The 115,021-nt window shown below is 35.5% G+C and overlaps 2 protein-coding genes across 3 annotated transcripts in view; one reads left to right on the top strand and one right to left on the bottom strand.

Moving 5' to 3' along the window:
- Nucleotides 1-4,050: 4,050 nt before the first annotated feature.
- On the bottom strand, nucleotides 4,051-62,611 carry LOC149793110 (sulfide:quinone oxidoreductase, mitochondrial-like). Its single transcript, XM_089967019.1, has 10 exons — nucleotides 61,900-62,611; nucleotides 46,893-47,063; nucleotides 43,089-43,142; nucleotides 36,054-36,251; nucleotides 35,300-35,403; nucleotides 28,783-28,888; nucleotides 25,768-25,954; nucleotides 23,671-23,738; nucleotides 16,828-17,006; nucleotides 4,051-11,361 (listed from the first exon to the last, which is right to left on the bottom strand). The coding sequence occupies exons 1-10, from the start codon at nucleotides 62,113-62,115 to the stop codon at nucleotides 11,301-11,303; spliced, it is 1,344 nt and encodes a 447-aa protein (XP_089823145.1). The 5' UTR covers nucleotides 62,116-62,611; the 3' UTR covers nucleotides 4,051-11,300.
- A 51,973-nt stretch (nucleotides 62,612-114,584) lies between these two features.
- LOC149793107 (uncharacterized) overlaps nucleotides 114,585-115,021 on the top strand; it is a 137,468-nt gene continuing 137,031 nt past the window's right edge. For both annotated transcript variants that reach the window (XM_089967018.1, XM_089967017.1), the window contains exon 1: nucleotides 114,585-114,717. In XM_089967018.1, the coding sequence (XP_089823144.1) occupies nucleotides 114,609-114,717 (109 nt within the window). In that variant the 5' untranslated portion in view covers nucleotides 114,585-114,608. The remainder of the gene's footprint in view (nucleotides 114,718-115,021) is intronic.

The raw sequence follows: 115,021 nt of genomic DNA, 5'->3' as shown, positions 1-115,021 counted from the left end.
AACATAGTATGTGATAAACTACATAGTTTAAATTCAGACCTGAATGTAAATTTGTAACCATCAAACCAAAAAACAATCCATTTGGGAGCTGAGACCGCCATAACACAGGAACCATGCAAGTCACCCACTTTGCATGGGGCCTGTGCAGCCCCAAAACTGGGTTCAGCTGGCCCCCCAATGGTCAATATTGCTTTGTTTCAATTGCATAACAAGACCCATTCACCTCTCATCACAAATATCCTTGCACTAGTGCAAACAGTTTTAACGTGCCCAAAGTATAAGTTTTATCCAGGCATAATCTTTGAGTTTGCGCTAAATTATCCTCATCTGTGACAATGGGGTCGGTGGGGATACATGATTCTTCGCAAGTGAGGTCCATACCATTCATTAACTTATTTGGTGTGCTGACCATTTCATTTTTACATGGAACCAGTGCAACAAAATGATTCGGCAACCAGATGCGACCGCCCTGTAATCCAATTCTCGACCACAAAATTCCAAGTGACTTCGTTGTTTCATTTGTGCACTGTGGCACATGTGTTCTCGTCAAAAGTTGTGCTATGTAGTCAGCAGGTCCGTTTACTTTTGGGTACAAAGCGTTGATATTACAATTTAGCGCATCACTTGCAGCCTGGATGGTCCACGCACTAGAATATGCACCAATCTTAGCACAGTTCATGAGAGCATCTACAAACGAGGGTGAACACAACAGAAAATCTTTTGAATAATTCTGCGTTTTGTAAAACTGTTCATTACAGGCCATTTCTATACAGGTGCGCACTTTAATTTCATAACATATAGACTCTGCACCACACAATGCGATGGAAAGGGCATTAAAAAGACAGTTCCCATCTCCTGTTGTCAGTAAAGGCCGATACGTTTGGGAGTCCTTGTTGGCATTTTCTTCCAAGTAGCCAAGTGCTGCGAAGTCGATGTAATGTTGTGCTGGGTTTAATTGATGATGATCCAATCGTAATGGCGGCAGAAGTTGTCCTATTATAACATATATTAAAAAATTGAATGTTCTTTCCATAATCAGTCGAAGAACAATTTATAAAATTATGACAAACATTTCCAACATGATTGTGTCATATTTTATCAATATTTTATGTTTGTTTGAAATGCAAACTTTGTCGCCCAATTTTCGGTCATTTAAATTTGCAAGAATAAGTTGAAAATTAGTCTTTCGGATACGTTAATTTTTCCATCAATATAATGAACAATATATACACTCTTTTTTTAATCTGACTTTGCGTGGCTTTGTTAGGCTTTGTCTGGCTTTGTTAGGCTTTGTCGGGCTTTGTTAGGCTTTGTCTGGCTTTGTCGGACTTTGTCAGGCTTAGCAGTAATTAGTAGGACCGAAGACAGTCCTTAGGGGCCATCCATTTAGTACGTACGCAAAAATCTGGCAAAGCTTGACCCCTCCCTTCCTGTACACATTCATACTTTTTTACACACACGCCCCTGCGTACGTACGCTTAACACCCCCACCCCCGAATTCAGTAGAACGGTCTATATTTAATCCATGCAGAAACAATCAAGGATTAATAATATTAACGTGTTTAATAAAACATATAGTCCACCAACACTGAATGTCTGGCTGCATCAAAGAAATAAGCTGCATAACTTTAAAAAGTTTGTCTAGTGTCCGCTAAAATTCAAATGCCAACTGAACCCAGTCGAACAGATTACGTATTAGACAAATTATTATCAAGGTTTCATGCACACACGTTTGCTATGCATACGTACATCATCAGTAGAACCTGTCCATATGCAAGTATATGCATTTGGGTTAACCATCCCCCACCCCTCCATGCGTATTACTAAATGGACGGCCCCTTATTACAATTTACCAACTCCTTTTGTTTATTTTTTTAATGATATAGAACAAATTATATTACTCCTATTTTCTGGATGCATTTCACTTGCTCTTCTTGGGGCCCCCGAGTGGCCGAGTTGTCTAAAGCGCTTTCCGTTACGGATCACTGCCATCTCACCTCTGTCTGCGTGGGTTCGAGTCTAGGATTCGGCTAATGTGGGTATGTGAGAAAGCTTGCCAGTAGCTTCTCGTGAGTCGGTGGTTTTTTTCTGGGGTTTTCCCGGGTTCTTCCTCCACCATTAATACTGGCCGCCATGTATAGCCTATCGTGTGCTGAAAAATGGCGTTAAACCCAACAACAACAACAACTTGCTCTTCTTGTATTATTTTGTATACGATTTGTTAACAGATAGCACAAGACGTCCTAAGAGTCTTAGCTCTCTCTCTCTTTGATTTCCTAGTCTGGTGTTTATGCATCTTTCCTTCTCTTTGCACATTTTTTCTCCCTTTTTGAGTTAAGACTTTTATCCATTTCATAAAACTTTTAGTGATCTTTCCTGATTTCCTATTTGCTGATATTTTCTGTATCTTATATATGGATAACTTGTTTATCTTCAAATTACATTTCATATTTAAACGTTTTTACCTTCTCTGACTTTATATAAGGATGACGATTTTGAAAACACTGACAATGAATTAAAATATTTACTTTGAATTAAAATACTAACCTTGAATTACTACTTTTATGATGAAAACATCACCAGTCTAAGAGGAAGAAAACGGATGACATGAGGGTCACTGCCATTGGACAGTGATATTAAAGAGAAATTAATATTCATGTATTATCACTTATTGTTTTTATTATTAATAGCTATATAAATCTAAAATTGTCGTTTTTTTTTCTTCTGTTGTTGCTAATGACATTTAGACAGTAAATAGTAAAATTATACCTTCTCATCTTTCTAGCCCACTGTACCATATTTGAATAATCCCTTAAATCTCTTCCAATTTTGACTTGACATTCATTGAAACCACAAACGTCTACCTAAAGCAGAGGTGGGCAAACTTTCCAGTGCAAGTGCCACATACACAAATTTACACCTTGTCGCGGGCCGCATAGTTCATTAAGTAAAATAATTAATATTTGAAATAGCAAAAACAAAAGGTTTTTCTAAATAACATCATAATTAATTTTCAGTTGTTAATATGTTGTTAATATTTGAAAACTTAAACTTCAAAAGAAGCACATTTATTTGATAAACAGAGTAACATAAACACAGTCAGTGCGAATGATGACTTGTTCCTTGGGCCACATGAAAACCCTTGGCAGGCCGCATGCGGCCTGTAGTTTGCCCACCCCTGATCTAAAGCATAAGCTATCAATAAAAAATAAACAATGCCACATGTATTAACGATACTGAATGCATCTGAAACATGAAGATAGTCAATAGTCTTCACTAATGAAAATATTTGTCCATCATTAATGGAGTCAGAATTACTTAATAAAGCATTACCATAATAAAGTTGGCATGCACAAGCCACATATGGTGACACTAACTTGTATTCATTATGTCAAAACAAACGTATTATTGATCCTCTTTGCTTCGAATGTGTATTATTCTACTCCAGGACCAGCATGTATTGGTCACTGACATATCTTGACTCATGCTACAATCCAAGTTTTCTTTCTCCTAACAAAAAACATTGTAATTTCTGATTTTGCATTATTTATATATTTTTATATATATATATATATATATATATATATATATATATATATATATATATATATATATATATATAAAAACCTGAAAACCCTTTTCTATCTGTTTATCAAATATCATATCTGAATATCACAGCATATATTTTTGCTATGATATTGTTTGCTGATTTGGCATTAATTGGAGGATATTCATCTCTTTGTACGTTATTTTTACAAAGTTTGGGGCTTTCATTTTTTTATATCAGTGTCAATTTATATGTTTTTGGTTTGCCTTTGCATTCTGTTTTGCTAAGGAAGATAACATTATTTTGTGTACATAAAACTTGGTCCAGGATTAAAAAATTGGCACACTGGAATGGTGTTAGCAAAGATTTGTGTGAATCAAATATTTTATTATATTTTTGCAGCAACAGTTCATATTGATTTTGAGAGAATACATAAAATCAATATATAGAAATATATCCTGCAAAAGAAAATGAGATAAGAAAATATAAAATCTCAAATAAACTATTTGTTAAGATGAATTTATTTCAAAAATAGGTTAACAGCTAATTAAAAGACATTACAATAGGGATGAAACAATTCACCGATGTATTGATAATTTCAAGTTACACCTAAGCATGATACTAGAAATATATATTTCAGTAATCTAGATATAATCACAGGCATAAAGAGGCTTATTTCAGGAAAAAAACACAACATGATGAATAAACTCAATCAAATTCTATCACAAGCATGCATGCATTTATCGGCACAGCATCTTTCAAGTCACAAACATACATGAAAGGATTAGATGCAAAATTAAGGAGCAAAGCAACCACACTGGTCTCCTTGGGAGGGAATTAATGTAAAAAAATGTAAGCGTATTTCGATGAAAGAAAAACTAAAGATGTCAAAACAGCACACCAGTGCAGATGTTTCTTTATCTACTTGATTCATGATAAATATAAATATTAAACAAATTGTCATGAGTATTTAAACAAAGTTTTGAATAGCACAGATTGCTACAATGTACAAAATGCTGAATTTCTGCCTCTCTCCTACTGGTTCTCTGGAAACTGAAATGGTAAAATAATTTGTAGACTCCAACAAATGCACTACAGTCAAATACATGGACACATTCAACAGGATGGTCCAACTACTGAGATTCAGTACAGAGACAAAATGGACAACAGTCCTGAATTTCTAAACAATTGTTCTCTTTCCATGGGTTTAGCCAGGAAATTTCTAATGTATGCATTAACGGCAGCAGGGGCAAGTCCCTTGTAGGAATTCGAAATATAGTATCTTGATTTTCTGACATTACACATCTGCCTGTTTGTGCCAATACCTAGCTGTGCCACTGCTTTTCATTACATGTGTATCTGTTTGTGCTGAAATCTAGCTGTGCCAATGCTTTTCAATACACGTGTATCTGTTTGTGCTGAAATCTAGCTGTGCCAATGCTTTTCATTACACGTTTATCTGTGCTGAAATCTAGCTGTGCCAATGCTTTTCATTACACGTGTATCTGTTTTAGCTGACATGAAGCTGTGCCACTGCTTTTCATTACACGTGTATCTGTTTGTGCTGACACCTAGCTGTGCCAATGCTTTTCAATACATGTGTATCTGTTTGTGCTGACACCTAGCTGTGCCAATGCTTTTCATTACACGTGTATCTGTTTGTGTTGAAATGAAGCTAGGCCAATGCTTTTCATTACACGTGTATCTCTTTGTGCTGACATCTAGCTGTGCCAATGCTTTTCATTATACGTATATCTGTTTGTGCTGACATGAAGCTGTGCCAATGCTTTTCATTACACGTCTATCTGTTTGTGCTGACATGAAGCTGGGCCAATGCTTTTCATTACACATGTATCAGTTAGTGCTGACATCTAGCTGTGCCAATGCTTTTCATTACACATGTATCAGTTAGTGCTGACATCAAGCTGTGCCAATGCTTTTCATTACACGTGCATCTGTTTGTGCAGACATCTAGCTGTGCCAATGCTTTTCATATATCCTAGCTGTACTCAGCAGGCATCACTTCATATAGAACATGCTTCCTCAATTTATAATCAACTACTGTGCATTTTTTCTTTTCTTTTTTTAAGATCTCTGTGAACTTTTGTATCAAGATCTGAAGCTTGATATCAATAGTATTTTTGAATGCCCATAAATGTTTGGTCCCATTTTTCTGAATGGGATGGGGTGAGGGAAAAGACAATGATGTACAATGAAGTTTGAGTTTAATCAACTAACTGCAATACAAATTCCATTATCAATTAAGGAAGGCACTACAAGATGATCAAAATACTAAATACTGTGGTTTCACTAATTGTCTAGGGTACCGATGTTTGTGGATTTCACTAACTGTCTAGGGTACTGATGTTTGTGGATCTCACTAATTGTCTAGGGTACCGATGTTTGTGAATCTCACTAATTTTTTAGGGTACTGATGTTTGTGGATGTCACTAATTGTCAGGATACCGATGTTTGTGGATCTCACTAATTGTCTAGGGTACCGATGTTTCTGGATCTCATTCTTACTCTAAACCAAAAATATAAAGACTCGACAAAATATTATCCACATGTAATGAAAAAGCACCTATTCCATTTTCTTATTGAAACATTCCTAGTGATCAAGAAAAATGTTTGATAAATCAACATCATTACTGTATTCTGGTAACAAAATAAAAGCTTTCAGATGTGTTTCGAATGTTCCATGATTTTATGTACTTTTAACAATTTTAACAATTTCAAAAGCTTGAAGCATTCTTACTTTTGTGGTTATGTGGTTCATCAAACAAAAACAACTGCATTCATCCTTCAAGAAATACACTGTGACCAGTGCCACTAAATATAGCAATGATGAAAGATCTCTATTAACTCCCATGACCATCTGATACATATAAAAATATTGCCAAATTTTTTACTGAATTCTTCAAAAATCACATTTAATTGATTACAGACATGATTTTGGTCTTCCATAAAAAAAGCTGAAAAATATACAGGGAGGTGGTTTGGGGTCCTCTCCCAATGGGGTCTCAAGGGGCAGTGCCCCCAATCTGGGGTCAAAAAACGTATTTTACACTCATACAAAACTGCTCCTGGTGCAACTTATGATCATAAAATAAACCAAAATAATCAATTGAAAAACTAATAAACTTACCAAAAATGTTCAACTTGACTTCAATAATTTTACAATATTATAGTCACATAAATTTGTTCTCCAATACTATTGATGCTGAAGTTATTTCATGTGCATGTCAGTGTTCACATCATAATTAAGTCACAATAATTTCTCAATTTTTGCAGCAAATATATTATACTTACTCTCTTTTTTTTAATAACAAATCTGTAAAATAAACACCCAAGTACATCAACTATATACAAATAATCCCATACATTCACTTGTCTTTTTCTTCAATGGACTTAACCTGTTGATATGACAGTCAAGTTCTTTTTGCAGCTTTGGCAAAGATTTCTTTAGCCTTCCTTTTTGTCACCACTGACTTTTTTTGGCTCAATGTGCAATCGTTTCTTTTCCTTCTCAGTGAGAGCCTTTTCCCTTTCAAACAGGTGCTTGTATTGGCAACATGCAGTGCGCATATTCTGACAGAGGGCTACACCTGTTCTATCATGCAAGAAATCTTTCTTATTAACTGCACTTTTCCAGACGCCTTCTGAGCTTCAATTTTTCCGTATGCAGCTTCTTTTGTAGGTGCTGTTCCAAACTCTTCCAACTGTGATTACCACAGAGCAGAGATCACAAAATGCCATTCCTCTGGCGTTCAGTTTTCTTATAAACTGACCAACTAAATTTCCATCAACTTTTTGCTCCAGCCATTCCCATTTCCATATGTTTTTTAAACCTTTATCTAAACTTTTTGTGTCATGGTCTCTCTCAACAACTTGGGACGCCTTGTTTTGCAAGAATGCTTCTTCTTTCCATTGTTATCAGTTTCCATTACAAGATGATTCACTGGATGAATTTAAAACCTTTGACCAAACAGAATACTGTTTACAAGAGTTGTGTGCTAACTAATATATAAAACGAATAATTTACAAGGGTCATTGCAGAATGGGAGCAGACAGACCATTTTTAAAAATCCAGATCATAGATGATATAAAAAAATGGACTATATCAAGAAAAATCTGATTCAAGTCAGGAGAAAAGCGGAATTTCACTTTAAAATGGAGAAAAATCATGTCTGTTGATCGCCCTGTGACCAATTTACCACTCTGAACAAAAACCGTACACATCCCTCTTAAGAAATCAAACCACCATTTTCAAATCTAGATTGACCATGAACAATAATGATCTAACTTTTGTGACCATTATTTCTCAGAAGCATGCAGTTTTCAATCACAGTTCCTTTCTTATAAGACTTGAATTAAAATAGTCTGAACCTCTTAAAAAAATCATCAAAATCAATGCCACTGAAATATAGTCTTAGGTTGATGTTTAAATAGAGATAGTTTAACTCCAAAACTATTTATTTTTTATACCAAAAACAGGACAACTCAGGCAAGTATTTGCTATTGTTAGGTTTCTGATGCCTCAAAAGGTTTTTTTCAAGTTGCATACCAGAAAAATTAATTCATGACCTTCACAATGTTAAAACGTTGAACATGCTTTGTAGCAGAGTGCATTGAATAAGTTATGACTATAATGTATGAGATATGGAACCCTATCAGAGACATAATACAGCTGTGATATATGGGATATGGATCCCTGTCAGAGACAAAGTACAGCTGTGATGTACGAGATATGGATCCCTGTCAGTGACACAGTACAGCTGTGATGTATGAGATATGGATCCCTGTCAGTGACGCAGTACAGCTGTGATGTATGAGATATGGATCCCTGTCAGAGACAAAGTACAGCTGTGATGTACGAGATATGGATCCCTGTCAGAGACATAGTACAGCTGTGATGTATGGGATATGGTTCCCTGTCAGAGACAAAGTACAGCTGTGATGTACAAGATATGGATCCCTGTCAGAGACATAGTACAGCTGTGATGTATGGGATATGGATCCCTGTCAGTGACAAAGTACATCATATTCCTGAGTTATAGCTGCTAGGAATAACCCAAAGACTTTCCAAAAATGGCAAATGGAGTAGATGATACAACTGAGATCCTTTTCAAAGCTAGAAATATATTGAACAAACTTTAAAAAATGATGAATTGGCGAAAATTAACCTCTGCTACCAAACAAAAATTAGCGTTATGTAATCAGTCAAAACAGTACATGATCCTTAATGTACCTGAGAATATGTTGGCACTGTTCCAGTTGTATGATTTCATTTGACATATCATGGATATACAAAATGTTTCTTTTTTAATCTGGAAGGCTTATGAGTTGCTAGTTGGATGTGTACAAGTGTGTTGCTTTAGCATTTCAGTTTTTAACTATATAATTTTGTGAATAATTCAATTTACTCTAACATTATTAGGTAACTCGATTTGAAATTCTGTTCCATTTTATGTACTTGTTTAAGATTCGAAAAGAACAAATTAGTTGGACTTAACATGACAGCAAAAGGTAAGCTGTATACTGGTTAGTTATATGTGGCAATATACAATATTAGCAAACAATAAATGTTAATGAATTAAATATAACAAATTAATTTGTATGTCCAAACATAAGGTAAGAGATTTTAAATTATGTTTATTTGAATTTGTTACAACACTGTTACTATATTAAAATGTTTATGGTCAGCTCATTTTCTGATTATTCTTCTCATCTACTTTGACAATATGCAACACTGAACTCAAAACATTTCAAATAGAATGTTGTTAGGCTTCAAATTATCTTCCGTTACTGTCTGAAAATTGGATCATCAAGTGTTTCATCCTACAAATCCTTTAAAATTGGCATTTGGTGGAGGGAAAATCAGATCTAGCCTTGAAAGTGTTTGAAATGCGAGATGAAATGGTAAACTTTGTGATCTGTGAACATCAATTTTGCTGTACTGCCAAGAGGTACATAAGCCTGTGGAACTTTGGTTTCTTTTAACTCTTCAAAAAAAGAATTATAAAGCATTTTAAATATTTTTTCAATGCACACATATCTACAAAAGGTAAGCTGTATAAGCTGCACACATATCAATGTTGTATATGGTATAGCCGTTATTTCCACTTAATCATTAAAATCGAAATGTTGCGACATAAGGATAGAGAAACAAGAAAATGCATAAGGTGTTTAAACTCTAACATTACCTAAAATCAAATCAAGAATAATGAACGTTGTAGTTCAAAATTTGATTTAAAACATTCAGATTGATCCTTTATAATTGAAACAGTTGTCAAAAAGTTTAAATCCTCCTGAAAGCATGTCTCATTTTATCATTGCATGTTTAATACAAAATAACATGCAGACCATAAAATGCAAAGACCTGTTACTTGTAACACAGAATACACTGATTACAGGAGAATACTGAAGCTCACACTAAAGTGATTTCTTGGACAAAATGACTGACTAAATCAACATCATTTCAATCAGTTATGCTTGTACTCAGAAATGCTTGTTATCTAAATAATCCCTAAATTGCTGAAATAAAGAGGTCAAGCATTTGGAAAACCATGAATTACTGGGTCCAATTTTTACACATTTTTCATGTGATCCGCAATTATCCATTTAGCGTGAATTGGTTTGATTGATCATGCTTTACAGGCACTTAAACTATACACCAATCTTCATCTTTTTCGCAATGGTCTCCATGACCGTTTTAGTATATCAGTAGTGGCAATGAGATTTTAATTCATCTTTGCAAGTTTTTATTAATGGTAAAATCTAGTGGTTGAAGTTAGTTCATACACATGACAGGCTCAAAGAAAGAAATGATTCCATTTTCTTTCAGTGGATCTTTACAATGGACTCTGTACACTTCAAATACTGACACTGCCTGCTATTTGCACTGCCTGCTATCTGCACAGAGTAAGGGGCAGCTGGTCATGTGTTTTTTATGTGGAATGACAACATTATCCAAAATGTTTTTTGTAGGCATAATCTTCTTTTTCTGTATGATTTATTTTAGGTCCTCGCAGAGGTTAATCCATGAAATACCTAAAAGCATGCAAACTGTGATCGGCAAATCCATGAATTCAATTAACCTTGAGAATAATGACACTATAAGAAACCACAGTAAATACATAGATACATTTATACATATATTCTGACAAAGCCATGGAGTGCTTAATTAGAAATAAGGTAATAGTCACTCTCAATTATCAATCAGTAGTACATAAACCTTTCACAAATACCAGACCACCTTTCTTGAAAACAGTACAGAATTTCTTAACAAAAAAACACTATCACATTTAATACCAAACAAGAAATTTCCTTCCAGAAAACTGTCATGGAGTATTGTTTTATAATAATTTACTGAACATTTGTTACTAATAATTTTTTCACATGTACAAATACTAATAGGAAAAAGAAACAGGTTACCATATTCAGAGGTAACTATATAATTGAAAACAACAGAAAAATGGTGGTCATAAGAATTTACAAGATGATTTGTCAAAATATCAACAGTAAAAAAGACAAGGCATTGTTACAAGTATGCATTACTAAAGCTATATGCAAATTATCACAAAGCACAAGGGCCTTGTAAACAAAGCTATAAAAAAATAAGCATTTATCACTTTAAATGTTGATGCATCCAGCAGAGTGTAAATACCTGTACAGAAATTGAACTATTGATATGAACTTTGCTAGCTTCCTCAAGAGTTATTTCCCTTTGACTTTTCTCTCTGATTTGCATTTATCTGTCTTTTCCAAAGTGCATGATTCTTCTGAATGTCTGTGGCCCATTCCAATGGCCCCTACAAAATGAAAACAAAATGAAGAGAGTTTTTCATTTAATAAGGCTTTCTGTTTTTATCCCAAAATGAAATGTGATCAATTGTCCAACCACATACAAGTAAATGTTGACCAGTTAATTGTTAAAACATATCAGTGATAATCAGGATTTCATATACGGATTTTGATGTTGGGTTTTATTATAATCTGCATATCTTTAGGCTGCTTGAAGACTAATAGCTGGCCAAATGCATTAAGTTTCAGTCATTTGAGTCTGACAATGTCATACGATTTCAAGAGTGAAGGGGTTCAGTTGAATTTCTTTTATTAACATATTTTTAAAGATGGAACAAGAAACCAATTTTTTCTAGAATAATATTTTTCTTCAATAATACTTACCCAATCATAATTACTTAGGAGAACTACTACTACCTTGCAAATTCAGCCCTCTCAGGCTAAAACATTTAGCTAAAAAAGCAAAATGTTACCTAACCACTTAACTGGCAGTTAGAGTGATCTCCCCATGATAAAGGAATTGGTGCCAAATCCTGTGAATTTATCAGTTACTACTGGAGCGGAAGGCAGGCTCTCTATATGGACCCAACTGCGGGGAGGCTGGAAGGATGTACATGTATTACGATCAGGTTTTATCAAAGAAACATAATTTGCTAAAATAATAACAGCCTCAGTTGGTTTCCTCTTAAAATATGTTACCAAATCATAATACCACAAGCGAAAGGAAGAAACATCCCCTTAGCCCAGAGAGTTCATCTCCAGTCCCTTAAGGCAGCTTCTAGCTAACCCAGTTGGAAATGGACTTCATATGTTTAGGAACGTTTCTGAAAGAGTAATATGTGTCCTCCTGCAAATCCAGCAGAAATCATGAAAGTGCACATCTTTATGAAGCTGCTGAATGACTGTTAAAGGTAACATTTTGGGTAAAGGTTCCTCCAGACTGAATTGAGTCTTTTAGGATGAAAAATCTCTGATAAAAACTGGAGAAGTGTACTTGGAACAACATCCAACAACAACGATAACTGTAACAACTGTGACAGTCCTAATTTCATGAGCCAAAATGAGAAGCAAATTCACTGGGGTGTGTTTAGCCCAATAAGCAGAACAGATAGCCTCCTTTATTCAGAATGGTAGTGTCCATACTGATCCTTCTCCACTTTGGAATGCAAAATGAGGCATGATCTCCCTTGATACATGGACTTGATACTCTTGAAATACCACTTCAGAACTTGTGCTGGGTCCTACAGATGACCTTGAAATGAAGCGTCCAGAACAGGAATTATTACCAACTATCAGATTATTCATGAATGGAAGCCTGTTCTTGGTAATGAAAGCAGTAATCTTCATGAGCAATACTGATGCATCTTATTGGAACTGGGTCCACCAATAGCAAATGTATCTGCTGATATTACCTAACAATTGACAATGTAGTGAGAACGCAGAACATACATGAAGGTGAACTAAGCTCTTGAGAGCATTTTAAATAGTGCCTTTTTCAGCCAGGTTAATACCCATAATAACTTCCACTTGGGCAAGGATCCAGTGTCATTGCCAGGTGGAAAAAATGACCAGAAGATCAGATAGGTCATGGTTGTCTGATGCTAGGCAACATGTGCCAGTGATCGCAGAATGGTAGGTTTGTGTTCCTCACTGATCAACAAGAGGGAGTTACTTACTGAGGTATGGATGACTACAATGGTATAAAGTAAGCTCGTGCTCTCCACTGAGAATATATTCCATTGCCTTCACATGCCTCTCACATGAGGGATTCTCCACCATTTTTTGTAAAAAGTGTTTTTTTCTTTCTTTTTCTTAAGGGCGTATTAAAATAAGATCCTGATGTGCATGTTCAGTAGGTTCGGATGAAACACCTGCCATTGTAGTTGCATCACAAAGATGATGGAATATCTTGATTCCTGGTGACTCCTTTGCTCGATTCATGAAGTTGTGCAAGATTTCCCATTTGAGTGGAGTAATCAGGATAAAGAGGCACTCTGATTCTCTCGATTCCTTATCACTTTGAGAACCTGATGTGTTGGAGAAGTGGATACATTTGGTCATTCTATTCTATCATTTGGTCATTGTATTCTATAGAAAGGACATTGATTATCCAGGCCTTTTGGATCTAGAGCAGGTGAGACAATGGCTGGGATTATGGCATTTTGCCTTGTCACCAACAGGTCCGTCATGGGTCGATCCCACTGAGTATCTGCACAGTAAAACTGAGGGATGATTCTGTTTGTATTAGTTCTGTCATGCAGGATAATTAGCCAGCCTAAGGTATGTCACACTTCAACATGGATTTGTTGTTGACGACAATTTTAGAAAATGCCAAACAAGAATACAGACATCTGAGGACTTGGTTCTGCTTTACTGTTTGAGAGAAGTCACCATGGTAGAGTTTTCAAACAGAATTGGAACTCCATTCACATGCAGGTTCTCCAACCACCAATGAAAGCTTTCAGAATGATTTTCATCTCGAGATAGTTGATATGTAAATAATGATTGTGAGGGAGCCAAACTTCTATGGCCATCAGAATGGTTTGAGAATTGCTTCCCCAGTCCTCTATGTTTGCACTGTACGGAACTTGATTACTGGAGATTGTACTTGCAGAGGTACCACTGATGCAACTTCTGGTCTCGCTGCCTTTGAGATCCAACCTCATATTGTGCAGGTTGTGAAAGTTGGTCCAATGGTCAAAGGCTCTATTTGCACCAAATAATCACTGTTATGGGAGCCCAAGAAAGCGACCTAGGACTAAGACATCCCCTGCAAAGCTCAGCAGGCGAAGAAATTCTCCAGCATTAATTCAATTCTTGTTCCTAGAGCATAAAACAGTCGACTGAATGTGCTTAGGTTGATGATGAAGTCTTGGCAACCAAGTGATAAATGCTGCATTGTAGCTTAAAGAACTCTGTGCAGTGGTTTAGGGGGGTTCACTGAACATGAAACCAAGTCCCTAGGAAACCATTCTTGGGTCCATATTTCGTCGTAGTAAATCTTCCTCATTGTACAGCAAAAGATTGGAGCCTTCTCCCTACCATGACCTATGATAAGGAGGACATAAATATATGTTATCTGAGATTGGGGGGGGGGGTGCTTTGAGGAAATGATCGACCTTCTTTGATGTTTCCACTAAGTTTGGGCAACTGTGGTTTCCAATGGTTGTAAATTCGGTAGGACTTGCTTCCCAGTGGAATGTTCTCAAGGGACATCACTTCTTTTGGTTGTCTTGGAAATCCCTCTACTGTAGCTGAGACTGTGAAAGATGTAAGGAAGTTATCCTTCTAGGTGTGTTGCAGATTCTGCCAACCTGATCAATAAAGAATAGATCTGATGATGAAGGCTGTGAGCATAGCCTGGCCTATAGAAAAGGTAGAGGTAGACAGCATTGATTTCTTTTTTCCTGTTTTAAGTTCATAGCTGCTGTTACAGCCATAACCTCTATATTTTGAACTGGGTCATCCTATACTCATGCTCCCACATCTTTCAGGTGATTTTTGGGGAAGGATAAGGTAAGCCGTATTCTCCTCTAGACATTAGATGCAATTTGATCCCATGGTCACAATGTTATGAATCAACTCATGGGTATCCAAACAGAAAACTGAGGGAAGGCATTGTGAGAGTTAAACATCTGTTGACACTTGTAATTGATGATGTAAGCAGTCCTAAAATGGGCCACTGAAAAACGTTTTTCTTGAAGCCAAGGGCTGCAGCAGAAAACTGAAAAGCAACGACTATATAGCTGCTCAAGCTCTGGCGGGCCATTTAAAATCAGCCCGCGGGTTGGACAGCACTGGCCTATACAGTTAAAATCACTTAAGTGTTGCTTATAGTAAACTATGTGTATGAAATGGACTCTACTGAATAAACCATGTCTAGGAAACTTACCTGTACTTATCAATATACCACGGCAGAAGCTATACAGTAAAATACATGAGTTTTCTACATTACATACAAAAACCTGCACATAAAAAAGGAATCATCATAATTGAAATGTACTATGTAAATGACACAAAATTCTTAATGAGACAATGTTACCCTGTAGGAAATACCCAAAGACATTATATACAGATAAAATCAGTAAAGCATGTAAACAATTATAAATTAGATATTATGACGGCATAATATATAAACTTAATTGAATGTATCCTGACTCAGCAGAAATTATACATCAAAATTAAATGAGTTTTCTATATCTTGTACCAGACTGGCTCTCTATCATGTATCAGACTGGCACTCTATCATGTACCAGACTGGCACTCTATCATGTACCAGACTGGCTCTCTATCATGTACCAGACTGGCACTCAATCATGTATGGTTATATCAATGTGAATAGATGCAATGTGACCCACACAAGTATGAATAAAGGCACCTAAGTGTCAGGAGACGGTAAAGTGATGATTTAGAAATAGAAAGTTAGGAAATTTTGTCATCCATGACAGAAAATTAAATTGGAATTTACTGATGGAGTATTTTCCCTTCGAAGATGTAACTCCTCCAACCGGATTTGAGGTAGAAATCTTCCAAACTGCTTGCGTGGATTTAGCAAGGCCTCTCCATCTGTATGAAGCATGTTACTCAGCATAAGTGGAAGTAGTAAATAACGATTTCATGTGATTTGGTGCTAATCCCAGTATCAAGGGGAAATCACCATCTGACTTCCATCAAGGAAAGCAGACAACTTTTAGCTTTTAGCTCAACGTTGTAGCCTGGGAGGGTTGACTTTGCAAGGTAGTAGTAGTCCTCCTCAGGTATTACAATCAGGTAATATATTTGAAGAAGGAACAAGTTTAAAAATACCCCTAACAAAAGAGGATCATGTATTCAAGTTGTAATTCCACAACTCCTGTGGCACCAAACCTGGGTATGAACCAAGAAGCAGGAATGCTTCAAAGTGCAAGTTAGGCAAGTTCAGAAAAGCACAATATTTTCACAACTATGCAACTTACCTATGAGCAAAATCTTAAATCTGAACGTCAGTTTTACCCAACTGTACCTAACTAACACCAATATGTGCTTGATTTCTACACTATGTCAACAATGAAAGAAAGTGTAACTGTTTTATTCCAACATGACATATCAAGAAATTTCACATAAAATGAGTATCTGCCAACTCTGAAGTATGTTAAAATTATATCTAAAGGATGATTTAGAGCAGGCATGTGCAACCAATAGTTGACTGCTTCAGTGGCCATTTTGGAGGTCTTATAAACACAATTTTCATTTAAGCCTTTGCGATAGATGTGCATGTAAAGTCTCATGGCCAAGTAGTTCAGGAGAAGTAGCAAAAAGAAACTTGTGCTAATGAATTGATGAATGTTGGACAACAGGACATCCAGTAAGCTATTCTAGTGTATGACCAGCATAGCTAAAATACGCTGATATTTGTGATGGCTTCCATCTCTAATGATGATAATGATGATGATGAAAAATAATCATCTTTATTATTCTAATAGTGAAATACTCACTTTAGCATGACATTCCAGTAAATCTTTGGTAAAATGTCTTTTTTCACATGGTACATGGAACGCCTTCGCTTTGCCTGGTCAAAAGGAAAGGTTTCGAGGGACTGTCCATCATAATCAAACTCGGCCATAATACATTGCTTGTACCCAACAAGCAATGGGCAGGATGTGTAACCATCATACTGCGGAAAAAGATTCTAATTCATCAAAAAGTAAAAGCTTTCCAACACATGTTTTTAATAATACTAACATTGCGTGATATTGTCCAACTGTATTTTATAATACCAATACTCATCACAGATTTGTAAAGATTCATCAATATACACTTGGCTTGCAATATTCTTTCTGTTGATGCATGTACTGGCTAAAATCAGTAATTTGTTTATTCATTTCAGTGCAGTGTAACACTAGAGTTGAGATGGTGTATTGATATAACTCAAAATATTGTGCATAATGAAAAAAAGAACAAACAAGGAAGGAAAATTACAAAAAGTAAAATTTTTCTCTCCTGTTATCCTACCAACAGAGGATTATCTATTTTTAGAAGATAGATATTAGTAAATATATCTAAATTAATTAACAAGGGTTTTGGAAATTTCTAACGAATTGTCAAGAAATGGCTAATTTTGTAATTTATGCAAAATGTTGAAGCACAAATGATTAAATATGCAAGGAATATTCAAATTCAGTGCATCATCAAACTTGCTTATGTATCAGTTGAGGTTACAGTGACCTCCATGTAGTATGGCAGTGTACTACTCTGGATACACACAGAAATTTAACGACTGCAGAAGACAACATTATATGAGATGCTGATATTGCTAATGCTACCATGAATTCGGTGCCAGAAGACAATGACACAGGAGGTACCGCACAAGCTCTCCTGTACAAAAGAGCATTTCAAAATCAATCTTCTTGTACAAATGTCACTTCCTTAAAAAGTTTTTCTATAAGGCCAGATCAATACCTCGGTTTCGTCTTTTTCACTTTCTATATGCAAATGATTGATTATCCCCCCAAAAAAATTCCATACATATAATATACAAATTGTTTTCAATAATCATGTCATTGTTCTTATTTACTGAAAATATTTTTACAATGCCATTCTTATAGCACAGTTTTAACTTAAGCCTCTGATCATAAGTTATTTATATCTATATTTTTGTAACTCCTGGTATATGATTTTATCCAACTTTTATTCACGGTTCTAAGTTGTGATTATGTTAAGTTAGATTTGACCTACATGATTAGGGTCTGTTCTAGGAATATTAAGAGCCTAAAATTACATAGGATCTATAAATAGATGTACATGTGTTGACAATTACTAATCTTAATAATAAGACTTGTTGATGACTTTGGGTTAATTTCTCATTGGCTGATGAGGTTTGGACAGTTGTAGAAGAATTAATTTCCACTGACTGGGCTTGGCCACATGAATAGATGAATAGGTTTTCTGAAATATTTCTCGAGTAATATGATCTGTCGCTGGGAGTAAGTTGTGAAGCAAACAGAGTGTGTATATAAGGAGAGAATTGAGTGATCATATTCATTCCTTTTTTGGTGTCATTCTTATTTCTTGTGTTACTGTTGTAACAGCAAGTCTGCAGATGTCTTTTATGTTGTACTTAGATATTATGTGAGAGGAAAAAAACATTAGTTTGAACTGTTCAGTGGAAATAAGTGCTCATTTTTTGGACTGATATTATTCTTGAACTATTGTGAGTTATTAAAACAGAGTGCTAGACGATGCCATTTTGTCAGTGTCATGATTCTTGGCCGACCAATACATTTCCGGTTTTATGGAACTTTTCATTCTTGTGGACATGAATATAACTCTTTCAGGATTATTCTTGACTCGCTTCATAATACCGTAACTTTCTCTCAAATTTTCATTTACAACTTTGAGAATGAAATTATTTAACTTTTACAAAAATTGTTGGGTTTGCTTCTTTCTGTTACTCAGTTGATGACCATAGATTTGTAACACTGTATCACACAACTAACATTGAGCATATCACAAAAATTACTTCCTGCGCTACAACAATAAATGGAGGAATGAAAATGGAATTATAATATCTGAAAGTAATTCTTATATGTACACATAAGGGATTTGGCTATCATACAGTCAGTGATTCATCTCTGAGAAAGCCTGTTTTGTAATAAAACTGACAAAAAGGTGGCATTTAAACTGTGGAATAAAACTTATAAATTTTAAATTAAACACTCAATAAAATGCCCAAGTTTAATTACTAAGTGATATACAATTCTAAAAGCTGGATGTTTGGCTAAAATCTTTACAAACATGGTCTGTGATCATATTTGTTGTTGCAAGACAGAACAACTACAAAATGCCACCCATTCCTCACATCTTTATAAGACATGGACAGCATCAGATGGACGGCAATTGAAATAATAATTTGCACATTGTGAATATATATATTTGTTCAGAGGCAACAAAGGTTCAGTGTAGGGCAAAAAAGTTGCATTATTTTAGATGGTGGCCATACTGGATATACTATCTGCACTATTTTAATTTTAGACTCAAAAGACATTATATGAAGTCCTCTGGTGAAAATCCCATGCTGATAAGACTTTCCATTTTGAAAAAGTAACCATAACAAGATTTTCAAGATGGCTACCTTGGCGGCAATATTGGACATCAGATACCCACAATTTCCACTAAAAGACCAACTAGAGATCGTAAGAAGTCTTTTGCTGAAAGCACAATGTTGAGATAACCAGCTATCAAGGTCAGATTTTAGCACCATTTTCATTTTGAACCACTAGACATCATATGAAGTCTTTAGGTGAAAATCCTGTAGTGATAACAAGATTTAAAATGGTCACTGTGTTGGCCCTACTGGATAAATAAGTGCCACCATCTTCACTGAAACCCAAGTAGACCATGGAATAAATTTGTGTATAAATTTTCATCCAATCTTTCAAGTAGTTTAGTAGGTGTAGCAACAATAAATGAAATGACAGATGTACAGTGGATGATTGACTATCACATAAGCTCCTCTGGCAGGATTATGGTAAGTGGATAGCAACAATGTCCAGATAGCTAGATCACAACTCAACAGACACAAGTTCACTCACCAAAAGATAAATATATTCAACCAATCAGTCAAGATTTTGATGATTCTCTACCATACCTTATTTCATGTCAGTAGCACACTGCTTCCATACCTGTATTTCACCTCAGGACCAGACTGCTTCCATACTACCATATTTGCCGGCCTATAAGTCAATGCGGAGTGCAAGTCGGATAAGAAATTTGGCAAATTTTTCATCCTTCATCCATATACAAGTTGATGCTGAGTATAAGCCAAGGCCAGATCAATACCTCGGTTTCGTCTTTTTCACTTTGTTTCTCACAGCATCGCAAATTTTATCCTACCTGTAATTCAGTAACCTTTCTGGTCTGGATCAATAAATGTAACTAAAAGTACCACATTTGTTCACACACGAAGTATTTTAAATGTATTATGTACTTTTAGCTAAATATAAATGACGCTGACCTGAAAATTTATTGAGTTACACATAGGATAAAATTCGCAATGCTGTGCAGAATTAAACTACAATAACTTCTGGTTTCATAAATATTAAAAGTATCCATGTATGCTATTTCAAGAGATATTGCATCACTGATGCTAAAATGCTTTTTCCACATTTTTTCAGGTGGCGTGGGGTGGTGAAGCGATATAGAGAGAGATACATATTTTTTACTTCGCATTTTTTGTCTTGCACTCGTGATCAAAATAAAATATTGTCCCCACCCCCTTGCCCCAATATGTGAACGCCATGTTTTTCCCCAGGGCAAGTCCCCTTTTTCATATTCTGGTCAGCTGTGGCTAAACTGCATAAATAGCTAAAGTTCAGACTTAAGACACAAACAATAATGCCAGTGTGACTAATTAACAATTAATCCTTATCATTGTATTTATCTTGTGAAAAGACCTGCCCTTCAGACATACTTCAAAAAAATCATGTTCTACAGTGTGTGTATAAAAGCACCAGCAATTGATTAATAAATAAATGATTCCCTATTTTGTTTTAACTTAAGATGCCTATGATTTCATTTTAACAGTTCAAATCTGTAGTCACAAGTTACCGTACATGTGGTAACTCTTTTTCCCATGTTTTATACCCCATCTTATTTCCTTAGGTTTAACTCTTGAGGCATGTAACACTGTTTACTAAATAAAATATTTACTCTGAATTAGTTTTTGGGGGCACATATACTGAGTTGTCTATTTTGTTTTATTCCTTCTTTTAATTTAATCATGGTAATTAACGTTTATATATATTGTAGGGGAATGCCAGGTGTTTACTGGCTGAGTTTCTTTGGAGGAAATGGAAATGTGATTCTGTTTGCAGAGAAAACTAAACGGCATTCACAGTGATCATTCATGGGATTGAAACTAACTGGTAACAATTTTATTTTAATGTTTTTTATTTACTATAGTACTATTGTGGGGGTTTAAAAAAATCTGAAATTTATCTGAATAATGTTTATTCTTAACATTCTATTTACTGAAGAAATAAAACTATATTAATTACTTCGTCCCAACAGTATTCACAAGTGATACAATAGAATATGGCCTCTGTGGATTGCAAACAATATATCCATTTATGTACAAGTTTTTTTTCTGAGAATTGAAAATTGACAGACATAATGTAATAATCAGGAGTTCTCTGCTAAAAATCAGGAGATATTATGAGATCGGGAGGTAGTTGTGGAAATACCCATCAAAACTGGGAGGTTTTCCTCCCTGCTTGAGAGTTGACAGGTATGAATTGTATGGGCTTGTGGAATTTCCGTCAGGGCTTGCGAGTCACCAGCCCAGGGTCTGTGCCTAAACAAAAATTTCTTTGAGCACTGCATATATGCTGATCTGTTTGACATGACAGATGTACTGACCAACTATAAAATGCACAAATCAATCACTGGGAGTTTATAGGAAAAAACTCATATTCAGACTTAATCAGTAATTGTGAAACTTGTTCACAGGTACTGACCCCATCTTATACAAAAGCATGACTGCAACAGCTGCTTCTGTAAACAGTTCAAGATAACCTCTACCAGGACAGGTAACAGGGTATTTGGTCCCTATTGCAACCAATTTTGGAAGTAAATACCGATTTCCAACAATATGAAGTAATTTTAAAAATGTAATATGAAAGAAAAAGCAAAATAGTACCTATTCAACAACCATGGCTTTTTACTGATGCAGTACACCAACAGTAACTAGTAAGTGTGATTGTAACAGCAAACTCCTGTATCCCTACAGCTTAGATGGTTCTGCTCCAAAGTCAGTGTCCAATTACAATTTAACCTACTTATAGTACAATGTCAAATAGCCCAAGTACTAGATTATTTTCATGCCGACACCCCCACTCACACATACACCTTGCAGAAATTCACTAATCAATTGTTAAAAAAACGTATACCCTACCTATGTAGTAATCTGATGATGATGATGATGGTGATGATGAAGATGAAAATGAAGCAGGAAACACAGAGATTACTGAAGCCCATCTTGCAACAGTAATAGACATTTTCAACATCGATGAATCAGAGTTTTGATGGATTCGACAGCAATTCCAGCAGTATGGATGCACATTCTAGTTTCTTTCAATATATATGTTAAACGCCAATGGGTCAAACACTAGTATAACAGTCAGGAGTTAGACACTAGTATAACAGTAAGGAGTTAGACACTAGTATAACAGTAAGGGGTTAGACACTAGTATAACAGTAAGGGGTTAGACACTAGTATAACAGTAAGGAGTTAGACACTAGTATAACAGTAAGGAGTTAGACACTACTATAACAGTAAGGAGTTAGACACTAGTATAACAGTAAGGGGTTAGACACTAGTATAACAGTAAGGAAGAATATTATGTATGTGTATTAATAAAATACTGTCCCTAGAATCAACATCCTGGCATCAATATTTTCAAGTTACCGGTAGTCCTACTTCTGTTGCCATTCAGTGTAACAAAAACTTTAAAAACTACTTATCAGACAGTTATTACAAATTATATCTGCATAAGGTTAAAAATAAGCTGATGACTACCTGCTGTATGAAAATGAACTAATATAGACCGCCCACCTAGATACCCCACATAGGGAAGTACGGGGTATTCAAATCCTGTATAACGAGTGGAATACATGTATGAAAATGAAGTAATGTAGACCGCCCACCTAGATACCCCACACAGGGAAGAATGGGGTATTCAAATCCTGTATAATGAGTGGGATATATGCATGAAAATATGGTAATAGATTATGTGAAAATGATGATTGGATTACTGACTATACTTCAAGAAAATAAAGAAAATGATTCTGTCAAACTTGATGCATACTGGTAATTCCATAGCTACAAAACAACTTCAAAACTTGAATGTAGAAATCCAAATGCAGAAAATATTGGTTAACTTAGTGATATAAGATGACATGGGATGGGGTGGGGTGGAAGAAACGTCACAGAATTTTAAATATACTCAGAATGGTTTGCCTAATCTGAGTATTGGGTTCTGAAATTATCACAGGTATTATCTAGGTTTAATAACAAACAGCTCAAAATATACATCACCTGAACATGAATTAGGTCAAAGTGACCTCAGGTATGGTTAAGTTACCCTGAGACTCATTCGTCTACTAATTTTTGTATCTGGGTGAAATAGAGTGCATATCATTGAGACTAAAAAGAGGGAATAAACTAACTATTATTACAAGCCTTGTTTGTTAAGTACCACAGTACAAGGAAACCTTACTACTGAGATGCTTGACTTACATAGGTTCCCTGCACAGCACCATGGTGAGGGACCAATACCTACCTTTCCACCAGGAATCTTGCCTGCTATAGCATCTGCCAGGCTCTTCTCCAACACCCCACATTGAGCCGCTGCAACAAGAGTAAACAAAAACACTTAGTTACAACACTTCCCCTAAAAGTGATGGAGTGAGATTATCCTAGGATAATAACATTAGTTAATCTATAAACACCGGTCATTTATAAAAGGCAAATATAGGTAGGTTTTATCTATTGCTGTCATATGGATGTCAGCAAGTGATGAGTTTTTTTCCTTATGACTGTCAGTATACTTCTTTCACTATAACTGTATTTTTTACAATAAGTTATTAGTGGATCTTTAAAATGAACACAGTTTATCAGAAAGTCAGATAAATCTGATTGTTTTATTGCAAAGATTTATGTGGTATTAACATGACTGGATAGTATTGCAGGTTTGAAAAACTGAACTGAAGTTGTCTGTGTAGCCTCTTTTGGACTGTGTCAAATTGGGAACAAAATCTGCAATGAGAACACTGTAGCATTGGTGTAATTTAATACATGTCTTAAATGAACTACTTCAAACAATGTGGACACACTCTAGGTACACCGCATACTGGATGCATTCTGAACTAGACATATGTTCCAAATGAAGTACTTATTTTGGGGGTTTGGACATATTAAATACACTGCATACCGAATGCATTCAGAACAATACATATGTTCCAAATGAAGAACAATACATATGCTTCAAATGAAGTTCTTCTCCAACAGTTGTGGACATACTCCAAGTACACCTCATACTGGATGTATTCTGAGGTACAACTAAACAGACCATCTATGTCACTGACCCATTACACAGAATCACCCTGTCTAGTACATAAAGCTGTATTTGTTTTCTTTTGAATGGACACAATGGCAATTCAATACAAATTCAGTGTACTACCTATTTATAGGCTAATCTTTCAACCATTACTCTTTGACACATTATGTTGTGAACATCATACAGCAGTGATTGAAACGTGATGTAACTGTGGTTAAGTTATACCACACAGACTATAAATTACAATAGATGTAATGAAAGTAATTCAAGTGGTATTAAGCTAGATACAGCATCAGTTAGGATATGTGAATGGAGTCTGTAACATAAAACTGCATGTGAGATCTTACAGTAATGTGCAAGAAATCAAAGTGTGACAGCAGTGGTTGTAAAATGTGACAAGAAGTTAAAAGCACTGGTGACAGCAGTGGTTGCAAAATGTGACAAGTTAAAAGCAATGGTGACAGCAGTGGTTGTAAAATGTGACAAGAAGTTAAAAGCACTGGTGACAGGAGTGGTTGTAAAATGTGACAAGTTAAAAGCACTGGTCACAGGAGTGGTTGTAAAATGTGACAAGTTAAAAGCACTGGTGACAGGAGTGGTTGTAAAATGTGACAAGAAGTTAAAAGCACTGGTGACAGCAGTGGTTGTAAAATGTGACAAGTTAAAGGCACTGGTGACAGAAGTGGTTGTAAAATGTGACAAGTTAAAAGCACTGGTGACAGGAGTGGTTGTAAAATGTGACAAGTTAAAAGCACTGGTGACAGGAGTGGTTGTAAAATGTGACAAGTTAAAAGCACTGGTGACAGGAGTGGTTGTAAAATGTGACAAGAAGTTAAAAGCACTGGTGATAGCTGTGGTTGTTTCATTCTACAAAGTGATGGCAATTTTAGGACATTCAACTGCAACGTTTGGAGCATGTAAAAATAAAGCATGTCACAGAAGTTGTTGTTGTTGTTGTTGTTGTTGTAGGGTTTAACGCCATTTTTCAGCACACGATAGGCTATACATGGCAGCCAGTATTAATGGTGGAGGAAGAACCTGGGAAAACCCCAGAAAGAACCACCGACCCACGAGAAGCTACTGGCAAGCTTTCTCATATACCCACATTAGCTGAATCTGAGACTCGAACCCAAGCAGACAGAGGTGAGATGGCAGTGATCCGTAACAGATAGCGCTTTAGACCACTCGGCTGTCACAGAAGTTATGTAAAATGAGCATATGCAGAATTTGAAAGCATTATTTGTGTCATGCAATAGCATTATCTATGGAATGTGACAAGATTATTTGTTACATGTGACCCAAGGTAATCAGATAACTCACCAACAGCAGACGTAGTTTTTGATGTTGGCACATTTGTACAGTCACCGATCCCAAAAATATTGGGATACTTTGTGTGTTGCAAAGTACTTTTGTTCACAGACAAAAAACCGGTTGGGTCAGTCAGACTGGTACACTTCATCAACACATCAGGAGCAGACATTGGTGGTGTCACGTGAATAAAATCATACTGAAATATAATTGTAAAGTTTTACAAAAGAACACACGGGCAGCATAACATGCATGCATTTTAAATTTATTGCTTATTATTCTGATCTATCTCTCTGTTATTTTAGTATTATATTTTAATGACACAATTTAAAACTGTTTCGGTTGACACTATTATAAAACTGTTAGTTAGCTCTCTTCACACTAAGGTTTATCAGACAATATTTATGTACTAAAAGCTACTTTTACACGAGTTTACAATTTTCTTCTAATACGAATGCTCTAAAAATATCAAGGCATTATTTCACATTTGGCATGATAATGTCTGTTTGGAAATCTTCATGGAACTGTTATTCAACTTATTTTACAATTAAAATGATCTTGATCCAAGCCGTTTCATTAAAAATCCCCTTCACATTATTACAGTTACAAGCCAGCCATCTTTAGTGCTTTCAAGATTTGACCTAATATAAAGCAGTATCATGGGTCATTATGTAATATTTTACTTTTTTTGTAAGAAATATTGTTAGAGAACTTTAAACCTGTCTCTAGAACACAAATTGAAAAAAACAATTCTATGTCCAAACACTGGTTACTCAAAGAAACTTTATCAGCAGCAGAATCAATAATGTGCTTCTGCAAAATATAAATATTCTGAAATTGTCAGAATGATGAAATTATAAATAAAACCTTCATTTGAATATAAAATACTTTAATCTAGAATACTAGATTTTTTAAAATTTCTTATTTGTCTTTCAGAATTTCTCTGAGCATTTTAACTGAACCTGTATTTCATGGATGACTCAAATGTTACTCTAACAATGCATTAGATTCACCCTGTATTTGGAACCCCTCATATACAGCAGTGATGTTATCATGAGCCTAAAGATGATCTGTGACATCACTTCATTTTTAATGATGTCATCATTATATTTATACTACTGTGTGACTGGCCAAATTTCATGGCCAATCATGTGTGACAGTGTGTATCTGAAACTTTTACAATATCTCCAATCAATATAATCTGACAATATTAATTTTGTACCAAAGATGATGATGATGATGACGATGATACACTGCGGTGCCAATACTGTATATAACATCACTAGTATACAAATTCTGATTGATAATACTTGGCTATGTCTTTGCTCATGATTAATTCAATAAATTCATCTTCTGAATAAAAGAAAAGGTAAACTGGACTTTGAATCTCACACTTCCACAAAACCCCGAGGCAAGATAAGGAAATCTGTAGTTAGTTATCTAAATCAATAAGGTGGTCACGTTTACATTGCAACTGTACTTAGGTTGAGAGGCTATATTTCAAAGGCACACAGTTGGTCACTAACAGCCTACAATGCTCAAAATATCTCCTGCATTGATAGCCCCACCAGAAAAGCCATTCATTTTCAATAAGATTATCTCTAATCCTATCAATAATTTAGATTATAAAATGATGGGTCTATTCTAGGACAGAAAATTTAAGGAGAAAACTCTCCCCTCCATTTGGAAAAAAAAACGGGGAGAATTTTCCTAGTATAAGAGATTTAATGAATACTTTAAGGCAGAGCTTGAAAACATGATGCATAATATTTGGGAAATATGTAATTTTTCATCGATTTAAAAAAAAATAATGTGTGTGAATCCTGGAATAACACGTCCTAGAATTAAAACTGAATGATGCTGTGATTTATTATAGCCTTCCCACCAATTAAAAAAATCATGATTAATATTAGGATTACAATTATTTTTGCTGTTATCAATAATAATCATTTCATAACATTCTTTTGTATACCCTGTCCATGTTTGAGATTTGTTTTACATAGAATTATTCATCTATTCCATATCAGATCTAAGAATTGTAGAAATAGGGGTTGGCAGTAACATATAAAGACCTTTGCTTCATGCTCAATCTAAAATGTCTAAGATATATTTTTTTAGGAAATCATTTCCTGGCAAATCACAAATCGGACATTTCAAATTAACTTTTTGAAAAAATGCACAAAAACATGAGACTTATCTAATTTGATGAATTATTTCAATTTAAATTCTCAACATAAATGAATAATTTACAGTTGTGAAATTACAGAATATATTTTCTCATATATCTGATGTAATTCAATGGGAACCTTTTTCAAATTTATATTAAATGTACTTTACAATGTATTACTATCAAGTTCTGGCTTTCTTACTTAAATAATCACTCTATGAAGTACAATATGCATGTAATTCTACTACAGTACATGATAAAATGGATTCAATGACCATACCCACACTACAACAGGAAGCCTGTTATAATGAAAGGTGCTAAGGAAAATACTGAGAGAAAAAAAAGACAATCCTGGCAAAATTCTAAAGTATATTATGTGGAATATTATTCAAAATATTTCCTGTTAAATTACACAAATTCTTATTTAAATCTTTAATTTGCTATGAAGACGTTTTTCAAGTTCCCTAACTGGCAAGACTGAACAATAAGGACATCAGTTGAATTTGTAAAGAAGCTACCATATGTAAAATTCCACATTCTGAATGTTTTATTACATTTCATGTCATTGGTTTTTAGAAAAAAATTTAGTGTGTCTCATGAGCTAAACAAAAGTAAGACTATTATTTTTCATGTGTGAATGTTTCATGGTCAGAAAATTACAAATCTGATTTATGCCCCATGTGAGACAAATTTGTGAAACATTTTCTCATACAACTAAAACATCCATAGCCAGAAGAAATAAATTCATGAATGTCTTATGTAAAATGCTTATGTAAGCCCTGTATGAGATAACTGCATTTTGTGATTTGCAATATGCTTATCTTCTCCCTTCTTCATGTAACTATTGGAATACAGCTTACCTTGTAAGTCTCGGTTTTCCCTTCTTCGTCTAAATTTTGGAATATGGCTTCTTTCTTGCTTGGACGTATTTCAATTAAGCTTCTCTTCAAATTCAAAGTCAAGTGTCTGAAAATTTACAAAATTACCAGAAAATTAGATTTAACAATTTGATAACAAATATCATTAGAGGGCCTAAGTTGCATTAGAACTGTTCATCTTTTATTCATTCATAAAGAAAACAAATGCCATTTTACTTTCCAGTGATGAAAACATTTGTACAGACATTTTGCTAAAGGTTTTATTAATTTATACAAAAAGAAGGAACGCAAATAATTAAAATCTTGTCTTGTAATGGAAAGAGTTTAACTCTAAATTTATCTGTGCCAATAAAATCCCAAACTAGATTTTTCAAACAACATGATCTCCTTAAGACAATCTGGTTAAAAATCAATCATTTAAAAAACATTTTCAAACGGGTTGAATTAAATTTTGACAAAAGGCCTTCAAAATAATATACTGTTATATAAACAAGGACTGAATATTCTGTAGAATCAAGTTGTCTTTTTGTAATTTGTTTAAACCAGTCCCCAAGCCTGTATTGATACAGGGGCTCGAATATTTTCTTACTATATAATACAAGGGATGAAAATTTCTCATTTCAGCTCTAAGATTCAACAATTTGGACTACAAATTTGGCTTAAAACGAATAGCAGTCCATTTTCTAATCTGAGTTTCCTCCGAATGTTCCCACCCCATTTTTCACATTTGGACATTTAGGTTGGGGTGTGTGGTCAATGCAATTGCATATCAAAAATTTGGAATTGCCGCCACCGTGCTTAATGACATATGGTAGTCACTTACCAGTGGAACTAGCAAATTTAAACTAATGTTATATCGACTCATGCCTGCATGAAATCGATAGGAAAATGATTTATTTGCTCAGAAATGGCAAGTATTATAAACGTTACATCTTTAATCCACTGACAAGCTAGACAAAACTACGACACAGATGAAACCTGACCCTGTACTTGCCATTTGCATTACTAGTCACATGACTTCATAAATCTCAAATGATGACATAGGAAGTCCAATAGTCACATGATATCAATGCTGATAGTAATGCTGCTGTACAGAAATTCAATTACCTTAAATGAAAGTCAGATACTTTTTTAAAAAACCAGCAATCTGGCCAATCTGATTTATAAAGCAGAGAGCACATGTCAATGTGGTGGTCATGTGACACAACAAAACTCCAGAAGTTGTTCTCGGAATATATAAATATGGAGAATTTTGTGTTCTTTCCTTTTTGTACTTTTATTACAACCAGCATACAACTTTCATTTAATATTTTTTTACTCTAAAACATTTGAAAATGTGGGTTGTTAGATTTGTGTACTCATGCGACTAGCAATGCAAATTGCGAGTACCAGGTAGCATTTCATCAACGCCGTAGTTTTATCCTACCTTTCAGCAGATTAAAGACATAACAATTGTAATACTCACAATTTTTGAGAAAATAGGCAATTTTCATATCGATTTCATGCATGTATCACTCGATCTAACAACATTTAAGTGTGCTTGGCCATCCAGTAAGCTGCTACGATTTGCCATGACCACGTTGGCCTTTTGTGATGCCAGACTGGTTTTCATACCTTCTATCTAACAAAAGATACAGATATCAAGCTAAGTTTGAAAATAAAACTCTACTAGATGAGCATTTGGATTGATTCAGCATATATGTTTCTTGCAAGCACCCAAATGATCTATACTGCACCCTCCGAATATTCTGGTTAGAACTCAATAAATTTAACTCACAATAAGTTTAGTTATGATTCAGTTATGCCATTGTTTCGGGCATCAAGCGGTGGCAGAAAATTCCCATTTTTTTTCCTCCAACTTTCATCAATATTTGCGAAATTCAAGGACTTTTCATGGTCTGGAAAAAATTATCATTTCTCCCGACTTTTTCCCGACAGCACGGGAACCTCAATATTATTGAGCTGCCAAGTAATGTGTTGGACTTAAATGTTACCCAATATATGGAGTATGCATGAAGTTATTTGCCTTCATTGAAACAAAAGGTTTGGTGATTGCTCCCCTCCCATGTGTCAAGCATGAACATCATTGCTACAGCAGACATCCGGAACTCTGAATGAAGGCCCAAGGGCTTAGACTGAGGCCATATGAATCATTATATGTAAGTATGTATCGGACATGTCAAGACAGATCACATACTTGCTGCATCTCTATCACAGGTATCAAATGCCACTGGACTTTGTAAACCAGAAAAGTTCTGTTGTAGAATCAGTTTTTGTGATTTTTGCACTTTATGGGATCACACTGAAGTTAGTTCTATCATGAAGGTAGGATACCAAAGGTGGAGAGGTTCAGATAACGAAATCCAGAGAACCACTCACACGATTTGGATTGCCCAATATTTTGTAATAATGGTTGGTCCAAATCTGATGAAAAATGAGTAATCTGTTGCCTTAAGTTGGTTGCCAGAGGGTGTGGGTGAATCAGTGACAACTGATGGAAGGCATGAGCAAGGAAAATCCATGTTCTTTCCTCTCCCCTCCCAATATGCCTGTGAAAATATAACCATAAAATATCAGTTGGCTGGCCCACCGCTCAGAATACTGACTACCAAAAACTGTAAACCTACACAACTCATTCATTCAGCTTGAACGGTTGGTCAGCAGTTGGAAAGGCAAAATAAAAACAGCATCTGCCTTGCAGTCCAGCCTGCTGTGGCGGTACAGTTAGTACGGCTGGCCAGCTATGCGGTCTGTCCATCTAGCTGGCTCTGTGGTTTGAGCTTGAAAATTCCTTTAATCGACACAGTTCATTCGTGTGGCTTGACTGGTTGGTCAGCAGTCAAAACAGCATACCAAAGATGAAATACGCTCTGTGGTTCTGCCTGCTGAATGGTTGATATGAACTGTATTTTTGAACCAACAAGCAATGACATAGTAGTGCAACAGTTGAGTAGTACAACGGCTGAAAATTTCTCTGGTGAAATTGAATGTTACCAATCGAAATCACATGTGACAGGAAACAAACAGTACAATAATTGCAAAATATTAATAGGGACCCCGAGTGGCCAAGTGGTCTAAAGCGCTCAACGTTACGGATCACTGCCATCTCATCAATCTCTGTGTGGGTTCGAGTCTCAGATTCGGCTAATGTGGTTATGTGAGAAAGCTTGACAGTAGCTTCTCACGGGTAAGTGGTTCTTTCTGGGATTTTCTGGTTTCTTCCTCCACCATTTATACTGGCTGCCATGCATAGCCTATCTTGTGCTGAAAAATGGCATTAAACCCAACAACAACAAATTAATAAATTCACTGAATCTTGCAAAATGTTGTATGCTGTAGCACTAGCACTTAGGCAGCACAAGTACAACTGTTTTGTACAAGTTACAAGAGAAGGGCTGGATCTGACAGTAGCAATGAAAGGCATCCTAATGTAATAATTTGATCTGGTAATGTATATGCCAGAGTAATAGAAATACACCCACAAATTACGCACAACTTGTGCACTGCCCATATCAATCTCCTCCCTTCTGTCCTTTATTTACTGCCCATTTGTACTTAACTTCTTTCAAATTTTAAATATTTACTTTCTCAAAAGAAAGTAATTTTAGTTCTTCCATTCAGTGTTCTGGCCCCTGTATTTTTAATTACTCAGATATGACCAGTCACTAGACTGATCTTAAAACTTCCAGCAAGCACATAATGGTTTCTTTAAATAACAAGAGCTAGGAATCAGTCCACTAAAATCTGACCTTTATATCTCTGATCAAGACTGTAAACAATGCTTATTTTTGTTTATTTAATTATTATCTACTGGAACATTCTTTAGGTAGGTTTTCATATTAAGACAAATCCACTAAACTAGATGTACTGGCATGCTGACCAGAAGATATTACAGTTAAAATGGTCCAGCATCAAGCGTGAATAGAGTGTCTGGTGGCAAGGAAATAGTTGCAACATGATAATTACTTATTCTTAATTGTGTGGTGTATTCTCCATACTGCTAGAGTAAAATATTGTAAGGTTTATCTATCTCTGCTACTAATAACACTACTGTACATTCTTAAAAATAAATAACAATCACAGATAATGGTTCTGTATGGCAACTTGTGGATACCCTTATACAGCGAGTATCTTTAAAACATTCATGATCTGGATCTGGATTTTAAATGTATCGTTAACATGTTTTCAGTCATATTGCTACGATGTCTGCAGTGTGACAGTTTATAGTGATGCCTAGCACTGGGACATAATACCGCAGACATGCATCATGATGTTCCACCCAGTCACATTATCCTGACACCAGGCTGACCAGTCATAACACTAACCTCTTAATGCAGAGCGCCAAGCGAGGCAGCTGTTAGTACCATTTTTTTAAGTCTTTGGTATGATTCGGACAGGGATCAAACCCATCGCCTACTCCATTCAAGGCGGACACTCTAAGTACTTGACCAACGGAGCGGTCCATTCATGGCCTGCTTGTTTGAAATAATACCATCCAAAAATTGAAATAGGTCAAAGAAAAGGAATTAATCATCTGCAGTAAACTTGTGCAATCACTGAAAATCATGATTGTAACATTTCATCTGGAAAGAGATGTTAAAATGGGATGCGCGCAATAATAATGCCATCCGTTATAATTGCAAAGACAAACCATGCCATTTGATACCATTCTGCAGGTGCATCCAGAGAGAGGCAGACCGAGTTTCTTATAGCATTTGTGGATATTTATTAAAATCCAAAGTTCGCTAATCCATATTTATTATGGAAATTCAATAGTATATATTCCATGTAAAACACAGATTGAAGATTAAAATGTGTAACTGTTAATGTTTTTGAAACTGCTTATTAAAATGCATATATATATATATATATATATATATATATATATATATATATACACACACACATGAATAAATAGGACATGAGGAGCCTCATCATGATTCAACTTTTATACCCTATTTTTTTGTATAGAAAATTAAAAAAAGGTACTTCATTGCACAAAACAACTGTACACTCTTAAGTTTTGAGCCAAATGTAAACTGCACTTACTCAGACCTACTGACACATAATATGTCAGCAGATCTGGGTTCAGGCAGTTTATTAGGAATGTTCCAATAGAACAAACAACACAGATCCTGATCACCTGGCTTCCTATGCTATGCCAGGTCAGGATCTATGTTTGCTGCAGCTGGGCTCAACTTCTAATTGGGTATATGTGGTATTTCAAGATTAGATATTGTTGTAAGAGACTTGGTTCTTGTTCCCTTTTGATAAGTTATTCTTATACAAGTCAATATTTGGAAAGCCATTTTTCCTTCCAGAAGAAGTGAAATCGAGAGAATTGTCCCCTTGCAATGAGTTACCTAAAACACAATCACTAGCTTGCAACTCAACGAGTTATAACTTGATTTCTTAAAATTAATTTTTTTTTTTGTCCAACCATCCGAGATATCTTATAAATAATATGCCACAAGTATTATTATTGATTTCTATTAATTTTGGCCTAGTATTTGCTTCTTTCTCCCAAGTCCCACATTCTGAATACAGCCTGAATAATCTTCATTTTTTTGTGTTTCAGTTTTGTAATTTCATTTGGTATTCCCACTATATATACCCTTTCTTTATCTCTTTTGTAACATAAATAGCTGTCTTATTTAGAGCTTCGTATTTTTCGTTTGGTCTCTCTCTTCTTTATCAAAGGAAGCACTATATACCCTTTCTTTATCTGTTTTGTAACATAAATGGTTGTCTTATTAGAGCTTTGTATTTTTCCTTTGGTCTCTCTCTTCTTTATCAAAGAAAGCACTCATCATGCCAGAGCATATTTTGATTTTTTTTGTTCATATAATTAACCCGTATCATATACAGCAGGCACTGAATTAAAAGGATTACTCTAACAGAAAGCAATTATGGTTCCTTGACATTTTTTCTGTTATGGGGAAAACACTTAAATGTATACAAGTTTCCACACAAACAATCAGTTATGTGATATTAGTGTGTGTGTGTGTGATTAGAATTTTTAATGTAGCTTTAACAACTGTTCAGTCATATCACTACGATGTCTGCAATGTGGCAGTTTATAGTGATGTCTAGCAATAGGGCATCGTGCTGCTGACATGTAGCATCATGTCCCACCCAGTCACATTATCCTGACACCAGGCCGACCAGTCCTAACACTAACCTCTTAATGCTGAGTGCCTAGCGAGGCAGCGGTTAGTACCATTTTTGTGAGTCTTTGGTATGACTCAACCAGGGATCGAACCCATGACCTCCTGCTTCCAAGGCAGACACTCTAACCACTAGGCCACTAGAGCAGTGTCGTGATATTAGTAGCGCACAAATTGAATGAAAGATGAAAAAATGGAGAAACCCATGGATAAGCAGCAGAAATACACGTCTGCCTTGTCCATGGTGCAGAAAAATTTGATCAATGTGGGAAAAAGGTAAGAGGAATACATTTTATTTGCAAGTTATGACTTTTTAGGGCCAGTCAACTCACCTTTCTTTAACAATTTCTAATAATCTGTCTCCATATTTTTTCACTGGATATAACACTCCAAGAGATGAGTTGAACATTATGTTTGTTTTGTCTCGGATGCCGGCCTGAAAATTAATATTTGAAAAATTTTACTCCAGCATCTACTACAAACATGATAAATGTGTCAAGTGTCGGGACTCAAGACTAAAGAGTTCTGTATAATTGCATGGAAGCATGGACAATTCTAAGGCAAAAAAACCATAACAGCAGTAAAAATCACGTTTGTTTTACAAGAAAATCTAATCATGTTGTCAATTAATGACCATGACAAAGTGTACACAGTAGTTATCAGTTTTATCATATTGCACTAAAAACAGTTTTAAGTCAGACATGCAGACAGACAGATGGCAGTAGCCAATAAATATGCCCCATTGTGCTATTGCAGTAGGGAGCCTAACTAAGAAGCATATAAACCATCAAAAAGGAACTATTACAATTTACAATCTGCAATGCAGGTATAGAATAATCCTCTTTACTGTCACAAAATCACTGAGAGATGCGATGTGCACCTGATAATTTAAAATCATGCATAACACCGTAAAACTTTTTATTGGCAAATATGATAAGTGTCAAAGGATCGGCTACTTAAAAAAGTGAAAAAAATAACAAAAGGGACATAGTCCTGCATAATCATCTTGCATTAGTATGGACTGCTAGGAATTGGTTGTAGCTGGGAAAATACTGTAGCTGAGAAAATATTAAGTAAATCACTAACCTTGTTCCAGTGCTCTTCGGCAAGATACATAATTTTCTGCGGGGCTCCAGAGCACTTGATTGGTGTGTTTGGAAAGGTGAAGATGGCATTCCCTCCCTTGAAGTTCTTTATGGCTGGATATGTTTTCTCCACCGTCTCACGAAAATAGTTGGAACATACAGTAGGATCAGTCTTAAAAGCTTCTGACAAACCTTTGACCTAAAACAGAGTGAAAGTAGTCCAACAATTATAATTAATTGATGCATAATTAATAAAGATTCATCATTAGAAGTCCATTTCAACATAATGTAATAGTTACACCTTGCCAGATTTCTTAAAAAATACTTCACCAAACTGAAAACAATAGCACAAGCCTTGGTAACTGAAACACTCAGCTTCTTTGAGTAGGTAAATGGTAAATAAATGTTATTTTCTGGTGGAAGAATTATTTAAAAATATACACTTAGAAATGCATGTAGAAATCTGCAATTTGCAATTTCTCCAAGTAATTGTGGGTGATTTTCTGCAAGGAATGGCTCGTAAAAATGGTCCAATAATATACTTTTACTATCATGGAGACCATTTTGCTTTCCCTTTGGCAAGTCTTTATTATTATAGAAGAGTAAGTGCAAAGTACTTGTATAAGCTTGATCAAACAAACTGAAAATGAATATGAACTTCCTGTATAATATATGAACCTACAATTAATAAAATTATTGGCATTATGCTTGACACAACTCTTTTTTCCTGTCAAGATAACCATTTGCAAACCACGCATCAACAACTGTCCAGTTAGAAAATGCGCTTGATCCATGGAAATTCTGACCCACCATTTCGAGTTGGTCATGTGAATTTTCAACCCATATATACCATACCTGCATTAGAAGTGGAGTACAAGGTCTTGTATATAGAGAGACTGTACAATGAGGGACCACTGTTTTAACTCTGCAGATTGACCATTTTCTTTATGTTTCATGCTCATGTCCTGAGTATGATGACTGACAATCATTTTTAGACTGGTATCTGTGTCAATAATTTATAGATTGGTATCTTTGTCAATCATTTTTGGACTGGTATTTGTGTCAATCATTTATAGATTGGTATCTTTGTCAATCATTTTTGTACTGGTATTTTTGTCAATCATTTTTGGATTGGTATTTGTGTCAATCAATTACCGACTGGTATTTGTGTCAATTATTTACAGACTGGTATTTGTGTCAAACATTTAAAGACTGGTATTTTTGTCAACCATTTAAAGACTGGTATTTTTGTCAATCATTTTTGAACCAGTATTTATTATGGAAAATGGGTTAAAGATGAATACTCCTTGTTCAAACAGTAAAATGCAAATATTACATATTTTTCAGAAAACAAACTATAACAATTAACTTTATATTGTGTATGTCAAATTACGCAACATTATACAAGCATACAAACATATATACATCTTAAAAACAACCTTCAAAGTGTTTAATTTTAATCTTCATGAACTTGTTTCCTAAATATGTATGATATTTAATAAAATTCTCAGTTACTCTGATGTAGATTTCTCTTTTTCCCTCTTTGTATGCCATCTTTATTTAGTCTGAATGTGTCTCTCTGATGACCATGGAGAGATCACTAGTACAATGTGAATTCGCTAATGAAAGAATGCATTGAAAGCATCATCACACATCTCAAGGACAAGAAACTTAAACTGTAAAACTGTGCTGATGAAAAAAATTCCATATTTTCTGCACATTCGGTGGCAACAACAAACTACTGGTAACAGCAAGTTACATGTATGATTTAAATTTTTGATAATTGGGAGAAGGATATTTAACTATTCACTGGTAAAAAATAAATAACATTTGTTTCAAACTACAAAATGCTTACCTGTAAACTCGTAATGGTAGAAGCAGAAGAATGTGTCACCATTTATTAAACAAGGAATCCATTCAAGTGCAAGACATCATCTCAATTTTTTTGTAACACCTCAACTGTAGGTAAAACTAAACATACAACTGGCTGAATTCAGACCAATGAAACGATTTTGGCTGCGCTGTCCAGTAGCGAAAAGTTTGCAAGACTAATAGCATGCTTTTGAAAAACTTTAAAATTCCTAAAATATGAAACTTGCAAGAAAAGGATCCATTCTTTTGCACAGATTTAAAAAAAATTTGCTACTATCCACCAAAAACCCATTCTTATATATCTGACCAGTATGTGACTATGCAGAGATTTTAGTTTTATCAACAATGGAAGAATTAAAACTCTTGGAGATCAAGACTTCACTTTAATGCTTATCTCTTTTAATTAAAGGCAACAAACTTTTAATACCTTTAAGAGTTAGATTTTTTTCCAAAGGACAGTAATTTAGTTTTATACAGATCTTATTACGTTATTGTCAGTGACTTAATACTGTACTGACCTTACATGTTGGCACACCAAATATTTTAGGACACCATAAATGTTATTTCTAAAGTAATTTTTTTGTGCACTGTATGTCCTCGGACAGGTGTTTATATTTTTATTAATAAGTTTAGGTACACCTTTGGGCTTGATGCAAGACAAATTCTAGATTTTATTCATATCTCTTTCATAAATCAGGTCTAATTCATTTCCTTACCTATGTGCCAGTGCAAAGCCCTTAGCCTTTAACAGAAGCACTGACGTTCTCTCAACCCTTTTATCAAGCCATGGATTTGATACATGATCAGTGCTAAATCACAGTATTCAATTAACAGTTTATTTAAACTTTCTATGATCATGCAATATAACTGAAACCTCTACATTTGCTGCATATGTTTTTATAGATTTAATTGTCACATAAGAAAACCCCAAATGTTCCATTATTTCAGTTTATCTGTGAAATTCCAGCGAATAACAGTGGTGATAGTTTGTGAATACAAAACTTAGCACATTGAAAAGAATCCAAAAGATGGCTTCCATGGTTGGCTTTTTTTGTAAATGAGATAACCTTTGTATCTGAAAGCTCAAGTTAAAATAATGGGTTTATTTCTCTCTACCAGGCATTTTTATTTAACACCCAAGCTTCTATTGTTTGCCACAATGTTATCATAATTTATACAAACAGGCATTGATGTCTGCTGGGTATAATAATCATACATAGCATTAATTGTCATTATGAATAATTTTGCAACCCATATTGCTGTTGGTATCCACAGTGAATGTATTCAATAATGAATATTGTTATATTATTACCTGGATATAATAAACTATAGCAGTTCTTATTTTGCAGAATACACCACGTGTATTGCATTTTCCTTGAAGCGATCTGTTATATCCCTCTGTCTCATTTTTGTGATTTGTAGAATCCAATTATCAGTTTTATTACATGTTGAACTTGCTGAAACACTTAAACAGGACCAAACATGATTTGTTTATTATTTCTTCATGGCCATGAATCAATATATCAATGTTTTTACTCAATATAAGTGATACACACTATGATGTGTAGGCTGCATCACAGGACAATAGGATTTTGGATAATGCATACATTTCTTTTGCACATGTATTGTTTATGAAGGACAAAATCTAAAAATAAATATGAACAGTACAATGTTAGTTTCTTACAAATAAGCATTCTATTTACCTACTTTACTGTAACATGCAGGTGCGAGGGGCAGCAAATTCAGCACAATTTTTGTTTCCAGTCTGAATGTTTAAGGATATATGATCGACTTAACAAAATTTTAACCGTAAGATATGTTGCTGTTATTGTTATAGGGTTTAATGCCATTTTCCAGCACAAGATAGGCTATGTACGGTAGTCAGTATAAATGGTGAAGGAAGAACCAGGGAAAAAACCCGGAAAGATCCACCGACCCACAAGAAGCTACTGGCAAGCTTTCTCACATACCCACACTGGATAAACCCGAGACTCAAACCCACGCAGACAGAGGTGAGATGGTAGTGATCCATAACGGTGAGCACTTTAGACCACTAGGCCACTCACCCACCCCAACCCCACAAGTTATGAGATGGGGGAAAAAAATCATTAATTTGATCTTGTCACAAGATATATGGTAAATAATGTTCTCCCAATTTTCATCTCCTCAAATTTCTGCACTATTTGTCTATCTATCTAGTCTTTTCACTGCTTAGCTGCATATGTGTCTGAAAATACAAGTACACCGCTCCCTCGATAACTCGCGCCCTGATAACTCGCGAACCCGCTTATAACGCGGTGTCCGGCGTGGATCCCGTTTTTTTTTTTAAAGAAAATATTTTTTAAAAATGAAGAAATTCGTGATCAGAACTGGTGAATGAAACCTTGATATATCGTCCGTTTTATCGTCAAAAATGGCGGTTAGTGCCCGAAAAGTTAGAATCAACATCGTGAAATTTTCAGTTTTAATAAGGAATCACATATCTTGTTAGATATTTTCGGAAAAAATATTTTCTCAGTTCACTGTAAATAATAATATTGTATATGTGTACGGTGAAACAGCGATCAATGAATTATAGTAACTGCTAACAGGTGGCAACACTGAATGAAATGAACACTAATTAAATGTCTTGTCAGGGGAAATTAGTGTTTTAATCTTTTCATTGTGTTGCAGTGTAAGCAGTATAATCATTGCATGTTCTCTTCTATTCAAACATGAAAAGAGTCAATTGACCGTCACATCGATGCCCGCGAGCACATCTGTGAGAACCTAATTAAGTGCCGGCTGCATTTTGATTGACGACTTGGGAAAGTGTTTGATGCATTGTAAAAATCAATTAAAATAGACCTGCTTTGTTTTATCACGTTAAGTCGGTCTTTTGTATCAAATCAGGTAAAAGACGTACAATACAAAAGTTCAAAGGAATGCGAATCCTACATGCATAAACTCTTGTGGTCAATATCGTGTCTCAACATCAATCAATTTAATTGGACCAATCGAACATGGTTTCAAATAGTATGTACTTATTGTCATTAAAGTATATATTAATCAGTAATTTATCCTAATCATTGGTAAATGTGATCATGGAGAGCAAGGGAATCAAGCGAAAGGCGTACTCGGTGAATGAAAAGCTTACTGTCATAGAGAGGGTTCGTAATGGTGAATCAAGATCAAAAGTTTGTAGTGAACTTAAACTTGCAGAGTCGACACCCAGAGGTTGGCTCAAGGATGAGCAGAAATTTCGGGATTATTTGCATGAAGTTGATTCTGATGATGGATTTAAATGGAAACGGGCATGCACTGCAAACGACATAGAATTAGATGATGCTGTGTACACCTGGTTCACACAGCAACGTGAACAAGGTGTTCCAATTTCGGGAACAATTCTCAGGGCCCAGGCAGAGAAAATGGCCAAAACTATGGATACTGATTCAGATTTCATGGCAAGCCATGGATGGCTTTGGAGATTCCAGCGCCGACATGGAATAAAACAAAATTCGTTGTCGGGAGAGATACGCTCAGCAAATCAGGCGGCCGCATCTAGTTATCCCAACCAACTCCGAGAGATACTGACCCGTGATAGATATACAGATGACCAAGTTTATAATTGTGATGAGGCTGGTCCATGCTATCGGATGATGCCAGACAAAACTCTAGCTACCAGAGATGATACACACAAAAAGGAGGGTTTCAAGCTGAACAAAGAGAGATTAACACTTTTGTGTTAACAAAACTGGCACACATAAAATGAAACCATTATGTGTTGGCAAATACAAGTCTCCCCGTTGTTTTCATCACATGAATATGGACAGCCTTCCATTTGTATATAGAAATAGTGGAAATGCATGGAAGACTGCAACAATATTTACGGAGTGGTTTTCTAAGATGTTTGTCCCCGCCGTCAGAAACCAACTGCGATCCAGGGGCTTAGAGGAGAAAGTTCTTCTGCTATTAGACAATTGCCCAGCAAATATTGTCGTATTCTCACTTGCGTATTTAATTTTTTTTTTTAATATATTTTTTTTTTACATGTCTGACGTTTAGACCCATTAAATTCATGGTTGGTAATGGGTTATCTTTGTGAATTTATTTTTTTATATTTTACTCTATCTATCTATCTATCTATCTATCTAGTGATAGCAGATTTTTTTTTAGAGCAACACAAGTTTTGACGTCATTTTTCAATATGAATATTATCTTTTTTGATAAAAGAAATCTTGATTCATTTTGAACAAACAATAAAACTAGAATGTATCCAAATAAACACAAAAAGCAGTGACGTAATACACAATGTGTTTAGCGATAGACGTTAAGAGTACTGATAGCTCGTGGAATAATGTTTGTTTTTACGATCTTTTCAAGATACTTTATCCAGAAATTAAAGGTAATTTATAAAGAAAAATGAGCAACACCTTTATAAAGAAATATTTATTCACAGTTATTTTCAGCACGATTATAAAACGAGTATTTAACAATGCAACCCCCCCCTTCGCCTCTCTCTATCGATCTCCATCTCTTTATTAGTTTTTTTTTATAGGTCCCTCGGTAACTCGCGTCCTCGCTTATAGTGCGGTCGATGTTTTTGGACCCCATTGTGCGCGAGTTGTCGAGGGAGCGGTGTACACGAATAAAATTTTCTTTTAGAATGTCAAGAAAATATAATTCTAACCAATAAAACTCACTTGGTGTCTGTAAACAAACAGTATCCATAAACAATCAGAAAAGGTAGTAATGAAACTGCATGACTGAATAAACTTGGGGGAAGAACTGTCTACAATTTCAGGATCTGAAGACAATGAACATGATTTCTACTATCAAAACTACCACGAACAAAAAAACTTCCCACCCCCATTCTAAAATCTGCAAAGCCTGTAAAAATGGTTAGTGCAAATGGTAAAATTGCCATAAAGTACAAAATCTTCAAATACTACATCCACACTCACATACATTTAAGCAAATTTGCATGAAGTTGCAAAAATGACATATTTGCAGTAGACGAAACTGTATCATGAGGTTTCAAAAGATTTCTCGTTTATAACAATGATTATGAAAAGTGCCATTTTGATATCTTACAATTTGCAAACATCTTACATTCTGAAGAAGTGTTACAATATTAAATTAAAGCTTGTCAACTATTTCATGTCCTGTATGATTTAACTCCTACCTTGTCACAGTTAAGCTGGATTCCCATTGCAACCACTAGGAAGTCATAACTGAGCTGAAAAATGTAAAGAAAATGACATGAATATAAGATTACATGTTCACAATAAAAAAAGTTATAACTAGACAATAACTATCCAAATCACATGTTTTCATTTGTCATTTGTGTTTATGAGCAATGCATGTAATCTTCAGGGGTTAAAACTGTTTTCTTGATCACCAGGTCAAATTATTCTTGTTCCAGTCTTGTACACCTGGGTCCAAATAAACCACTTACATCACACCAAACATGTAATATAGTATATATCTGTGCAGCACACTGTAATAAAATGGTCAATCTATTTTCTGTTTTCCCACTGTTTCACTTTTTTCTATATGGTCATTGACATGACTCAATCTGTCACAGAATAAGACAAGAAATAACTTGGTTTCGCCTTAGAATGATTTGATCATTTTCATCGTACATGCGTACAACGTTACCTAAGGTGAATAACTGTTCTTCTAGGTAAGCACCTGAACTAACATGTACCTTGTCGTAGTAGATTGCAGCGAGATTCACTAAAAGCACGGTAAGCACGGGTATTTTACCCTGACTAATACTCACTCTCCTGTGGATTTAAGGCAAGTTCCATTTCTAACTGACATACTGGTCTATGGATCTTGTCAAGGAGTGAACGTTCTCCATTTGTGTTCTCCAGCCAAAGGGGTAAGTGTTACATTTGTATTTTATTTGATATGTGAAGCATATTCAGTTTTCAATGTCGTATCGTGAAATGATGCCTTTTATTATTACGCAGATTTGAAACATTGTGAACTTTTGAATTACTAGTTGCTATTAGAGTTTGATTTAGTAGCATGTATCTATAGATATTAATTCCGAACTTATTATTATAACCAGTTTGGTTTTATTGTAGCTTTTTAGGGCTATCTGAAGCTGTCTAGGGCTGTCTGTAGCTGTCTGTACATATGTCTGTGTCATGGTGGATCCATGAAGGGTGGGCGTGGCCAATACAAATGTGCCAACCCAATTTAGGAGAACTGTGTGCTGTCAATGCGTATGTGTGTGGGTATCTCAGGCTATCTGTCTGCAGTTTGTGTGTTGATATGGAAGATGACGTAACCATCAAGGCCATATGAAGAAGAAACCCCTAGTTTGTTAACTTGCGTGCATGGTGGATCCATGAAGGGTGTGTACAGCCAATACAAGTGAGGGCCAACCCAAGAATTCGGGAGAGCTGTGTGGTTTGTCAGTGGACAGATTTTGCAAGTTTTACAAATAAATATGAATCATACAGCTGTACAAATGACTGAGTCATGCTTGTTTCAATTGAGTACAATTTAGTCATTTTGATTACATAAGATTATTTTAATCTTTATTTTGATTACATGAGATTATGTGAATCTCACTTTCATTCCAGGAGATTATTTGAATCTCACTTTCATCATCACATAAGATTATTTGAATCTTAGTCATACATGAGAATACTTCAATCATTTTTTGTTTTCCTATTTGTGAATGTTTTGATAGAGTATTTGAATGAGACGTATGTTTTGAGCATGAAAGAATCACTGTATTTGTAATATATACATTATTATTAATTCATTTTATATAAATTTTCATCTTTCGTTACATTGTGTTGTGTTGTCATTTGATCCAGGCATCCATTCAGGTCTATCCTGTTACAATCTACCTTTTATGATTCCACTGAGACTGAGTCCACCAGGCATTTGGGAGAGAAACTGGCTCATAATAACATAAGAATGCAGGTCAGTAGACACTGAACTTAAAGATTTTTCAGTCCTTGGAATTTGGAAACATCGTGTTAAGGATCTTAGCATTTAAGTTGTACTACATCCATCTCCCAAATCAATGAACAATTAAGGAAATTTTGCACTAAGAATTCAGGCAAACCTGCCTTAGTGGACACATCCATATCATGGAACCTGTTTAAAAAAGACTAAATGTTAGCAATTACTTCTCTTGGTTTTTTTCATCATTATTTTCAACCTCTACATAAAGGGTACCTGCCCAGAAAGACAATAATTCTAATGCCCAATTAGTCAAGGCAATGAACAAGAGTCCCTCAAAGGGACTGATGCTCTACCGACTTAAATGAAATTTTGAGGGATTCCACATAACTGTGGAGTGTTGAAACTGTCTTAGATATTCTTCAGCAATAACAAGAATTTCAAATCAGCTGCTTTTGTGGATATAATGGGTGTCAACTTGGCACCATTTTCATTTATGAAGTTTTCTGATAGAAACCTCATGTTGATCTGTCTTTCCATTTTGGGGAAATAATGATAACAAGAATTTCAAGATGGATGCCATTATGGCCAACAAGACACTATTAAGAAAAGTCTTTTGGTGAAAGCACAATTTGATATCACCAGCCATCTAGAAGAAGTAGTGATCATAAAAAGATTTTGAGGACGGCCATTGTGGTTTTCATATTTGATGCTGGATCAACGCCATTTTGCTTTATGACCAACTAGACATCAAAATAAGTCTTCAACTGACCTAATATGATCATTCATTCAGGAGAAATAGTAAATACAAGATTTTCACGATGGCCACTGTGTTTTCAGGATGGTTATTGTGTCCAGTCTGTTTTCATTTCGGACAAACTACAACAAACGTAAGAAGCCTCCTTGTGATATAATACTTTTCATTCATTTGGATTAGCAATAATATGATTTTTAAGATTTCAGAAAAGTAATGTTTTCATTTAGTACAAACTCGACATTGCATAGGAGGTCTTTTAGTGAAAACACCAGGTTCAAATAGCCATTCATTGATTGGGAATAGTGATAACAATATTTTCCTGATGGCACTGTTTTCAGTTAGGACCAACTATATGTCATAAAGTCTTCTGGTGAAAACCCTAAGCTGATATGGCCATCTTTTCAGGAGGAGTCATGATAGTTTGCTTGACATACTTTTCCACTCTGCCCTCACTTCTCCTAATTCTGTAAAAAGAAGTCAATTCTCCCTAAAACTATAATTTGAGTCTAGCTTGACCCATGATTACCCCAATATAACAGTGCAGTTTACGCTGCACCAATGAGATTTTAACTATATATGACATTTTCTGCAAACTGAGCTGAAAAGAACAAGAAATATCAAAGGTGCTAATAAAACTGAATGCAACACCTCAATGCCGGAAAACCTACTTCAATGTTAACTTAACCAGACAGAAAGATAAATGTACAAACATAAAACTGAACAATATTCCCTGACCATATTAATCATAAAAAAACTGTAATAATATGACTGAGTTATTGACAGAGTTATTTAACTGACTGCAGTACTTATACTGTGATAAGCACAGATACCTTGACAATTTGTAGAAAGGGTAGGGCTGGATTTATCAATAAAAGATGGCTATAATTAAAAAGATATTGCAATACTTTGTTAAATTTTAGGATGAGCTTTTCGCTGGTGTGTTATGTCTGTGTGTGTGTTTTTGCGTGTCTGTCTGTGAGACTTGAATTTTTAATGTAGCTTTAACACTTTTTTAGTCAAATGATTATAATGTCTGAAGCAAAGTTTATAGTGATGTGATGTCCCACCCAGTCACATTATCCTGACAAAAGGCTGACCAGTCCTAATGCTAACCTCTTAATGCTAAAGAGCCAGGTGAGGCAGCTACTAACGTTTTGTCTTTGATATGACTTGGCTGGGGTTCGAACTCACGACCTACCACATCCAAAGGGGTGAATTATGTTGTGTGATGACTAATTTAACTGAACGAAAACTTGATTTATCCCTAAACTGAGTCTGAAACAATAAAGATGTGTAGCTAACCTGGTCACCATTCTGTAGATGCACAATGTTTTTTTCTGGATTGAACTCTACAGCTCGTGTTTTCTGCCACTCACAGTGTTTGGGCAGGACAGTTTCCATGGCACGTGAAGACTGGTCAACAGTCTTTAACCCCGACCCTACTAGTGTCCATAATGGCTGGTAGTAGTGGTGCTGGAAAGGAACAAATGGAAATCTAATCTCTTTTCATTTCAATACTACATTTTCAATAATAAGTAAAAAATCCAAGAGTCCATTGTAGGGACAGAAAAGAATCTCTAGGAATAAAAAAAAGACAATTTCTTCTCTTTGGCTAGCCTGATTGTTGAAACTAGGGTTGAAAAATAAATCAAGATTTTCAAAATTTAAATCAGAATGTTTGTTTTAATGAAATTGATCAGGTTATAGTATATGATTATCTAGTGGATAGAATAGATGTTTGTTTTCCATTTATTTGCAGGATATATATATATATTCACACACCATATTTATAAAGTATTAAATTAAAGTAATTATAATTCAAGATAAAGAAACAACAATAAAGTTTAAACATAACTGAAATCACAACATCTAAACAATACCTTTTCAATGCAAATTTCTGATTTAGGATAAGTATTTCGTGACAAACAGAACTTTTATACTTAAATACAAGTTGACAAGCTTTCTCAGGTTAGGTCATTTCATAAGGCCATCTGGTGAATGGTTGGTACAGCTTACCATTACCAAAAATGACATATTGGTCATATAAACTTTAGCAAGACATTAAAATAAATCTTTAAAAGTCAAATTATTTTTTATTCAGAAATAACAATAACTCGTACATATTGTAAATAAATAAAACAGAAGAAAAAAATAATTATAATTACATTAATTTACTGTATCCCCCAAAACATACAGCATTCAAGAAGATTTAATGACAATAAAATATTATTATTTTTAGTATTGTATATAAACCATCCTCAAAGTATAACCATAAAAAAAACCATTATACTTCCAAAGCAACAAAGCAAAGATCACTCTCTGGTTTAAATTAAAATCTTGAATTTTGTTTCATAAAAACACAGAATTTCAAATAATACAATATAAAAGGTGACACATATGTAAATTGCTATTAGAACAAGGTGGCCAAGGCTTCCACATCAAGAAAATTATCGAAGCACTAATAGAAAAAGAATGAATGTGACCCCAAAGGATGAGTGAGCATGTCACAGAATATTGCATTGTCACAGCTTTATAATAACAGTTCCAGTTATGAAATACATCCATTGAGGGGTTTTGAAGATACAAGTAACTGAAACAAAACCTTACCCCTGATTTTCTCTGTCACCTTGACTTCAAGTGGAAAGGTGTTGACAAAAATAGTCCAGGATCAATTAGCTTCATAATAATTGATCCTAAGTGTAAAGAAATCCATTAAGTTGTCTAAGAACATAAGCAATTAAAAAGACTTCAACCAAAACCTTAACAAACATTTACTTTGTGACCCTGACCTTGAGGTCAAAATGAAAAGTAAGCAGATCACACAGACTGAATCGGTTTATAGCTTCATATTAACTCATCAGTAAATGCGAATAAAATCCATAAATAAATGGAGGAAATAGAAGCAACTGAAACAAAATTAAACGAAAAGATAGGAAAAAAACAACATCTCATAGATCATGAGTTTGGAAACATACGTGTGATAAAAACTTGACCAAAACCTGACCACAAATTCTGACCTTGATGCAAATATTCTCAGACAATGTAAAATGCTACACTTTAACTGACAATTGACAAAACATTTTAAAGATAATTTGAAACAAGGGAAATTGGTAGTGCACAAATTAGTAAATGTTGGTGGGGGATGGTCCTGATGATGAAACAGTTGTATATTTAGGTAACAGTGATGTCCCATTTCATTCCATAAAGTTTCATTTAGCATGTGGCAGTCAGAGAGAGTGTGTGTGTGTGTGTGTGTATCTATTTGGATTTGAATGTAGCTTTAACAATTTTCAGTCCTATCGCAACGATGTCTACAGTATGGCAGTTTATAATGACGTCTAGCACTGGGGCATCATGCCGCAGACATGTAGCATGATGTCCCACCCAGTCACATTATCCTGACACCAGGCCAACCAGTCCTAACACTAACGTCTTAATGTGAGTGCCAAGCGAGGCAGCTGTTAGTACCATTTTTATAACTCTGTGGTATGACTCAGCCAGGGATCGAACCCATGACCTCCCGCATCCAAGGTGGATGCTCTAACCACTAGGCCACAAGAGCGGTCTACATGTGGTAGTGAATTTGTGAAAGAATAACTGACAAGAAAAATTCTATACCATTTTGTCAAAAAGACTTTGAACCGTGTACATCAGTATTGAGTTTGTAAGCAGTGAAACAAAAATGCCAACGACAATTCTGAACAATCCAATGAGTAGCAAGAAGATGAGTTTGTTTAAATCCTTGAGAAATTGAACATAAGCTGCTTTGCCAGAGATGCCATTTGCAAATAGATTTTTTTTATAGCCAGTTCTGAAAAATCAATCAAATGTTTCTTCAATAACACCTTGAGCTTATTACCCTGGGAGAATTACTGCAACCTCCCAAATCCAGCCCTCAAAAGGCTAAAAGGCTGTAGGTAATAAGCTAAATGTTAACTGCCCATCTAGGTTGCAGTTAGAGTCATCTCCCCTAGATTCAGGGATTGGCACCATATCACACGACTACTGCAACTACTACGTGTGGAATCATGCTCTATATGGATGCACTTGTAGGGAAGCTGGGAGGGTGCATATGTATTATGATGGGGTAAGTATTCAAGAAACATATTTTTCTACACAAAAAAACAACTTTTTCCTCAAATAATAATAATAATAATAATGAGGACTTTGTATAGCATCTAATCTTTAGAAGCTCTAAGCACTTTACAACATTAAACACCTATAACATAAAAAACATATATAATGATATGATTACAAAAACAAACACCATGAAATTAGAAAACAAATAAAAACATCCTGAGAATATTTAAGGTAGGAAACATTAGGTATTTAAGTTTGTTCTTGCAGTCGAAATAAGTGAGCCAATATGACTTTTGTTGTCATAGCGGGAATAATGAGTATACGATTATCAGAGGAGGAGCGTAACCTAGACACAAAGACACAGTGATCACAAAATTCACTTATTTCGACTGCTAGAACAGGTCCACTTATAGATCACATATTTTGCTGATTCTGCCTGCTTTCGCTGATGTATAGAGGAATTAGGTCTTAGGAGAAGTGAACCAATTAGGCTTTTGAGAGCACTTCATTTGGTGTCCTGTTCAGTTAGGTTAGTACCCATGATGGATTCTTTTTGGCAAAGAGCTAATGTCTTTGGATGTGTGTAATCAAAAGATCACATAGGTCTTTTTGTCCAATATCCACTCTTCTATGACAATGCAGGGTGTCAGTGATGATGGAATGGTAACATTTGATTGTGATTGGTGCTGTTTCTCATCAAAGAGTTGTAGAAGTTAGCTATTTGAGGTTCTGAATTCTTGAGTGGGTAGATGGTTCTGTATAAGCAAGGAAGTCACCATTTTACTGCTCTTTAGTCCTCGTTTCTGAAGAAGACATACTTTCTTTACATAAGTGTTGGTCTCCATCGCTAGATAACAAAATGTTGAGATCTTGCTCCAAGATACAACTCACCTAAATGTTTATTATACAATGTAATACAATGAGTGAGAGTTTCTGCCAGGAAAGGGAAGCTTCCCCTTTTCATCAAGACAAGAAGGAGTAGATGAAAGGAGGAGGAGGAAATGGATGTAGTTCAATACACACAATTTACAAGGGCCAGGACAGACCTTGATTGGAACCAAGTAGGTTGAACTGCAAAAAATGTTATGTCCATAATAAAAGCATAAATGTACTGTGTAAAGTAAGGATAAGGACAGTGGAATAGTCAAAATTTATGGTGGGCCACTTGTTGTGCACTCCTTCCTTATAGTTTGCACTTATCAGTGAATATCCAACACCAGTGACATTAAATCATCTAATTTATTTCTTCTTTGTAATGCACCTCATGTCCTTGCAAATGACTACAATGTAGCAGATACAACCTGACTGAGCCAAAGTCTTCAAATGTCACACTCTATCCCAAGACATCAATATGAATATAATAAATTGAAAATATTTTAAACTCTTTCCCAATACATGGCTTGTTTGACACAACACATTTTCCACTGTAGAAGAACAAGGCACCTGTATATACAATACCAAATTGATTCCCTAGTTTATCTGCTATAAATTATTTTAACTAAAACATGTTGCAACTGCACATTCCGCTGAGTGTTTTTAAGCAAATAATGTAGCATTTACAACTATGCCTTCCGAAAACAGGTACCTGTTTACTGTGTACAAGTTTCCCCCTGTTTACTGTGTACAAGGATGTGCCCCCATAAGCCAATGACTGGTAAAGGTAGCACTCATTGTGTTTTCAAGTTGACAATCCCTCTCATTGAGCAACGAAACTGACATGTGTACTTGCTCAATGCCAAGAAGAGTTATGCCTCTTCCAGTAAATGTTTAACCTTAATCCCTTAGCTTGTTTACCCACTTGACAACCCTTTGATAGAGCCACGGATGTGGTACTTGCAAAGTGGCAAGTAACAAAGGGTTGTTATTTGATTTTGCAGCACGATTGACATTTACTCAGTTGGAACCTTTAATAGATTTCCAAAGCTGCATGATCAAAGAAGGGGAGTCTGACTTTATTTACAATGACTAGACCACGTCAATTTGCTAGAAGATGATGGAGGATTTTAAAATGTTTTCAGACAATGAGGACAAGTTCTTGGACTTTGTACATTCAGTAGTGACATTTATAGGTTAATGGGGAAAAAATATGGATTTAACTTTTGTTTATTTGTAAAACGCGTGGGATGAACATATTATGGGATATTGTGAACTATATGTGCTGCAATTGATTTCTCTTAACAATGAATTAATCTTTCACAATTGTTTTCTCTATGACATATTGATTGGCAATCCTCAGAAAAGCAAAGCAAAATGTGGAAAGCGGAGAAACACAAAGGAATCTTCTATATCTAATGGTTCACAAATGTCCGTGAAAATAAAACAATGTTTACACCCCATTTCAAGACTGTTAACTTCCTTAATTATTTTCAGCATGTTTTTGTTGTGTCGTTATATGCTTGTATGTGTTATCTAATATTCAAAAGTGCTAAGTAGTTCTAATGATTAGCCTCCGCAGTCAGTCATTATTATTATTATTATTATCATTAAGATCCAGTTCGATGGTGTTAATATGTCTGGTCCATTGGGCAAAAAGGTAATATCAGTACAGCCTTCAGAAGACAGAGATGATTCAGCATCTGTATAAGACAGTGAATCCTGCCCTGTACGCAAACAAGAACAGCCCGATGCCACAAAACATGATAATTCCATCAAATTTTTCAGTCGGGCACAATGTTAAGTTCAAGGTTGCAGGCATTGGGTTCATTTGATTGTACCAAAGCAAGAGTCTCAAGGGAAATGAGGTCTTGAATTTTATCCTGTCATCCAGAACAGCCATCTAATTTCAAAGTTAATAGTAAAGGTTCATTTTCAACCAGCTTAATAAGATTATCCATCCAAGTTAGTTGTTTTCCGTTAAGAAAACTAAACTGATAAAACAAAATTTGTTCATATTAAGATGTCTGACTGTTATGTTTGACATTTATCAGAACTTGACCATTAAAATTTATGATAGGCCTACCAATGGATCTGTGTATGAGGGGTGTAAGCACCAACTGCACAGAAGTTTTATCGATCTGATTCGTAAATATTATCTGACTGAAAAATGTTGGAGGAGAGGGATTTTGTTACACTGAAGAATGTACTGCATCAGGAAAAAGACAAATCAACAGCGCTTACAAATTCTGAATGAAGAATTCTACAGTGATTTATGACTTTTTAGTGTAAGTTAATATGTGATGTAAATTATTTAAAGTGAATGTTGTGTATAAATAATTTGCCATTTTTGTGTCTGTCTTCTCATACTAATGCAAATCATTTGTGACAAGAATTTTAACTGCAGATCAAGCTAAGTAACATAAATAAGTGTACATATTTTGTATGGTTTTCTGCAATTATGGCATATAATATATAGATTGCTCCTTTTTATGCTCAGAATGCATTTTTTGCCACTCGTATTAGTAATAATTTTGCTTATACCTGGGGGGAGGGTTGGCATGTATAAACTTAAACAAAGTAGTTCGGGTTCAGGTTCAAATTTAAAATTATTTCTCTGTCATCGGGTATCTGGGTAACTGATCATTAGGAAATAAAAATTTGTGACATTCATTATATAAATTAACGACTTCAACTCACAAATAGGCAGTGTTTCCCTTTACCCTCATTCATGCTTCAGAGACCCCCAAATCTTTCATTTGACCCCCAGTTTTGATACCAAAGTTTTTAGCTCTCAGTCTTGCACCCATAGGAGATACACTGTTATAGGTTTTAGTGATACATAAAAAAAGACTTGCAATCTGACTTAGAGCTATTAAATATTCCACGTGATACATGTTGTACCACCACATGTGCAACGAAACCTCTTCAACATTCAAACTATCATCGTTAAAAACTTAAAAAATTTATGACACTAGCATATTATATTAAAATTGCAAGCATTAAAAAATACAATAAATGTGACAATATACCAATTTTATCGTACATATTAGGACACGATAAAATTATTTTTTTTTTGTCCCAGAACTTATGGTGAAACTTTTTTTCACCCAGGTCATGTCCCAAGACTTAAGAAACAAAATTAATTTGCATTGCATTTGTGCTCCCCCCAATACATGCTGCAGTAAAATAGATAACTTATCTGATAATAAAAAGAAAGGAACTAACCTCGCACTGTTATCATTTATTCCTTTATTTCAACATGAGCATTATAGAATAAAATATACCCACAGACATCCATACTCCTCTGTATTAATTATTACTAAAGATGGTGAATAAACACAACTGGAAGCAAGCAGTAAACTCCTTCTTTGAATTTACTGACAGGACATCAACGACAAATGTTATTTTTATTACAAAGCAAGCTGACATCAGAAGCCGATTTTGGTTGTCGTTTTTTTAAAGGATATCAATGCGGATGTTATTTTATTGCAAAACAAGCTGAAATAGGAAGCCGACTATGGATTTTTATAAATGTGCCAATTTTTTTATTTTTTATTTTTTTTACAAAGATGGCTGAGATATGGAAGCAAACTTTGGTTCCTTTTCACCAGTATTCACGGGAATTTTGAAAATAAATTGAAACAATGGAACAAATTTTATAGTAATACAATACACTGTTTCGTTCATGGGCATCGATGACGCAGTGTCGCCAAGAATATTTGAAGAAAATAAAATCATGTGATGAATTCGTGAAGGCCAGAAGAGAAGCAGATGATTTTGCAAATCGAGAGGGAAATAATCAACCAATATCGTGAAGACAACTGCTATTCACGCATAATATGGTGTTAGGTGCAAAGTAATCAAGATTTAATTATATCCAGGCCTAATGTATGACACTATCTCGCAAATAAAAATCATTTTTTGAAAATACATTCACCTGAGTGCAAGTGACAATCTTTTCACCAGCATGGATTACAAAAGTATCATTACTATTTACCAACAGGCATTAATGCTCCTTTGTATTAATTACAACTACAGATGCCAAGCACATAGAAGCCCTGGTGGTGAATAAACAACTGGCAGCAGGCAGTAAACTCCTTCTTTGAACTGTTGTTGTTGTTGTAGGGTTTAATGCCATTTTTCAGCATATGATAGGCTATACATGGCGGCCAGTATTAATGGTGGAGGAAGAACCCGGGAAATCCCCGGAAAGAACCACTGACCCTCGAGAAGCTACTGGCAAGCTTTCTCACATACCCACATTGGCCGAATCCGAGACTCGAACCCACGCAGACAGATGTGAGATGGCAGTGATCCGTAATGGAGAGCGCTTTAGACCACTCAGCCTTTGAACTTACCGACAGGACATCAAAGACAAAGGTTATTTTTATTACAAAGCAAGACGACCGCGAAAGCTGACTTTGGCTACTCTAAAGCCATTTTCTTTTTTTTAAAGGATATCAATACAAAAGTTATCTTATTGCAAAGCAAGCTGACCTCGGAAGCCGACTATGGATTCTTTTAAATGTGCCAATTTTTTTTGGGAATATGCAAAGACAGCCGAGATATGGAAGCAAACTTTGGTTCCTTTTCACTGGTATTCACGGGAATTTTGAAAATAAATTGAAACAATGGAACAACTTTTAAAGTGACACAATAGTGCTTCGTGCATGGACATCGATGACTCAGCATCGCCCAGAAGATATGAAGAAAATAAAATCATGTGATGAATTTGTGAAGGCCAGAAGAGAAGCAGATGATTTCACCGACAATATGATCATTAACATGGATGAAATTCTAATGCACTTTTTGAAAAAAATCTGACTTCAGTCCTTGCAGTTTCTGCTTCAGGTGATGTGTCGCATCTAACAATTTCTCACAGTATGAGAAAGCTAAAAAAAGCTATTCATGCACTGAAAGAATGGATCCTATGTGTGCAGGAGAAGGGTTGTGTTGATGAGATGCTGCTGCAGTGGATTAAAGAGTTTTATCTCAAGTATAAAGTTTTATATTTTTAAAAATAAAATTTCAGATGGAGTGCAATTCCCAACATGTAATTTTCGAATGATTTAAAAGGTGTCCCACAATTTATGACTAAAAGAAAAAATGATGTGTCCCAGAACATACAGTGCACAAAATAATTTCTTTTAAAATTAATTTATGGGGTTGCAACAAATACACTGTCCAAACACATACAGTAAATATGGTACTTGCAGTTTGCTCATCGTTCATCTCTACATGATCAAAAAGCGTGTAAATGTAGTCTATATTGCTTCCACCTATTACAATCCCACAGCAACAATGCCTAGTTGTACAATTCAGCCCTTTATATGTGAAGTTCTTGCTAACTCTCATCCAAACAAACATACCACAATAACCTCAACTTGTAAAACTAGTTGCAAAATATAATCTATACCTGTACGGCATAAATTAAGCAAGATATACAAACAGTTTATCAATAAATATGTGCATTCATCTTCCAACTACGCTGTGCGATGAACATTTAAGTAGATAATGTTATGAACAATTACGAACTCCACTACTCTCTTGTGACATCATTAGTGTCACTCTGGAATCAGGTCACAATTAATAGTTCCAGTTCAGCACCCATGAATGTAGTTCCAGTCTATTTTTAGAGCATTTTTTCCTGTCTCCTTTTAGTGGTGATGCAAGAGTTAGATTTAGGCATTCTTGGTATGGATTTAAAGGCAGTTGTTTATTTTTTAGAATATGAGCTTATGGTGTGGTTGTCTGTGTGTGTTTTGGCGACAGTGTACAGTGGGTAATAAGGTCTTGGTGATAATCTGGAAGTGAAATCTGTGTTCCATTGCACGCTGATTTGTTTACAGTCCAGCCTCTCAAAAAAAAAAGACGATGAACCTTTGACAAGTCATCTTTGAAGGTATTGTAGATTAACATATGATTTGTATTCATTGTCACACAGTGGAAGTTCAGTTAACTGAGAAACAAACTTAGAGAATATATAGTAAAATTAATTGTGTTCTATGTCCTGTCAGTGCAGTATTTGAGAAAAGTTTAAATTGGTATAAAATCTTTATTAATAATGACAGACATATCAAATTTGAATATGTTATGTATATTGACTTTGAAAATATAATGAAGTTAAAAGTAAAAAATTAATTTTTGTTAAAAAAAAAATTAAATACAATTTAACAAAAATAAAAAAATTAACACCCCCCCCAATGCACATATATAATATTTAATTGGAATGATATTAAATGATATCAGCATGTATATATTCCTACACCATATACAAGCTCCAATGTTGGATATTTGTCTCATTTTGTCAGAGAAAATATCTTTGTAAATCAAAATGAGACCTTCATTTAAAATACAAAATTCTATTCTGTATTGGTCATTTAAACTGTTTATTAGAGGTCCAAGCAGTTAATTTATGTTTATGATGGGGTGACTTCCTGAGTAACACATATCTGCTTGTATAGCCTTCAGTTATTGTTTATAAACATAGTTATAGGGTATTTAGTGTGAGGACAGAGATGAAAACTTTATACTAGAACCTACTCAAGTTCTCTACTAAATCATTTTAAACTGTCTGAGAATGAAATACAGGTCAAAGGGATAAAATATACTTTACCCAGATAATTACCCTTGGATGTAAGAAAACAGCAAAATGATGTAAGCTGAACACAAAATGCATTCCAATTTATTGCTCAGTTTGTTCAAGATATTGATTGATGTAATGTGGTATTGTGGTCTACATGATGTTATGGGAACTGTAATGATCCATCTTGCTTTATGCATTATGAATTACTACTGCCATTCAAAAAGTTGGAATTCACCGACACCATTTGGTGTCGGCATAGGGTAGCTGCTTAGTAGCCACCTAGCAAATTTGAACGACCTCTCATCGAGATATACCTGCATGAAATTGATAGGAATATGATTTATTTTCTCAGAAATTGTGAGCATAGCATTTGTTAGATCTTTAATCTGCTGAAAGACAAGACGAAAGTACATCATTGCAGAAATTTCACCTGGATCTCACCATTTGCATTGAGTCACATGACTACACAAATTTCACAGCCTACATGTCCATGACATTAGCAGTCATCAGCCTACATGTCCATGACATTAGCAGTCATAGTCACATGGCATCAACAATAACCCATCCCTAATGTTGCTGTAGGAAAACAAATCGAACATATGAATGAAAGTCATGTAATCTTTATAGAAAAATGAAAGAACACAAACTTCTCAAAATATTTATTTTGAAAACAATGACCAGAAGTCTGTAAATGTTGAAGCAACTTGAAGTAAAATCAGATTCACTAAGGTGGCAGGGTCCAGTTTTGTAAATTGGCCCCTGGCAAATTTCTTAACTTAAGGCTATGGTGTGACTTTTTCAGCTATTGTTGTTTACGAATATATTTTTGAACTAGATGTTTCGGGCTAGTGTTGTTCTTGAAATTGATGTCAGGCATGTACACCTTCCATAGTTACTCTGCTGTATGCTGATAGTGAAATACCAATAGTCGACAGGGGCCCCGAGTGGCCAAGTCATCTAAAGCGCTCTCCATTATGGATCACTGCCATCTCACCTCTGTCTGCATAGGTTCAAGTCTCGGATTCGGCCAATGTGAGTATGTGAGAAAGCTTGCCAGTAGCTTCTCGAGGGTCAGTTGTTCTTTCTGGGGATTTCCCAGGTTCTTCCTCCACCAGCCTATCATGTGCTGAAAATGGCGTTAAACCCTACAACAACAACAAATAGTCAGCTCAGAAGAAGAGCTAGCCTGCCATAGCAGTAAATACATGGGTTTGGGGCAAGTAGAATATCTCAAAAACAGCTTGGATAACAACTATTTTCAGTTGCATCAGCCTGTTTAGTATACACTGTTTTGCAGAATTGTCATCTTGGAAAAGGGCTTGTATCTGCATTGTGAGCATCACATGGTGTCAAAAATGACATTTGGACATGAAAATTGCAGGTAGAAATTTGGGGTTGGTTTGCATAAACTTCTTCTGCTATGAACTGCCATTGACTTATTTAGTCAAGTGGATAATATTCTTATGCTTTGTTATAGTATAAATTAGGTATCCAAAAATAAGGACCTTTTTGACCTAACTTGTGTATTTGATTTTTTATGATTTTCTAAAGTTGCTGATTGCAGCATTAAATTTGTATATAAAAACTGGCCCCTGCCCCCAAAGCAGAGAGCACATGTCAATGCAGTAGTCACATGATACCAACAAAAACCTCGCTGATACCTGCTCAGTACTTGTTGAAAATGGCTTTTTCCAACCTGCTGCGATACCGACAGTCTTCTGGTCGTTGTTCTCAGAATATATATGTTAAGAATCAAGTGTGGATTATATTTATTTACAAACATTTAGTGACTTCTACATAATATTTCCAAATTCTATGTAAAACAACTTTAGAAATTTGTTTATTATTAATATCATGCGACTATATGACCTCTGATGTCATTGACATGTAGGTTGCGAATATGTATAGTCATGTGACTAATGCAAATGGCGAGATCCAGGTCAAATTTCAGCAACGATGTACTTTCATCACATCTGTCAGCAGATTAAAGACATGATGAATGCTGTAAGTAAATAAAATCATATTTCTATTGATTTCATGCTGGTATATCTTGATGAAAGGCTGCTCAAGTTTGCTAGGCTGGCTAGTAAGTGGCTACCCTATGCCTATACAAAACAGTGTTGGCAAATTCCAACTTTTCAATAGGGAGAGGACTCGGACCATACACCCCAATATCAATGTCCAAATATCAAAAATGAGGTGACAAGGGTTTGAGAAAACTCAGACTAATGGTGTGGTTGTCTGTGTGTGTGTTTTAGCAATAGTGTACTGTGAGTAATATGGTCTTGGTGATGATTCGGAAGTGAAATCTGCATTCCATTGCAGCTGGTTTGTTTACAGTCCAGCCTTTCCAAAAAAATATGCAGATGAACCTTTGACAAGAACTTCATTGTGAAGTCATCTTTGAAGGTATTTTAGATTAACATATGATTTGTATTGACTGTCACACAGTGGAAAGTTCAGTGCTGAGAAACAAAGGAAGAGAATAGATAGTAAAATTAATTGTATTCTATGTAGCGATAACAACATAACTAGAGGGCACTTCAGTCGGGCTGAGTGCCACCATTTTACTATTTTTGTACAGAGAGGGTACCTTTCTTTATCGGGTTCCCATTCTTTTAACTTTGAATAATTTCATGAATAGTAGGAACATTTTACGTGATAACCTGTGCAAAGGAAACCATTTGGCTTTTCTTTTAAACTATACGTTATTGGTAAGAATTTGATACGGCTCAGAGAATATTTTCATGAAAAATCAACAAAACATGTAGATCATGGAGGGTTTCACACGGGAGAGGTTTTATTTATGTATCTAAATATAGAATATGCCAAGAATATTATGGTACTTATCTTTGTTTCGTGGGAATAGGGTTGTATTATAACATACCCTCCGTCTCATCTTTAACCGGAAATGTGTCAGTTCTCTCCCTTGAACACCTGGTAGAGGTAGCAACAACAGTCTGATGTTTTATCAATAAAGTACAACGAAATTTGTGACAACAAGAAATCACCTTATCAGTATAATAAACATACTTATAGTACATTATGGTGATTTATTGTAAGGTACTTGACTGACAAAACGTCATACTAATTCAGGAAGAACTATATACTCAATATAAATATCGTTGCTACCACTACCTGTAACCAGAGTTGTTTTTATTATTACTGCTACAAAATAGTATAAAACCTGTTTGATACCTTTGGATATGAAATTGATGTAGCAGTAAAAAAGATTAACACAAATTTCTACTTGTATCTTCAGAGATGAGATGTGATTGTTTTCTGTTTGAAGAATAAGACCCCGCAGCCTGTAATAATTTAAAAGAAACTTTTGAAGTTTTTAAGGTTACTCACAGCTCAGGCTGTTGTAGCATCCATACCCCCTGCATAAACATCTTCATTTGTCTGTGATTTTATTGTTATTTTACACTGTTTAAAAAAAAAGTTAATACTGTCATGAAAAAAATGCCAGCACAATCCAATTACTATGCAAAAAAGCAAAGGCAAAATAAATAAATACATTAACAAAGTATATACAGAACTGTATTTAACTTTTCACAGGAAATATGAGAAAAATAAACATTTTATGTAAACTTTCAGTCATAAAAACAATAATTTTAGATGAATTAGTCTAAACAAATTCTAATACAGGTAGGCATTTAAAAGGAATAAATACCTGGATTGTCTTGTTACAGTGTCCTTATAGATTTCTTTTGAACAGTAAGGAGGCAGGTATTACCAATCCCTTTTGTTTTTCACTTTCACATGAATAAAAACAAGCTTTACAGGTAATAAGGCTTTTTGATTGGACATGCACTCATAACTGTAAATTCTGAGTAATTAAAGCTGCAAATTCTGGATTGGCCGAGGCACATTTCCCCCAAATTTCTTTTATATACCACATACATTTGTATATTTATACTTCAAGAACAGTCTGGTTATATTCTCAAGTACCGGTTTCATTAATTAACCCCGAAAAGATGCCATTACTGGATTTGTTTTCAATATATATACTGTACAAAAAATGCTCACTTTTTGGAGGGTTTTGGGGGGTTCTTTTTGCAGGCAATAAAATAAGTTGTCTGCACTTGCTATGAGCAAAAACCATGAAAAGGAGTATACGTTAATGGCTAATCTGTTATTTCTGATGCTCTGACCTTCTAAAAAATACCGTATGTATTAACCTGAGAAGAAATTTTAAATTTGGCCTGTTATCCCTACTCTGTGTCCTGTCACTCTGTGTCAACATAGTTCTTTCTGATCTATGCAACTGCCGCCAGTGGCGCTGTGATCAACCGCTCCGAAACAGATGACGGTCAGCGAAAGGAAGTACTCGTATATAAATTCTCACAGAATCGTCTGTGGCTATTAATAGTTAAAAAGTTTTGACTGTCAGAGCAAGTATAACGTGGATTCAAAGTGCCAATGAACTGTTAATGCAACTTTCGTTGTTTACACATTATTCCGCGATTCTTAAGGACTCCGAAACTGGTTCCGCCAGGATTTAAAAAAAAAAAAAAATTATGTTGCCAGCAAAACGCATAGCCTATAAGCTGGACCGTCATAAAGGGGCAGGTGATAGGATACGCCGTAGAGCCAAGCCTCTCCCTTTCCACGGGGATGGCACCTTTCAGCGGAGTTTGCGGGTTTTTCTCCGAGTTGGAATACCCTCAGTGTACTGAGGCTCGCCCGGGCATGGTGTGCAAACTTGCGACGGCTCTGTTATAGGCTGCCTCTATTATTCAGATTACTTATCAGTAGCTTTACCTCGGCAGGTTCCACAACGGCTACTTTCCCTTTCCCAAGCCTCCGGCAAAATTTGGCTGCAATCGAGCACCCACCAGAGCCCCCTCCTATTACCACCAGTGGGTAGTGTTTCTTCTTTCCGGAGTCGGTCGCTGGAGCAGTAGATACTGAACTGAACGTCTGACATTGTGCTGCAGCCGGCGAAAATGCCACACGAATGAGTCTTGCTGCCTTCATTTTTTTTTAGATAACCACTTTGACACGTACAAATCAACTTCGTGGACTGTCTAAACAAACTGCGTAATACAACGTTGGAAACGATGCGCGTTTTTTATATGATCAATTATTAACTAGATAGGCGTGGCCAAAAATTGTATCAGCCAATCAGATGATATAACATGTTCAATCGGTCATGTCCAAGGTGGATAAAAGGACTCACGTTTAGGAAATTTATAGTGCACTAAAACGGTGAAACGTGATGTAAACATTAATACAACGAGGACAGGGAAAAGAAAAGAAAACAAAACAGACTAAATTTGTACATTTAGAAAAACGAGTTGACTTCTCCATGTCCTAACCAGCAAGACACGTTGGGATGGGCCATGGTGTACCAACAGAAGAAAATGTTAGGAAACCGTACCAAAAAGGTGTGTGTGTGCACGGGAGTATTAACCATTAAGCAGACTAAGCACGTGCTTAAGGCACCAGGGCCAAAGGGGGCACCACAAAGTTGAGAAAAGGGTGAAAAGAAAGAAAAAAACGAATGAAGATTTGTAAAAAAAAAAAATTGATAAAACTAGTGTAAATTGATCATAATGTTCTGTTTCTTGATCATGGTGCACCCTAGGGTTATCTTCCCAGGTGTACCACAAGGAGCACTGCTGGCGCAGTGCACTCTGACCTCTGTCGGTCAGCGTGGAAAGGAGGGGGGCACCAAGAGTTGTCAGTGCTTAGGGCACCAGTGAGCCTTAATCCGCCCCTCTGTGTGTGTGTGTGTGTGTGTGACGGACGCTCTAACCACTAGGCCATACCAAAAAGGGAAAGTCTGCATAGTCGGATGGTGTTTACAATTTTCATCTAATAATAATAATAGTAACTTTAAATATATCATTTTTATTAACCCATATAAAAGGCAGCTTAGGAGCAATTTCAATATATTATTAGTCCCCCAGGGACGGTACAAACCATCCCCCTCCCTCCGAAAAGAAAACTATGAACCCATAATCATTGCATTCCAAATTAAAAACATTAACCCCGTTCAAAATTTTAATTTACATAATTCATTTACCTTACAAAAAGACCCATTTTAAAGCATTACATAGAATGCGATAGTGATCGGTCGGTTAAATGACAAATCAAGCTTGAATTGACTCTTATTTAATTATCTGTGTGTGTGTGTGTGTGTGAGAGAGAGAGAGAGAATACGATGTAATTATAGGCCTTGCTTGTGCTACGTTACGCACGAGACTTATGTTCACGTAAGTGCATAAAGTTACAGAGACTAAATGCGAGATGTACATGTAATTGTTCTAAAGAAAACATTTCATGAAAAGTTGCAATCGTGAATATTGCATATACATGTAGCGCTAATAGTATTTACATAGCTGCAACATCCAAAATGAATGGCCTTTGTCGCTTATGGATATAGACCCATCAACATCCTTCCCTAATGAATAATAACTAAAGAAAATATAGCGAAATGTCAGTAAAAAAAAAATTAAAAGAATGTTATAACTAGACTCGATATGTGTACGTGACTATATGATGGAGTGTCCTAAATATTTTTTTTTAGAGGCGTGGGGATCGTACAAATGTAACTCCGCCCCGTGACCTTTTTCGCAGCAGGTCGTTACATATAAATGTTTTCCGCTATAAGAGTTCCTTTCTTAAATTTCAAAGCTGCAATTTGTGTCACGTATTTAGTTCTGTTTATTAGACGATACATAAATACTACAACAGCACAAGCCACAATTTCTTCTTCTTTCTCTTTTATGTAACTATAATGTGTGTTATATATCTCTACTATTTTTTTATCGGAAGATTCCAGTGCCTAAGGAAATTAACTCATTTACATCAAATTTGATGGTACAATAGTTAGCTTGACAGACTCACGACCGAAACGTTGCGGGTTCGAATGCTACCATCAGACCAGCCTGGTTCAGCTACCATGTGTCCTTGGGCAAGGCACGTTACATCAATTGTCTCAGGACTAAATTACTTGTGTTGCTGTGCCGTAATGTACGAAACCAAACCAACCAAATTTGTTACTAACGTATTCCTTTATATGCTTAAATTCTCCTTCTTTAGGTTAGAATGCTGATCGATCTGTATCTATTCAGACTGTGTAACCGATGCGTGATTGGTTCGCACATACCTATACCAAATGTATCGATTCAGACTGTTTAACCGATGCGTGATTGGTACACACATACTTATACGAGCTGTTAGCGCTAAAGAGAGAAAAAAATTGTTAAGTGTCACGTGAAGATGATACTTTATATATATGACTACTTTATGTTCTACTTCATACAGACTTAGCTTACTCTTGATGGTTGACGTACTAATTTTCTTTCAAGTGTATAACGTTTAAGAAGTTACGCACTGCCTTGCGATCTAAACTGTCTTAAAAGCATGTAAAACGCTACGTTCAGCTATGTGCAGTCTGTGTCAAACCATAGCCGAACTTGGTTATTCAACTGGAGTGGTATCCGAATGTGTGCGTGTCTCTATTAAAAGCATTTACATAGACTAAGGTTAAAATTATTACTAACAAATGTTGCCGCAGTCAATTTTAGGGCATTTTTTCCTCTCTCATTTTGGTGGTGATCCAAAACTTAGATTAAGGCATTATTGGTATTGATTTAAAGGCAACCGTTTATTCATTATAATTTGATCATTACTGTGTGCTTATCTATGTGTATTTCGTCGACTATGCACAGTGAGTAATGACGCATTGATGCGCATCCGGAAGTGAAATATGCGACCCATTTCTTAGTGCTTTGTTGACAGTCCAGCTTTAAAAAATGCCAGATAACATTTGACAAGAACTTTAACGTGAATTCGTCTTTGAAGGTGCTTTATATTAAGACATGATTTATTATGATTTCGACACTGTGAAGAGTTACTGAAAAACAAATGTGGAGACTATACAGGAAAAATATTTGTGACCTGAGTCGACTTGTATGACACGTGTTTCGACAGTACATTTTGAAGGCCTGGAATCGTTAATATTTAACTACGCCCCCTTGCCAATTTCCATATAGGTTGTTGCACATTGGTATTTGCCAACATAACATTTCCTTTTTTTTTTAATTTTCAAAGTCGAAATTTAGGTCTCGTATTTTTATAATGTATTAAACGAGATATAAATCAAATTTGATGGTGAAATAGCTCACTTAATGTCTTTAATTATTTAGACATACATGGCCTTGGAAGTCAGCCCGGATTTAAGGGAGACAACCCCTCATGGACAAAAAATTAATAAGCTGTGTCACGTGATTGTGTTAGCAATTGCTATGCAACTGTAGGTACGTGTGCACATACTAATGGGGTACGTTAATAAACTAGTATACAGGGCAAGACAGCTTCAACAATCGACTGGTCAATATAAGTTCATGATTATTGATTAATTACTTTCATTTTTAATCGATGATAGATTGGATTCACTTTGTATATATATATATATATATATATATATATATATATATATATATATATATATATAAAGATATAAAGAACATAATGGTCGACGAATGAATCATTTTATTCAACAGTTTTAATAGTTACTCCCTCAGTAACTGTAAAATATATATTTTATTACAGCATGAATGACATGAGCATTGAAAATCGGAACAATAGAATTAATTTGTGTCAAACAAGATCAGTCATGGGTCGGCATAGAATGCAAACTAGCTCAAATTTACCTTTATGTTCTTTAAGACAGTTCAGACCACAAGACAGTACGCAATCTCTGGACGACTATGCATTGGTGAGAAATCAGCTATCACAAGTAAGCGCAGACAGTAATCAACTATAACGAGTAAACAAAGACAAATCACCTATAACGAGTAAGCAAAGATGGATCAACTATAACGAGTAAGCAAAGACAGATCAACTATCACGAGTAAGCGCAGACAGTAATCAGCTATAACGAGTAATCAAAGACAGTATGGTGTGGAACAGAAATGCCAACTCACATATACAGCATCTTAACGTGAAACTAAAGAATGTAGGCATCATTCAAAAGTCTAACAACTTATTTACGTGCTAAAATTACATATTTATTTTGGTACAAGTATAGATCGGAGGTATTTAAAATTTGTAACAAGTGGATCATGTAGAAAGAAATGACGATTCAGAAATTTGCAGTGAAGTTTTGAATAGACTTTCTTAATGGAAGGGACCAGACAGGTGTCACTAGAAATGTTGTAAGTGTTCCGTTACTGTGTGCAGAGTAATTGATTATCTTTACATATGTAGCTAATCCGGTTCAGAATATTCTTAATAAACTGCAACAGCACTGTTCTCTGTGGAAGTTGACGATAAAAAGCAAACAATAGCGTTTGAATCTGGATGGGGAGGTTATCTCCGTAGCTATGCAAATTTGTAGTATGTTCAGTGGAACGTAAGATAGAATCATATAATAAATACCTTAGTAGTCTATTTTTTTTACAGACCCCCCTGCCAGCTGTGTCACAGGACAATAGCTGTGCAGACAAAGACAATGCATAGTCTGACATTTCAGATCAGCAAATTACTTGTTAATACTTTACTGTATGTTTGGTAATAAGTAAGTAGATATGTACGTTCTGCCTATTTTCCTTTGAGGTCTATGTCAACCTGTGTACTGGGTTGTTTACTAGTATCAAGACTACGATATTTTGATCGGCATCATCAATTATTGTTTTGGGTTGTGTATTTACCGTATCATCGTCGTCTTTATTTGCAGGGTTTTCCTATTCTTTCATTCCTATGAGTAGCAAAGTGGGCAACTTTAGGTTCTAACTGAAGTTGGGGTGAGGGTGGCTATGTTAAACTGGGTCCAACATTGACGAAGAAGTTAATATTAGGCCTTCACGTTGAAAGGTATGTTTTGTAACAGAGTAGCAAGAGACTACATTCTGCACTCTGACTGAAATACTATCTTACAGCATACATTTCAAAATGAAGAATATGTCTGTCAGACAATGTGTGGTTGAGATGTGTGTGTGTGTGTGTGTGTGTGTGTGTGTGTGTGTGTGAAAGAGAGAGAGAGTCTGTGTGTTTGAAAAATAAGTCAATCGTTTTGTTTTTCAAAATTCCATTATATTTGTAAGCCCCTCTCACTTAAAATGAAGAAGATAGACCAGGGCTTATCCCTTCCTTTTGCATGTACAAATATAAGACATGATCATATTTACAAAGCTGAGAACGTTGAAAATTAAAATTCGATTTCCTCTGATCGTTTAAGATGGTTGAATTTTGCCTTGAATGTTCATTACGTTTCTGTGCTATAGAAAATAGATGACCATAATATTCACAAAAACACGTTTCTATTTTATTATCGTTTCTAATGAAATTGCGTTCATAATATATCAGTATATGTTCTAAAGGCAATAAAAGACTTCGATGATGAAGAAAATAGGCAAAATACTGGACACTCACAATAGAATCTGATCTTGTAATCTGTCATTTTCAATCGAGGGAATGATGCATTTCGACTGATAAAATCAATGATGTCGTCTTGAGGAGAATGTGAACCATACTGGCCACTTCTTCTGTTGTAAACATAGCAATCAACATAATAAAACATCATTCATTTTGTATTACCTCTTCACACTGGTCATGCCCTACAACGACATGGCGGGATATTTCAGACCATTTCAAAAGGTATACAATAGCGAAAGGGCGAAATTAATACGAGATATTAGATCACCTGTATCTAAGGACGCCATATGATGCGATATAATGTAGAACCCACAAATTCAGTCTGTCTAGTTAAATTCTTCGATCATCCTTTAAATAATGTGGAATCTACTCTTTCGTTTCTTCTGCCATAGACCGTGTTTCATCAATACCAGCTGCAGTATTCCACGATGAAAACATCAACTCCAAGAACGTTAGCAATGCCGACTATTCCATCTCTCCACAAAGGAACGAATGCTTTATTCTCAAGGACAAAACAGTAGGTTGTCATCCGGGCCGTAGGGAGCTATCGTGGGACTGGGGTAAGAAACACCCGGGCATCTCCTAATTCTTGTTCAAACAAAAAATTTCTTTTATAAAATTAAAAGGTGTTGTTCGATCCAGGTCCCTTTACAGGCCCGGGCTCTGGGAATGTATCCCCGGTTGCCCCCCCCCCCCCCCACCATTTTTGTCGGCCTGGTTGTCATACTCCGAGTCCAACAGTTGAGCTGCTGGTTTCTTCAACAAGAAGGAGAGTGTTTTTCTGGACACATCGAAGAAGACCTCAAAGAAGACCACTATGTAACTCAACGAACTAACGGCTGTTGTTGGTGGAAAGCGTATAACAGGGGATAGAACTGTGCCGGAAAAAAAGTAATAGGGCATCTTGAAATGCAATGGTCATAATCAGCAAACAGAAATGTGGAAAACGAAGAAACGCAAAAGTCTAAGGAATCTCCTCTATCTGAGGGTTAAAAAAAATCCGGGAAAAACAGAGCTTACGCCCCACTTCTAAGGTACAGCAGTCAGCGAGTAATACTATGACTGGTCCATCTGGCAAGCAGGTAATACCAGTATGGGACTCGGACTACAAAGAACACGCCTGAGTCTGTAGAGGACAGCGAACCCTGGTGCATACGAAAACACAAACAGCCAGATAACACGAATCACCATGACTGCATCAAATTCTTCAGTCTGGCACATTACTGTGTTCAATGCTGCAGTCAATGGATTCATTTAAAGTATTGCACGATGGTAAGAGTCTTGAAGTGAAATGAGGTCTTTAGCTGTCCCTGTCAGAATTGTCAAGGAAAATCGTGGCAGAATGTAGAGATGTTTATGTACCTAATTTCGAAGTTAACAATTAATCTTCGTTTCAACCAGCTCTACAAAGTTATCAATCCAAATTTGTTACTTCTTTTCCGTTGACAAAAGTGTGAAGAAAAATTGCTGATTCGTATTAGGATGACTAATTGTTATGTTCACCATTGTTGCCATTTTGTGTCACCTCAAATGTTTTATAGATACGATGGTCACAAACAGTGCTGCGATCAGTGAACACTTCGCTCTTCCCTTCTTTCTTTACCTCCTCTGCTATAGAAGGTGTCGACATCGACATAATCTTTTTGACCCAAGGTTTTATTTCTTCTCATCAGGAAGTAGAGGAGGGTGTCAACAAGGAAGCTGCAGTCTGACTATGTATTGGAGCAGACAGAGTTTGAAACACATCTCGTGTGTCTTTCGTCTTCCATACTTGTGAATATGTCTGTCTTGGAGGTAGTTCTTCCTTATTTGATGACAAAACTGAAACCTATTTATAAGAAACTTCCACTTCCACTGCTCGATTGCTGTTGCGGCTAAAAAAGTGACATTTTCTAAGACAAACGTACGAGACAGAAAATGTTTGTCACAGACTTTACTGCATTTATCCAAAGAACTGTGGTGATCCAGTCCGTAGAAAACACCTCATCAGTAGTGAATGGGGACAAGATAGAGTCAGTGAACTTGAATGTCAAAATAGTGTGTTCGCCGTTTGGGGTCTATGGGACTTTAACATGGGTGGGACTGTATAGGGTCAGTGGGAATTTAACATAGGGAATGTATAGCGGCAATGGATTGGGACTGAATTATTATAAAAGCAGCAGGGAAGTTCTACAGACCCCCTGGCTCAGATAAATTTAACCCTCCCACCAAACATTTCTCCGTAGAAGCCTCAGAAAGCAGAAATAACGCCTCCTACGCAAAATAATCCGCAAAATTTCAACCCAAAGTGCATTTTTAGGCATAAAAAAAAACAGCAATTTTTTGGGGGGGGTAGGAAAATTTGTTTGTTATTGCAAATTTGGACTGCGGATGCTAATTTTATTTCACATTAAAACAATATCGTTGAAAATAAGATGAGTCGGAAAACTAGCACAGTTGGAGAACCTCAATCTGCTAGATTAGCGCGAGAACAACTAGCGGCATTAAAGAAACTCATTCCGACAAAACAATTATTTAAGAAAAATGTTCGTGGTTACGAAGATATGCAACATGGAATTTTAGAAACTTCGGCAAAATGGTTGAAGCCAGTTACTAAAACAATCGAACAAACTGTATATGGTGACGAAAAAGATAAGGAAGATGAGGAAGCCAGAAAACGTGGAATTTTTCGTGCGTTGAAAGGTATTGAGGAGCAATCACGAACGTTACCCGATCGATTAGCAATAGCAGCAGCGGCAGCGCAGCAGGGTGGACAACCTGCAATTGCCTTTAAAGTAGGTCGTAAAGGAAAAACTGAAGCAAGACCTAGAGGGAGAAAACCTGGAGTAAAAAAAAGAAAATTTGATATCGATGATTTAAGAGAAAATTTCACCGATGAGGGATGGAATATAATATCACAACCGCTATCTACGATATATAGTTTAGATCAATTTGGTCAACTTGCTGAAGATATGTTCAGTATTCGAAATGACTATTTGTCTGATATAGGAAGAGGAAGATATCCAACTCGTAAAAGTTGGTTTAGTATGTTATTTAGAATTTATGATGGAAAAACGCAAGCGAGTGAAAGGGATCCATCTTTTAGAAGATTTATGGCAGCAGCAGACGATAGATATGATCATAATAAACAAATGGCGGAAGAAAGAAAACAGCAAGAGAAAGAAAGAAAACAGCAAGAGAAAGAAAGAAAACAACAAGAAAGAAAAGAAAAAACTAAAACACGAGGAAAAAAAGTAGTACCACAGGAAGATATTCAACCACAGGAGCCAATATTTCAACCAGAGGAATTAGGAGCTAGACCAAAAGAAAAAACTCCACCTCAGAAAAAAGAGAGAAAATCGAAAAAGAAAAAAGATCAGAGTGATGAACCGATAATTGTTCCCGAACATATATTATCACCGGCTAGTAGTTTGTTTACAATTAATCCTAAAATATCTGCTAGAAATTATTTGGATGAAAAAATGCTGCATTTAACCCGCAACTATGATTCAGTAGTTCAGATGGCTGCGGATAATTCTCCGGAAAATAAAAGATTACTTTTGCGAAAAGATATTGATGTTGATAAAATTGAAGAAATTGATTGGCTAGCAATAATGTATTTTGGTAGTTTAGAAAAACCAATAATATATGATGATGAAAATTTTGGAAAATTTTCATCAGATGTTATTAAATACAGATTTTCGAGTGCGAGAAAGACAATTTCGCCACCTAAAAGTAAAAGTTCGTCACCCAAAAGTAAAAGTTCGTCACCTAAAGATAAAGGTTCACCGCCTAAAAGTGATAGTCCTGAATCATTTTCCTTTGATCCTCACCACTCTCCTCTTCTCTCTCCCACATTATATCCAAGGGAACCTTCTGTATTCCCCTCTTGGCGCCCCCCACCTGTGGAACCAACAGCTTCAAACTACAGGGGTCCCACTGAAAAACCAACAAGATGGGGAATTGACCCGGGGGAGGGTAAAACACTTAGGGGTGTTACTCCTTCACCTCCACCAGAATATTCACCACTGACGTCGTCGGGGTCATCACCAGGGTCAGCAGAGGAGAAGAAATCTTCATCGCCGTCAGATGAAATATTTTACGTAACGCCATTGGAATCTCCAGAAACAAAAAAAACAGGAAGTGGATATTCAGTTTGTCCCGATAGTGTTGTCAATGATGTATCTCGCCTCGAAGTATTAATCGGAGGAAAACGAGCCGGAAATAACTCCCGTGAGATAGTCAACGAAGCATCAGATATTTGTCAGCGATTATTCCGTGGTGGTATCATCGATTCTCACATTTACAAGGAGTTTGTCGATGAACTCATCGATTAAATCAATACAATTGAAATAACATGATTGTTCATAAACATCAACGCAGACCTAATCAGGTCCGCATAGTAAACTCTCGATTGCCAGTATACAAATATATTCACGGTAATGGATTTGGCGATATCATTGGAAGTCTTGTCACGCGAGTAATACCTAAAATTGGACCAATGGTAAAACAACTAGGATTAAAAGCAATAGGAAAGATAGGTGAGACTGCTGTTTCTGGTATTGGTAATTTGGCTAGTAAAGGCTTCAACGCTATCAAAGATAAAATATTAAGTTTAGTACGTAAAAAGCAACCCGTCAAATTACCCATTACCAGCGAAATGCCACCTGAAGTCAGTAAGGCTATAAATGATGCGGCAAATAAAAAAATAAATGATCTAGCACAGGAAGCTGCTATAACAAATCTAGTGCAGGAAGTTGCTAAGACAAATCTAGCTCAGAATGTTGCTAACACAAATCTAGCAAATACAAGTTTTGTTTCAGGCGATGGTCTTCGTTTTAGACGATATTATTAATAATAAATGTTCTCACAAGTGTCAAATGAAGTATTTGACATGGATGAACCAGTAGGTAGGGATACATCAGTGCGAGATTTCCAGTATTTCTCGTACGACACAGTTACACCAAATACTGATAATCGCCTGGAAATTCAAGTTCACGATACAACAAGATATTTTCTTCCATCTGAGGCATATATCGAAGTTACCGGTGAAATTACTAGAGACGACGGTGTTACTCTCTATGGAGCAGATTTTAGAGTCGGATTTGTTAATAACGGTATTATGGCATTATTCAAGAGCGCCACTTACATGATTGATGGAAAAGAGATTGAGTCAATTACCAATGATGTTGATTTAGCAACAACGATAATAGGTCTAGCGAGATATTCGGATGATTTTACCAGATCAGCTGGTCCGGGTATGATGTTTGCCAAAGATAATTCTGATCGTCCCGATAGTAGACCGCTTGATATTAGACAACCCAACGATCGCGCCGCTCCCAATCCAGGTCTCAGTAATGTTGTCCAAGATCTTCCCGTTGGCACTAATCCTGATTATAATCTCGGATTTGCCACGAGAAAATCCATGTTGTGGGATATACGTAGAAAATTCTCTTGTGCTATTCCGTTATCTCATATATTTGGATTTTGCAGGCATTTTAGAAAAGTTATTTACGGAGCAAAGCATACCGTAACATTTATTAGAAAAGCAGATAGTAATGATGCTATTTGGCGAGAAGGTGATATCAATTACCAAACGAACGTGGTAGGTGCAAATGATCACACGAATCATGGAGGTAGGGTAAAATTACTAAAATTTACCTTGTGGATGCCAGCGATAACTCCATCATTAATCGTGGAAGAAAAATTATTATCATTTATGAATCAAGGTGGTAAATCTATCATGTCATGGCTAACAACAACAACAGATTCCACAACTACTGATATTGATGGTGATTTTACTTGGCGTATTGCATCGCAGCAAGGTACCTCTGCGCCACGTCATATCTTTGTCGCTTTTTTGCATACACGAAGATATCATCAATTATATAGCCACATGATATTCGATAATATTCACGCAACAAACGTGTCACTGAGAGTAAATGGCCAACAGGAGCCATCCGAGGAAATATCCATCAATTTTGAAAATTATTCGACAGCTCGCGCATATCATCGATTGTTAAGTTTCATGGGTCGCGATCAAAATATCGATACTGGATTGCAAATATCACAACTAGATTTTAATAAACTTTATCCTATTTATTACTTTTCCTTGGAACATCTCGATTTGATAAAGCAATCCGTCGTCGATATTCATTTCAAAGCTAGAATTCGAACAGGAAATAATTTATATAAGGTATTCGCAGTAATTCTCAGTGATAGAACAATGTTCCTGGAAGGCATCAGCGGTAGAATGAGAGTCATCGATGCACCCGTAGAGAACATGTGATAAATTCTAAATTTAGATTAAGTGATTATTAATATGCCATACGATCACGTCAGCGTAACTCTGACCCCGGGTCAGGTGAAAAAACTTCATGCAGCAACAACAGCGCGACGAGGTTTAAGTTTAACCTTAAAAAGTAATCAGCTTCACGGTGGACCTAACAAACTATCGTTAACTAAAAATCAACACGGACATTTCACCAGAGCCAGATCAGCAAATACTGGTATTCGCCTGAATCTCTCAATAGGAGCAATCAGAGATATGATCAAAGTAGGTGGTATTTTTCCTTTATTCGCAGCTATTCCAGGATTAATAGCTGCAGCGGCCCCCATGATTGCAAAAACAATAGGATTAGGTGCACTCGGTGGGATAAGTACCGCATTAGGAAAAAAGATCGTCGGAGGAAGATATCGCAAAAAAAAGGGAGGGATATTTCCGCTTCTTCCCCTTCTCACAAAATTATTGCAGCCGCAACAAGGATCAGGCCTTTACCTAAGACGACCCCCGTACGGATCCGGTCTAAGTCGAGCCTACCAGCCTCAAATTTAGATTTAATCAGTGAAGCAAAAAAAAAGAAAATAAAATTTTTCAGAGGCGTATTTATGCGAGATCAACTACCAGATAAACCAAATCTCACCGAGACAGGAATAATAAATCTTGATAAAAATTCCGGCCCTGGCACTCACTGGGTTGCGTATGCGATTAATCCTCGCGAAGTTATTTACTTCGACTCATATGGATTAGCACCGCCAAATGAATTTATCAAATACGTGTCAAAACTAAAACTTCCGGTTTGGTATTCAACACTTCCAACACAAACATTAGCAGATCCACCAATATGCGGCCCGGAGTCAATTAATGTCCTTGATGCAATTTCAAAATCATCCAACTCTTATCGCAAAATTTTATTTGAATATACCGTAGATAAATATCATGGTTGACATTTACGGTAGGTCTCTCTTTAGGAAAGAAAAAAAAGACGTAGTCGACATTGATACATCAAAATTCGCAACCAAGAGCGATATTAACAATCTTTTATCTCTGTCAGAGGTGGATCCTGGCGAAGTTGCTGTTTTTCAAAATACCGAAGGGCGATTACAAACTAGTAACGTTAAAATAACTGATATAATCAAGCGAGACGAATACCGTGATCACATTAGTCAGTTTACTCGCCAATCGGAGATGGTATTAAAATCTATTGCTGATATCGCCGATATTATAGCAAAGTTACCCCTGAAGGCCGATAAAGCATTACACGACGATCTTCAGGACAGAATGACAAAAAGACTTAATAGGCTAAATAACGACCTTAAAAAACTTGACGATGTTTTAGATAAATTTAGCAAAAAATTTGACGAGAATATAAAAACATCCAGTGATACTTCCTCCGCATCAAATAAAAAAACCGATCAAGCATCACATGACGATCTCAGCGAGAAAATAAAAAAAATCAACGAGGAAATTACTAATATTCTTGCCGAAATTAACGAAGTAAATATCTCGATGGGTCAAAAACCATCAATCGACGATCTCAACAAAAAAATCAACGAGGAAATTACTAATATTCTTGCCAAAATTAACGAAGTAAATATCTCGATGGGTCAGAAACCATCAATCGACGATCTCAACAAAAAAATCAGCGAGGAAATTATTAAACTCAGCGATCTTGTTGTTCCCGAATTTACCAAGGGGTTTAACGCGATGCGTGAATTGACAGATGAGAAAATAAAAAAAATCAACGATGAAATTAACGTGGTACGTGAATTGGCGCGTCAAAAGTTAGATACATCAACGTACGACGAAGAAATTCGAGATTTAAGCACGAAACTTCTTGCTGCAACAGCAAAGATTGACCAATCCGTCGATAAAACTGGTCACGCCACTGACGTAAAACAATTAGGTAGGGAAATTATCGAAACAACCACAAAAATTAACAATATCAACACAAAAATATCGTCAATGAACCTTGGAAGATTATCGCAAATTTCGATACCAACGGAGGTAGAAACAAAAAATATTGTCTGCAATGTGCCATTTGTGTTTAAGACATACAATTATAATTGGGACCCTAAAAAAGGTAGTATCGGATTTTATTTCACCGTACCAATTACCGGCGTATATCGAGTACATGTTATTTCCAAGATAAAGTTTAAAATAAAATCGAATCGTGAAATTCATGAATTCTACCCCGGATTTTTTATTATTTCTATAGAAAAAAATACCGGCGTAGACTGCGATCTAGAACCGCCAGATAGAACCACCACAAGACCGGTGGATTATTTTGTAATTTTCGAATATTTATCGGGATTGGAAACAGTTGGTATTCCAGGATAAACATGATAATCCCGTAATTGTTATCGTAAGATACTAATAAATGACCGCATCTGATTACCGATACAATCAGGCGCGATCATGGCAGGATTCGTTAAAAAAACTCCTCGACGATTATCAGATAAAAATAAAGAAATACCAGCGCAAATTAGTTATCATTGATGTTGCAGTGTACGCGGTATCTGCTGTGGTCGCTGGTGCAGGAATAATTTTATCCGCGGTAACAATGATAGCGCCAATCGTAGCAACAATAATAATCTCGTCAACAACAGCAATCGCGGGTGTTCTTAATATCATCGCGAAAAAAATATCATCGTGCACAAGTGAAAAGTTATCTTCGTACAAAAGTAAACTAACTAAGGTAAATGATGCGTACTCGAAGTTATCATCGCTACTTTCCGAAAGTCTTAATGACGGTATTATATCCGATCTAGAATTTTCTTCAATGATTAGTATTTACTCGGAGATTGAACAAATGAATATTAATAATGTCCGAGTTAGCCCAGATCGTGACAAACACGACACCACCAACAACAACGTTAATATCGCTAAGTTCAACGAAACCCGAGTTTAGTATTAATTTTTCAACACCAATTAACGTTAGCGAAATTGCATTAACACAGTTGCGTGTCTACAACAGCTGGCCAAATGTTAGATCAAAATCATTCGGTAATTTGATGTCAAATAATTCACTAGTTTTTGCAAATAAGAATAAACCCGATGGAACACCGGATTGGATCGTTGTTGGTATACCAACGGGCAGTTATGAAATTGATCAGCTGAATAATGAGTTTACCACTAGAATATCAAATATAACCGGCGATGCTAATCCGGGAATAAAGATATCTGCGCACGAACCAACATTGTCATCGATCATCGAAGTAAAATCGCCGTATATTGTTGATATTTACCAATCGTCGATTAGAACCGTATTAGGTTGGCCCGAGGTTGCACCTCTAGCAGAACCAAAGAAATCGGATGTTATTATTCCAGGTTGGTATGAGGAGGCAATTCCAGAAATACCGGAACCAAAAAAGGAAGATTTTACCACCAACGAAGGATGGTATGGAGATATCAAACACAAACCTCTGATCCACAACGCCATCAATCTCATGAATAACCACAAAATTAACCTAGTAATGTTCGCTTTCACTTTTATTAACGAAAGAATTCTCTCGTGGTTGCCTCTTCCTAAAATCCCCCCAGATGTGAAAATCTTCGACGCTACCCACATTAACAGGATAATAGCCCCCATAGACGGTATCTTGGTAAGAAGAACACTAGACGAGTTTATTCAAGAACACGAATTACAATTAAATTTATTGCGAGGATCATTTCATGAATGCATCCTAAATAAATCTGGTTCATGTAGCGAAATTATAAAGCACGTGAAGATTTTAAATCAACTTGCAAATGATATTGAATATTATCATGATATGTTTATTCGGGCGATAGTCGACGATATATCAATTGCCGACTATGTTCTTCCTATTAGCAAATTCGAGTTGATCAAGAACTCGGGTGAGAAACAAAAATTCATGAGAGTATTTGAATTAATCGAGGAAACACTACCAAAATTTAAATTTCCTAATTCTGATTTTGATGCGATGAGAAAATCCGTCACTGATACCATTGATGATTTATTTCCGAAATTACATGCCTCATGGACCAAAAAAATATATTCAGAATTGATTCTTAAACACAACAATGATCCTTCCAAACTCGGACGGCATACCTCGCCGGGTATCGTTAATATAACGGATGTTATCGCGATTTATCTTCACGCGGATGTTGTCGAGGGTAGCTATAATGTTGATTCGTCAGTGTCGAATCAAGCGAATCAGGGATTTGTATTGTATTCATTTTCACCTAGCGCATCTCCCGGTTATTTGATAATCAAGGAACCAATGAATCCGTTTTACCTGCGATGTCATAATCGATTTTTGTCAAGAATAAATTTCAAACTAACGGATCAGAAAGGAAATTTACTTGATATACGCGGGGAAACTGTGAGTATCAATCTTTTGGTGAAATCATAGATTTTTAAATCGCAAGTGAGATTTTCCAAATCTGTATCCGTGGGAAAAATGGGCGAAAAAAATAAATAAAAACCAGGGGAATGTTCAAAATTAATCTTTTTTTTTTCGTTTTGCGGAGATATTCAATTATTCTTCGTCACTCTCCGAATCAAATATTATTGGTACATAGGAGAATTTGATCCACGAATCAGCATCATAAGAAAATGTTGCGTTGTATTTTCCTTCTGCCACTCGTTTTACTGAATGCGAGTCAATAACGAAATGTTTTGCTGCTGCAGACATCGATGTAAACGCGATTTCCTCACCTGTTGCTTGATTCACTGATTTAACAGTCCTCGAATAATTAGGAAATCCACGGTTATTACCAAATCTTGAATTTTCACTCTGGGTTACCGCGCGCAGATTGGAAAGTTTATTGTTAAGTTTATTACCGTCAATGTGGTCGATAACAAGTCCGATCTCTATTGGTCCTTTGTAGCATTCGAACACAAATCTATGATTCGAATAACATTCTGTTCTTTTATTTCTTTTATGGACTGTAAATTTGAGATATCCCGAATTACAAATACTACCAACACGTTTCTTTGTTTTGATGTTTCTGACATTACCATCCTCAGATGCTTCGTAACCTTCGATGATGGGATGCGATTTATACTCGCATGTGATTTTCATTGTGGGAATCGCTGATTTCATTTCCATATATGATATTCTCTTTGTTTAAATCGAAATTTGCTTTGAAACGATTAATATAATCTTCTTCGCATTTTATTACCGAGGAGGATCTTTTCTCATAATATCTTCGTAATTCACGATATTTTTTCCCTCCACAGGAGAAACACAATCGAGTCCTTCCTCGAATGCCAACTTGACAAATTAAACATCGCTGTGGTCCTTTGTTACCTCGTCGAACTTCGTATATATGAGCGCCGCAGTATTCACCTCTGCAGGATTTGTTACATGATTTTGTTGATCCAACTGTTATCCATTTGCATTGCATATTATAATTTAGATATTTGTCTAAAATATAATAATGGATTTATTTGATCTTGATGAGGCAGAATATATCATTCCTGAAGTTGATAATGCTAAGAAGGAATTCTTTGATGATGGAGCGATTCATGTTTGGTCGACATGGAAAACTAACTTTGTTGATGCTACGATGAATTTGGAGCGAGCGAAAAAGATAATCGAACATATAAAAAACTCACACAAAGAAGAGAGATTTATTTTCGGAATAAAATTTATTGCACAAATGCCCGATGATACTTGGATTATTCGTGATAAACGAGATCCAGTACGCGGTGGCAAGAAAAATGTTGTTCTTGATAAAAATTCGAAACCAGGATTGTTATTAGGGATTGATGGTCCTTATTATGCTAGGGCGTATCCTTCTAGTGCTGTTGTCTATGGAATTTATCGGCTGAATAATAATCCTGATGTGAAAAATCTACCTACGATGAGGGAATCGCCGATAATAAACTGCGTGGCTGAGCGAGTTATCGAACATATGAGAAATGCTCGTCGTGGATCTGGTCTGACTCAATTGAGATTGAATAAAATTAATTCATGGGCAAAGACAGTTGCTGATGGCGCATCAATCGATGATGTTGCTGCGCTGAGCAAGAAACTTAAATTTCCTATTACGGTTAAAACGTTATCGGGTGAAATATTATATTCGTCACCGTATAAGTCTCGAGGAACACCAATCGAAATTGTTGATCATAATTCACATGCGTGGAGTCAGTCGGTAATGATATTCCCACGAGATCGTGTTGTTAAGTTTTATCCCGTTGATGGCACAAAAGACAATTCTGATGCAATGTTTAGGTATATCAAACTATTAGCCAAGTCCGATCCAATATCGATTTGGTTATTTTCTAGCGAAGAAAGATACGATCAATTTATCTTGCCACGCGGAGATATTTACCGTGATGAAATATTACATGAATCAATGAGAAATATCGCGGTGAAGTATTCATCAAATCCAGATCAGTTACTGACAAATTGTTTTACTGTTCCGTCTGTTGCTGCTCATGCTGCCAGAGAAAGAAATTCGTGGAAACCTACAAGGAATGAATTTCTCAATGATATTCAACTTAGCTGTATCGAATACGGCCATGGAGGATTATGGAATACCAAGTATTATTTCGAAGATATGATTTCCGTTGATATGAGCGCATGCTATCCTGGAAGTTTCCTTGGGTATGGCGATTGTGCAGATTACTTTGCTAAATTCGGCCATCCTACCAGCGAGATGACGAGAGTGGCAATTAACGGACCGTTACCTGATTTTGTCATGACAGGATTCGCTCATGTTACTTCATTCGAACTTGCTGAAAATTTGCATAAGATTTGCTATATTTGGTTTGGTCGGCATTTATCTCAGCGAAGATGGGTCCCTACGGTATTGTTGAGATATATGCTGGATTCGTCGATGTTGATATCGCTGATGGTGAGTGAAGCGATTATATCGTATAGAAAGCAGACCGAGGTGTGGTTACCCACGGACTGCGAGAACGCGAAAGATATTGGAAGAAAAATAATTGGTAAATTTACTCAAGGAGGATCAGTTGATCATAAACATCGCCACGCTAGGTTATTTATCAATGATGCTGAGATGGATTTTATTATTGCTGATACAGTGTCTCGTGGAATATTTTGCAACAGAGAAAATATTATTATTGATGGAGAAAAATTGGGTACAGTGATCACTTATCTCGATGGAGAATCCGCGCAGTATACTCATTTAAGATCATCAATGCTAGCTTATGTCAGTATTAATTTACTGTCGATGATAAATAAATTTGCTGATATCGCGGTAAGGGTTGCAACGGATTCATTTTATATCGATAAGAAATATCAGTGTAGGTTGGAAAATTTAATCACCGATGGTTCCTGGGGAACTTGGAGAATAAAAAACGAGGATATTCTAGATTATTGTGAGGACGCGGATGTGGAAGATTGCGATAAATTTCATAAAGATAAATGCGATGAAGTATCAACAGCAGTATCTGCGTTTGATCCAATTTCACGAAACAAATTCGTTTACCTAAATGGTCCTGGCGGCAGTGGTAAAACAACACGAGCAATAAACTTATTTTCAAACTCTGATATGATCGTGTTGACTCCAACTCACAGACTAGCGCGAGAAATAAAACAGCGTGGCGTTAATTCTTGTACGTATCATAGTTATTTCAAATATAGTGGTGGATTGTGGGATTCAGCTCGAATGGGAAATAAATATATCAACAAGATTATAATATTTGATGAAATTTGCACGGTAAATTTAGTTGTGTTAAAATTATTCCTGGGTTGGCTAGAAGAAAAAAATACCGCTGTAATAATGTGCGGAGATCACGGCCAACCTGATCCTATTGATGGCGAATCTCCTCACAGGTGGCTTAGAAAATTTGTAGATTATTATGAAGAGATTGATGCTGATTATAGATCTAATGATATTTTACTGACCGAGTTTAAAAAAATGATTCGGTTGCAACCTAATAAATTTCAATGTGATGTGATGAGAAAAATAATCGACGAAACTTCGATGGATAATTTTCTAACTTTGTGGCGTCCAGATCATTTGATCGTTGCTAGCAGAAAAATTGTTCGCGATGTTATTCAGGAAATACTATTCAAACTTCATTGTGAGAAATTTCCAACATTGCAGGTTCCGTTGTGCTATAGGCCAGCTGATACTAGGAAACAAAATATTAATGTTACTTTGCCGTGCGGAGAAGAAAAAATATTAGTTTTGAACGATATTATTTTCGTTGATATCAATCTTGTCAATAATGCGATAAATGCTGAAAGATCGCCATGGAAACTTGGATACGCAGCAACGATTCACTCGTCACAGGGATTAACAATAGATGGCCAAGTCTGGATTGTCGATGATAGAATTTCCTGGTCAAATTTAGTTTATCTGGCAGTGTCTCGAGTAAGAAAATTATCTCAGTTAGGTAGAATTAAATTTCACATAAGTGACGACGGCGGTAATTGAGTATCCTTTGGTATTATTTGTAATTCTTCTTTGGTAAATCCGCGTTGTGGCGCTAGTGAATCTAGAAAATAAATCGCTGGCCTTCCTGATGATCTTGTTACGGCTGATATTTTATGTGTCGTAACACTCCAGTTTGGATCAGTTGCTCTTTTTCTGCCACCCTCGGCTTCTCCTTCCTTATACAAATACCTTACAATAACGCTACCTAGCACAGGTGGCATAGTAGAATCTCGCTTTAGTGGTATTTTTGTCTTTGTAATTGCAGTTGCGGGTTTCATTGATATTGTTCGTGTTACTTCGTTATTTAGCGCATTAATCACGTGAGGTAATCTTGTTACCCAATCGTGAGATCGTTTATCTTGGATAAATTCTCTCGCGTACTGATATCCGAATAATCGTTCTGCAAGAGTTTTATTGAATCTTTCAACGATAGCTTGATTGTGATGAACACCTACAATACCGCGACGGATTTTAACATTATTCTTTTTCATCAGTGAAGTAACCGCGCCAAGAAATTCTCGACCTGGATCAACCTGGAGAAGCTTCGGCCATGTTAATGGAGATCGTGAATAGATTTCGCTAAACGCCTTAGCAATCTCTGTTGCTGTTTTATTCGATAACGGTTCCGCTTCCTTGTATCTGCTAGCAATATCAACAACCGTCAAAACATATTTGTATGTAACTCCGTCAACGGTATCGTAAGGAAGAAACATAAGATCAGCCTGATGGACTTCATTAGGTACGCTGACAGAGAAACTCGCATATGATATTTTCTTAGGCGGAGGAAGATAAATTTGCCAGACTGCTTGCCTCGATAGCCACGATTCAGCGACAGATTGCTTTACTTTTGCTGCCTTAGCAAGTTTGGCAATTGCTGATTTTCCTCGCCAAAATCCTCGCGGAGAATAATATATTTGCTCCATTATAAATTACCAGCACCTAGTACTAATTTACCTTTCATTGCTCCTTTTATCAACCAAGTTGCCAATTTCTCTTTGAAATTTTTGTTAGGAATTGCGTCTATTGCGTGAATTAATCTAATATCAGCGAGATGTCTTTGTTGTAAATCTCCGCTGCGATATGCAAGATCGTGATAGTAGCATGCGTTATCGATAGCGTTTACTGGATCCTCGCCAGAATTTGGTTGATTATTATCGTTAAGTCTTATATCTAGCCTTGTACCAGGTCCGCAGTAATTATATCCTGGTAAATGTTTCTCTCCGGGATATTTCGCCCAAGGAGCTCCAGGCAGATTTGTTAAGGAGGTTGCGATGTCTCCTCCGGTTCTACTTTTTTTTTTACAAATCTAAACTTGATTGTCTTGCAAACTTCACATTCTCCCTTGATTGCATTTCTGTTGTTGCGTGTAACGACTTCGATTGGATTTATCGTAGCAGTTCGAGTGCGACACTTAACACAATATAAATCCATAATATTCTAATAACATGAATGTAATTGATTTTTCAGCCACGAAGAAACGCGAGCAAGTAAAACACATCGCGGCATTACCGAATTCGATAAGAATGATAATAATTGGACCGTCGGGATCTGGAAAAACGCAATTGTTGTTGAATTTGATAATGAGATGGTTGAAATGGGATAAGTTGTATTTGGTTGCACCGTCCGTTGACGATCAGCGATGTTATAAAGTACTAAAGGAATTTAGCGATAATACTGAGGATGGCACAATAGAATTTATAACGGATATCAATGAAACTCCATCAGTGGAAAGTTTAGACGGTGATGCTAATAATCTTGTTGTTTTTGATGATGTTATGCTGGACAAACAAACTAACCCAGCTAGGATATTCTCGCGTGGCCGACATAAGAACACCGATGTGATTTACGTGACGCAGCGATATACGCAAATTCCAAAGGTAATTAGAGATAATTGTAATATTTTATCGGTATTTAATGGCGTTGATACTCACACGCTGAGGAATATTCATCAAACTTGGTGCAACGGCGATATGGATATAAATAAATTCAAAAATTTCTTCAGTAACGCTCAGGCAACACCACACGGTTTTGTCACGATTAATCTTCATGATCCTCGTAGTAGGTATCGAGTCGGTCTTGATCAGATTTACTCATAAAATTGCAGTCCAAATTTGCAATAACAAACAAATTTTCCTACCCCCCCCAAAAAATTGCTGTTTTTTTTTATGCCTAAAAATGCACTTTGGGTTGAAATTTTGCGGATTATTTTGCGTAGGAGGCGTTATTTCTGCTTTCTGAGGCTTCTACGGAGAAATGTTTGGTGGGAGGGTTAAATTTATCTGAGCCAGGGGGTCTGTAGAACTTCCCTGCTGCTTTATAAAACTATCACAATATAATTACTAAAATCTTACCAGTGCCGTTTAGTATTCTGATTTACAATTGTTATATTTTCTTCGATAGCATTTACAAAGTATTCAGTAACTTAATGCACCCAGAAATGTTGAAGTTCCCTCCAGGAGAGTTGTTGGAGGAGTGAGTGAACAATTGAACAGGGAACTTGTTAATGTGATCGGCGTTTGCATGTTAGGCACGTGCAATGCAAGCAACTCATATGCTACTCACTCACCATACGTACCACATAACAACATGTATGTGGAACTTGACATCACTGCACTGAATATGTAACACCAAAATACTAAACCCCACACAAACAATAACAATAACAAACAGTGGTTTACAGCCGGATAGGGACATTTTGCCGCATATGGAAAATCCGGCCAGGTCAGAGTGACCGGGAGGGGAACCAGTCCATCTCTATATCATGGATGGACGGGTAGAAACATTTTGCAGTGTCTGGGTACTCGGACGGGTTGGTTATTACCGGAGAGTACAAAACCCGGCCGGGTCCCCGTACGTACTTAATAAAGACATAGGGGTTGATATTTCGACAGAACAGAAGGACTCGAAATTGGTAAACTTTGTCGTGATAAGCAAACCGAAGAAACTTTCGCAACGATGGGTTAATAGAGACATGAAAGTAGGCATGTGGGAGATCCAGACTGATGGCAAACTCGTCCCTTCTGATGGAAAGCCGTAAAGATCTCGCCGTCGCTATCTCTGTCTTGAACCTTGGTAGGAGAATGAATTCGTTGATGTGACTAACGTCTAAGATCTGGCTCAACTTGCCGTTGTCCTTTTTATGGTATGTAACAGCCTTGAAATTGGAATTTCGCACACTCTTGATCAGCAGTGGGTCTATGAGAGACTGTATGCTAAATAGCATGGCCTTTCTCGGATGCAACGGAACATTCATTAGAAGGGGAGAGGAAGAAAGATGGGATTTGTTAAACGAAATCCGAATGCACCCGAAATGACTTGGAACAACCATTCGTTTTGAGGTGTTGAGTCTAAGGCAGGAGACAGAAGGCAACTTGGTTTCTTTCATCCCCAGCAAGAGTACTTCCTAGTCTAGTCTGATTGTTTTTTGCTGGCATGATGTTGAGATCTAAATGGCACTTAGGATGTAAATGATCTCTTTTGCTTGATTTGCTTGTTGTCGGGAAGACTGTTTTCTTTTTAAAACGAGGATACGGATGAAGTGGCAAGTTGGAGTGGTAGTTCCTGAGCTGCCTGCATCCGACCTTCTTCAAATGTTCCCCCATACAGCAATGTCAAGTCAAATGCAGTCATCCTTAGCGACGTGGAGACCAAACACGCATCACGATGTATCGAGTCAATATTGGCAGAAGCAGTCTACGCATTCGCCTTTGAATGGTGAACTGCTCTGTAGATGACCTATTCAATTCGGGCCGTCGTCTCCTACGTGTGTTTTTAGGCCCATATTTCCCGCTAGTTGGAAAATCGCCAAGGTGGTCGAATACATCATCGAAGACGTGGCGACAATCTTCTAATCTCACATCGAGGCGAGAATCACATTTTATCCACTTTATAAAAAGGTAAGACAGGTATGCTAACCGCTGAAAAATTGTATATATGGCCGGGAGTTCAGTATGGTAGGCGGTGGTACGAGTCTTGTACTCGAGCGATGAAAATGTCGCTGAAAATTGAGTCTCGGAAAAGAAAGTCATATCATTTCCCGGATCACTGACTGATACGTCTAGGCAGTTTATTGTTAATCACCTTGACCTTTACTGAATAGGGAAGCAGCCATAATTTCCTTCTTGATGTTGGCCAACGCATTGACTTTATAATCATGCGTGATCGTAGGGGGTGGAGGGCATTCCAAAGTCAGAATCACCTGGTATGTCTCCTCGACTGCAGCCATAAAACTAAACCCTGTTCTCTCCATGGTGAGATCGGAGTAGGTCTGTTGCTAAGGAGTAACTTCACACTCATTGTGTGAAGTCTTCTTTCATGGACTCCTTCCATTTCGTGATAACCCATTACTTGTGGCATTGGGTTTTATGAACAAAATGTAATTCTCAAACCTATATATTCATGCCTGGTTTCTTATAACTGAATAAAAAGTACAGTGAATGACACATTATATGCCCTCAGCCACATTGTACTCAGACCGGCACGAAACATTTATTTAAAAACTACTAGACACAACAAGATGTCCTTTAGCAAAACCCATATGTCGATATGACCCTCTATTCAAGAGTAATGGCGATTACAAGATTTTCAAGATGGTCACCGTGGTTGACCATATTGGATGTCCATGCAGCATCACTTTCATTTTTTACCAACTGGACATTGTGTGTAAATTTTCCTGTAAATCTTTTAAACGTTGAAGAAAAGTATTCATAAAAAACTTGTGTTAATGGACGGATGACCAATGGCCATTATGAAAGCTCATTTAGTCTATAACCAGTAGAAACAAAATGACAGACTAACTTCAGCAGAGATGTTAAAATCACAGAATTTGCACGACTTTCTTCATGTTTGTTAATTTTTTCAATGACACACCTGAGATTCAAGTATGAGGGAGTGATCACTGTGCACCTTTTTATACTGAACACCGTATTCCCACTTCCTTTCTTGGTTTTGATGTTTGTTTAATTTTGTTTTTACAGGAGTTTCTACTGAACCAACCTTAACAACTGAGCAATCTAGAATAATGTTCATTGAAGAAATATTTAAATATTTTTGGTCTTCAAATAATAATAAATTCATGTTTATAACCTGGCTTGAAGAAAAGAACCATGCAAAAGAAATCCATCGGGCCAAGAAAAGACCACTATGCTAAAGAAACAGCAGTGAAGAAAATTGCTTATTGTCTTATTTTCCTGAAAAATAGTGCTTTCATACAAAGCCTGATTAGAAATATAATTGCCACATTGAAACAAAATCTACATTAATATCATCTGCATAGTTGTCCAATTCTATATCTTGTAGTTTCTCTTAAGTCTGGGAAAACAAAAAGGTTTTTTTCAACATCAAAATCCAGGAGTCATTGTTATTTGTACAGGATAATGGAAGAGTCTGGTCCCCTCACAGTGCTCCATTATAGACATATTTCAAATATTACATCTGACTTTGTTTTTTTGGCCCTTGTATTCGGCTTCATTTAAACATTTTTAAGAGTTTTGTGAAGACTGGGTTCTGCATTGAAATACTGACTGTGGACCGTAATCAAATCAGCAAAGATTTGTTACTCAAAATACTTTTTAATATTTCTCCAGCAACAAACAGTACAACTTGTTTTTGAGAGAATTATTCTAATTACTAGATATATATCATGCACAAGGAATATATAATGAACGGCATGTATTTGGCATTCATGATACAGCCTTACTGTGGTTCAAGTCCTACTTGGTCAACAGGACACAAATTGTATCTGCAAATGGAATACACTCCAGCCCAGTTGAACTATGCTGTGGTGTTCCACAGGGGTGTGTTCTTGGACCTGTTCTCTTCATTATGTACACTTATTCGCTCTCAAGTGTCATAGATCATCATCCAGTGTCTCACCAATTGTACGCTGATGACATCCAAATATACAAGTCTAGCCACCCAACTGAAATTGATGCTACCATCCAAGGTGTAGAGAGGTGCATTTCTGATGTGAAATCATGGATGACATGTAACAAGCTGCAGATGAATGATGATAAAACTTAGGCCATTCTGATCAAAACACAAAGACTTTCTCATTCACATCCTTTACCTCAAACAATAAATATCAGCAACACCAACATTAAATTCACACAATCAGTATGAAACCTAGGTGTTACTCTGGACAGTACTCTCACATTGCACCAACATGTCATGAACATATGCAAGGCTGCATATCTTGAGCTGAGATGCATCAGCTCAATTCGCAAATATCTTTCAGTTGATGCCACTAAAACACTTGTGTGTTCATTAGTACTTTCAAGACTGGACTATTGTAACTCAATTCTGTCTGGTTCATCTCAATATCTACTCCAGAAACTTCAGAAAGTTCAAAACACAGCTGCTCGGATCATGCTTAGAGTACCACGATCACAGCACACCTCCCCACTGCTCTGTACCCTCCACTGGCTATCCATTCGATCCAGAATCAAACACAAAATTTGTTCTCTGTGCTACGTTTCACTGTCGGACTCTAGTCCAACATACCTATCCGACCTCGCCCATGTGTACACACCAGCAAGATACTTACTCTCCTCTTCTGATAATCGTATACTCATTATTCCCACTATGAAAATAAAGTCATATGGACAGCGTTCTTTTGCATACCAGGCCCCAGCAACGTGGAATGAATTGCCCACTGAACTTGGACACAAAGACACAGTGAGCACATTCAAGAGTGCTCTCAAAACTCACTTATTTCGACTGCAAGGACAAACTTAAAGACCTAATAATGTTTCCTAGCTTAAATATTCCCAACATGTTTTTTTTTATTTAATTTTTTCTAATTTCATGGTGTTTGTTTTTGTAATCATATCATAATATGTTTTTTATCTTATAGGTGTTGTCTAATGTTGTAAAGCGTTTAGAGCTTCTAAAGATTAGGCGCTATACAAAGTTCTCATTATTATTATTATTATTATTATTATTATTATTATTATTATTAACTATTATGTATGAGATACAGATCCTTATCAGTAACAAAGTACACCAGTCAGAGCCATCGGGAAAATCCCCAAAACTTGTGAAAAACGATGAATGCAGTAGGCAAGACAATATAGATCCTTTTCAAAGCATGTATTACATACAACAAATTTTCAACTTGAAGATCTGGAGAACGTTAATCTCTTCTACCAAACAGAAACATGGAAAGATAACCATTGCACAGCACTAACCATGATCTGTAATGTACTTGAGAATAACCTGGCATTGTTCTAGTTTTATGATTTGTTTGATATAACATACATATATAAAATGTTGTTTAAACAGGAAGCTTCTGAGTTGGATCTGTTTCAGTCTTGTTCTAGCATTTGGAATATATATATATATATATATATATATATATATATATATATATATATATATATATATATATATATATATATATATATATATATATATATATATATATATATATATATATATATATATAATGTTCCAAGATTATTATGATTAATATTATATTCTGTGAATAATTAAATTGACTTTCTAACTGAAATATGTCAAACTGGAGTTTAAATTCTGTTCCATTTTATATGCCTAATTTAGATATTAAAACCACACATTAGGATGACAAAATGTGACATCTAAAAGTAAACAATGTATTTGATACAGATTTATGGTGACAATAGAAAACAATAAGTGTTAAAATATAGAAATATGTAATGAATGAAATACATCAAATTAAATAATTATTGTGTCCAAAAATATAGACGTAATTTGAATTTATTTGAACTTTTTTAGACATTGTTATTATAATTAAAGATTTTTGGTTATTTCATTTTCTGATTATTCTTAGCCTCTACTTTGATACTATGCAACAGTGAATTCAAAACATTTCGACAAGAACGTGTCAGATTTCAAATTAACTTCCATTACCATTTAAAAATCATATCATCAAGTGGGAAATCATACAAAGCCTTGAACATCAGCATTTGGTATGGAAAAAGGTTAGACCTAGCATCTTAGATGTCCGAACTGTGAGATGAAATGGAAAACGTTTTCAATTTTGAACATCAGTTTTACATGTTACACTGCCAAGAGGTACATAAGGCTGTGGAACTTCTGATTTGCTTTAACTCATTAAAAATAATTATAAAGCATTTTATATTATTTTGATACACACAAGTCTATATGATATCTGGTATCTTTTATTTCCACTCAATTATTGATTCAAAATCAAAATATGGTGACATAAAGGAATGAGTCAAGTCTTTAAACAACATTACTGAGATTTAAATAAGAATAATGAATGATGTAGATTAGATTTAAATCTATATTTAAATTGAAAATTGAAAATTCAATCTTTTGTCAAAAATTTAAATCCTCCTAAAATCATGTCTCATTTTATCCATGAGTGTTTAGTACAAAAAAAAACAAGGAGACTGTAACATACTAAGAGCTATTGTCTGAAGCTCAATTACTAATGAAACACAGCATATACTAATTACAGGAGAATACTGAAGCTGACACTTCGGTGATTTTTGGACAAAATGACTGAATCAACATCATGTCAATCAATTATGCTGGTACTCAGAAATGCTTGTCATCTAAATAAACAGTAAATTGTTCTAAGAGATAGGTCCTGCATTCTCGGAGCAATGGTTTATTGGGTCCAATTTTTACACATTCTCGTGTGATCTGCAATTTATCCATTCAGTGCGAATCGATTTGACTGATGACGCTTTATGGCCACTTAAACTGTACACCAATCTTCATCTTTTATACGATGGTCTCCATGACCAGTGTAATAAACTAATAGTGGTAGTGTGATTTTAATTCATCTTTGCACAGTTTTATGCATTGTAAAATCTAGTGGTTGAAGTTAGTTCATACATGAGACAGACTCAAACAAAGAAGTGATTCCATTTTAATGACATGTTTTTTTCTCTCACTCTGAGGAACTTTGAAGACATCATATATTGACACTGCCTGCCCTGAGTATGGGGTAGCTGCTAATATGTTTGGTTCTCATGTGGAATGATGCCATAATTCCAATGGTTTATTGTTGGCATAAACTTGTTCTTTTGCATTCTTTATTTTGGGTCTAAGAGGTTAATACATGAAATATGAAATACCTAAAAACATGCAAACCATGATAGGCAAATTCAAAAATTTAAGTACCCATGCCTTTTCTACAAAATCAAGAATAATAAAACATATGAAACTAAATGAAACCACAGTAAATGCATATATACATGCTGAATCTGCCAGATGTTATACATATATGCATATGTCCTGACACAGCCATTGCGTGTTTAATAAGAAATAAGGTAACAGTCAGTCACCCTCAATTTGCAATCAGTACTACAAAAACCTTTCACAAATACCAGAACAGCTTCTGAAAACTATATATAGAATTTCTTAACAACTGTCACATTAAATACCAAACAAAAACATTTCTTCCAGAAGATTGTCACCAAGTAGTGTCTGTAATTTATTATACATTTTGTTTACTGATTTTTCGTTCAGGCGTATACTTACTTATAGAGCAACAAAAAAAAACTGGTTACCATATTCAAAGGTAAGTTTATCAAACAGTTTTAATAACAATAGTATACTGTCATTTGTCTAACAGCATACTTGAACGATTAAGAATGGTCCTCAGAATAATTTATAAGATGATTTATCCAATTATCAACAGCAAAAGAGACAAAGCATTATAATAAGTATGAACTAATGAAAGCTTTAAGCACATCATCAACACAAAAACATGCTTTCTAACATAAAACCTTAAAGAAAATAAAGATTCAGCACTTAAAATGTTAAGCAGAGTGGAATTTCTGCAAAGAAATTAAACTGTTGACATGAACTTGTGGAGAAGTGTTTCACTTTTGCAAGCTTCCTCAAGAGTTACTTACCTTGGACTGTTTTCTCTTTGACTTGCATTTATCTGCCTCTTCCAAAGTGCACGAATCTTCTGCATGTATGTGGCCAAGTCCAATAGCCTTTACAAAATGAAAAATAAAATGAAGATAGGAGTTTTTGATTTAATTTTTTATTTTTATTTTTTATATCCCAGAATGAAATTCGATCAATTGTCCAACCAAGTACAAGTATATATGTATTTTGATGTTAAAATCATTTGCCAGTTAATTATTAAAATATATATGTGATAATTAGGGTTTCATGTATGAGTTTTTATGTTGTGATTTTATTATAATCTGCACACCTTCAGGCTCTTTAAAGACCAATGACTGTCCAAATGTAGATTAAGTTGCAGTCTGATACTTTCATACAATATTAGGAATTCAAGTGCTTCAGATTCCTTTTTTTATTAACGCAATTTTAAAGAAGGATCAAGAACTTTTTTCCTCGTAAAATATGTTTCTTAGATATTAAAATATGTTTCTTAGATATTATTTAATACGTCCCCAATCATAATACCTTATGATTGCTACTACTACCTCGCAAGTCCAGACCTATTATGAGGTTTAAACTTTTAACTGCAAATTTAAAAATTAGCTACCCACCGAGGTTGCAGTTAGAGTGATCTCCCATTGATACTGGGATTGGCACAAAATCCTGTGAAATGATCAGTTACTACTGTAGCGAAAGGTACCCGCTCTATATGGATGTAAGTGTGGGAGGCTAGGAGGATGCATGTGTATTATAATTGGGTAAGTATTATCTAGAAACAAATTGGTTTCCTCTTCATATACGTTACTTAGTATACGTTAACCAGTCATAATACCTTAGGATAATAGGTAAGAGTTGGAGGGGGATACATCACCTTACCCTGGGAAGACCATCTCCGACCCCCTAAGGTATGTGAGACCGCTTCTAGATAACCTGTCTGGAAGTAGACTCCATACGGCGTCTAAAGGGAAAACTCTTTTGTCCGACAAATTAAGTCGAACTCGTGAAACCGCATCTATAAATTGTCGAATGACCCAGAAAGGTAACCTGTTACACCATTGGTAAACATTCCTCCAGATCATATTGATCCTTTTAGGATTAAATATATCTGATAAAAACTTGAGAAGTGTACTCAGATCTCCATCCCATGGCATATATAACTGCAGTCAGAGAATATGTTCACTCACATGCAGTGTTAGCAACTATTGTCCTAACCTTTGTGAGCTCATATCAGAGGCAAATTCATTGGTGTGGGTTTATTCCAATATGTGGAAGAGATATCACATTTTATTCAGGACCCAAGTGGCCAGGTTGATATATCGTCCTTCCCCTTATTTGAATAGAAAATGAGCTGTGATCTCCCTGGATGCAAGGGCTCGATATCCCTGAAATAGTAATTCAGAGCTTGCACTGGATCCTGTAGATGACATTGAATTTTTCCAGAATAGAAAGGAATTATTGACAATAGCTGATTATCCATGAATGGAAGCCTGTTCTTGGCAATGAAAGCAGAGAACTTCATGAGTTATACTGATCCATCTTATCGGAACTGCATGTTGATGGGTCCATCAGTAGGAAATGTATTTGTTGAATTTGCTTGCAGCGTACCACAGAAGTAAGGAGGCGGGACTTAAATGAGAGGTGAACTAATTAAGCCCTTGAGAGAAGTTCAAATGGTGTCTTGTTCAGACAGGTTAATACTCATGAAACATTCCACTTAGTCAATGGATGAATGAAAATGGAATGATCTCTGAGAGCAAATCTTATATCTAAGTACATAGAAGGGAATTAGCTACAATAAAGTCAGTGATTTATCTCTGAGCAAGCCGTTGTTATATTAATATGAGTTTAATTACTAAGTGGTATATAATTATAAAAGCTAGATGTTTGCCTGAAAGCTGTATAAATGTGGGGTGGGATGATATGTTGTTGCCAGACAGAACAACCACAAGATTCCACCCATTCCACACATCTTTAAAATATGTTCACCGCATCATATGGACAACGATTGAAATGATAATTTGCACATCTATATTGTGAATATATACTCATTCAGATACAACAAAGGTTCATCACTGTAGGGCAAAACTTTGTATTAGTTTGGATGTTGTAGGGTTTAAGATACAGAGGATGTCACAAACAAAAAAAAAAAGGCCAAAGAAAAAAATGTGTGGTCCCGGTTAGCCGACCTACCGCATTTTAATGGTCCTGACCCTGTAACGTTTTATCATGTACTCCATAACCCATAAAAAAAATAGTATTGACCATGCCCAATTTTCATATCTGAACTGGTAACTTTATATTGGAAACTGACATGAACTAACACAATCTGAACTGGTAACTTTATATTGGAAACTGACATGAACTAACACAATCTGAGCTGGGAACTAACACAATCTGAGCTGGTAACTTTATATTGGAAACTGACATGAACTAACACAATCTGAACTGGTAACTTTATATTGGAAACTGACATGAACTAACACAATCTGAACTGGTAATTTTATATTGGAAACTGACATGAACTAACACAATCTGAACTGGTAACTTTATATTGGAAACTGACATAAACTAACACAATCTGAACTGGTAACTTTATATTGGAAACTGACATGAACTAACACAATCTGAGCTGGGAACTAACACAATCTGAGCTGGTAACTTTATATTGGAAACTGACATGAACTAACACAATCTGAACTGGTAACTTTATATTGGAAACTGACATGAACTAACACAATCTGAACTGGTAACTTTATATTGGAAACTGACATGAACTAACACAATCTGAGCTGGGAACTAACACAGTCTGAGCTGGTAACTTTATATTGGAAACTGACATGAACTAACACAATCTGAACTGGTAACTTTATATTGGAAACTGACATAAACTAACACAATCTGAACTGGTAACTTTATATTGGAAACTGACATGAACTAACACAATCTGAGCTGGGAACTAACACAATCTGAGCTGGTAACTTTATATTGGAACTGACACGAACTAACACAATCTGAGCTGGTAACTTTATATTGGAAACTGACATGAACTAACATAATCTGAACTGGTAATTTTATATTGGAAACTGACATGAACTAACACAATCTGAACTGGTAACTTTATATTGGAAACTGACATGAACTAACACAATCTGGACATGGATATAAAATAGCAATCAAAGTTTCTCAAAATGAATGGATGCTCCACCGGCTAAAATAAAATGTCCAGCACATCAGGATAACACAATTTCATCCTTTCAACTGACAGGTGTTGAAACCTACTCAGACATCTCTCAGTGATAAACATTTAATATTAACTGCTGTGGTGGACATATTGGATGCCAGACTGGCACCGTTTCTATTTAGGATCAAGTAGACACCATCAGAAATCATTTCACGAAACTCACATGTCAATTTGACAATCCGCTGGGAAATAATAGTAACGGCAAGTAGTTTAAGAGGAGTAGCGATAATTAAGAAAATGACAGATCAGATAACGGACAATAGATGATTGACAGATGTACAGTGGATGATTGACATATGTACAGTGGATGATTGACAGATGTACAGTTGATGATTGACTGTCACATAAGCTCCTCTGGCAGGATTATGGTAAGTGGATAGCAACATGTTCCAAATAGCTAGATCACAATTCAACAGACACGAGTTCACTCACCAAAAGATAAATACATTCAGCCAGTCAGTCAAGCTTTTGATGATTCTGTACTATATCTGTGTTTTATGTCAGTAGCAGACTGTGTCTGTACCTGTATTAGATGTTAGTAGCAGCTTGCTTCCACACCTGTATGTCATGTCAGTAGCAGACTGCGCTTCCACACTATTTATGCAATAATTCTGTTGATTTTCCGAATTGTTACAAGCACTTTCTTTTCCAGTTTCATTCACTCTCATGCCATTAATAAACTGAATATATATATATATATATATATATATATATATATATATATATATATATATATATATATATATATATATATATATATATATATATATATATATATATATATATAACAAGCTCTTTTATGCAATAGGTACAATTGTACTCTGGATTATTTTCTGGATGACTGACCAATAATCAGTGTGGACAGGAGATATTTAATTTCATTCAATATTAACACAAGTTTTTGTATCTCTAATGGATTGAAATAGAGCCTAATCATTATAATTTGAAATTATTAATTTTTGAAAGTGTGCTGGTTTTTTTAATTTTAGAACTTACTTTATAACAGTCCATCACATCTGTATCTTTAGACATCCACGAAGATAGCACTAACAAGTCTTTTATCGTAAGTCTTTAAAGCCATAACTTTATAAAGTGTTTGAATTTGTCATATATGCTGGAATTGCTTGATAGGGCGGATGTACTGACAAACAATAAAATACACAAATCAGTCACTAGGCTTTTAAGCTAAGAAATGCATATTCAGACCTGATCAATAATTGTATGAGCTGAAACTCATTCAAAGGTACTGTCCTTATCTTCTACACAAAATGACAGGTGTAGAATTGCTTTTGGGCTTACGTAAACAGTACAAGATAACCTCTTCCAGGACTAGTACCAAGGTATTTGCTCCCTGTTTCAACCACGTTAAGAAACTGTCGAAATAATGCAAGGAATAAAAAGCAAAATAATTCTGATTCAACTTAAAACGTGTGCTATCAACCATGCCACCAAACTGATGCAGAAAGAAAACAGTGAGTAGTAACTTTAAATGTAACAGCAAACTCCTGGACTCCTATAGCTTAAATGGTTCTATTTCAAAGACAGTGTCCAAACTACAATAATTTAACGTACTTTACAATATAATGTGTACTTACCCAAGTACTACTATATGTTCACGCATATACCCCACCCACGCATATAAATCGCAGAAATTCAGTAATGGTGTAAACATATTTAGCACATACTGTCCACGCTTATGCATAAACTCTAATATAATCTCATATTAGCCGACCATGTGCAGTCCGACGAAGATGGTGATGGTGATTGCTGAAGTACACCTTGCAACAGTAACATACAATTACAATGACGACAAGTCATTTGAAAGCTTTGATGGATTTGATAGCCATTTTAGCAGTGATGATGAACTTTCTGTATAAACATTAGTTAAGTTTCTTTCAGTGTTTCTGTTAATCACTGATGGGTTAGACACTAATATAACAATCACTAAGAACATTAGGTATATGTATTGATAAAATATTTTTGTTAGAATTAACGTCCTGGCATACATTTGGTCATACTAGTCTTATTTCTGTTGATGTTCTGTTTAAAAAATCATTATCACACAAATGATATCTGCTAAATGTTAAAAATAAGCTGATGACTAACACCCACCTAGATACCCCGCATGGGGATGGGTGAGGGATATTAGCCCACCCACCTTGATACCCCACATGGGGGTGGGTGAAGAGTATGTAAAATCGTGTATAAACTGTGGGATATATGCGTGATTGCGTGAATGATTTGAAAATGATGTTTGCATTAAAAAAAAGACTTTGTCAGATTTGAAGCGCAATGGTAATTGTATAGCTAAATAACAATGTCAACATTTGACTGCAAAACCAAATGCAGAAATAATGGTTAACTGTCTAAAATAAAATTACATGGGGTGAGATGGGGGAGGGGAGAAATGTTTTTAAAGACTTTTACTAAAACTCAGAATAATTTGCTTAATCTGAGTCTTGGGTTATGAAATTATCCAGGTGCAACAGAAATAAAGCTCAAAATACATGTCACCTGAAACATGAATATTAGGTTACAGTGACCTTGGGTATGGTTAAGTTACCATGAGATCGATTCAGAGACCAACTTATGTTCATATCTGTTTGAAATAAGGTGCATATTGCTGAAACTTTAAAAATGGAATAGACTAACTATTATTACATAGTCATGCTTGTTAAGTATCCCAGTATAAGGACACCTCACTAATAAAATGGCAGACTTGTACAGCCTTTCTGCACAACACCACAGTGAGTGACAGTTCTTACCTTTCAACCAGGAATCTTGCCTGCCATAACATCTAACAATCCCTTCTCCAACACCCCACACATAGTCGTTGCAACACGAGTAAAAGAAACCACTAAGTTACAACATTTCCCCTAAAACTGATGGAGTGAAATAACCATACGATAATAACATCAGTGAATCTACACAGACCTGTTATTAATAAAAGGATAATATAGGCATGTTTTATTGATAGCTGAAATATGGGGATGAGCAAGTGATATGAATTATGTAAGGAGTTTTTTCCTTACGACTATCAATATACTTGCGTTCAGCAAACGTCTGTAACTTCAACTATATTTTTTACAATTATAGTTTTTTTACAAAACAACAATAGAAACAATTTATTAGATGGCTTTTCAAATTGAATTCAGTTCACTGACAGCTGGATAGTTCTGAATGTGTAAATGACAAAGATTTATGCTTAATTGACATGACGGTATTGCAAGTTTAAAAAACTGAACTTGTCTGTATATCTTTTTTGGGACTGTGTCAAATTGGGAAGAAAATCTACAAAGAGAGCACTATATAGTATTTGAATAATTTAGCAAATTTCTTAAGGGCTGTTCCAGTAAAACATATATCACCCTGGGGTGGCACTTTAAAAAATATGTAGAAGGTTATCTTTGACACTATTTCTATTCTGATAGTGGAGGGTTGGTTTGAAAAATCACTTCATTTAATACCTATCGGTTTTACATGCATGAAAGTACTTTGGATTTCCCAATGCATATTATTTAGCTATTAATACATGAATCCACAATTTAAGATGTGTAAGTATAAAGAGATGACAAATGAATAAATTGATACAGAATGTCAAAACTCTTTATTGTCTACATATAAACAAAGTGAAGAAGAAAAGAAGATTAAACTATCCTTCGTTCTTTTCTTTAACATTTACACATAGAACTAACATGAAAAAAAGATAAAGAGATAAAAAGGATATAATATATTTAGTTTAATTTTCTTTTCTTCACATCTAAATACGATAACATATACAATGTATATACAAATCAGTCCACAAGTGTGCGCTGCCCCGTCCCAAGAGTTTTAGAGTCAACATCGTGGCTTTTCAACGGGAATATTGGTTAGGCTTTCTGGCAAGACGATTTTGCCAAACAAACAGCATGAGACAGCTTAAATTTTACATTTTTGTTGTTGAAAACCATTTGAACTTTCTTTGCAGCGCCGCAATGCTAACTAAGGCAGCGCGTATGTACTCGGCTACTTGTGATTGTAACACGCGATAACATGTGTCAGTCTGATTATAGTAGCACTTCACTACCCTATACCTTAAATGTTGTATCAGCAGTACAGCTTTTATTTATATAAATTCGATATCTTTGCGAGTCATATTCATTCTCTCAGCATTTAATTAGGCATGTTTAGAACGTTACATGATGACATTTCATGGTTACTACGAAAAAAAAAGGAGAGAAAAGTAATTTCCCCATTTGCAAATATTTAAATAAGTAAAGAAAAGAACTATAACAATCAACATATAGACAAATCAAATATTTCTGTCTTAATTTTGTATCAACTGTAAATATTTTCCAGTATATAACGTTTCTGCGCCGCCTTTGCGCGTGTAGTTTTTCTAGTACTTTCCATATGTACATACAAAATATATACACACAAGGAACTTTCTGCAGATCTTTTAAATGAAACATCTGGGCTTTTTTTTACAAATGATAATATTGAATTGTTTTGACAAATTGCCTTATTGAATATTTAACATAATTCATTATAATGTTTGGTGCAAATAGGTGATAATTTCCGAGAAAATGGTAATTGGTGATGTTCGCTACGTTTCGTACAAAGAATTTCTAATTGCTTTAATAATTTAACTTACTTCATTTTGACCCAGAACTTAACTTTGCAATGAATTAAAAAATTTATTTTGGAGCTAATGTATCACGTGATTGTTTCTGGACAGTATTTGAGAGTATTTTGGGCGGTACTTTTGGTATATTCGGGCAGTATTTGGGTATATTTGGGCAGTATTTGGGTAGTATTTGGGCAGTATTTGGGTATATTTGGGCAGTATTTGGGTATATTTGGGTGTATTTGGGTAAATCGTGCCACCGGAGTCAATGTCAAGATGCTACAGTCGTTCAATATATGCAGTTTTTATCATTCACTTATGTGACATGCGGTTATGTATTCAATCATATAACAATGGATCAGATAATTATCACATCATTAATATACTGTCAATCACAAACGTTTAGCAACCATTTTAAAAAATTATACAAGGTTTGGTTAATTGCAATTTCAGAGCTAACGTAGGTAAAATTGCATGCTTGCCGCAATTTGTAATGCAGGATTGATATCACCAGATTTTAAGGGATGCTGTACGAGGGGACAGTATTTGTAAATAACCAAAAACCTTATTATATACCTAAAACAATTAAATCATAATGGAGACAAAGATTATTTCATTGTTTTAAATTTGTGAGTGCTCAAGATCAAACCTATATTTATCAGTATAGATCAAACATGAATGTCAGCTTCTGTGTTGAGGAAAGGATATGTGCTGCGGCATTTTCTGGACCTGCATGTCTTTGAAACATGTGCTTTCAATTCTGCATCAAAGAGTCAGGTGCTAATTGTAATAATGAGTGTTCCAAACTCAAGTCTGTTAAAGGACTGAAATTCCATCAATAAAACAATGTCTCTATTTTTTTCACTTACAACTAGGATAAGCTCTCAAAAGATTTTTTTCCCTACGACATAACTTACATAATTAACCAATCCTGGACAGCCAAGCCCATATACATTCTATTTTATGTTCACCCATTTCCAGGCCGGTTCCCATTTTTCCATATCATTAGTACCGCGTGTCCTAAAGCTGATTTGTTTGAATGACTAAAAAAATCTCACAATCCAAAGTTTCCAAGATATTGAAATTTTATTACTGTTTGAAAAAGTACTGACTTATTTACATTATATATAAATCTAGCTAATAATTTAATAATATTACGTTAAGCCTCCAACAGCTGATAATTTAATAATATTAAATTAAGACTCCAACAGCTGATAATTTAATAATATTACGTTGAGCATCTGACAGCTGATAATTTAATAATATTACGTTAAGCCTCCAACAGCTGATAATTTAATATTAAATTAAGACTCCAACAGCTGATAATTTAATAATATCACGTTGAGCATCTGACAGCTGATAATTTAATAATATTAAGTTATGCCTCCAACAGCTGATAATTTAATAATACTAAGTTAAGCCTCCGACAGTGTATGTTATATATGTTACTAGTAATAAAGACTATCATATGTTGTTCAGCAAATATAAGAACACTGTTTTAGAAACTTCAATATCTTGTTTAAAAACTTAAATGACATAATTTATTTTCAAAAATTTAAAACAAATATGTACAGTCTATGCCTCTTTTAACACACTCTTTGTAATTCCCCTGCAAAGACTTATGCCAGCTAATTTGAGGGAAAATTCCCGATTGCCTTAAGCAGGTAAGGGTAAGTATGTACATGATCTGAAGATAAACATATTATGGTGTGATGTTCCACTCTTGCTGTTTTCCCCTTGAATTTTCCTGATTTTTCACTAAAAATATTTTTTCTTATCTTATGGTCAGCCTTCCATTTCTAATACTATAAGATGAAAGTTTTTACTGGTTCTGGTAGATGATAGGAACTACCAGTAAAAAATGTTCATAGGCATTACGCTATATATCAGGTTACTTGACAAATAATTTTAAACAAGAGAAATGAACAGCACCCCAAACCTTACATCAATTACAACCAAATCTTCCTAATTCCAAAACCAAAAAAGAATCATTTATGAACAGTTTTCAATACTCTGGGGCCATTATTTGAATATTATCCCAAAAAGAAATCGAAGAATCTTCTTAGCTTTTCATAATGGGTATATCGCATGGATGAAATATAAAACTTAATACCACATGGCATGTACACCTCCTCCAGCTACATTTTTGTATACAAGTATATGTCAGTATGTGTTATGCAAGACTTTAACTTTGACTAATGAACGCTGCTAGTAACTTCATCTGTTAGAGTATGTTCAGTGTGCATGTGTAATTAACTAGTCTGGGTTCGTAAGACCTATGTACATTACTAATGGCCCTCAAGGTAGAATAGTTCTGTTTTGTAACTAATTGACTTACTCTAATTAAATAAAGTCTTTATTATTATTATTATTATTATTATTATTATTATTATCTGTAATTGATAGTGAGAATGAATCTCTTTTCTAAATGCTGTAGAAAGGTTACATTGTAATAAATGTTTTGCTAGCATTCCTAAATTTCTCATAGATGGTGAGGGAAAGTGTTAGTTCACTACCTGTCTTATTTTTCAGTACTTGTCAGATTTCATGTTTTTACATGTTTATTATGGAATGTATGCTGCAAATAGAACCAGTTTAAATGATAAAGAAGCAGTATCTGATGTGTTTTTCAGCTGAGACAATCCCAAAAGGACAAATTAATTACTGCGAGGTTAGGTAGGTATGTTTGTCGCTTTATGTAAGAGCTGATCATGTGTGTAAGAAGAAGAAGCGAGTTGAGCTGATCAGCGATGGCTGCTACTTTGTTCAGCATCAGTAGATAGTTCTGACCTTTCTGATCAACTGGGCACATTGACCAATCAAAAATAGATATCAATTTCTCAGCGTAATTACGTGTTGCTATCCACCATATTTGTTCACAAAGAGGAGACCACGCTTAATTAATGTCTTATTATATTGCAGATGAATTTGAAAGATTGTACAGATTTCACTGAAAACTTATCAGGAAAATGGTTCACAGTTGTGCTTGGGGCACATGCATATGCAGGCTGTCGTTATTATTTAAGGATTCACGTAAAATTTTTTAACAAAATATCACAAACCAAACACCAACATGGAAAACTGCCTGAGTTGGAAGTGATGCATTTTAATATAATCATATTTCATACACATATACACAAAACCATTTTTGAAGAATGATAGTATCAGTTGTGCTTGTGAAAATATTTAATACAATCTTATTGTATGTTTATGCTCGAATTGTACATCTTATTTGAGTCATAATATTATGTGCAATAAAAAAAATCTGTATACATGTTGCTTATTATTGTATTTTTATTACATTGGGTATTTCTAAATTAAATTTGGAATATTTTAATCCTGCATCGTGCTTCATAGTAAGGTTGTACGCATTGTTTACTTGTTTCATCCAACTCAATTTAGTGACCTTTTGCAAGTTTTTGGTAACAAAAACTGACAATTAATTAGGGATATTTAGTGACAACCAGTTTGTTACATTTATTTTACAACCTAATTAGCTGGTATTATGCCTAAACCTTGTTCTGTTCTAGTCATTAATTAAAAGGCGAGTAGAATCTGAAACAGCATGTAACAAGATACACCCTAACGAAAAACTTGAATTATCACGCTATGAACAGCAAGCCAATAGTTGGTGACTATTCCGTGAGCAAAGGCAACACACGAAGATGATTTATGTTAGCTGGAACCGGAAAATATCGTCCAAGAAAGCTTGGCTACATCAAATAACGCATATTAAAACGTCAGATGATGCATACTACTAGCAAAGAAATTAACATTGTAAATAGAAAACTTAAACAGTATGACAAGCTTCAGGACATTGAGTAAGGTTTTAACAGATTTTTCGTTTCTCATTGGAATGAGCTAAAACAGAACAACTAGATGAGAATCTAAAACAAATGAAATACATAGAAAAATAATTAAAAGCAAAGCAAATTGAAGACGAAGAGCTCAAAGACATGAAATAGAGAAAGCTATAATTAGGGATATTCTCAATAAGCAACGCTCTGTTGTTTATCTGCATTAGCAATAGGAATCATTGCCATAACAAAATATAGAATCTGGTATTAAAACGGCGAATCCTGTAAAATTCCAATGACAAAGCCAGGAGAATGTCGAATGTCGGAGAATTTGCAAAACAAACAACTGTATAGCATAGTAAGAACTAACAAAACCTTAAATGCTATAGACTTAGTGTCTTTAAAATGTCTCAAACGAAACTATAGCAAATATAATTTACCAGGCCTCTTCAGATATAGATTAAACGGCGTTGTAAAGCATGTTTTTGCAACACCAGTCGAATATAAGATTAGAAAAGTGGTATTCTGACTGTTATTGTCTGCGTCTGAATTTACCAGTATTTAGTATTTAATTATGCACGAATTGTTGCTGTAAAATACTTCCTGCCTCATATTGGTAAAATGCATTTTTGTTTCTGGAGCCTTCTCAAAATAGCTACAACGTTCAATGTCTTGCAAAATGTTTGTAATGTACCACAGTTCATGTTTCTGGTGAATGAAGAAAGTTATTTACAGTTTTAATTGTATAGGATATTGTTATGATGACAAACAAGTTTTATGCAATTTTGTACAAATTTTGATAAATGATGCATATTGTTTTGTGTAACCTATCCAGTCAGGTCATTTACATGCACAAATATGTGCGAATGTTACCATTATCAGGTAATTTAATTGCACGGAAATTAGCGAATATTACTATTTTCAGTCCAAACTATGGAATCACAAGTCTGTCTGGTCTAGTAGATTTCATTGGTAAAATTACGTCATCTAGTCCAACTGGTAAAGCAATTTTATTTTATTTTTTCGCTCAAGTTATAACATATCTATTTTTTTCTTTTCGTTCTTGCTGTTCTCATATCCGTAAATGAGACGGTGATACACACACACATATGAATTATGTAGTAAAATTGTACCTTTTAATTTGAATGTTCAAGCATCCCGATACGAAATGGTGATACTCACATAAATATGAGTGGTCCAGTGATTTTCACTCTCGATTTTATGTGGTCTTGGAAAAATATGTGTGTTGTAGATTTCAAGACAAAATTACCCTAAGTCTGACTAATACATTAATTTTCGAATTTATGTAATAATAATCTCGAACCTAGCTGGTCTAGTAATATTTAGGATATTTTGCATTGTGAGAGCAATTGCATTAGACTTCCCCAGTGTATTCACATATTTAGTTATTAGTGGGAGAAGATTTATAGTCAGTTACACTGGGATCCAGAACTCACAAGATGTATACTACTACTAACTCCGTGCATTTCGATAGCGCTTTCGACGTTTCGTTTCGCATTTCATTTGGTACATTACATTGTCCCTTTACTGAGAGTGAAGGTTTCACGATCGATTAATGATATGGCATTTTGATATCTTGTTGACATAGTGTGTTATCGGTTCATTGCGCATTTTTTTTCTCATTATACCAGAAAAGCAATATAATGCAACATAATAAGGAATGGAATGTACTGTAATTAAACAGCTCGATTCTTTTATTCTGTAGTTTGCAAGATTCCTATAATTCATGTTTTAGATAAACGAGCTCACAGTTCACTTTGCGGTGTGATTAAATAGAATATGTGGCCTTAGTAAGCTCGAACATGAAACAAGAAATTTAACACAGCGGATTGAATAACATAACTTTGATGAATTTGGCAGCCCATACGTATACGTGTACCTTCACAAATGCAGTGGAACGTCGAGAAAAGATATTATTTAAAATTGGAATGGTGCAAAGAGACAAGTTTTACCTAGTGTGAGCGCTTTCGGAATCTACAGATCTCTTTCCCAAAAGCTAAACAAAAGAAATAAACAACACGCGCGCGAACACAGGTAATAGCACTGTAATATAAATGTGCTTTGAGTTCTTTTGATTATAACAAGAAAAAGAAACCAAAGCCTGAAACAGCACAAACAAAATTCCCCCTGTATTTTGGGGAAGATATTTTAATTAAAAGCCTCTCCACCCTCTTTCCTAAAAAAAGCCGAATTGAAAAGATTTATAAAGTTGTTAATTATTGCCTCTTTCACACTTTAACCTTCCACTTCGGTTACATAGTTGGGCTGCAGTGAAAGCATCGTAGGGACTGCTTTCCATGCGGAAACCCACGTGCCTGTAACTAAAATCTTAAAAGTTGAAGAAAAAAATTATTCTTCACGTATGGCGACCGAAATTACAATACCACATTTATCTTACTGTGCGCTTTTCTCTGAAAGAGATCAAAAATAGGTTGACAGGCACAAAGCAAGCAAAATCTTTAAGAAAAAAGAAAAGAAAAGAAAAAGTAGTGATGAAAAGATTATTACGATTGCACCATTCATACATACAGACAGGCGTGCATGCGTGCTAGCATACATACATACATACATACACACATACATACATGCGTACGTACGTACGTACATATTGATCATGTGCAGAGGAAGTTAGAAGATCTTTAAATTTAAGAACTTACTTTTTCCCCGAAAAGAAATGTGGTGTCTAAATATTTAAATGAATCCCGTTGGCTTTGTACAGTTCAATCATGGACCGAACAATCTGGACAGGGTCGGAGTCCGAAGGTGAAGCCGTTGAGGAAAGTCTGAAAGTTTGAAAGGAAAATGCTGTGGGAAACGTTTGAACTCATACAAGAAGCCCGAAGTTACATACAATCACTATTCTCACCATTCATCCTCTCAGTTAATATTACAACTCCCAAATGTACTCCTCTCCAACCCACTCTCAGGTGAAAGAAATTTTTCAGAACAGGACAGAACGTGTATTCAGCACATTAGGACTCCAGCCTATAATACATAACTTATTAAACTGATTTAATGCACATCTACTACACCCTGGGTATTTCCTTTGAGATATAGCTTGAAACCCTTTGATCTCTTTCGATTTTAGTTTATTTTCCTCGTTTAATCATTAAATCCTTTTTAGAACATCGAAAAGATACTAATGTTGTCCTGAAAATGAAAGAAAGATCTAATGTTAAACATGTCTCAGTTTCGAATAACGACTTGTGCTTACTATGATAAACATAGTTTGTAGAATCGCTTATCTTTCATGACCAGATCTTTAATGAGGAATCAAACAGACGTCTGAATGTAGCTAGAAAAATGTTTCTCATCTATTTCCTGCGTTAGCCATGCATTTCCAAACCCATGAGAAAATAATACAGTTTATCTTTCTGTCCCTTGTGCTTTTGACGGCATCATCCAGTTTCTTTAAAATGATATTACAAAAGAATATCTGCTTGTCTGCATATGAATAATTCTAGTCTAGTACTTTACACATATGACCATTATGTCTTACTAAAATGGTATATTCCACAGTCACAGAGACTGTCATAATTATTGAGATTATCTTTTTACGTTAAGATATTTTTACAGATCCTTTGCTGAATTGCTTTTTTCCTGTGAATATAAATACCACCATATTTATGAACCGTAACATAAGATTAGGTTCACCGTATCATCAAATGTTATATATATATATATATATATATATATATATATATATATATATATATATATATATATATATATATATATATATATATCATGTACATGTAGTCTACCAAATGTTTTGATATCTAAAATGTCTATATATTGCTTTTAACGCGTGTGATGCCAACATATTGTTATGCTTAGTCCAGCTCAACCTCGTGTGAAAAGCAAACCCATATTTGTATAAAATGACACCGTTTCCATAGATTTGCCCCTATAATATCACCGTTCATAATTTCTCAGAAAACCACCATTTCGAAAGACAATTCTTTTTGGTTTTGCTAGATTCATTTCCATTCCTGTTTCAAAACAAAATTCCAAAATTCATCTATGGCATTAAATTGTTCTCATAATAACTGTACATTTTCAGGACAATTAGCCATATAATCTACAATAAGGCAACGATTTCTGGTATATTTTATGTGACGAAATACCTCTAGCACATTTAGTTCGTATTTTTAAAAAACTAAATTATCAATAAAAAGACCAAAACGAATTGGGCCTCGAACACATAATTGTTTTGTTCTCACGTTGCAATTAAAATATCTGGTTAGCTAATTTTGGTGTTCGTACACAGCATTCCAAGCAAGAATAATAGTTTTGAAAACTTGTAAGATATTTCCATCACCACCTTTCTGTACAAGAGAAAACCATCGTTTATTATGTTGTACACTATCGAACGGTTTTTAATATCAATAAATAAAAGTAAAACTTACCACCAGACTTACATATATAATTCTGAACATTGGCATGCAAACTGAATATATTATCTCAAGTATTGTAGTGTTGTGGTTTTTTAAAGTCAGCCCTAGGCTCATCTATTGGATAATTGATTTCTGCTCATCTATACAACCGTTTGTTAAAAACATGTGAATATTTTGCAGATTGCATTTATTAGAGAAATTCCCATGTAATTGGTCGGGTCGTTTATAATCCCATTCTTAAAAATCTGACAACTTATACTTTTTGACCATTCGTTTGAAAACTCCCCCGTTCAAAGATTATATTAAAGAGCACATAAAGACATGAAACAATGCATGGAAAAGTCAGCTGTTAACAAACGGCCGGAATCTAATCAACACTTGGAGTTTTATAATTCAAAGAGCAAACGCTCTCAATTATTTCTTGATTTCTAATTGATATATAGTCTTATCTCTGTAGGACGTAAATAATGAACGATAATAATTAAACCAGACAATTTTTGTTACTTTAGATTCCTTTACATTTAACCTGTTAGAGTAGTTTCCATTTAACACTTGCCAAAAGTTTTAGGACAATTTCCCGCTTGTACAAGTTGATCTCTCATTGACTTTTCATATAATGACTTTTTCATTGGACACACTCTTTTAAATGAGCTTCCATTGTGGACGTATGTGTCATCATGAATAATTTGGTTTGTAAATCTATATTTTCTTAAAAGTTGATTGTATCATGGTTAGCATTATCGCAGTCTTGCTCCTAGTCCTACAATGTTGTTTTTGTTTTAGTGCTAGAACAAAAATATCGGGTGATGTTTCTTACGTTGTAGGACTATCTTGCTCCCAACCATAGAGTTTGTAACCTGTGCTGTAAGACGGGGAACTTTGGTGTCTGCATTTCAATACGAATTTCATTATATACAGACCAAAACGCCTTTTTTTACATAATCGATGATATTTAAATATAGTAAATCGGTTATGTCCTGGACATGTTCAACAAATTTCTGCTGAAAATAATGGAGAAAAGATTCCTCATTTATGTTTTACAATCGAAAATATTGCCCATCATCGTTGTCGTCTGAGTCCTCAAAAACATCGCTAACACCGCCTTCACTGGCATATTCCTTATATGCACTGTCTCGTATATCTTATTTATTTTAATACAATTGTTTAATTTATCAGCAATTTTCAAACTACAATAGATCGGAAAATGAGAGGACTCGTCTTTGCCATCAATACCAATTTGACATAAAGGGAAACAACTCTGTAGAGACTACAACAAGATCCACCATGCAGAAGCCAATATTTGCTGTGTGTGTGTGTGTCTGTGTGTGTGAGAGAGAGAGAGAGAGAGAGAGATTTGGATTTTTAACGTAGCTTTAAAAAAATTTCAGTCATATCGCTACGATGTCTGCAGTGTGGCAGTTTATAGTGATGTCTAGCACTGGGGCATCATGCCGCAGACATGTCCCACCCAGTCACATTATCCTGACACCAGGCGGACCGGTCCTAACACTAACCTCTTAATGCTGAGCGCCTAGCTAGGCATCTGTTAGTGCCATTTTTGTAAGTCTTTGGTATGACTCGGCCGGGGTTCGAACCCAAGGCCTCCCGCTTCCGAGGCGGACGCTCTAACCACTAGGCCACCGGAGCAGTTTATTTGTAATGCAAGTTAGATTCCAATTCAGATTGTTGGAAAAAAGCCCACCATTAAGTACATGCATAATAAAAATATGCATATTTCTACAAAATCCAAACCAGAATTGTGTTTGTTTTTCACAGTCTTTTGTTATCTCGTGGCAGCGAGAAATTACCCCCATCAAACACATCATCTGCATCTAAAATATTTTCCAAAAAGTATCATCAAGTAAAAAGTCAAGAAAATCTTGAACGCAATTATCAAATCTCCCAGCTTCATGGTATATAGACTTTATTCTTTCGTATTTCTCAATAATTAATTAAATTCTATTTTCGTTAGGATCGTCATTAATTGGCGATCTGTCCGGTGAAATATATTAAACTGTAAGAACTATCTCTCTGATTTTATTGGGTAAATTAGAAGAAATATGCAACAGAACAGATTCTTGCATATCACTGCATATTCCCGACACTATACCTTCGTCTGCTAGATTTGTCTTAACGAATACAGTTACACCCCCTTAAGTCCTACCAAGATTTGTCTACTCATGCGCAAAGCTAAGTTCTATATCCCTCAAAAAATTATGAAACGCTTCTTCAGACATATCTATGTTTTGCAAAAACTGTTTAAACGAATACAGTAAGAGGCAACTTCAAAATCGTATTTTATATTTCAGTCTATCTATGTTCCAAAACAAAAATGAATTGTATATAATTCACAAAACATTCATGACAAACGTGTAAACGTGTGACAGATTAACAGATTTCACTCCAAGCAGAAAAATTGTGAGTTTCGTAAATTAGCAAAAAAACATATGTACTAAATTAATACTTTTTCATTGGGTCCTGCAATTGTCCATACAATAGATATTCTGGTGTATTTGTTGTATTGTTTATATTTATATATGCTATATGCTATTTTGTTCTCCACTTTTGTTATGAAAACTTCAAACGCATCACTCTCCATTACTCCTTAGCATCATCCACTTAAAAACAATTATGACTGCAAGTTCTTGATCACTTAAACACAGTCATGACTGGAAGTTCCACACACGCACACACACACACACACACACACACACACACACAGATAAAAATAATTTATAAAATTAAAAATTAAAAACAAAACTCTTTCAGGAAGACTAAAGAACTCTGGAAAAGTATGTTCGAAAGAGTAAAGAAAAGATCCTAGCCTCGGTTTAAGCAATGGGCCTTCTCGGGGAGAAAGAGAGAAATCGTGAATCGGTAAGTCTCAAAGATATAAATGATGTTGCTGCATTAGGTTTAGCGCCATTTTTCAGAACACGATAAACTAAAGATAGCGAGGAGGAAGAAACCGGGAAAACACCGATAAAAATCACCGACCCACGGGACGCCTCTGGTAGTTTTCTCACATACCCACATCGGCCGAGCCCAAGACAAACTCACGCGGACAGAGGTCAGTTGGAAGTGATCGGTAAAAGGGAGCGCTTTAGACCACTTGGCCAAACAGGAAAACAGAGCAATGTGCCACTGAAAACATATAATAATGTTTTTAAAAGAAACACAGAAAGACTAACGATAAAAGCTGGAAGCCCCGAAAACAAGACGAAATGTGCAAATTCAAATTTCACGACTGCGCATATGATATGGATGAGACTCGATCATTACAAGCTCGATGATTGCAGCAGGCTTTCCGAGTGCGAGTATAAAAATCAGTACGAGAATTGCTTGCGCTAGTATATTATAAACAGCTCAAACATAAGCTGATGCAACGACAACCGATATGGTCATATAGATTTTTCCATTATGGTTTTATAGGCGTGCAATATTTGTATCACGTGACGTTAATCCGGTACCGATTTCACTATTGTTTTTCAAAAAATTGGCGATATTTTAAACGCTGTTAAACACAACGTTGAACAAGCAAAATAAACATGCGTCTTTTCTATAAAAGACTAAACTACCTGTACATTCTGTCGATTTGCAGTTACAGCTGTTTGATCATACAGTTTACATATTTTGCTGCACGGAAATGTAGCTTGGTGGCGTGAGTGTGTGAGTGTACGTCATTTGGATTTTTAACGTACCCTTTACAATTTTTCAGTCATATCGCTACAATGTCTGCAGTGTGGCAGTTTATACTGATGTCTAGCACTGGGGCATTATGCCGCAGACATTTAGGATGATGTCTCCCACCCAGTCACATTATCCTGAACCAGGCCGACCAGTCCTAACACCAACCTCTTAATGCAGAGCGCTAAGCGAGGCAGCTGTAAATACCATTTTTATAAGTCTTTGGTATGACTCGGCCGGGGATCGAACCCACAGCCTCCCGCATCCGAAGCGGACGCTCTAACCACTAGCCCACCGGAGCGGTCTTGGTGGTTTGAAAATACACAGCTTACTGAAAACATTCACACGGAAATGCTAAGATCGATCTATAACAATGCTCAGGAAGCGCATCCCTGTTACATTCTTGTAGTCAGAAGTTAGGAAATCAACCTTACAGTACATTTTTATTAAATGTTTCATGATTGGATTTTGGATCTCGATAATCAATGAAAAATACTCCAAAATTATACAATATCATGTTGAGTGATATTCATTCAGGCTTTTTTTTTATAAATGGCTTGTACGTATTAGAAATATTTTGATTTATGTTAAAAGCATTAATCTGGTCTACCAAGCATCAATACGTAACCCTTGATTTTTTTAATTTCACGATCTTTAATGATTGATTTATGCAGGAATGGATTCCACGACTAGAAGCTGCATCGAAATGTGTGACTTACAATTATTCTAACGAGATTTATGTGTTTAGATATACTCTAGAAAGAAATCCTTTGTTGGCCTTTGCTAAAATTTGGAACTAGTATGCACAAGCACCATGTGCGATAGGGATGACGTTAAGCGATGCATTTCGCTCTTTATTTGTCTGTCCTTTGTTTCTCAAGACAAAGATGTACATTCTTACCATCTTATTATTGTACTAACCCTAACGGAATAAAGTTTGACACTCATTTCCTCCAAATAATGCTCAATGTAAACAAGTCTTTACAAAAGTTTATTGATATAATTATGAAGTAAAACGTACGTATACACAAACAACATTATTAACGATGTACACACACACACACACACACACACACCTGTATATATGTATGATAATGTGTATGTATGGGTAGGAATGTGTGCATGTATACGATACGTTTAAGTATGCGTAACACGCAACAATAAGTGTTCTGTTTTCTTCATAATGTACTGTTTACACCTTCTTTTACATCAGACGAAAGCAATGCACACACACACACACACACACACACACACATATATATATATATATATATATATATATATATATATATATATATATATATATATATATATATATATATATATGAGTATGTGTGTGTGTGTTTGTGTGTGCGTGCGCGCCTGATATTTCAATGCCAAAAAGGTTCTGTTCGTTTCTGTTTCATATAGTCTTCATTCTTCTTGGACTCACTCTGATTTTTTAAACCAAAGTTGAGTAACTAAGATTCCAAGTTAAGTAACTAAGGTTATAAACTAAACTACGGCCAACTTCTCAAAATGAATCATCATAATACAGCGCAAACTTATTTTCCGGGCATGTTAAATTTGTCTTTCTTTTCTTGAGGTAGATGATGATTACGCTACTGCATTAACCTTATCTTGAGGTAGGTGATGATTACATACCAGCATTAACCTTATCTTAAGGTAGGTGATGATTACATACCAGTATTAACCTTATCTTAAGGTAGGTGGTGATTACATACCAGTATTAACCCTATCTTGAAGTAGGTGATGATTACATACCAGTATTAACCTTATCTTGAGGTAGGTGATGATTACGCACCTGTATTCACCTTTTCTTGATGCAGGTCTGATTAATCACCTGTATTAACCTTTCCTTGAGGTAGGTGATGATTACGCACCTGTATTAACCTTTTCTTGAGGTAGTTGATTTTTATGTACATGTACCAACCTTATCTTGAGGTAACTGATGATTATGCACCTGTGTTAACCTTTTCGTGCTCTGCAGCTGTGAAAGCGGTAATACGGCTTTATTTAATAGATTTTAAGATGTGACCCAGTCGAGTCTTGTTGTTCCTTCCACAACTTCTGTGAACGTAATCAAACTTCCAAAAGTGTTGGCTTACTTTAAATCCATTGTATTATGACTGACCAAAGTTTCAGATTTCTAGCTTTAATAGTGTTGGATCTGTTTGTTGACATTATGCACGAATTAAGCGCCAATGTACCTGCGGAGAGATGGAGGAACGGGGTTAATAATAATAATAATAACAGCAACAACAACAACAACAATAATAATAATAATAATAATAATAATAATAATAATAATAATAATTCACGCAAGAAAAGAGATAGAAAGCAAACACTCCAAAATCAATACGCAATCGGAAAATTCGCTACGTCCAGCAAGGATTTTATTTCTTCCCTTGGGCATTTACAATGAAAAAGAGAAGAAGAAAAAATTGAATACACAAAAACCAATACACATTTATATTTGATCAACCTCTACGAGGTCATGGTAGATTGCGCCAATTGGGACCAAACAATTCGATTGTGACAATTCCGGTAGACAATACCTGTTGAGTACATTCTTTATTCAAAGATCTTTTGCAGAGTCAACTTACTAACATTACCTGTCGTACCGTTCTGCGTACGCATTGAGCAACATGATAATTCACAACAGGTTTTTACAGGTAGAACAATAGTTAATTATTGGAATAAGTTTTCGAAGAATAATTCGGTTATGATTAGTCACGTGACGAACTGAGCTGGGGACGGACAACACCCAGTTTTTGGAGCTCTACCGAGTAAGGCGGGTTTCTGTGCTAACGGATCTAAGTCCATGAATTTCTGTGGATGTTGGGTCCATCTGGACTGTAAAGGATCCAGCATGAAGACAATGCTGTGGATATGTGTTTTTCTGATTACCTGGTGTACAGTTAACGGTCAAAGTAAGTTTAATTTTAAATTTATTTTCATTTGGAATATGATTGTGCGAACATTGGATAAGTCCACGCCCAATAGTTTCTGATAATTATTCTCTATAACACTATAGCCTGTCTAGATGTTTTTCTTTAATTCAAAATATCACCAACCTAACTATTAAATAGCAAACAAACGTATGTATATGTATACTAAATCTACAGTCAATTTAAAAGAAATTTATTACAAGCTAAACAAGATTGTTAAGACTATTAACTTGGATTTCTTTTCCTCTCGTTTTCGTTTCTTCCCTTTTCGCTCTCAAGAGCTATT

This window comes from Sinohyriopsis cumingii, chromosome 8, assembly GCF_028554795.1.
Source record: "Sinohyriopsis cumingii isolate HCF-2022 chromosome 8, ASM2855479v2, whole genome shotgun sequence".
NCBI lineage: Eukaryota > Metazoa > Mollusca > Bivalvia > Unionida > Unionidae > Sinohyriopsis > Sinohyriopsis cumingii.
The sequence above is the reverse complement of the archived record's forward strand: the minus strand, read 5'-3'. Positions and strand labels throughout refer to the sequence as shown.

Coding starts and splice junctions, on each gene's coding strand:
- LOC149793110 (XM_089967019.1), bottom strand. CDS start 62,115: ATGAAGGCAGCAAGACTCATTCGTGTGGCATTTTCGCCGGCTGCAGCA. Junction 43,143..46,892: donor ATCTACAGAATGGTGACCAG/GTTAGCTACACA, acceptor TACATTTTTCAG/CTCAGTTATGACTTCCTAGT. Junction 23,739..25,767: donor AAAAACTACGTCTGCTGTTG/GTGAGTTATCTG, acceptor CTCTTGTTGCAG/CGGCTCAATGTGGGGTGTTG.